This window comes from Ambystoma mexicanum, chromosome 6q, assembly GCF_040938575.1.
Source record: "Ambystoma mexicanum isolate Mex_15411 chromosome 6q, UKY_AmexF1_1, whole genome shotgun sequence".
NCBI classification, from domain to species: Eukaryota; Metazoa; Chordata; class Amphibia; order Caudata; family Ambystomatidae; genus Ambystoma; species Ambystoma mexicanum.
Window position 1 is genome coordinate 1,229,336,696 of NC_090937.1, and position 144,179 is coordinate 1,229,480,874.

The window sequence follows — 144,179 nt, forward strand, 5'->3', positions numbered from 1 at the left end:
GGGACTTGGTAACTTGGAAAGTAGAGTCGACCATAGGAACGAAAGAACTGAAGACGAGGAGAAGGAAAACGACTGCTGCAACTCCTGGTCTACCGGTGAAGCCCTACTGCAGGTCCAAATTGCTTGAAACTCCATCGACAGAGACGCCCTTCAAGGTTAACTTCTTCCCTTGAGTTTGGTGGGAAAAGCCAACTTGTAAGCCACCTGGACACCATCCCTAACCTGGTCGAATTTTCTTCAGAGTGCTATTGAAAACCGGATAGCCAGGGGGAAGGAAACAAGCTTGTGGACTTTAAGGCACACAAAATTAAACACATGTTTTAACAAGCTTGTGACCTCTTCCCTGGGCAGTGCAGGAACCTCCTGATGTCCTCCTACTTGTCCCCACGACTAAAGCTCAGGAACAATGAGATCTGCAGGAACTGCCAGGAACAATTGCCTCAGCTACAGTTTTTCTTCACTTACAAGGTACTGTCCAAGTGGGGTGCAGAACTGTCAAGCTTATAAGGGAATAGGGGTCTCAATCCCCTCTTCCGAACCACAGAAGCCAAATAGATTGACCCCTCCCACCGTGGTTGGCACGGGCGCCTGAAGACTGATATAACAGGAAGCCACTTTGCAGCCAATGAGGGGAAGATGGAGTTAGGGAAAAGGGGATGGAGTGACAAAGGAAAGGAGGGGAACATACACAAGCAAATACATACAATACAGCGATATTCCTGAACCTGAAACTCTATTTCCTGAATGCCTAACCTGACCTCCTATACCTGTAATGAACTTGTTACATATGAATCATAATAGCTCTTTAAACTCCACTTTGCACCTCATAGAATACAAGCGGATAACCTAGAACATAGACTTGGAACATAACATATGGATTGAACATAACGTAGGACTTGGACAGTCATTTCTTGAACACACATAGATTTGCTTACAAGCTAAATGGCACAAACAAAAGGGTGTCCCTCTTTATGAAGACACGAGACACATGGCCCGTCGGGCACAATGAAACCACAAACAATGATTTAGGGAAAAAGACACACATGAACATGCCTTTGTACGGTGTGGACCCATGCGTGTTCTTTACATAGTCCTTCCCAGTGCCCAGTTTTATCCGTTCAGAGTTTTATAGCATGTTTCTACACATGGCGTGTCTAATGCATGGCATGTATCTTAGGGCGTGTTACCTCACACACCCACTACAACGTTGAAGTAGTCAATTAATAAACAAGTTAGCACATAGCAACTCCAGAATATGAAAACACTTAACTGATGGTCCGGATGCCTCACAAGGACATCCAGACCCTGAAGAGCGATGCCCAAAGCTTATGGGAGCCTACTTCACCGCCGCGGCCCGTGGTTGTTCAGCTGTTCGTCACCGTCGCGGCCCCGGGGAAACTCCAAGAGTCCTTCGGCATCTGAGAATTTCTGCATGCCTGCTCCTAAACTGCCGTCGCCCGTGCTAACAATCATTAATTACCTGCACCGAGGCACGGGCGGCGGCGAGTTTTAACCGTTGCTGCTAATTAGCAGCTGTTGTAGCGCGCGATAGAAGAACTACACCTCTCCCACGCCTCATGGGAAATGTAGTTTATCGCCTCTTGCAAAGCAAGAAGCGCCAACCTGAAGCTTTCCTCAGATTCCTGACAAGAACTCTGCTCAGCCGCAGTGAAAGTGTGTGAAACTTTCCCGACTTTGAAGACTTGTCCTTCCCTAATCTAAAATCTAACATTTCATCAGACCAAATTCTTCTAAGATCTGTGGCAAAGACTTAACCCTTTACTATCAGAACTGTGATATTCGATACAAGACTGCACCATTGACTTTGGCCCAGCCCTATTGAATTGAATTGCTGGTTGTAGTGAACTGAAATTCTTTGCCCTGCCTATAAAAGTATTTGTACTGTTCATTATTATAACCTTGTCTTTTTACCCCTTTTAAAAGTAACTGAAGTGCCATTTTGCTCCCACCTCAGGGGAGCTGAACTTGTTCAGAAAGTGATTGGTTGTGTATTGTACTGTATTAGATTGCGATATTGAACTGCTCTTACTAGTGGAATGTTTTCCAAATGACTGTATAAATAAATGTATATTCTTTTACCCCAAAACCTTGACTAAGTGTTTGTTTGAATCACTGTACTTGCTGGTCCTTTGTGTAACGTGTTGTGCTGCTCACTTTGCGCTTGAGATACGTCTGGCTGCTCAGCCACTGCTACCACATTACTGTGTAGTACAGGCTTGTACCAAAGGTGAAATTGCACTAGTCTTAATTGTGTGTAGTGCACATATAATTCTGTTAAGGAGAATTCTCAAGAATGGCTATTTTCCCTTACCTACTGAGTACCTCAGCAGCATTGTTGGATTTCTAGGATTTCTTTCTTTCACCTGGTAAAAGTGTGAGCCCTTTTTTCCCCACTCTTACATGTGTTTCTGCTGTGTGTGTTTAACATTTTTGTGTTCACAGACTGTGGAGCCTCACCTACTCCAAAGGCATCATCTTTTTACTTTGTTTTACACAGTACCTTCAGTGCAGTGACACAGGGTTGTCTTTTAGACTTCACAACTCAGACTCCATTTTCTGGGACTGACTACTGTCTCCCAGAACACATAAAGTTGCCATTAACTTTATTAGCCTCTGTAAAACCACAGACCCAGTACAGACCATCTTACATGGAGTACTGGAAAGGGTTAATACTTATCCCTTTTTGTCTGTTTCTCTTGGAGCATTGTTTCTCTCCCTTTTCATCGAGACTTGGCTTGTGGCAGTGGTAACTACCCTATTTTTCCTACCGCGGTTATCTTAAATAACTTTGATATTTTTTTAGGCTATCCTGGTAGCCTCAAACTTAAACCCGCTAGGCGATATATGTTCTGAGTGGGTTTATTCACCATTTATGTTTGTAAAAGTCTTTCTTGTGTTTTACTCTGCGCTCCACACCAGGTTTGATTCCTTTTTCACCATCTTTTTTACGCAGACGCCCTCTGGCGGCACCTGTATTTCTGGGGGGGACAGGATGTGAGGGAGGGGTTTAGGACTCCATGCACAGGGTCTCCTTGGAGACCCATGTCACACTCTGAAATGATTGGCTGTGGTGACTGTCCCGGCGGGACAGCCATCCTGCTGTGTGATTGACAGCCAGGCTGTGTGAATGGGGGAAAACTGCATAAAAAGCAGGTCTCTGGGTCTGGAAAGGCAGAGTCACCACTGGAATGAAAGAACTGATGAGGAGCTGATGGAAGAGGACCCCTACCAAGACTAAACCGCCCGGTAAAGTCCTGCTGCAGGTCCGAATCCTCGAACTCCAATGACAGAGAAGACCTTCCAGGAATCTTCTTCCCCTGAGCTGGTGGGACCAACCAGTTTGCCCAAATTGCAAGCCAGGACTCCCTCCTTTGGTTGAATTTGCTGTACAGAGCTACAGTGGGCCGGATAGCCAGGAAGGTCGGACCCTGCTTGGGTTTTAAGAAGCGCACCTTTTGTTTGTTGATTTGCTCTGCTGCTGGTTTATTCCCTGGGTAGTGCAGAACCCTCCAGTCTTCCTGCTTCGTGTCAGTCCAACAGTCACTTCAGGAACCACGAGCTGGCAGGAACTACCAGGAACGTCCGCCCCAGCTACAGCTTCTTCTCCATTTAAAGGTACTGTGAAAATCCGGACTTGCGTTTCGTTCAGCCGCGGTGAAGGTGTGTGAAACCTTTCGACAACTCGAGGGCTAGTCCTTCTCTTCTCTTTAAACTAACTTTTCTGCCGACCAACTTCATCTGGAACTCTTGGCAAAGACTTAACTGTGAACTACCCTGAACTGTGTGATCTTGAGCAAAAGACTTTTGTCATTTTGACTTCGGCCCTAAGCCTATTTGATTTGATTCCATCACTGTACTTCCACTTTCTAGATTGCCCTGCTCACTTACCTGTTGGTGCTGCTCAATTTCTGCCTAACTTTGTCTTTCCCTCCCTTTTTAATTACTAGAGTGCCATTTTGCTCCCACTTAATTTTGTGAGCTTTTCTTGTCTGGAAACTATTGGGAGTGGTGTGGTTATTAGTAACGTGTTTATTCAACTGCTTTACTTTAGTGAAATGTAATACAACTGGTGTGTAAATAAATGTATTTTCTTTTACTCAGAAACCTTGAGTCAGTGTTTGTTTGAATCATAGTAATTGCTGTCCTTTGTGTAACTATTTAATACTGCTCACTTGCTCTTGAGATAAGTCTGGCTGCACAGCCATCGCTACCACTTTTACTGTGTATTACAGGCTTGTACCAAAGGTGAATTTGTACTACCACTGTGGTCCTAATTGTGTGTGGTGTTCCCAAAGGGTAGTGCATATAATTCTGCTTAACAAATTCCTATCTACAAATGCAGACCACATAATGGCCCAAAGAACTATCCCTACATCTTCATAACAGACGCTGAATATAAAATCTTTACTACCATGGTTTTGTCTCAATTGAATGCCTGTCCCAAAGGAACAGGGTGGCTTCAAAAGTGACAGACATGTTTTAGAAAAAGGCATGGGACGTCCTTGAATGGTTGTGTACTTAATTGTCTGCAAGATCAAGTACATGTAGGAAAATGTAGAAGGTTTCATGTGACCTCCATTGACCTTAGTGTGGCCTTTGATTCAGTGAGCCAAAATCATTTATGGAGGAAATTAGATACATGGGGAATTACATCAGGTTTTTTGTAGTTGAATATTCACCACAAAAAAACAAGACTTTATTTCCTCTACCATTTCCACACCACATCATACACCAACACCTCTGGAACCTCCCTTGGTCCCTCCACCACTTCTCCTCTCTTTTCTCACCCCATCACACCTGATGAGGTCTCCAGACAGGTCTGGTCTATGAAGCCCTCATACAAATAGGTGGACTCCTGTCCCTCCAAAACCATCAAGGACACCATTGACTCCCTAGCTCCAGCCTTGGCTGATCTCTGCAATTTCTCTTTTGCCAACGGAGTGTTCTCATCTTCTCTTAAGCACTCCCCTTTGTACCCTTTGCTCAAAACTCCCTCTGCTGACCCATCTATTCTGGCAGACTACCGGACCATCTCCATTACCCCTTTCTTGGGCAAACTCCTGCAGAAACTGGCTCACTCTCTCAGCTCACCCTACACACTGAACCTGCTAGTTGCCTTCACAACCACCTTTCTGGCTTTAGAGCATCCAGAGGCACTCGGAAACTACTTTTCTAAACACCCATGAAGACCTGCTCTCAAATATTGACACTAACACTCCCTCTGTCCTCATTCTTCTTGACCTCTCCACTGCCTTTGATACAGTAAACCACAACATTCTGATTGCACGTTTCCGTGACACCCTGGGAATCACAGATCAGGCTCTGGTGTGGTTAACCTCCTTCCTTTCTGAGCTCCCATCCCAGGTGGAACTTGGTCTCTTTCTCTCTACTATCACCCTTTCAACCTGCAGCATTTCACAGGGTTCTAACTTATCCCCCTGGTTCTTCAATGTGTATATGGCTGCCCTGGCACGTGTGATTGCCACTGTCATCTCTAACTTCCAGTGTTCTGCAGATGACACGCAACTCTACTTCAGGTTACCGTCAGCTACCTCCTCTACCTCGCTCATATCTGACTGTTTGTGCGCAATTCAGTCACGGTGTGCTGCAAACAACCTCTGCATCAATGCCAGTAAGACTGAGATAGTTTGCATTGGGACTCCTGCCTTCTGCTCCTGCTTTCTTTACTTTTATTCAATTTGTAACGCGCTGCCTCGAACCCAGAGGCGTGAGGGCGCGAAAGACAAGACAAACAAAACAGAAAATATAAAGAGGGATAGCAACAAGTCAGAATGGTGGGAAAACAAGAGGAGTGTGAATTATGGAACCGACCACAGCCGAAAAATACAAGAGTATTTGTTTAATAGAAGAGGTGCGTCTTAAGGAGCTTCTTAAATGAGGAGACCGAGAGTTGCTGATGAAGCATAGGAGGAAGCAGGTTCCAAAGAGTCGGGGCTGCCAGGTAAAAAGCTCCCTCCTCCACCTTCTTAAGTTTGCATCGTGGTAGGGATAACAGATTCTGATTGCTGGATCTGAGTAGCCTGGGTTGGATTTGACTGAGATTTGGTCAAGTAGGAATTTGGGCATTATGCCCGACCTACATTTAAAAGCTATGGTAAGAATTCTAAATTTGACCCGAGCTTCAATCAGTAGCCAATGTAAGTAGCGTCAGGCATCAGAGACGTGGTCACGTCGGGTCAGGCCAGTGACAACATGAACCGCTCCATTTTGGACTTCTTGAGGTCTGCTAAAATCAGTTTTTCCTAGTCAGACAAAAGGCTACCGCAGTAGTCAATCTTCGCACCGACTATAGCTCTTGCTATGGTCTCGGAATTAACTTGCAAAATAAAAGGTCTTAAATGAGACAGGAGTTTTACATAATATGTCGAGGCAGAGATGGCATTGCTAACATGGGTTCTCATGCTGAGGGACTGCTCCAAAACCACACTTAATATTTTTAACTTACGTTGGGATGAAATATCAACCATACCTAGCCTGAATGATTTAAACATGGGGTCCAACTTGGCAAGGTAGTTTGTGTTGGCCATGACCATAAGCTCGGTTTTGCTTTTATTCAAAGCAAGGTTATTGGCCATCATCCAATTTTTCCATTAACACTTTGGCCATGTGCCCGCACCCTCCAGTGGGGCAAAACACCTTAGGGTCATCTTCGACTCCACTCTCTCCTTCTCCACTCACATTGTTCAGACATCTCTAAAAAAGCCAACTATCAGCTGCACCTTCTCAAATGTACTTTTCCTTTTCTCACTTTCCCGCAGCAGCTCACTGTCTCCAGAGCACTGGTCCTCTCTAGGCTGGAATATAGTAACAGCCGCCTTCTCAACCTTCCTTCCCCTGCTTTACACCCTGTGCAACTCATCCAGAACAGAAATGCAAGACTTATCCGTGGCCTCAAGCCAAGGGACTGCGTCTCTCTGATGCTGACAAACCTCCACTGGCTCCCTGTGACTGCAAGGATCATGTTCAAAATCATCTGCATTGTCCACAAGGCGTTATGGGGCCTGGGACCTACCTATCTGCAGCCATGCCTACCTAAATACTGTCCCTCTCAAGCCCTCAGCTCATCTACCTCCAACCTTCTGCGAGTGAGCCGGATCTCCAAGCAGAGCTTTGGAGGGAGATCTTATTCCTTAGCAGGGGACTCCCTCTGAAATAGTCTCCCTGCTGCCCTCCATCTTGATCCAGATCTCCTTAAGTTCTGGAAACTCCTTAAGACATAACCCTTCTCCTCTTCCTTCTCTCTCCCTCTACCCTGATAACCTCTCTCTCCGCTCTATTCCTCTTTCTCCCTCTCTCTCCCTCTTTTACCACACAGCTTACCTGGCACCCTTACCAGTCCTTTCGCACTTGCCCCCGGGCCGCACTTGCCGCACTACTACTGCACCTCATCAATGGCCCATTTGAATGGCATCTCTCAACGCTTACCCATCTTCTGACTAACCGAACGCACTTGTCCCCCACCGTCTGTGCACTTGCATGATCGGAACATACCATACCTTGAAGATCGTCTTTCTATCTCTCCTCCTTGTATGGTGGTACTTGGAAAACTGCAGAATCCTTGTCAGACCTATTTGCTGTTATTTACACTATTAATTGTTTTATATGCAATTACTCTGACTGTTTAGACTTGTATCATTCAGAAATTTAAGAGATTTGAATGACTGTTGTTTTTTCCCCTTGTTTCCTACCTCCTGGAGCGCTTTGAAACACTTGCCTTATGTATAGGCGCTTTAGAAATTAACATTACCATACATACCATGGCAAACGTAAAATATTCAAGAAATGATATGTCTGCATATTTAAGCTGTTGGTTTCCCTACTTCACGTTTTCATCATGGGATAAGGCAGCACACTCCAGCTTAGCACAGTCTCTGGCTTCTCTAGCGCAATGGTTCAGTTCAAAACTCCAATATCACGGCCTTAGGTACCAAAATCTCTTTGCCATTAAAGGTCTCTTCTTTGAGACGGCCTGATGCAACAAACAACTGACAATGTTCCTTTACTTTCAGGATTCTCCTACGCACACTTTTCTCAGGTGATTTACTCTTCACCTTGGATCCCCCTATGCCGGGCTTGGACCAATTCATCTATTTTGCCAACAATTTTCTTTACTGTATCAATATTGAAAACTTTTGATTGTGCACAGGATTTTGCTTGACCCACTGCAGGACCACTTCAATTCAAAATCCTTTGCCACTCTTTCACTTTTGTCAACTCTCAGCTGGACACCTTACAGAGACCTTCCATTGAGCATGCAGGAGGTGTCCCAGACCATTCTTTCAGAGGTATCATATATTTTTGCTTCAAAGTTCAATGACTCATCTGCAGTACAACTTTTCTTGCGTTGGTTATGACACACATTTCACTCAATGTTCTCAGATCCAGCGCACACCATACAATGTTGCTGCTTGCAACCTTGGCTTCAACACTTACCGCTCTTGTAGCAGTCTCCCAACTCACCAGCTGAAGTAGCTTTGTTCTTGGAGCCAAGGACAGTACCACAGTGGCTGGAGATTCTCCTTGCCTTGATTACTAATGCAGGAGGGTCCCGGATACCCCTGACACACAATGCAGGATTATTCAGCCTAGTTTCCTGGTCCTATTGATTCTTTCAAGGTCCCGTAAAAGTAATGGTTCTTTGTCGAAAAGGCCAAGGGAATTTTCCTCCTTGCGACTCGCTTCTGTTTTTCCGTCTTTCTCCTTTCGTTAAACTGCCATCTTGGAACTGCTGTTTCCTTGCATGCTTTGCCTTGCTCAGTGTTTGCTCTTGTGCTCCGCCTTTTATCCATGTGGGGAAGTGTAATGGAAGTCAGGTGTGCGTGATGGTCAGTAATTGCCTGACCCTGACTGGCCTTTGTATTGTGATATGTCATGTATACGGCTGAGGTGTTATTCCATTTTCTCTCATAGCTGGCTCTCCTTGAGAAAGTGTTCATGTTGTAAAAGGGGGGGGTAGAGTTCCACTACATTCTAACTGGTAGGGTTGGAAAAGGTATTTTAAGATAGGGGATATTGCATCTCACCATCCGGTGTCCCACTCCCACTCCCCGAAGATCCCTCACCCAGGTGATACTTCTGCACTGATTCACCCTGAGAAACTGGATCCAAAAGTGATGGCCGTGTCCTGACCTCCTAGATGACAGATCCCCAGGCACTAGCGAGTGAGACACCTTCTAGTTTCTCACATGCCCTCTTCCTATGCGATGAAGCCGCATTTGTTTCACAGGGAAACCAGAAAAGGAAATCAACGTTCCCCTGGTCTTTACCTTTTCGCTTCTCCACAGTGAAACAGTAGGGTTGCAAGTCTACGACCATCAGATGACTCGACCGTTAGAGTCGTTTTGTTGGCTTATCCATACTAATGGAGAGTGATCTGTGATGATAATGAACTTCCATCCTAGGAGGTAGTGTTTTAGATGGGTGATGGCCCATTTGATGGAAGGGACTCTAATTCTAACACAGAGTTGATTTTTCATGTGGGATGAGTTTTCGACTAGTGAATAGGACAGGATGTTCTAATTCATCACACACTTGTGACAAAACTGTTTCTAATCCTGTAAGAGAGGCATCCATTTATAATATGATCAGATTCTGGCACAGGGTTTGTTTTAAGCTGGTGTAACACACCTCATCCACGTCATTCCAAGGGTCTTCTGGGGTTCGGCATTGTTTAACGTATCTGTCAACCTAGCTGATCTGTCCTAGAAATTAGGGATAAACCTACGGTAAGAACTGATTAACCCTAAGAATGCCCTTAGGTCTCTCTTGACTTTAGGCATGCGGGTATCTAGTACGGCTTTCAATTTTTCTTGTTGAGGCTGGACACTGCCATTCCCCACAAAGAAGCCATGGTATTTCCTGGCTAATTGGGCCAACTTACATTTGAATGGATTGGCAGTTAAGCTAGCTTCGCTGAGGGCTCTCATAATAGTAAAGAGATGGAAATGATGGTTTTCCCACATCTTACTATAAATTACTATGTCATCAATACAAGCCTCACAGAAATTGGAATAGGGCTGTAATATCCTGTGTATAAGCAGTTGGAAAGTGGTGGGGGCCCTGTGTAAGCCAAAAGGGAGGACATTCAACTGCAATAGTCCCAGGGTTGTCGAGAAAGCTGCCTTTTCCTTATCAGGTTCATATACTGGGACTTGCCAGTACTGCTTGGTTAAGCCTAAGGTTGATAGGAAGGTGGTATTCCGAGTTTATCAATCAATTTGTAGATGCACGGCATGGGATAGGCATTGAAGTCGGAGATGGTGTTGACCTGTCAGACGTTTATGCAAAACTTTGAAGAATGGTCAGGTTTTGTGACCAATACTATAAGGGAGGACCATGGGCTTGAAGAGGGTTCGATAATATTCGCCCTTAGCAATTTATTCATTTCTTCAACCACTATGTGTCTACGGGTTTCAAAGAGTCTATATGGTTTTAAATGGACCAGTTTTCCCTTTGCAGTTCTTATATAATGAAAAGTGTGTTGCACTCTCCCTGGTTTATCACAGAATACATCGGGGAATGATGTGACTAAATCTTTGTGTTGTTGACTAGATAGCTTTCCGGCAATTAATTCAAAGTTATCACTTTCTCCTGGTACCAAATAAGATAATATCAAGATAAGATAATATCATGGCATTGGTGGCAGAATGATTTTCCTTCCACTCTTTTAAGAGATTTACGTTGTAGAGATGGGTCTTTTGTTTCTTGTCAGGTTGGGTTACCTTATAGGTACAGGTCCATGTTTGTTCTAATTTTTCATACGGCCCATGCCACTTTGAGACAAGTTTGTTTTCAGAGGTAGGTAAGAGTACTAATACCTTTTGTAGGAATCAGGTAATAAAATTGAGACAAAAATGTCACCAGTAAAGAAAATTGCGGCAAAAAATACTGTGGTTTGACGTGGTAAAGGTGTACCCCATTATACCATTGAAGGGGAGCAGGGGTTGCGGGGGTGTCCCCGCTCGCCTTAAATGGTATAATGGGTCCAGGGGTTGCAGGGGTGTCCCCCACATCCTTTACATGATTGTGACGCAAACAATATTTTGTATTCACGGCCATTTTTGCAGCGGTTTTAAGACATGGAACCCTTTTGTCCTATCGAAAATCATGTTAAGATTACCTTTTGTCGTAGGTGAACATTTGTTGTGCTTGCGCATTTTCCATATGAATATAGACTAGATTTCTAACAAGTTTCATATGCTCTTGTAATATGGTAGCTGTTTGCGAAAGGGGAATGGGCTCCTCTTCTCTTTCTTCCAATGTGTCCAGGAGCATGTCAGGGACATCTTTAGGTTCTCTACCATAAAGTAGTATGAAAGGAAAGAATCCAGTGGATGCCTGAGGGGTTTTTCTTACTACAAATATGGGCCAGATGATCATGTGATGCCAGTCTTTACCGTCCTTATCTACCAACTTTCTTAGGATCGTTTTGAGTGTTTTATTGAATCTGTCTACCAACCCATCTGCTTGGGGGTGGCAAACTGTGGTTCTTAATGTGGAGATATGGAGCAATTACTGGACTCCACCCATGAGTTTGCTCATAAAATTGGATCCTTAATCCATTAGAATTTCCTTAGGAGAACCAACCCTGGACAAAATGGCCATAGAAGTTTTAAAATCTGCTGGGTTTTGTTCCACTAAGGGAATGCCTCGGGGCATCTGACAGCGTAATCGATGATTATGAGGACATATGTGCTACCCAGTCTAGAGGTTTCCAATGGTCCAATTATATCAATCCCAATCCTTGAGAAAGGGACTTCAATTATTAGTAACAGATTCAGAGGAGCAGGCAAGGGAATATGAGTACTGGTTTTCTGACATATTTCACATGTCTGAATGAAGTTATTTATATCAGCATGGATACCTAGTGTGGGATGTTTTTACCCATGCATCTAAGCCCTACCATAAAACTGTGCATTACTGGCATTGAAAACATCATGAAGGCCAGAACTCCCCAGAGAGTGCACAGGGAAAACATGAAGAATAGGCTGCCACCCATGTTTGCCTATGTTGTGAGCACAGGAGGGCACTGCCTAAAACCACCATTGGGCTACACACACAGTAGCCTGAAACCATTAGGAATGGCAATGCTGATTTCCAAAAGCAACCCAGAACTGTGGGAAATTAATTTTCTTAATTTCAAAAATGGATGCAATTCTGGGGCTCACCACTATCAGAAAGCCAGCGTTTTAAAACCACCAGACTTTTGTGTAAAACTGAACAAATGAACCCAAACCAGGCCAAGGAAAGATGTGCTATGAGGTGGATACAATGTAAAACTATATTCTGAAATGACTTGAAGGAAGTAATTATTTAATGTATATATAAAAAATAGCTGGGGATGTCAGCAGCTTAAGTGAATTTGGGTTTAAAGCCACTAAAATCGAAATGTTTAGAATACATGAGTGACCTACTTGTGAGTGTCACATAGGTTGCAATTGTTTAAATGTCATAGTTTTGAACTTAGAATCAGCATTCTAGCTGCATGTGCAAACATTGTAAGTTGGATTTGAATGTAGAAAACTGGGAATTAAAGTGACATTTAGATGAATTCTGCCTGACAACTGCCCCCGACAGGAGTTGAACTGGCTCAACAACTCTTCCCAGGCATGGCTGCATTCTGCTGCCCCTGCCAAAAGGAGATGACACCTCTCTGATTGAATTAGGGGAGTGGCACCTGGGGACTACAGGAACCTAAACAAAGCACTGTCCCTGGCTCAGGCAAATGTTATATTGGGGGGGTTGTAAAATGGCTTCCTCTTGGGAGAAACTGGGAGGGTCAGTGCCTGTGAGAGCAAGCTGTGCTGGGGGAAGTGGATAAACCAAAAATTCCACCATGTGCTTTGGAAATCCACACCCCTTTGGGGCCAGAGCATGATTTTAAAAAGATGGATAATTCACAGTGCAGACTTGTCAAAATTATATAAATGACATCATCATGTTTGTGATTTTTCTGTGCACATTTTAAGTGGTGTTAGGACCCTGTGGTATGTTCTTGGGGATAGTAGCGGAAAAAAGGTTGTTACTCCAAATGTATGCATGTTAAAAATCTGACACTTTATCATCTGAAACCCATATCCCTGGGACACATTTGTGTAAAATCTGGAAAGGTTTAGAGGTCGTTATCTGGATGATAAGAGGAGAATTCTGTCATAAGTGGACACAACATCGTACAAAGAGAGGGATCGGATGGTTTGGTGCTCCAGAAAATATGTTAACTGGACCTATAATATTAGAAAAATGGTACATAGATAAATATGTATTTGGGTCAGAAATAGATTTGTGTGCAATTTGACAAGGGGAGGTTCCTCTGACCATAAAACCTACAGCATCACTCTGACACTCCATTTCTTTCCCCCATTCAAGGGAGAGAGGAAAGCCTGGCCAATGATAAGTGAAAGGGGCAGGCTTAGCTAGGCCAGGCACACACCCATTTTCAAAACACATAAAAGGAACATTGAAACCCAGGTAGAGGGATACACTTTCCACTTTCTTGCGGGATGCTTTGTCGGGAGACTCCAGACTTCAAATCCAGAACTTTACTTCAGAACTTGTAGCAGAGAGGCTAACCCACAAGCTGAGTTCTCTTCAGCAGGCCTCAAAAATAATTTGCAAACTATTCAACCGCCGGGCTGTGCGGTTTGCTGCTTGCTAAGAATCCACTTGATCCAGACCCGCAGAACCAGAGACCGCTGTATCCGGAACCGCTAGCAGAACCGATAACAGAACCAGAGACCCAGAGACCAGATCGCTGTGAAGAACCGCTAGCAGAAGTCCAGCCAATCCTGACCCGATCAGTGATGAAGTCGCATTCCTGTCCAAAATCTAGTGTGAGTACCCAGCTAGCACTGTGCCAAAAAATAATCTAATCCAAACTATTTTAGCCTATTAGAACTGCCTCCTAGAATCGTGTCATTCTGTCATCTTTAAAACTGAAAACTGTCATCTGTCATTCTGAGCTTTGAAATTTCAAATCCGAAAAACTACCTTTACTAAATCGGCAGTATCTCCGGAACCATTTGGGCTAGGAGCGAGTTTTAAAGCTTAAAGCTAAGATTCTAAGCTTTCTAAGCGTTCCAAAGAGCCTAGAGCCGACTCCTTATACTGCCTCCGTAATTGTGCTTGACGCACACGACTACATTTGCAGCGATTTGACATTTTGCTTAATTTCAGCCACGTGTAAAAATATTTGGCCTAGCCTTTCTTGCTGAAATTTGTGTGCAACCTAACAATCATTCATAGAGCATTGCTAAAGTGATCCTGAATTAATGTAAGTAACTCTCACTCACCCTGAACCTCCTATAGGGAATTAAAAGCATTTTTAGCATATTTTTCACTTCTTTGCAAACCGCATCAAAGTATCTTGCCTGTGTTTAAAACTCATACCTGTTTTCCTCTAAGCTTGCTAGGGGGGAACTGAATTATATTTGATTGCATTCCTGAGAACTGTGTGCTTTCCTCCCATCTCTTTACCTTTCATAGAGGGGGGGTGAATTGTCAAAGAAAAGTGATTACATTGTCTTTTGTTGAAGTCATATCAAGTTTATTTTCTGTACTGCATTTTCATTCATCATTGCATTGTCTTTGAAGCCATAAACGCATTCTCAGCTACTTTATCCTCTCTATATCACTTCTAAGCCATCAAAAAGAGTGTACCACTGTAACATTATCCATTGCTGATCACTATCATCTTCACAAGTGTGCTATCAAATATTAATTTACTATAAAAGTGTAATAGATATATATTGTTTAATTTTCAAATAAACATTTTAATTTGCAAAACAAACCTACTTCTTGGCTCAGTGCAGTCAGGGGGATTCTAGGAGAGGGGTGTTATATAAGGGTTGTCATCCAGAGTACACAAACTGGACATAAACATATATAAATAAGGGCTTCCCTTGAGCAATCCCAGACAAGGCACTGACTTAGTGGGACTGCTTGATTGGAGTCATTAACACTAGCCAGTAATACGTCCCGCTGATCTGGGCCTGGGTCTTAGATTGCCCTAAGTTTCTCCCGGACTAATGAGAATTTACAATCTGTAGTACGAGTTTTCAATGAGTTTTTTATATTACTAACTGAATTTTACTTATGCCTTAGGTGGATGTTTATTTATTTATTTATTGTATTTGTTATACGCCCAAACCCTGGGGTGTCACGGCGTAGTTACAGACATCTTGATTATAATTTGACAGCATTCAAAGTACATACATATACCATAAAATTACAAGAAGATTACATAGTGAAGCGACATTGGTTGAAGTTACATCGGTCATGTTACTTGTTTACATTTTTTGGTAGTAGTTAATTGGTATCTGTCTAGAGCAAAATTTTTATTTGAAGGGTGACCGACTATTGTTAGCTGTGTATTTAGTATCTAAACTTGGTTAAACAACCACGTTTTTAGTAGTTTTTGAAAGCGTAGGAAGGAGTCTTGTTTTTTGATGCTTAAAGATAGGGCATTACAGTGTTTGGGTCCCATGGCTAGGAAGCTACTTCCCACTGCTCTAGAGCTTTTGTAACGAGGGACCACAAGGAGAGAGTTTTTGTTAGATCTAAACGTTCTATTTGATTGTTTTTTACTTATTGAGTTATTGATGTAAATGGGTGCTTTCTTGGCAAGACATTTGTGGGTAACACACAGTGATTTGAAAATAATTCTAACCTTATTGGGTAACCAGTGTGTCTCCCTCCTGATATTTGATATTAGAGATGTGGTCTGACTTTTTTAGAACTAGGGCTGCTCATAGCGCTTTGTTTTGCATGTGTTGGAATTTGCTTAGGTTGGTATTCAAAGTGTCTAGTAGGAGTATGTTAGAGTCGTCCAATTTGTAAAATATCAATGCCCTGTCTAGGCTAATACAGTTTGTGGGCGAGAGGAACTTGCGACTTAGGGCACTTAACTTGGACGTATAGGAGGTGGATGAGGGTAGAGCATTTGCATGTTTTGTCATAGTTAAGTCAGCATCTAAGTGGACTCCTAAGGTTTTAACTTGTTTTGAAACTGGAGTCAAAGTACCATCAATGTTGATAGATGTGCAGTCCGAGTGGAGGGCATTGATTTTAGTTTGGGAGCCCACAATGAGAATATCTGTTTCCTCATCGTTGAGGCAGAGGCTGTTCAGATCCATCCAGTTTTGTATTATTGCGTAGATTTTGTTGATAATCAACATGTCATGGTCATAGTTCCCTGTGATCGGAATGAGAATCTGGGTGTCATCTGCAAAGTTGGTGTAGATGACACCCATGGCACCCAAAGCTGACAAAAAGGAGCTTAGTGTACGCATTGTATAGTGTAGGAGAGAGACATTACCCTTGAGGTACCCCAATGGGGACTGGGATGGGATCAGCAGCCTCTTTACCAATGAATACTCTAGATGTACGTTCAGCTAGAAAGGATTTCACCCAGAGGGTGGCATCTTTAGAGAAGCTAAACACTAGTGTAGCACATAGTTTGTCATGGTCCACTAGATCGAATGCTGACAATATATCTAACAATATGCAGAGTTTACCAGCATCCCCAATGTTGTCCATCTGGATTTTCAAGTCAAGGAGCCCCGTTGTGGTGCTATGGTTAGGCCTAAATCCCGATTGTCTAGCTCAGAGGAGCTGGTTTTGTTCTAGATGGGCTTGAATTTGGGTGTACGCTATTTTATCTATGATCTTGAACAGAAAGGGCACCATAGTTATTGGTCGGTAGTTTGTAGGGATCGTTGAGTCCATCCTAGGTTTTTTCAGAATTGGGGTCACCCATGCTTCTTTTATACTGGCTGGAACCGTGTTAGTTTTCAACAAAGCATTCACAAAGCTAGTAATAATAGGAGTGAGAGTGGGGGCACATAGTTTGAGTAGATGTGCTGTGAAATTATCCCCTTTTAAATTTGGAAGCTTTTAATTTAGAGACGGTGTCTAACACTAACTCTTGGGTCACTGGAGAGTAGTGGAATAGCACGTTTGCATTGTCATTAGTTATACTGAAAGTAGATTCAGGAATGTTTTTGTCGGCTAGGATTTTTCTTTTGATAAGAATTTTCTTTTGTAGTAATTCAATTTTGGAGACTAACACATTTTGTATAGTGGTACACTACTCTTTGCTTGAGTTGGCCGGAATGGTAACTGGGGTTGGATTTTCCAGTTCTCTAAGGATGGTAAAAAATGTCTTTAGAGTTTGAGGTGACATTATTAATGCAAGTGTTATATGCATTAGTTTTGTGGGTTATGATTGCTGCTTTATATATTTTATTGGCAGCTATGAATGCATTGGCCGAGTCTCTTGTGAGAGATTTTATGTGGATATGTTCCAGGGATCTTTTAGTACGCGAAGCGCGACTAGTTGATCATTGAACCAAAAATGTGTATGTTTTCAACGTGTCGTGTTTTGGTTGTGATGGCTGCTACTGAGTCAATAGTAGTTGTGAGACACTTGTGATACATGTATGCAAGGTGACAAGGATTGTCCCTTATGGCAGTATAGGACGATAGGGCATCACTAAGTAAGGGGGATAGGTTGTCAGCTCTTAGCTTCCGGATGTTTCTTGATTCAAACATGTCCATTGTCTTAGTCTTAGGGGTGCATGTTCCATTATTGATAAGAGTGAAGTTAATGCAGTGGTGAACAGTCCAGTCAAGGGGGGGTGATCGACTCGATAGATACCTGGAAGTTAAGCGTGAGTACCCAATCAAGTGTCCTCCATTATTATGGGTAGGTGCATTCACTACTTGTGTAAAATTCATATCTTTGAGTGCAGCCTGGAAAGCTTCAGCTTTGTGATCCTGTTTATAATTGAAACCTAAGTTGATGTCACCTAGGATGATGCATCTGGTATTAGGTTTGAAGTGGGGAGCTAATAGGAGAGGGATGTGTAGATCTGGGTTGGTGTTGATGTTTGCTGATCTATAGATGACCAGAATGTTAGTTGTTGTTTTAGGATTGGATGAGAATTTGGCTAGGAGGAATTTATAACCTTCGAGGGGGCAGGACCTATATATCACGTTGGTTTTAGCTATTCTGGCCAAATCGCCTCCTTTTACATTAGATCTATCAGTCCTGATAATGTTATAACCTGGTGGGATGGCAAGGGCTAGTAAAGGGCCAGATGCTTGGTGCAGCCAAGTTTCTGTTACTACTAGAAGGTCCAATTGTTGTTCAGTGATGAGGTCATGGATCTCTATAGCATGGGCTCCAAGTGAGTGGGCATTAAAGAGTGCTCCATTGAGGTTAGGGGATGGTTCTGTCGGGGGCAAGATGGTAGTTTGCGGTGCCTGTGATACTGGAGTGCTGCTGGGTTGTTTGGTGGCAACTGTAGGTGGTGTCTTATGATATTAGATGTTTAGAAGAGGATTGTGCATCTGCTGCGAATGCTTAGCTGGAGATGCATTGTGAATTTGATGGAGCTGCTCCGTGCAAGATTTTAGGTGACATAGTCTGGTGTTACCTAAAATAGGAAGGTAAGCAATGGTATCCAAGTTGGTAGGTACATGTTCTGTGGCCATCCATAGGATAAGGGTAGTAGGCTTTAAGTTATTAGGGATCCTAGTGTTGCTTTGAGTATTACTATGGTCCTGAATGGGTGGGAAAGGTGGACTAGAAGGTTTCCTTTCTGCACAGTAATCCTTGTCTTTGGAAGAAAAGGGCACTTACCTTCTCTGATCCTTCCCCTGCAGGAATCACCTGAAAGAAAGTTTATGCAAGAGCTGGATCATCTCAGAGGGCTAAGGCCAGGTTGGGAAGGATGGTAGGTTTGCCTTCCCTTTTTGCTTCAGCGCAAGATGGTTGTTCAGCTTCCCCAAAGCCTAATGTACCTCCCTCAGTATCTTCTGATTCACTGTCTCTAAAATGAGAGAATAGAGCCCTTTCAAGCATTCCCTGTGCAATGTTGTCCCCACAATGTACTTCGAGTGGAATTTTGCCATGGTTCTGTAGGAGAACGTTTATGTCTCTGTTGAAATCAGGTTCTATGATGCCTTCTAGGACATCTAGACCGAGCCAGGCCAGATTTTTGAGCCAATATTAAATAACACACAGGAGGGGGTATCAAAACTAAGGGCATCATTGCGAGATTGGAGGCAGCCATGGGGCTATTAGCGCCATGGCTGCCTCCAATACCGGGTCCGTGTCCGGTCTGGTTGGATGGGGACTTACTGGTCATTCCGCCCCGGTAAGTCCCCATTCAACCAGCCATTCCCCATTCCCATTTGAGCCCCCATAGGGCTCAATGGGAATGGGGAAGGCGGTAATTACGGGCCTGCTAATAGCAGACCAGTAATTAGCGCCCTGGTCCCTTAGCAGGACCAGTAAAGAACATGTGGTCGACCACACGCCCTTTGTGGCTGTCGCTAAGGAACCTCGGAATTGGGCGGTAAGGGATTACCAGCACTGGTCTCCTTACCGGTGCCTGGTATCCCTTACTGCCAAACTCATAATGACCCCCTAAGTCTGTGGTAATCATTCCTTTTTTCCATGAAGGGATAATGGCTTCTCTGCTGCTACATAAATCAAAGCCAATTGATTTGTTCATGGTAATAGTGCGATCCTAGGCTCTATGACTAAGCTCCTGGAATTCTAGGGTTCCTCAATTTGTCTCAACTGAGTCATATCCCACTCCTGACACCACATGTAAAGAAGGCATTGTATCAACAGTAAGACAGACACAAGTGACAATAGTTCAAGGGTGTTTATTGAACCTTAATTGGGTTTGAAAAACACCTATCTGATTCTAAATCCAAAGATTGGAGCAAGCTATGACCATCAAATAATAATAATGAAGCCCTAGTGTTGTCTTGTCAAAATAAAATGGCCTATACAAATAAACCTATTGCAAATCCTTACCTCTAAATATATATAGTGTGGGAAACAATGTTATGCAAAAGAAAAGTGTCCAATAAATGATATGTCAGGATAGTTAAGCCATTGGTTTCCCTTCCCCACATTTTCAGCAGGGGATAATCCGGTACACTTCAGCTTAGCACAGTCTCTGGTTTATCTAGCCTGAGGGTTCAGTAAAAACTCCAACATCATGGCATTTTGTACCAAAGTCTTTGCTATTCAAAAGACTCTGCTTTGAGAGGGGCTGATGCAACAAACAAATAACAAAGTTCCTTAACTTTCAGGATTCTCCTACGCACACTTTTCTCAGGTGATTTCCTGTTCACCTTGGATGCCCCTTTGCCGGGCTCAGATCCACTTTAACACAAATTGTGTTTTTCACATATACACAGTTTTCTTAGGGTTTCCACATATCAAATTTCTCAGGTGACTCACGGTTCACCTCAGTCTCCTTCTGCCGGGCTTGGACCAATTTATCTATTTTGCCATCAACTTTCTTTACTGTATCAATATATAAGTCTTTGTGCACAGGATTTTGCTTGACCTGTTTCAGGACCATCACAATCCTTTGCCACTCATTAACTATAACAGAGACCTTCCATTGAACACGCACATGGTGCCGGACCACTCTGTCAAAGGTATCATATACTTTGGCTTTAAAGTTCACTCACTCATCTGCAGTTCAACTTTACTTGCACGGTTATCACATGTGTTTCACTCAATATTCTCAGATCCAGCGTTGCAACCTTGGCTTCAACACCGACCGGTTTTATATCGGTCTCCCCAACTCACTGGATGTGTTGGTTTGACTGAAGCAGCTTTTTTCTTAGAGCCAAGGACATACCACAGTGGCTGAATATTCTCCCTGCCTTGATTAATGATGCAGGAGGGCACTGGATACCTCCGACACACAATGCAGGATTCTTCAGCCTGGTTTCCTGGTCTTACGGTTTCTCTCACGGTTTTGTGAAAGTAACAGTTCTATGTCAAAACGGTCATGGGAACTTTCCACCTTGCAACCCCCTTCTATTTTGCCATCTTTCTCCTCTAGTTAAACTGTCATCTTGGAACTGCTGTTCCTTCGTGTGCTTTGCCCCGCTCAGAGTGTGCTCTCCTGCTCTGCCTTTCACCCATGTGGGGGAAGTGTTATAAAAGTTAGGTGTGCGTGATGGTCAGTAATTGCCTGACCCTGCCTGACCATTGCATTGGGAAATGTCAGGTATACGGCTCAGGTGTTAGTCTGTTTTCTCTCATGGCAGGCTCTCTGTGAGAAAGTGTTTGTGTTGTAAAGGGGGGTAGAGTTCCTAAATATCCTACCGGGTAGGATGGGATAAAGATGTTATAAGGAAAGGTATACCACATCTCACCGTCCGGTGTCCCACTCCTTCTCTCTGAAGACCCCTCACCCAGGTGAACCTCCCGCACTGGCCCACCCCCAGGAACAGGATCCAAAAGCGAAGAACATGTTATGACCACCTGGATGACAGATCTCCGGGGACTAGCGGTTGAGACACCTTTTGGTTTCTCACACATGCTACATCATTTTCATTAGCCCAATTGTCTATTATTGATGTCAATTCTGTATGGATTAACAAAACTCTTGAAATTCAAGGAAAAAGCTTTAGTTGCAGGGACATTGAGGTGAGCAATACATTGTAACAACACCTTTGAAATTCAAGGAAACAACTTCAGTTGTAGGGACGTTAAGGTGAGAACTTAAGGCAACAAAACCCCTGAAATACACCTAAAGGCACCTTAACTTCACACACCCTGTTGCACAGCTATGACCACAATGATGACATCACAGATCAAAATAAAACAAGAATGAACATTGTTTCTATTTTCAGATTTTGTTTGTGTGTGCCTTTCAAACGGAATGACCAATGTCCATACAAAATTATCATAGAACAAGGAGAAATAATAAAAAAAATCAATGATAGTATGCTTAGCTGTACTCATATAGAGCAACTTGTAACACGTTGAAGTTGGCGTCACTGCATTATGATGTTGTGGTGAGAAAGGGCAAACACCAGGAAGGAATCAGTGGGGGGGTGGTCACCTTATGAGGTGCTTGGGCAACTGTCAGCGGGTGATGAAGTAGCTGCAAACACCAGTACTCGTCATGAGAGCCATGGAAGGTGCCCCACAAACTTTTACTTGTGTGGCCATTGTACCAAAAGGTAATTTTCATCCACCTTATTTGCAGTGCAGCTGGCAAGGTGAGGTAAGGATTTATGAGGAATTATGTACTGAAGTAGAGTCAATTTTTAAACGAAGTTTGTTGATACATCAATATATTACAATCCTAGTATCTGTGAATATTCATGGGATCATTTCAATTCTTCCCAGGGGGTAGCCCTTCCCTGTGAGGCTAGGGAGCTGAGGTCTGTGAGAAACCTGAAGGTGTCTCACCTGTCAGTCCCCGGGGTTTGGTCATCCAGGTGGCCAGGAAACAGCTATTGCTTTTGGATCCAGTTCCTGGGGGTGGACTAGTGCTGGAGGATCACCTGGATGAGGGTTCTTCGGGGAGTGGAAGTGAGACACTAACGGGTGAGATGCAGTATCCCTTTCCCTGTAACATCTTTTCCCATCCTACCAGGTAGGATACCTAGAAGCTCAATCCCCTTCCCTTTCCAACACAAAGACATACTCACAGACAGGTCACCATGAGCGACAGCAGACTAATAGCAGAGCCATATACCTGACATGTCCCAAAACAAGGGTCAGGCAGAGCACGAACGCACACTCTGAGCAAGGCAAAACACATAAGGAAGCAGCAGTTCCGAGATGGCAGTTTAATTAAAGGAGAAAGGCAGCGAGACCAGAAGGGGTTGCAAGGAAGGAATTTCCCTTAGCCTTTTCAGAAGAAGAAAAACGTTACTTTCACAGACCCTCGAAGATAGGAAACATAAGACCAGGAATTAAAGCTGAAGAAAGGTGCATTGTGTGTCAAAGGTACCCGGAGCTGTCCCTCATCGGCGGCCGAGGTGGGGAGGAGCGATTGCCGCTGTGATACTGTCCTTGGCTCTGATAACAAAGCTACTTCAATACAGTCGACACAGGTGGTGAGTCAGAGAAGCTGATAGCAGACCGGTCTGTGTTAGAACCAAGGATGTAAGCAGCAACATTGTATAAAGAAATGTCCCAAGAACAAAGTTTAAGGTGTATGTTATGAGTGACGAAAATATAATTGAATATCCAAGGAGTTACTGAACTTTTGAAACTAAAGGGGATAACATAGTTAGAGTGGTTCGGTGCCACGTGGGTGCTCATTCAAAGGGTCTCTTTTAGGTATCCAACTGAGAGTGTAAAATTGTTAACTGGGAAATTGAAGTGTTCCTGCAACGGGTCAAGCCAAACCCTGTGCACATTCAAAGTCTTTGATAGCGAAATTGTGAACTGTAATTGGTCCGAGGCCGGCTGAGGGAGATTAATTGAGAATAGAAAAGTGGATCTGAGCGTAGAATCGGGGATCTGGGCTGAACAGTGAGTCACCCGCAACAAGGTATTGCTGTGGCAAATGTGAACCCGACTGAGGGATGCCAATAAATTGAACTGAGACTGGTCTGAGCCCGGCTGAGCAAGACTAGTTATATAAAAGGGCCTCTCAGCCTGGAAGAGGAGGATCCAGGGTGAAGAGTGACTCACCTGACTTGCATATTTTTGAAAGAACCTATTGTTTGTTTTTGGTACATCAGGCCCTCTGATTCAAGAAACTTTGATAATATAAGAGACTTGGGCACAGAAGGCCCTGATTGTGGTAATGGAACTGTGTCCTCATATCAAGGAAGTCCAAGAGTGTGCTATGCTCGAGTGATCCACCTTGTCCCATGCTGAAGACATTTTGAAGGGAGGGCAAAGGCCTGAACATCCTGATTTATCATTTTGTGAACACTTCTTTGTTTTTTAAGAACATTTCCCCACACTATTTGTAAATTAGCGTTAAGGATTGGCAATATGTATATTTTAGTATAGGCCCTTTTGTTTTGACAAGACACCACTAGGACCACATTATTTTTATTTTATGGTTGAGCTTGCTCCCATCTTAGTTTTAGGTTTAAATACGCATTCATCATACTGTTGATACTATTCAATAAACACCCTTGAACTGTGGTCACTTGTGTCTGTCTTATTTTGATACAATGCCTTCATTACAGCCCACTACGCAACATTCCCACTAGGGGTGACAGAAGCGGGACCTCACAGGAAGAGACTCCACTCATGGGGACAAGGTCTCCTGTTCTGTCATCAAACTCCCTAAGCCTCTTTCTCTTGAGTCCCTGAAGTATATAATGTATTCTGAGAAACCATCTAAAAGCACTATTGTATATACTTCTTCTGTTCTGCCTGTATATATTGATACCATCACAATCAGGAAGACTGAAATGGATTTACAATCTCCTTCAAAGTCATTTTTGAAGAGTACTGTGAAGACCAATCTGAGTGGAGTATAGAAGGCACTGGCAAGAGGTGGCCTCAAAGAGCCATGAAGAATACCCAATGGCCACAAACAAAGGACTGTGACAATCCGCTGGGGAGGAACCAACTGAATGGAATAAAAAAAGCAAAACGGCCTGATGTAAGACGAAGCAGGCGTGCAGTCTGGCAGACCCGAGAAGTTCAAAGCTGTGAGTAAGAAGCAACCAACAGCAGATTGCAGGAGTCTTTTTCAGGCAAATCACAAGCAGGCCTGACTAGAAGCTGGAAACTAACTGACAGTGGTGTGACCTCCAGAAGTTGGCCTGGACATTAACTGCGCAGTGGAGCCCAAGAAGAGCAGTGGGGACCTGAAGGAGAAGCAGAGAGAATGCACCTTGGGAAGGTATCAACCCGACACCCCAGGAAGAACTGGCGATGTGGCTCCAACAATAAAGAGGTAACAGGATTCACGGCAGACCCAGTAGGGGATTGGGAAATTATTCAAAGTTACAGAAAGCCTCAGAAATAATCTCCCTCCTCTCAGTCACTGTATTGGAAGTACCATATTGGAAGAAGGCATTGGGAGTAATCTCCCCCATCTCAGTTATTGCACCAAGGGTACTGAAAATAAAGAAGACCTCAGTAGTAAACTCCCTCATCTCAGCAATTGGACAAGAGTTATTGAAAGAAGAGACAGGCTCAAGAAAATCTCCCTTGACTCAGTACTGCACTAGACGTACTGAATTTAAAGAAAAGCCTTGGAAGTGATCTCCCACATCTCAGCAATTATGGTATTGAAGGGAAAGAAAGCCTCAGGAGTAATCTCCCCCAGCTCTAGAGTTGAGACAGTAGTATGAAGTGTAAACATTACATCACTAATGATCTTCCTCACCTCAGTTGTGTTAAAGAGACGGAAAGAGAAGAACATATCTGGAGTATTCTCCCTCAAGAGTCCATCACAATAATAGACATTCAGGCTAGAGATGCCATGAGAATAATATCCTTTTCAGAGTGGCAGTAGAAGTCAAGGACATTATGGGGATAGTGCCCGTTGTTTTCAGCAACCACAGGAGGGGAAAGGAAGAAGAGAAATAAATGTGTGTTTGTAACAACGGGAGTGTTTGACTTTTAAACAAGCCCTAAAACAAGCCTGGAAAGATGTACAAAGGTTAATAAGAACAGGTGCAGGAAACTATCCAAGTTTAGCCAAAGGCTGAGACTGCTAAACCAGGAGAAGGGAGTCATTTTCCTGGTTCTGTCACCTAAATTGATGAATCAGAAACTAAGGCAAAATATTACTAAAACTGGCACTTAAAGGCTTATCAAGTTGACCAGAAGGAGATAGCAATTGTTGAACTGTGGGACCAGTAGAAGGGAGTTATTTTCGTGGCATTCTAATACAAGAACAGAACTTGAACTATTGTCTGACACTAATTGAAATACGCCCATAGGGCTGATCCCATTGCACCAGGAGAAGGGAATTATTCGTGTTAATGTCTTTTGGTTAGTGGTGGGGCTAAATTAGGTTTGTTTGAGTTGGACAACAACACTGTCAATGAGCACCCCATTTCTTCTTTAGTTAGGTAGGGAAAACTCTTTAGAGATAGGGGAAGACAGGCCTTTTCAATTATTATTTAAATAATGGTTGTGTAAACATGCCACCCCCTTGCCCAACTCTTTACTCCAGCACACACATTCTATTTTTATCACTGTCTAATGTTGCAGCACTAGAAATTAATTCCAGACTGTCATGTGGTACACCTATGTCATGTTTTGGTTGTGAGTGATGGTCACCTATTGGATGGTGCCACTTGTTTTCAAAGGATGTCTTCTGGATGAAAACATCAACCAACTCCTCCCTGACCTCTACATCAGGAATGTTTTGACTTCTCATGATCCCCAGAATTGGAGAGTTGCGCGAAAGTTGTTAAGAAAAATAGAACAAACAGCACAACAGAAGGACGGAGAAGTGGGAGGAGGAACATTGATAAAAAATATGCTATTCTTTACTGAAATGGAATGTACAGAAACACATTTATCTAACTCAAGGAATGAGATTAGCAAAATTGCATAGGCTATTCATAGAAACATATTAATTGTGTGTTGTAATGAAAGTGTGTATGGGCCTTTAATCACCTTAACCGAAACAGGCCCCCCCACTTACAAAGTGAGTACACGGTTTAACATAAAGCTAGTATAGTGTTCAATTTTCTGGGCATCAGTTAGATGGTGTTGCAGGACCAAACTAAGCCAAGTCTCAACAAACTGCATCTTTACACATCTTTTATACAGTTTTGCAACAGTTAAAACACTCCCAAATACTTTATTGCAATCCACACCTCCAAACATGATTGGACAGAACCCTCTTCAAAGAAATCCCCTCTTTTCCCAATTCCTACATTGTCATTGGTCCGTTTTATCCTATTATTCATCGTCAGATCATAGTCATAACACACCTCTTCGTCCGCTGAAGATCATGACATCAACACATGGTTAAACATTGTTATTGAAACATAATTCACTACTAGCAATAATTGGCCTAAGCCATTTAAACCCTAACTCTTGATTTGCACATGGATCGCATGAATGTTCACTGCGATATAGGGAAGGGTGGGTGAATGATTTATCTTTGTTCATGATGCTATCTCATTCCCCAGGTCACCATTCCATTGAAACTTTCCAATCTACAAAAAAAAACGTCATTGCACAATTGAAACTCCTGAACAGCTTTAGGCACTGGCTTACCCCATTTTTCTACTGGCCAAAATAAATAACTAAACTCCTTTTGTCACGCTCTCTGGTAGCACCATCAAAACGCATGGCTATTTTCTACAGCTGTACTGACCAAGAAGATTGAAGTTACTCAATCACCTGACTTCTAAAAGCATGGCAAGGTTAGTTTAAAAGTCAAGGTACATTTCGCAAAAGGGGTCCCAACTACTGTGTTGTTATTGTGTGTTTAACATTTTATTTTTCTCTGTGCATGCAAGGTAATACATATCAATATCTAGACCAACAGGAATACTAAAGTTAACTACACTTTGATACCTATTAAATTGCAACATGTCACCCATCTCGCTGCCACCTCGAGTTATCATATGGTGCGTGCAACATGAACCTCTCGCAATCCTGGGACCTTTCCTGATCACCCCAACATTCCCCCCATTAGTAAATACTTTGACTAACAAATCAAAATCATCTTCTTTGGGAACAACCCCATGATCATCTCTCACACCAGTCTCAATATGGGCATCCTCCTCAACTGAACAAACCCACCTCATCCCCCACAATTCCCGCAACCTACCCTCTGTTCATACAAGCATGCCAATTTGGTGGGGGACACAATATGCCTTCAGTTTGTGTCCCCATATGTGATTAAGTGGTTGTGGCCCTAGCTTGGACATGGTTATGGTCATCATGACAGCCACTGTTGGTACCTGGGCAGAGCAACAACGTAGGATCAATTGACAAGAACAAAAAAGAGTGAGAAAAAAGACAAAAATAGGTAACATGATTTTTGCAGCAAGGCTCAACCAAGAAGACACACAAGAGAACAGAGTCAATCCATGGGCCGCTGGTAATGCCAGCCTCTGTTTCCATGATCACTTTCAGTTTATGCTGCCCAGCAATTCTTCTGTTAAACTTCACGTGTTCATTATAATTGGGAGGCACAAACGTGCAACAGGTATTTCCTATCTTCTGTCATGCCTCACCCTACATTGCTGTTAGGAGGTCGAGTATATACCGGATTTGCAGAGTCAGAAGCCTGAGTGCCCTTAATTCTTCCCTAATGGCAATAAATGCTGACTTCGACATGTTCATAAAGAGTAGGGGTTCATACATGGTCACCTGGAACCATTTGGCATTTCCCGCTGCTTGGGAGCGAGGTCCAAGGAGGGAGGCAAAGAACGCCTTGTTGTGGCTAAACAGCTGATATTGATCCTTTGATGATACTGCTGAAAGGTAGCTTCATCTTCTCCTACATTGCAATTTTCTGTGATTTTTGCCAAAATCAGGTGCTCTTCAGGGATCACAAGTAGGGGCACATGAATGGTGAGAAACTGCACACCCCTCACCAGGCTGGAAGCAACTGCTTGTAGCCATTATGTCCACAGGTCCACAAATTGTCAAGAAGAGCAGACATACCTCCAGCCCAATCTGTGCTAGTAATTATTGCTACAAGGCATGGACAGGACAGCATGCTGCAGGATTGTTTTGTAGGTATTCCTGGGCCACAACAGTTATTCTACCAAGACCGAAACAACTCCTGGGCAGCAGCGGTGACAGGAACTGCAGCCCAACGTGCTACACATGTGGTTATTGTGAAAGAGGTGCCCAGATCTCTGATTGACTCAAGAGGGGGGAGGAGCTTATATCGACTACGGCTTACAATCAAGTTCTCGGGGTTCCCGCTTGCATCATGAGCCATAGATATGTACTTGGATACATTTTAAAATGTATGAATGCTTGTAGAATGAGCAAGCTGGAGCAGGATAAACAGCTCACTAGAGTGGGTTGGTTCAGGACATTTGGTCATTTTGTTACTCGGGCATTTATGGTCATGACAGGGGCGTAAGGATTCTAGCATGGGCTGGGCAAACCAACGTTCAGTGCCTATGAGGGGAATACTTGTGAAGAAACAGGTATTGGGATTGCATGCACATAGGACATTCCAGCGCAGGACACTTGGAAGCATGACAAGAAGACTGAGGAAGCCAGCCAGTCTCTCTTTCCTTGAAATGAGTTGCAGATATGATTTAATTGTGTTTATGTTGCTCATGTTGCTTATTGTGGTGACTGTGTTCCCCCATTCATGCTTGCATTCATATGCCAGATTGTGTTGTTTATCATCTTGAGTCCAGATACAGGTTGGGCATGTAACTAATGTAGGGGAATCTGCACAAGAATGTTGTCAGTATACTGGGATAGCTTGATAGTGAGGACAAGGTGAATTATTATGTATGTTACACATTGTTTATGCCTTTTCATGTTTTACCCAGTACTATCCAAGTACGTATCTTAACTCTCTTTCCAGTGTTCCTAATTCCCCCAAACCTATCCACAACCTATCCCTAACCCTCTTCCCCCATTGGCTGCCACATGGTGTTCTGTTATAATCACATCAGGTACACGTGCCAACTACAGTGGGAGGGTTGTACTCCATAACCTTCTGTGGTTCTGGAGGTGTAGCCTGACCTCCCTCTCGACTTGACATTCATAAATCTAGGCAATTTGTAATGTCCCCATTTTATACTAGTTGTCATCTTCAGACATGATGACCCAAGGATGAAGAAAACCACAAAAACATTATTTTTTGCACAATTTACAATCTTAGACATTATTTTCCCCATACAAAAAAAAAATAGATTCCAGCTCTCTATTTGCACCGCCTTAACACTGAAATAAAGGGTGAATCCTTAGGGCAATTTTTACTTCTATGCCTGCTTCTGTGCAGGTGGAGGGCTGGAGGTATCCCTTTGAGTATCCCTTGGATAGATCCAACTCTTGGTGCCCTCCAACTTCATGGCAGCCAGAATCACATAGACCACTGTATGTGACCCATGGAAACGTGGCTTGTTCCAGCAGTGCTCGAAGGTGCAGAAGTAGATGAGGTCCCCTGGGATAAGCTGTGTCTTGTGCTGATTGTCTGTAGTCTCACAACTTACTTTCTCCTGTTGTCTGTTGGTGAGAAGACACAACCTGTGAAGATATAATATTAACACTTTTTGTTAATGCTGTAAGGTATTCCATAAACTCCTCTCTTAGGACCGCTGCAGTCTTGTGTGCTTCTGATGTCATACGTGTAGGTGAGAGAGGTGTATGTAGCCGATAGCCAGTCATGATTTTGTGAGGGCTCAAGTGGTGCTCACTCCATGGCTGGTTTCGTAGAACAAACAGGGCTAGTGGGAGGCAAGTGTAACATGATTTTTTAAATGTTGTGCATATTTTAGCTAAACAGGCTTTAAGGACCCCATCAGGCCTATCCACAATACCATTGGTCTGTAGGTGGTATACCTAACACAACCTATGTTTATGCTTTATTCCTAGCACCAAAGTCATTTCTGTGAACAAGGCATTGAAGAAGTGGATTCCTTTGTCAAATTCCCTATCTTGAAAATACCTCTCTGACAAGAAATCTTGCTGCCGATTTATCATCAGGATGTACATAGGGACCAAACTCAAGCCACCAGGAGAATCACGACAATTAGATATCTGAATTTACTGAACCACGCTATTATGTCCATAAAATTGATGTGGAGCTCCTTGAATAGACCAGAGGGCCTGGGAAAGACCCCCCTGACCGACCTCATGATAATTCTGGGATTTAACTCCTTACACACTACATGATTCCCTGTGAATCTACTTACCTGTTCTTGTAAGTTAGGGCTAAACCAGACCTCCTGGAGATCTGCTGCAATTTGTTTTCAAGGTAAGTAGATGCTATAGAGCCAAAACAAGCAGCTCTACAGGAATTACTACCTTTCCTGTCACTTCCTGTCTCCAAAGATAATCTGTGGGTGAGAGAACACACCATCTATTTTTCAGATATCCTGTTCTTCTCTATGGGCTTTCCCTTGTATTTCTATTATCATGGGTAGTGCACTTTACTAGACCTATCTCTGATGGCAAGGTGAATGCTTCAATAAGCCAATATAGCAGCAGAGCATGCTAGACAGGAGACCCATCAGAACTGCACAACCATCTTCTCTGCCATCGTGATAACCCAGAATGGATGGTGGAGGTGATGTACGCAGAGTCAGAAAAAACTGTGACTCCCTTCCCCTCACACATTTCTAGCACCTCTATAAGTGCTACCAGTTCAACCGCTTGTGCACATAATTAGAAGGCAACCATCTCTCCAGTCAGACCCGGTACTCCCCAGCCACAAGACTCATGACAGCTGCACCTGTATGCCTCTCAGCCGCCTCCTGGTTGATTGTCAAAGACCATACAACAATAATCACCTCACTCCCCTCCAGGGCAGCCTCTTTCATGTTCATCATCTCTTCCTCTTCTTCCTTATACGTGGCACAATCATGAACAATCATGAACAATATCCTCATGCTACACTGGCTCTGCTACAAATGTCGCAGGATTTACCAGGTGACATGACACAGGATGAATTCAAGCATTTGACAAAATGACCTCATATCCTGATACTCTGTTGTCAAGGTGGATTTAAACCTTTCTAGAATCCCGACGACAAAATGCTCCACATACAATGTCGCTGGGCAACCAATAGTAATGGTTGAAGACTTTTGAATCACAAAAGCCAGTTTCGCTAGAGTTTTCTGCCAAGAGAATTTTCTCTGAATCACTGGGTATAGGAGTCCACTGTAAAACACTTAAGGTTTGTTTCATAGCGATGCTTGATGGGCAAGAACCGATTTCATCACCTGCCCATTTGAATGGGAAAACAGAAAAAAAGTGCTCTTGTAATTTGTGGTTGCCAGGACTAGATGATTGCTGATCACAGCTTTTGAGTTCCCAAAAGCAAGTCCCCATTTCCCCAGACCACTCTGTTGGACCTTCCACCTTCTGTGCTTCCTTTCATCCCTGCAGTAACGGCCACAAATGAATAGAGCAATTGAAGATCCATAACCTACAATTGCTACAGAGTGCCAACAATTGCTGCATCTGTTTCACTGTGTCTGGATGAGGTGTTTTCTGAACTCCAGCATTACATTTTTTCCTTCAGGTGATATTACTTGGCCCAAATATACTACCTCTGTCTGACACTACTGCAATTTTTCTCTGTCCACGAGCAGGGTGATAAGCGTTATTGAGTCTCCTCAACACTGCTCCTCTGAAGTGCTGCACACTAATAGATCAGCCACATACTGAATAATGGTACTGGACATATGTAAATTCCCCATATGAATCTGAACCACCTGATTAAAAACACTTGGAGATTCGCAGTACCCCTGGGGCAACCTTGTATGCCTGAATCTCTGACCATGATACATAAACACTGTGCGGTACTGAGAATCAGTGTATAAGGGTGTAAATCAATTACCTTGAGGTAGGTTGACTCATAGGGATGGTGCAGAGAATCGTGGCAAGAAATTCCGCCTCAAAAATATTATTGAGGGGGTGCAAATCCTGGACCATCCTCCAACTGCACCCCTTCACTTTCTTTACAGGGTAGATAGCCATATTGCATGGGGACACAGAAGGTTGTATTATGCCTTGATTTAACAATGCCATAATGGTCTCATAAATCCATTTGTCTGCTTCCTTAGACATGGGGTACTGATTAACCTGTGGTAATATCATACCAGGGGCCTCATCACGAATTGGGCGATATCCGGGCATTATTGCCACCAGGATACCACTCTGGCTAAAAGCGTTACTGCCACCTGGTCCAGTGCTGTTAGCGCTGGATCCAGGATTGGACAGTAATGGGTATTCCCCATTACCCATTGGGTCCATTGGACCCAATTGGGCATTTTAGGCGCAAATAGCACGCGCTAATAGCACAGAGCTAATTGTGTCTGAAAATGGCCATTAAGTTGGTGCATTTACCCCCAGCCGTAGGCTGGGGGTACATGCTGCCAGACTCGTGATTGGACTGACCCTTACATGTGGCGTTAATAGTGTAACAGCCACATTTAAGAGCTACTGCCAAACTTGTGATGGGGCCCAAGGGTTAAATTGTATCCTCACTGCTCCAACCCTCTTTAGCAGCCCTACATCATGAGGATTGCTCGTCCACAAATGGTCTGGAAATTTTCTAAAATCCCCCTTCCAAAATGGCGATCTGTTTTTAATGATAAGCATGGTCTGTGATATTTCCCTTTGATCTATTGTCTGGCAAAGGACCCCAATTTCAAAGACCATCTCTCCTGGTACTTCAGTGTCTTTGAACAAGTGCTTGTCGGACATCTCCCTTAGCAATAAGGTTGGGTCGATGTACAGAACTGTGCACCACTCTCCACCCTCCTCATCTGTGCCTGAGAGAACCACCCTGTTCTTCTTGATCACTACAGCCTCTAAGAGAATCATAATAATGGTGCTTGGCATTACTTCCTACATCAGACCAAAATAAAAACTCAAATGGTACTCGCCAGGTCTGATTTCTGATCCCCGGGACCCAACTCAACAAAACCATCACCCCATAAAGAAACAATGCTGTATACACGGTAACCCCCCGAATCGCACTGTCGCTACAATAGGTCTGAAAATGTACTGACTCCCTTCCCAGATAAAACCCTGGTGTTGAGCATACTATACCCGCTTCTATGAAACTAGTAAACATATTCAACTTGCACAGAATGTCACTTCCAAGAAATGTTCTGGGGTGTATGAAGATATACAAAAAAGAGGCTGATGAATTTTGATTACCCAGCTTGATACAAAGATCTTCAGTATAAGGAATCAACGGGAAAGCCCCAGATAATCCCTGTGTTTACATAGTTTTGCCTTACAAGGGGAACTCCCCTTCCTTGATACAAGACTTGGTAGCCCCTGTGCCAACCATGAAGGAAAACATTTGGTCACCTACCTGCAAACCTATCCAGGGTTCCTCTTCCAGACTGGAAGTAATGGATAGGACTGGACACATCAGAGATCAATATGGGCTGTCTACTGCAGGTGCATATTAGCACCTGCAAGAGAGAAAGGATTTCTCATGAAAATACTCCTTCCAGTGTAGTGGGCAACTGTTCTTTGGGGTAAACATGCTTGTGCTAGCATGGTTGGTGGGATCCTGAAGGTCTGTGCAGCCCCAATCACTGGTTTCCATTCAACCAGTGCCTGCTGCGATTATTCAGAGTCTGGGGCATATGGCAGTGGCGGGGCCGACATCTGTTGAGCTCCCATGTTAAAGGATAGTTCCGGGACTTTTTTTTTATTGTTCCTATGGTTCGGCCATGTGTTTTTAAGCATAAATCCGTAGATCGTAGAAAACTTTCCTATTGACCTTACCTGACTTTTCGTCCATTAACGCACTCGAAAACATCCGCCATTTTATGATAATCCTATCATTTCCCCCCATCGCCCTGGCTCACCTGCTTTTGCGGCACTAAATCAAATCCCTCGCCCCTGAAACAGACTTGATCAAAACATTCATATTCCCCGCCTCTATCCGTGACGTGACTCTGCTGCGTAGGCAAACGCGCCCAGGCGTCTTCTCCGCGACTCCACACAGAACCAGGAAATCAACACAGATGAGCTCACACAACACAGCGCGCCACAATTGGGAATATGAAACTGTAATTTTAAATTAAACCGCAAGATTGTAAATTTGGTAAAGTACATTTATTTGACATCAAATGTTTTGAGAATATTCAGCGATTTGCATTTTTATTTGCTCACGTTCCAAAAAGTTCGTTTCGAGGCACACAATATTCCTTTGCTGTACACAGGGTCTCAGATCATCTCACAATACAGCGCCACAATTCGGAATATGAAACTGTGGTTTAAAAGCAAACGGCAAGATTGTACATTTGGCAAAGTACATTTATTGGACATCAAATGTTTTGAGAATATTCAGCGATTTGCATTTTTATTTGCTCACGTTCCAAAAAGTTCGTTTCGAGGCACACGATGTTCCTTTGCTGTACACAGGGTCTTAGATCAATGAATTTTTATTTGCTCTCGATCCAAAATATTTCGTCTTGAGGCAAGCGATGTTCGTGTGCAGTACACAGGGTGTTGGTTTACGATAAAATAAGCTCTTCGGTCGCACTGATAATCGCATGGCTGTTCCAAAACGAGGCACTAGGCCACCACAACGGTTTGTATTTTGCATCTAGCCGTTAGTACCGCGTAAGGGCATACTTGTACTTGGCGATCGTCCCACAAAATGGTCAGGGTGCTAACGTTGTTCACGCGGAGAAGCAATTGGCGATTATAGAAGCCATCCGCCGGTGTCTGGTACTCGTGACACAGACAATAATGGATGATGTACCTGTTTGAAAAACATAAAAAATGAAGTTAGTCTCACCATCAGATCTTTATTAAAATTATTCATTTTATATATTAGGTCGGGAAATTATTTCATAGCTAGGACAGTGCAACTGGGTTTTATACGTCAAGGGGGGGCTGTAGGATACTGAGACAGTCCCCCAATGCAGGGGTTGACAGGGAGTGCAGGTGGAGAGTGGAAGGGCCCAGGACCGAGGTCGCAGACAGTGGACCAGTTGTAGCAGGGGAGAAGGAGAGAGAAAGCAGAAGCAAAGAGGAAGGTTTTGAGGGGCTTCCGTAAAAGGAGACGGTTCACCCCAAGATAGTGCGCGGTACAAAACAATATGCCACATAGAACGAACAAGTACAACTTAACCCGTCTTTAAAGCTACTGTATAGTAATTAAATTGCGGTATAAACTCATCTAAAGAGTTACTTACATTATATTTGCATTTTCCATTGTGTCTGTGCGTAGGGCAGCCCCGAAATACCACTCCTTCTATGCCGACGTTATTTCTTCTAATGAACGAACATGAAATGGCTTTCGTTTCTGAAATTATATTCATTATCGTTTCTTACGTGGTCCCGGCCTGTCAAGGTCAAATAACAATAGAACCTTATACTGAGTCGTGGGCCATTCTGGCACCCGAGAAAAAATCAAAGCAGCTGACCTTCACTTTGAACGAGCACACATTCCTAGTTAGCTACATTCAGTGTAAGGCCATCTCACAGGACTTGAAATTTACACTCCATCTTTGCATTTTGTCTGCGTGCTTTGCAGCCCCACAGAACCATAAATACGGAGACATTCTATATTTTTTGAAAAATGATTTATATTACTGTTTGGTTTAATTTAATGCGCAAATGAACAAGGTTGGATAGATACACATATTCAATGGGCCTGCGACATGAGGAGACTCGAGAGAACAGACAATCAAATTACAATCATTTAAACCGTGATGTGTATTTCTCAATGAGCTCTTCTTTAGGTGGACATGGAACAGAGGCAATGTTGGGTGGCAATGCAGTTGTCCCCTGCACAGGTTCGTTCACAACTCCATTTATGTGCCTATCTAGGACGTCAACAATAAGTCTCTCAATAAACTCATATTGCATATCCTCAAACACTGGTTTGATCACCCATTGTTTACTTCTTTTATTGAAGGCCTTATTGTAGCGAAGCGTCCCTAAAGTTCCGGTCGTCCTACTTTGTTGACGGCCAACATTATGGTTATGTGCCAAGACCGCTAAAAGAGTCCGATTTATCATGCCCTCCATGCCAAAATGCAATCGTTTTGGCCTGTACTTTAGGCACATATTGTGGAACACCTCCAAATCTCCTGTGTGGCAGAATTCCATGAGTCCCCTCAAAGCTTTTGTTATAGTTTTATCAAATACAATCTTTTCAGTGGCTTTGTGAGTGGGTGATGAAGGAATCAACCACTTCTTCTTCCGTGCCTCCTCTGTGGACAAATGGCCATGTTCACAATTGTGGAAATGTTGGTTCGTGTTCCAGCGGTGAACGTTTGTACAGTGTAGCATTACTGACCGCCATTTTTCCAGTAGAATTTCCAACGACCCTCCACATGTTTTTGAGCTCCACCAAAGATGGTTGCTGATTGACTTGGACCACTGTGAAATACCTTGCATATCTTTTTTTTTACCTGCAGCCGACAATTTTTTATTGATTGTTTTTGCAAGATGCCAAACGTCAAATTGGTGATTTATATTTTTGTACTCTTCTCTCATTGTCTTGGCAATTGAAACGTGTCTGTCCGTGGCTATCAGGTCGATCACCATTCCCCGCGATTGTAGTTCTTGCAATGATGCTACAAAGCCAACTTTCTCCATGGCCACTGAGGATGTACTTTGTGACACCTGCACGACCACCGAACTCACAATTTTCTTACTTTCCATGTCCTGAAAGTGGTAGGTGCAGTACTTGGCTGAAAATCCTGGGCTGTCGCACTGTCCATCACCGGCTAGCAACAGTTAAAACACTCCCAAATACTTTATTGCAATCCACACCTCCAAACATGATTGGACAGAACCCTCTTCAAAGAAATCCCCTCTTTTCCCAATTCCTACATTGTCATTGGTCCGTTTTATCCTATTATTCATCGTCAGATCATAGTCATAACACACCTCTTCGTCCGCTGAAGGTCATGACATCAACACATGGTTAAACATTGTTATTGAAACATAATTCACTACTAGCAATAATTGGCCTAAGCCATTTAAACCCTAACTCTTGATTTGCACATGGATCGCATGAATGTTCACTGCGATATAGGGAAGGGTGGGTGAATGATTTATCTTTGTTCATGATGCTATCTCATTCCCCAGGTCACCATTCCATTGAAACTTTCCAATCTACAAAAAAAAACGTCATTGCACAATTGAAACTCCTGAACAGCTTTAGGCACTGGCTTACCCCATTTTTCTACTGGCCAAAATAAATAACTAAACTCCTTTTGTCACGCTCTCTGGTAGCACCATCAAAACGCATGGCTATTTTCTACAGCTGTACTGACCAAGAAGATGGAAGTTACTCAATCACCTGACTTCTAAAAGCATGGCAAGGTTAGTTTAAAAGTCAAGGTACATTTCGCAAAAGGGGTCCCAACTACTGTGTTGTTATTGTGTGTTTAACATTTTATTTTTCTCTGTGCATGCAAGGTAATACATATCAATATCTAGACCAACAGGAATACTAAAGTTAACTACACTTTGATACCTATTAAATTGCAACATGTCACCCATCTCGCTGCCACCTCGAGTTATCATATGGTGCGTGCAACATGAACCTCTCGCAATCCTGGGACCTTTCCTGATCACCCCAACATTCCCCCCATTAGTAAATACTTTGACTAACAAATCAAAATCATCTTCTTTGGGAACAACCCCATGATCATCTCTCACACCAGTCTCAATATGGGCATCCTCCTCAACTGAACAAACCCACCTCATCCCCCACAATTCCCGCAACCTACCCTCTGTTCATACAAGCATGCCAATTTGGTGGGGGACACAATATGCCTTCAGTTTGTGTCCCCATATGTGATTAAGTGGTTGTGGCCCTAGCTTGGACATGGTTATGGTCATCATGACAGCCACTGTTGGTACCTGGGCAGAGCAACAACGTAGGATCAATTGACAAGAACAAAAAAGAGTGAGAAAAAAGACAAAAATAGGTAACATGATTTTTGCAGCAAGGCTCAACCAAGAAGACACACAAGAGAACAGAGTCAATCCATGGGCCGCTGGTAATGCCAGCCTCTGTTTCCATGATCACTTTCAGTTTATGCTGCCCAGCAATTCTTCTGTTAAACTTCACGTGTTCATTATAATTGGGAGGCACAAACGTGCAACAGGTATTTCCTATCTTCTGTCATGCCTCACCCTACATTGCTGTTAGGAGGTCGAGTATATACCGGATTTGCAGAGTCAGAAGCCTGAGTGCCCTTAATTCTTCCCTAATGGCAATAAATGCTGACTTCGACATGTTCATAAAGAGTAGGGGTTCATACATGGTCACCTGGAACCATTTGGCATTTCCCGCTGCTTGGGAGCGAGGTCCAAGGAGGGAGGCAAAGAACGCCTTGTTGTGGCTAAACAGCTGATATTGATCCTTTGATGATACTGCTGAAAGGTAGCTTCATCTTCTCCTACATTGCAATTTTCTGTGATTTTTGCCAAAATCAGGTGCTCTTCAGGGATCACAAGTAGGGGCACATGAATGGTGAGAAACTGCACACCCCTCACCAGGCTGGAAGCAACTGCTTGTAGCCATTATGTCCACAGGTCCACAAATTGTCAAGAAGAGCAGACATACCTCCAGCCCAATCTGTGCTAGTAATTATTGCTACAAGGCATGGACAGGACAGCATGCTGCAGGATTGTTTTGTAGGTATTCCTGGGCCACAACAGTTATTCTACCAAGACCGAAACAACTCCTGGGCAGCAGCGGTGACAGGAACTGCAGCCCAACGTGCTACACATGTGGTTATTGTGAAAGAGGTGCCCAGATCTCTGATTGACTCAAGAGGGGGGAGGAGCTTATATCGACTACGGCTTACAATCAACTTCTCGGGGTTCCCGCTTGCATCATGAGCCATAGATATGTACTTGGATACATTTTAAAATGTATGAATGCTTGTAGAATGAGCAAGCTGGAGCAGGATAAACAGCTCACTAGAGTGGGTTGGTTCAGGACATTTGGTCATTTTGTTACTCGGGCATTTATGGTCATGACAGGGGCGTAAGGATTCTAGCATGGGCTGGGCAAACCAACGTTCAGTGCCTATGAGGGGAATACTTGTGAAGAAACAGGTATTGGGATTGCATGCACATAGGACATTCCAGCGCAGGACACTTGGAAGCATGACAAGAAGACTGAGGAAGCCAGCCAGTCTCTCTTTCCTTGAAATGAGTTGCAGATATGATTTAATTGTGTTTATGTTGCTCATGTTGCTTATTGTGGTGACTGTGTTCCCCCATTCATGCTTGCATTCATATGCCAGATTGTGTTGTTTATCATCTTGAGTCCAGATACAGGTTGGGCATGTAACTAATGTAGGGGAATCTGCACAAGAATGTTGTCAGTATACTGGGATAGCTTGATAGTGAGGACAAGGTGAATTATTATGTATGTTACACATTGTTTATGCCTTTTCATGTTTTACCCAGTACTATCCAAGTACGTATCTTAACTCTCTTTCCAGTGTTCCTAATTCCCCCAAACCTATCCACAACCTATCCCTAACCCTCTTCCCCCATTGGCTGCCACATGGTGTTCTGTTATAATCACATCAGGTACACGTGCCAACTACAGTGGGAGGGTTGTACTCCATAACCTTCTGTGGTTCTGGAGGTGTAGCCTGACCTCCCTCTCGACTTGACATTCATAAATCTAGGCAATTTGTAATGTCCCCATTTTATACTAGTTGTCATCTTCAGACATGATGACCCAAGGATGAAGAAAACCACAAAAACATTATTTTTTGCACAATTTACAATCTTAGACATTATTTTCCCCATACAAAAAAAAATAGATTCCAGCTCTCTATTTGCACCGCCTTAACACTGAAATAAAGGGTGAATCCTTAGGGCAATTTTTACTTCTATGCCTGCTTCTGTGCAGGTGGAGGGCTGGAGGTATCCCTTTGAGTATCCCTTGGATAGATCCAACTCTTGGTGCCCTCTAACTTCATGGCAGCCAGAATCACATAGACCACTGTATGTGACCCATGGAAACGTGGCTTGTTCCAGCAGTGCTCGAAGGTGCAGAAGTAGATGAGGTCCCCTGGGATAAGCTGTGTCTTGTGCTGATTGTCTGTAGTCTCACAACTTACTTTCTCCTGTTGTCTGTTGGTGAGAAGACACAACCTGTGAAGATATAATATTAACACTTTTTGTTAATGCTGTAAGGTATTCCATAAACTCCTCTCTTAGGACCGCTGCAGTCTTGTGTGCTTCTGATGTCATACGTGTAGGTGAGAGAGGTGTATGTAGCCGATAGCCAGTCATGATTTTGTGAGGGCTCAAGTGGTGCTCACTCCATGGCTGGTTTCGTAGAACAAACAGGGCTAGTGGGAGGCAAGTGTAACATGATTTTTTAAATGTTGTGCATATTTTAGCTAAACAGGCTTTAAGGACCCCATCAGGCCTATCCACAATACCATTGGTCTGTAGGTGGTATACCTAACACAACCTATGTTTATGCTTTATTCCTAGCACCAAAGTCATTTCTGTGAACAAGGCATTGAAGAAGTGGATTCCTTTGTCAAATTCCCTATCTTGAAAATACCTCTCTGACAAGAAATCTTGCTGCCGATTTATCATCAGGATGTACATAGGGACCAAACTCAAGCCACCAGGAGAATCATGACAATTAGATATCTGAATTTACTGAACCACGCTATTATGTCCATAAAATTGATGTGGAGCTCCTTGAATAGACCAGAGGGCCTGGGAAAGACCCCCCTGACCGACCTCATGATAATTCTGGGATTTAACTCCTTACACACTACATGATTCCCTGTGAATCTACTTACCTGTTCTTGTAAGTTAGGGCTAAACCAGACCTCCTGGAGATCTGCTGCAATTTGTTTTCAAGGTAAGTAGATGCTATAGAGCCAAAACAAGCAGCTCTACAGGAATTACTACCTTTCCTGTCACTTCCTGTCTCCAAAGATAATCTGTGGGTGAGAGAACACACCATCTATTTTTCAGATATCCTGTTCTTCTCTATGGGCTTTCCCTTGTATTTCTATTATCATGGGTAGTGCACTTTACTAGACCTATCTCTGATGGCAAGGTGAATGCTTCAATAAGCCAATATAGCAGCAGAGCATGCTAGACAGGAGACCCATCAGAACTGCACAACCATCTTCTCTGCCATCGTGATAACCCAGAATGGATGGTGGAGGTGATGTACGCAGAGTCAGAAAAAACTGTGACTCCCTTCCCCTCACACATTTCTAGCACCTCTATAAGTGCTACCAGTTCAACCGCTTGTGCACATAATTAGAAGGCAACCATCTCTCCAGTCAGACCCGGTACTCCCCAGCCACAAGGCTCATGACAGCTGCACCTGTATGCCTCTCAGCCGCCTCCTGGTTGATTGTCAAAGACCATACAACAATAATCACCTCACTCCCCTCCAGGGCAGCCTCTTTCATGTTCATCATCTCTTCCTCTTCTTCCTTATACGTGGCACAATCATGAACAATCATGAACAATATCCTCATGCTACACTGGCTCTGCTACAAATGTCGCAGGATTTACCAGGTGACATCACACAGGATGAATTCAAGCATTTGACAAAATGACCTCATATCCTGATACTCTGTTGTCAAGGTGGATTTAAACCTTTCTAGAATCCCGACGACAAAATGCTCCACATACAATGTCGCTGGGCAACCAATAGTAATGGTTGAAGACTTTTGAATCACAAAAGCCAGTTTCGCTAGAGTTTTCTGCCAAGAGAATTTTCTCTGAATCACTGGGTATAGGAGTCCACTGTAAAACACTTAAGGTTTGTTTCATAGCGATGCTTGATGGGCAAGAACCGATTTCATCACCTGCCCATTTGAATGGGAAAACAGAAAAAAAGTGCTTTTGTAATTTGTGGTTGCCAGGACTAGATGATTGCTGATCACAGCTTTTGAGTTCCCAAAAGCAAGTCCCCATTTCCCCAGACCACTCTGTTGGACCTTCCACCTTCTGTGCTTCCTTTCATCCCTGCAGTAACGGCCACAAATGAATAGAGCAATTGAAGATCCATAACCTACAATTGCTACAGAGTGCCAACAATTGCTGCATCTGTTTCACTGTGTCTGGATGAGGTGTTTTCTGAACTCCAGCATTACATTTTTTCCTTCAGGTGATATTACTTGGCCCAAATATACTACCTCTGTCTGACACTACTGCAATTTTTCTCTGTCCACGAGCAGGGTGATAAGCGTTATTGAGTCTCCTCAACACTGCTCCTCTGAAGTGCTGCACACTAATAGATCAGCCACATACTGAATAATGGTACTGGACATATGTAAATTCCCCATATGAATCTGAACCACCTGATTAAAAACACTTGGAGATTCGCAGTACCCCTGGGGCAACCTTGTATGCCTGAATCTCTGACCATGATACATAAACACTGTGCGGTACTGAGAATCAGTGTATAAGGGTGTAAATCAATTACCTTGAGGTAGGTTGACTCATAGGGATGGTGCAGAGAATCGTGGCAAGAAATTCCGCCTCAAAAATATTATTGAGGGGGTGCAAATCCTGGACCATCCTCCAACTGCACCCCTTCACTTTCTTTACAGGGTAGATAGCCATATTGCATGGGGACACAGAAGGTTGTATTATGCCTTGATTTAACAATGCCATAATGGTCTCATAAATCCATTTGTCTGCTTCCTTAGACATGGGGTACTGATTAACCTGTGGTAATATCATACCAGGGGCCTCATCACGAATTGGGCGATATCCGGGCATTATTGCCACCAGGATACCACTCTGGCTAAAAGCGTTACTGCCACCTGGTCCAGTGCTGTTAGCGCTGGATCCAGGATTGGACAGTAATGGGTATTCCCCATTACCCATTGGGTCCATTGGACCCAATTGGGCATTTTAGGCGCAAATAGCACGCGCTAATAGCACAGAGCTAATTGTGTCTGAAAATGGCCATTAAGTTGGTGCATTTACCCCCAGCCGTAGGCTGGGGGTACATGCTGCCAGACTCGTGATTGGACTGACCCTTACATGTGGCGTTAATAGTGTAACAGCCACATTTAAGAGCTACTGCCAAACTTGTGATGGGGCCCAAGGGTTAAATTGTATCCTCACTGCTCCAACCCTCTTTAGCAGCCCTACATCATGAGGATTGCTCGTCCACAAATGGTCTGGAAATTTTCTAAAATCCCCCTTCCAAAATGGCGATCTGTTTTTAATGATAAGCATGGTCTGTGATATTTCCCTTTGATCTATTGTCTGGCAAAGGACCCCAATTTCAAAGACCATCTCTCCTGGTACTTCAGTGTCTTTGAACAAGTGCTTGTCGGACATCTCCCTTAGCAATAAGGTTGGGTCGATGTACAGAACTGTGCACCACTCTCCACCCTCCTCATCTGTGCCTGAGAGAACCACCCTGTTCTTCTTGATCACTACAGCCTCTAAGAGAATCATAATAATGGTGCTTGGCATTACTTCCTACATCAGACCAAAATAAAAACTCAAATGGTACTCGCCAGGTCTGATTTCTGATCCCCGGGACCCAACTCAACAAAACCATCACCCCATAAAGAAACAATGCTGTATACACGGTAACCCCCCGAATCGCACTGTCGCTACAATAGGTCTGAAAATGTACTGACTCCCTTCCCAGATAAAACCCTGGTGTTGAGCATACTATACCCGCTTCTATGAAACTAGTAAACATATTCAACTTGCACAGAATGTCACTTCCAAGAAATGTTCTGGGGTGTATGAAGATATACAAAAAAGAGGCTGATGAATTTTGATTACCCAGCTTGATACAAAGATCTTCAGTATAAGGAATCAACGGGAAAGCCCCAGATAATCCCTGTGTTTACATAGTTTTGCCTTACAAGGGGAACTCCCCTTCCTTGATACAAGACTTGGTAGCCCCTGTGCCAACCATGAAGGAAAACATTTGGTCACCTACCTGCAAACCTATCCAGGGTTCCTCTTCCAGACTGGAAGTAATGGATAGGACTGGACACATCAGAGATCAATATGGGCTGTCTACTGCAGGTGCATATTAGCACCTGCAAGAGAGAAAGGATTTCTCATGAAAATACTCCTTCCAGTGTAGTGGGCAACTGTTCTTTGGGGTAAACATGCTTGTGCTGGCATGGTTGGTGGGATCCTGAAGGTCTGTGCAGCCCCAATCACTGGTTTCCATTCAACCAGTGCCTGCTGCGATTATTCAGAGTCTGGGGCATATGGCAGTGGCGGGGCCGACATCTGTTGAGCTCCCATGTTAAAGGATAGTTCCGGGACTTTTTTTTTATTGTTCCTATGGTTCGGCCATGTGTTTTTAAGCATAAATCCGTAGATCGTAGAAAACTTTCCTATTGACCTTACCTGACTTTTCGTCCATTAACGCACTCGAAAACATCCGCCATTTTATGATAATCCTATCATTTCCCCCCATCGCCCTGGCTCACCTGCTTTTGCGGCACTAAATCAAATCCCTCGCCCCTGAAACAGACTTGATCAAAACATTCATATTCCCCGCCTCTATCCGTGACGTGACTCTGCTGCGTAGGCAAACGCGCCCAGGCGTCTTCTCCGCGACTCCACACAGAACCAGGAAATCAACACAGATGAGCTCACACAACACAGCGCGCCACAATTGGGAATATGAAACTGTACTTTTAAATTAAACCGCAAGATTGTAAATTTGGTAAAGTACATTTATTTGACATCAAATGTTTTGAGAATATTCAGCGATTTGCATTTTTATTTGCTCACGTTCCAAAAAGTTCGTAACGAGGCACACAATGTTCCTTTGCTGTACACAGGGTCTTAGATCATCTCACAATACAGCGCCACAATTCGGAATATGAAACTGTGGTTTAAAAGCAAACGGCAAGATTGTACATTTGGCAAAGTACATTTATTGGACATCAAATGTTTTGAGAATATTCAGCGATTTGCATTTTTATTTGCTCACGTTCCAAAAAGTTCGTTTCGAGGCACACGATGTTCCTTTGCTGTACACAGGGTCTTAGATCAATGAATTTTTATTTGCTCTCGATCCAAAATATTTCGTCTTGAGGCAAGCGATGTTCGTGTGCAGTACACAGGGTGTTGGTTTACGATAAAATAAGCTCTTCAGTCGCACTGATAATCGCATGGCTGTTCCAACAACGAGGCACTAGGCCACCACAACGGTTTGTATTTTGCATCTAGCCGTTAGTACCGCGTAAGGGCATACTTGTACTTGGCGATCGTCCCACAAAATGGTCAGGGTGCTAACGTTGTTCACGCGGAGAAGCAATTGGCGATTATAGAAGCCATCCGCCGGTGTCTGGTACTCGTGACACAGACAATAATGGATGATGTACCTGTTTGAAAAACATAAAAAATGAAGTTAGTCTCACCATCAGATCTTTATTAAAATTATTCATTTTATATATTAGGTCGGGAAATTATTTCATAGCTAGGACAGTGCAACTGGGTTTTATACGTCAAGGGGGGGCTGTAGGATACTGAGACAGTCCCCCAATGCAGGGGTTGACAAGGAGTGCAGGTGGAGAGTGGAAGGGCCCAGGACCGAGGTCGCAGACAGTGGACCAGTTGTAGCAGGGGAGAAGGAGAGAGAAAGCAGAAGCAAAGAGGAAGGTTTTGAGGTGCTTCCGTAAAAGGAGACGGTTCTCCCCAAGATAGTGCGCGGTACAAAACAATATGCCACATAGAACGAACAAGTACAACTTAACCCGTCTTTAAAGCTACTGTATAGTAATTAAATTGCGGTATAAACTCATCTAAAGAGTTACTTACATTATATTTGCATTTTCCATTGTGTCTGTGCGTAGGGCAGCCCCGAAATACCACTCCTTCTATGCCGACGTTATTTCTTCTAATGAACGAACATGAAATGGCTTTCGTTTCTGAAATTATATTCATTATCGTTTCTTACGTGGTCCCGGCCTGTCAAGGTCAAATAACAATAGAACCTTATACTGAGTCGTGGGCCATTCTGGCACCCGAGAAAAAATCAAAGCAGCTGACCTTCACTTTGAACGAGCACACATTCCTAGTTAGCTACATTCAGTGTAAGGCCATCTCACAGGACTTGAAATTTACACTCCATCTTTGCATTTTGTCTGCGTGCTTTGCAGCCCCACAGAACCATAAATACGGAGACATTCTATATTTTTTGAAAAATGATTTATATTACTGTTTGGTTTAATTTAATGCGCAAATGAACAAGGTTGGATAGATACACATATTCAATGGGCCTGCGACATGAGGAGACTCGAGAGAACAGACAATCAAATTACAATCATTTAAACCGTGATGTGTATTTCTCAATGAGCTCTTCTTTAGGTGGACATGGAACAGAGGCAATGTTGGGTGGCAATGCAGTTGTCCCCTGCACAGGTTCGTTCACAACTCCATTTATGTGCCTATCTAGGACGTCAACAATAAGTCTCTCAATAAACTCATATTGCATATCCTCAAACACTGGTTTGATCACCCATTGTTTACTTCTTTTATTGAAGGCCTTATTGTAGCGAAGCGTCCCTAAAGTTCCGGTCGTCCTACTTTGTTGACGGCCAACATTATGGTTATGTGCCAAGACCGCTAAAAGAGTCCGATTTATCATGCCCTCCATGCCAAAATGCAATCGTTTTGGCCTGTACTTTAGGCACATATTGTGGAACACCTCCAAATCTCCTGTGTGGCAGAATTCCATGAGTCCCCTCAAAGCTTTTGTTATAGTTTTATCAAATACAATCTTTTCAGTGGCTTTGTGAGTGGGTGATGAAGGAATCAACCACTTCTTCTTCCGTGCCTCCTCTGTGGACAAATGGCCATGTTCACAATTGTGGAAATGTTGGTTCGTGTTCCAGCGGTGAACGTTTGTACAGTGTAGCATTACTGACCGCCATTTTTCCAGTAGAATTTCCAACGACCCTCCACATGTTTTTGAGCTCCACCAAAGATGGTTGCTGATTGACTTGGACCACTGTGAAATACCTTGCATATCTTTTTTTTTACCTGCAGCCGACAATTTTTTATTGATTGTTTTTGCAAGATGCCAAACGTCAAATTGGTGATTTATATTTTTGTACTCTTCTCTCATTGTCTTGGCAATTGAAACGTGTCTGTCCGTGGCTATCAGGTCGATCACCATTCCCCGCGATTGTAGTTCTTGCAATGATGCTACAAAGCCAACTTTCTCCATGGCCACTGAGGATGTACTTTGTGACACCTGCACGACCACCGAACTCACAATTTTCTTACTTTCCATGTCCTGAAAGTGGTAGGTGCAGTACTTGGCTGAAAATCCTGGGCTGTCGCACTGTCCATCACCGGCTAGCAACAGTTAAAACACTCCCAAATACTTTATTGCAATCCACACCTCCAAACATGATTGGACAGAACCCTCTTCAAAGAAATCCCCTCTTTTCCCAATTCCTACATTGTCATTGGTCCGTTTTATCCTATTATTCATCGTCAGATCATAGTCATAACACACCTCTTCGTCCGCTGAAGGTCATGACATCAACACATGGTTAAACATTGTTATTGAAACATAATTCACTACTAGCAATAATTGGCCTAAGCCATTTAAACCCTAACTCTTGATTTGCACATGGATCGCATGAATGTTCACTGCGATATAGGGAAGGGTGGGTGAATGATTTATCTTTGTTCATGATGCTATCTCATTCCCCAGGTCACCATTCCATTGAAACTTTCCAATCTACAAAAAAAAACGTCATTGCACAATTGAAACTCCTGAACAGCTTTAGGCACTGGCTTACCCCATTTTTCTACTGGCCAAAATAAATAACTAAACTCCTTTTGTCACGCTCTCTGGTAGCACCATCAAAACGCATGGCTATTTTCTACAGCTGTACTGACCAAGAAGATTGAAGTTACTCAATCACCTGACTTCTAAAAGCATGGCAAGGTTAGTTTAAAAGTCAAGGTACATTTCGCAAAAGGGGTCCCAACTACTGTGTTGTTATTGTGTGTTTAACATTTTATTTTTCTCTGTGCATGCAAGGTAATACATATCAATATCTAGACCAACAGGAATACTAAAGTTAACTACACTTTGATACTTATTAAATTGCAACATGTCACCCATCTCGCTGCCACCTCGAGTTATCATATGGTGCGTGCAACATGAACCTCTCGCAATCCTGGGACCTTTCCTGATCACCCCAACATTCCCCCCATTAGTAAATACTTTGACTAACAAATCAAAATCATCTTCTTTGGGAACAACCCCATGATCATCTCTCACACCAGTCTCAATATGGGCATCCTCCTCAACTGAACAAACCCACCTCATCCCCCACAATTCCCGCAACCTACCCTCTGTTCATACAAGCATGCCAATTTGGTGGGGGACACAATATGCCTTCAGTTTGTGTCCCCATATGTGATTAAGTGGTTGTGGCCCTAGCTTGGACATGGTTATGGTCATCATGACAGCCACTGTTGGTACCTGGGCAGAGCAACAACGTAGGATCAATTGACAAAAACAAAAAAGAGTGAGAAAAAAGACAAAAATAGGTAACATGATTTTTGCAGCAAGGCTCAACCAAGAAGACACACAAGAGAACAGAGTCAATCCATGGGCCGCTGGTAATGCCAGCCTCTGTTTCCATGATCACTTTCAGTTTATGCTGCCCAGCAATTCTTCTGTTAAACTTCACGTGTTCATTATAATTGGGAGGCACAAACGTGCAACAGGTATTTCCTATCTTCTGTCATGCCTCACCCTACATTGCTGTTAGGAGGTCGAGTATATACCGGATTTGCAGAGTCAGAAGCCTGAGTGCCCTTAATTCTTCCCTAATGGCAATAAATGCTGACTTCGACATGTTCATAAAGAGTAGGGGTTCATACATGGTCACCTGGAACCATTTGGCATTTCCCGCTGCTTGGGAGCGAGGTCCAAGGAGGGAGGCAAAGAACGCCTTGTTGTGGCTAAACAGCTGATATTGATCCTTTGATGATACTGCTGAAAGGTAGCTTCATCTTCTCCTACATTGCAATTTTCTGTGATTTTTGCCAAAATCAGGTGCTCTTCAGGGATCACAAGTAGGGGCACATGAATGGTGAGAAACTGCACACCCCTCACCAGGCTGGAAGCAACTGCTTGTAGCCATTATGTCCACAGGTCCACAAATTGTCAAGAGAGCAGACATACCTCCAGCCCAATCTGTGCTAGTAATTATTGCTACAAGGCATGGACAGGACAGCATGCTGCAGGATTGTTTTGTAGGTATTCCTGGGCCACAACAGTTATTCTACCAAGACCGAAACAACTCCTGGGCAGCAGCGGTGACAGGAACTGCAGCCCAACGTGCTACACATGTGGTTATTGTGAAAGAGGTGCCCAGATCTCTGATTGACTCAAGAGGGGGGAGGAGCTTATATCGACTACGGCTTACAATCAACTTCTCGGGGTTCCCGCTTGCATCATGAGCCATAGATATGTACTTGGATACATTTTAAAATGTATGAATGCTTGTAGAATGAGCAAGCTGGAGCAGGATAAACAGCTCACTAGAGTGGGTTGGTTCAGGACATTTGGTCATTTTGTTACTCGGGCATTTATGGTCATGACAGGGGCGTAAGGATTCTAGCATGGGCTGGGCAAACCAACGTTCAGTGCCTATGAGGGGAATACTTGTGAAGAAACAGGTATTGGGATTGCATGCACATAGGACATTCCAGCGCAGGACACTTGGAAGCATGACAAGAAGACTGAGGAAGCCAGCCAGTCTCTCTTTCCTTGAAATGAGTTGCAGATATGATTTAATTGTGTTTATGTTGCTCATGTTGCTTATTGTGGTGACTGTGTTCCCCCATTCATGCTTGCATTCATATGCCAGATTGTGTTGTTTATCATCTTGAGTCCAGATACAGGTTGGGCATGTAACTAATGTAGGGGAATCTGCACAAGAATGTTGTCAGTATACTGGGATAGCTTGATAGTGAGGACAAGGTGAATTATTATGTATGTTACACATTGTTTATGCCTTTTCATGTTTTACCCAGTACTATCCAAGTACGTATCTTAACTCTCTTTCCAGTGTTCCTAATTCCCCCAAACCTATCCACAACCTATCCCTAACCCTCTTCCCCCATTGGCTGCCACATGGTGTTCTGTTATAATCACATCAGGTACACGTGCCAACTACAGTGGGAGGGTTGTACTCCATAACCTTCTGTGGTTCTGGAGGTGTAGCCTGACCTCCCTCTCGACTTGACATTCATAAATCTAGGCAATTTGTAATGTCCCCATTTTATACTAGTTGTCATCTTCAGACATGATGACCCAAGGATGAAGAAAACCACAAAAACATTATTTTTTGCACAATTTACAATCTTAGACATTATTTTCCCCATACAAAAAAAAATAGATTCCAGCTCTCTATTTGCACCGCCTTAACACTGAAATAAAGGGTGAATCCTTAGGGCAATTTTTACTTCTATGCCTGCTTCTGTGCAGGTGGAGGGCTGGAGGTATCCCTTTGAGTATCCCTTGGATAGATCCAACTCTTGGTGCCCTCCAACTTCATGGCAGCCAGAATCACATAGACCACTGTATGTGACCCATGGAAACGTGGCTTGTTCCAGCAGTGCTCGAAGGTGCAGAAGTAGATGAGGTCCCCTGGGATAAGCTGTGTCTTGTGCTGATTGTCTGTAGTCTCACAACTTACTTTCTCCTGTTGTCTGTTGGTGAGAAGACACAACCTGTGAAGATATAATATTAACACTTTTTGTTAATGCTGTAAGGTATTCCATAAACTCCTCTCTTAGGACCGCTGCAGTCTTGTGTGCTTCTGATGTCATACGTGTAGGTGAGAGAGGTGTATGTAGCCGATAGCCAGTCATGATTTTGTGAGGGCTCAAGTGGTGCTCACTCCATGGCTGGTTTCGTAGAACAAACAGGGCTAGTGGGAGGCAAGTGTAACATGATTTTTTAAATGTTGTGCATATTTTAGCTAAACAGGCTTTAAGGACCCCATCAGGCCTATCCACAATACCATTGGTCTGTAGGTGGTATACCTAACACAACCTATGTTTATGCTTTATTCCTAGCACCAAAGTCATTTCTGTGAACAAGGCATTGAAGAAGTGGATTCCTTTGTCAAATTCCCTATCTTGAAAATACCTCTCTGACAAGAAATCTTGCTGCCGATTTATCATCAGGATGTACATAGGGACCAAACTCAAGCCACCAGGAGAATCACGACAATTAGATATCTGAATTTACTGAACCACGCTATTATGTCCATAAAATTGATGTGGAGCTCCTTGAATAGACCAGAGGGCCTGGGAAAGACCCCCCTGACCGACCTCATGATAATTCTGGGATTTAACTCCTTACACACTACATGATTCCCTGTGAATCTACTTACCTGTTCTTGTAAGTTAGGGCTAAACCAGACCTCCTGGAGATCTGCTGCAATTTGTTTTCAAGGTAAGTAGATGCTATAGAGCCAAAACAAGCAGCTCTACAGGAATTACTACCTTTCCTGTCACTTCCTGTCTCCAAAGATAATCTGTGGGTGAGAGAACACACCATCTATTTTTCAGATATCCTGTTCTTCTCTATGGGCTTTCCCTTGTATTTCTATTATCATGGGTAGTGCACTTTACTAGACCTATCTCTGATGGCAAGGTGAATGCTTCAATAAGCCAATATAGCAGCAGAGCATGCTAGACAGGAGACCCATCAGAACTGCACAACCATCTTCTCTGCCATCGTGATAACCCAGAATGGATGGTGGAGGTGATGTACGCAGAGTCAGAAAAAACTGTGACTCCCTTCCCCTCACACATTTCTAGCACCTCTATAAGTGCTACCAGTTCAACCGCTTGTGCACATAATTAGAAGGCAACCATCTCTCCAGTCAGACCCGGTACTCCCCAGCCACAAGACTCATGACAGCTGCACCTGTATGCCTCTCAGCCGCCTCCTGGTTGATTGTCAAAGACCATACAACAATAATCACCTCACTCCCCTCCAGGGCAGCCTCTTTCATGTTCATCATCTCTTCCTCTTCTTCCTTATACGTGGCACAATCATGAACAATCATGAACAATATCCTCATGCTACACTGGCTCTGCTACAAATGTCGCAGGATTTACCAGGTGACATCACACAGGATGAATTCAAGCATTTGACAAAATGACCTCATATCCTGATACTCTGTTGTCAAGGTGGATTTAAACCTTTCTAGAATCCCGACGACAAAATGCTCCACATACAATGTCGCTGGGCAACCAATAGTAATGGTTGAAGACTTTTGAATCACAAAAGCCAGTTCCGCTAGAGTTTTCTGCCAAGAGAATTTTCTCTGAATCACTGGGTATAGGAGTCCACTGTAAAACACTTAAGGTTTGTTTCATAGCGATGCTTGATGGGCAAGAACCGATTTCATCACCTGCCCATTTGAATGGGAAAACAGAAAAAAAGTGCTCTTGTAATTTGTGGTTGCCAGGACTAGATGATTGCTGATCACAGCTTTTGAGTTCCCAAAAGCAAGTCCCCATTTCCCCAGACCACTCTGTTGGACCTTCCACCTTCTGTGCTTCCTTTCATCCCTGCAGTAACGGCCACAAATGAATAGAGCAATTGAAGATCCATAACCTACAATTGCTACAGAGTGCCAACAATTGCTGCATCTGTTTCACTGTGTCTGGATGAGGTGTTTTCTGAACTCCAGCATTACATTTTTTCCTTCAGGTGATATTACTTGGCCCAAATATACTACCTATGTCTGACACTACTGCAATTTTTCTCTGTCCACGAGCAGGGTGATAAGCGTTATTGAGTCTCCTCAACACTGCTCCTCTGAAGTGCTGCACACTAATAGATCAGCCACATACTGAATAATGGTACTGGACATATGTAAATTCCCCATATGAATCTGAACCACCTGATTAAAAACACTTGGAGATTCGCAGTACCCCTGGGGCAACCTTGTATGCCTGAATCTCTGACCATGATACATAAACACTGTGCGGTACTGAGAATCAGTGTATAAGGGTGTAAATCAATTACCTTGAGGTAGGTTGACTCATAGGGATGGTGCAGAGAATCGTGGCAAGAAATTCCGCCTCAAAAATATTATTGAGGGGGTGCAAATCCTGGACCATCCTCCAACTGCACCCCTTCACTTTCTTTACAGGGTAGATAGCCATATTGCATGGGGACACAGAAGGTTGTATTATGCCTTGATTTAACAATGCCATAATGGTCTCATAAATCCATTTGTCTGCTTCCTTAGACATGGGGTACTGATTAACCTGTGGTAATATCATACCAGGGGCCTCATCACGAATTGGGCGATATCCGGGCATTATTGCCACCAGGATACCACTCTGGCTAAAAGCGTTACTGCCACCTGGTCCAGTGCTGTTAGCGCTGGATCCAGGATTGGACAGTAATAGGTATTCCCCATTACCCATTGGGTCCATTGGACCCAATTGGGCATTTTAGGCGCAAATAGCACGCGCTAATAGCACAGAGCTAATTGTGTCTGAAAATGGCCATTAAGTTGGTGCATTTACCCCCAGCCGTAGGCTGGGGGTACATGCTGCCAGACTCGTGATTGGACTGACCCTTACATGTGGCGTTAATAGTGTAACAGCCACATTTAAGAGCTACTGCCAAACTTGTGATGGGGCCCAAGGGTTAAATTGTATCCTCACTGCTCCAACCCTCTTTAGCAGCCCTACATCATGAGGATTGCTCGTCCACAAATGGTCTGGAAATTTTCTAAAATCCCCCTTCCAAAATGGCGATCTGTTTTTAATGATAAGCATGGTCTGTGATATTTCCCTTTGATCTATTGTCTGGCAAAGGACCCCAATTTCAAAGACCATCTCTCCTGGTACTTCAGTGTCTTTGAACAAGTGCTTGTCGGACATCTCCCTTAGCAATAAGGTTGGGTCGATGTACAGAACTGTGCACCACTCTCCACACTCCTCATCTGTGCCTGAGAGAACCACCCTGTTCTTCTTGATCACTACAGCCTCTAAGAGAATCATAATAATGGTGCTTGGCATTACTTCCTACATCAGACCAAAATAAAAACTCAAATGGTACTCGCCAGGTCTGATTTCTGATCCCCGGGACCCAACTCAACAAAACCATCACCCCATAAAGAAACAATGCTGTATACACGGTAACCCCCCGAATCGCACTGTCGCTACAATAGGTCTGAAAATGTACTGACTCCCTTCCCAGATAAAACCCTGGTGTTGAGCATACTATACCCGCTTCTATGAAACTAGTAAACATATTCAACTTGCACAGAATGTCACTTCCAAGAAATGTTCTGGGGTGTATGAAGATATACAAAAAAGAGGCTGATGAATTTTGATTACCCAGCTTGATACAAAGATCTTCAGTATAAGGAATCAACGGGAAAGCCCCAGATAATCCCTGTGTTTACATAGTTTTGCCTTACAAGGGGAACTCCCCTTCCTTGATACAAGACTTGGTAGCCCCTGTGCCAACCATGAAGGAAAACATTTGGTCAACTACCTGCAAACCTATCCAGGGTTCCTCTTCCAGACTGGAAGTAATGGATAGGACTGGACACATCAGAGATCAATATGGGCTGTCTACTGCAGGTGCATATTAGCACCTGCAAGAGAGAAAGGATTTCTCATGAAAATACTCCTTCCAGTGTAGTGGGCAACTGTTCTTTGGGGTAAACATGCTTGTGCTAGCATGGTTGGTGGGATCCTGAAGGTCTGTGCAGCCCCAATCACTGGTTTCCATTCAACCAGTGCCTGCTGCGATTATTCAGAGTCTGGGGCATATGGCAGTGGCGGGGCCGACATCTGTTGAGCTCCCATGTTAAAGGATAGTTCCGGGACTTTTTTTTTATTGTTCCTATGGTTCGGCCATGTGTTTTTAAGCATAAATCCGTAGATCGTAGAAAACTTTCCTATTGACCTTACCTGACTTTTCGTCCATTAACGCACTCGAAAACATCCGCCATTTTATGATAATCCTATCATTTCCCCCCATCGCCCTGGCTCACCTGCTTTTGCGGCACTAAATCAAATCCCTCGCCCCTGAAACAGACTTGATCAAAACATTCATATTCCCCGCCTCTATCCGTGACGTGACTCTGCTGCGTAGGCAAACTCGCCCAGGCGTCTTCTCCGCGACTCCACACAGAACCAGGAAATCAACACAGATGAGCTCACACAACACAGCGCGCCACAATTGGGAATATGAAACTGTACTTTTAAATTAAACCGCAAGATTGTAAATTTGGTAAAGTACATTTATTTGACATCAAATGTTTTGAGAATATTCAGCGATTTGCATTTTTATTTGCTCACGTTCCAAAAAGTTCGTTTCGAGGCACACAATGTTCCTTTGCTGTACACAGGGTCTTAGATCATCTCACAATACAGCGCCACAATTCGGAATATGAAACTGTGGTTTAAAAGCAAACGGCAAGATTGTACATTTGGCAAAGTACATTTATTGGACATCAAATGTTTTGAGAATATTCAGCGATTTGCATTTTTATTTGCTCACGTTCCAAAAAGTTAGTTTCGAGGCACAAGATGTTCCTTTGCTGTACACAGGGTCTTAGATCAATGAATTTTTATTTGCTCTCGATCCAAAATATTTCGTCTTGAGGCAAGCGATGTTCGTGTGCAGTACACAGGGTGTTGGTTTACGATAAAATAAGCTCTTCGGTCGCACTGATAATCGCATGGCTGTTCCAACAACGAGGCACTAGGCCACCACAACGGTTTGTATTTTGCATCTAGCCGTTAGTACCGCGTAAGGGCATACTTGTACTTGGCGATCATCCCACAAAATGGTCAGGGTGCTAACGTTGTTCACGCGGAGAAGCAATTGGCGATTATAGAAGCCATCCGCCGGTGTCTGGTACTCGTGACACAGACAATAATGGATGATGTACCTGTTTGAAAAACATAAAAAATGAAATTAGTCTCACCATCAGATCTTTATTAAAATTATTCATTTTATATATTAGGTCGGGAAATTATTTCATAGCTAGGACAGTGCAACTGGGTTTTATACGTCAAGGGGGGGCTGTAGGATACTGAGACAGTCCCCCAATGCAGGGGTTGACAGGGAGTGCAGGTGGAGAGTGGAAGGGCCCAGGACCGAGGTCACAGACAGTGGACCAGTTGTAGCAGGGGAGAAGGAGAGAGAAAGCAGAAGCAAAGAGGAAGGTTTTGAGGTGCTTCCGTAAAAGGAGACGGTTCTCCCCAAGATAGTGCGCGGTACAAAACAATATGCCACATAGAACGAACAAGTACAACTTAACCCGTCTTTAAAGCTACTGTATAGTAATTAAATTGCGGTATAAACTCATCTAAAGAGTTACTTACATTATATTTGCATTTTCCATTGTGTCTGTGCGTAGGGCAGCCCCGAAATACCACTCCTTCTATGCCGACGTTATTTCTTCTAATGAACGAACATGAAATGGCTTTCGTTTCTGAAATTATATTCATTATCGTTTCTTACGTGGTCCCGGCCTGTCAAGGTCAAATAACAATAGAACCTTATACTGAGTCGTGGGCCATTCTGGCACCCGAGAAAAAATCAAAGCAGCTGACCTTCACTTTGAACGAGCACACATTCCTAGTTAGCTACATTCAGTGTAAGGCCATCTCACAAGACTTGAAATTTACACTCCATCTTTGCATTTTGTCTGAGTGCTTTGCAGCCCCACAGAACCATAAATACGGAGACATTCTATATTTTTTGAAAAATGATTTATATTACTGTTTGGTTTAATTTAATGCGCAAATGAACAAGGTTGGATAGATACACATATTCAATGGGCCTGCGACATGAGGAGACTCGAGAGAACAGACAATCAAATTACAATCATTTAAACCGTGATGTGTATTTCTCAATGAGCTCTTCTTTAGGTGGACATGGAACAGAGGCAATGTTGGGTGGCAATGCAGTTGTCCCCTGCACAGGTTCGTTCACAACTCCATTTATGTGCCTATCTAGGACGTCAACAATAAGTCTCTCAATAAACTCATATTGCATATCCTCAAACACTGGTTTGATCACCCATTGTTTACTTCTTTTATTGAAGGCCTTATTGTAGCGAAGCGTCCCTAAAGTTCCGGTCGTCCTACTTTGTTGACGGCCAACATTATGGTTATGTGCCAAGACCGCTAAAAGAGTCCGATTTATCATGCCCTCCATGCCAAAATGCAATCGTTTTGGCCTGTACTTTAGGCACATATTGTGGAACACCTCCAAATCTCCTGTGTGGCAGAATTCCATGAGTCCCCTCAAAGCTTTTGTTATAGTTTTATCAAATACAATCTTTTCAGTGGCTTTGTGAGTGGGTGATGAAGGAATCAACCACTTCTTCTTCCGTGCCTCCTCTGTGGACAAATGGCCATGTTCACAATTGTGGAAATGTTGGTTCGTGTTCCAGCGGTGAACGTTTGTACAGTGTAGCATTACTGACCGCCATTTTTCCAGTAGAATTTCCAACGACCCTCCACATGTTTTTGAGCTCCACCAAAGATGGTTGCTGATTGACTTGGACCACTGTGAAATACCTTGCATATCTTTTTTTTTACCTGCAGCCGACAATTTTTTATTGATTGTTTTTGCAAGATGCCAAACGTCAAATTGGTGATTTATATTTTTGTACTCTTCTCTCATTGTCTTGGCAATTGAAACGTGTCTGTCCGTGGCTATCAGGTCGATCACCATTCCCCGCGATTGTAGTTCTTGCAATGATGCTACAAAGCCAACTTTCTCCATGGCCACTGAGGATGTACTTTGTGACACCTGCACGACCACCGAACTCACAATTTTCTTACTTTCCATGTCCTGAAAGTGGTAGGTGCAGTACTTGGCTGAAAATCCTGGGCTGTCGCACTGTCCATCACCGGCTAGCCTGAACCGTTTGCCCGCGAATGTACTATCAATAGACATTTTTTCCATTCTCCAAGCTTCGCTAATGGCTGGAAATAGATAATCAGTTTGGTATTTGTAGAACTGAGTTTTCGCAATGAAATGGATTCCCACAAACTGAAAGAAAGACTCTAATTTTTTAAAACTTGAACCACTAAAAAGTGCAGCCGCTGCACAAAGTAGATTGCCTGCTGGCAGTTGTCCCAGCATGGGTTGTGCAGACCATGAGAAAGGATGATATTTTGTACAGGTGGCATGTATTTTAAGGTTAGTGCCTCGAATTGCACGAGTCACATTAATCAATGGCTCCCCACATACTTCCCCACCTACCAAATGCCCACATTTCAACCGAATAATAATATCAATCAAACAACTATCGAATACAATGAATTTGGCCTCTTTCCTTATACTGTCACTCTGCATCCCAGCTGGTTCGGCCTGTAACGTTGAGGACATGTCACTCACATGAAAGGTAGAATCTCTGATATCGTCTTCCGCTATGTTCAGTGATATTGAAGGTGTTTCATTGTAGTCCACTTCATTCTCTTCCATTGCAACATCTGTTCCTTCTCTGGCAATGGGTGAATAGGACAATTTCTTCAACTTTCTCGCGGTCATAGTTTTTGCGGGTGTGGATTCTGTGAATTTATCTCCGACTGCATCCGAACTACCAGGAGGACATTCACTATCAATGGCTGGATGTGGCATAGCTCCGTTGTCAATCACTTCATATTCTTCCCATTGGCACGATGCATCTCCAGTCTCAAGTCCCTGCCAAAAGGTTTGACAAGCAACATCTCTCGTTCGCTTCACTGTCTGTGTAGATCTAGTTCGTACACCCACTCGCAACTAGAGGACAGATTGGAAAAGGGATGTTCAGTTTAAACACAACTTACAGTATTGAACTATTAACAGTGAAAAACAACATAATATAGTGACCAGGACACTAACCTTCTTTTGCTTTCTTTTCTTTGAAACTTTCTTGCCTCGAACTTCAACATCAGGACGCTGTTGCTCCGACTCGTGTGTGCATGTCTCCACTTCCTCTTGCGCTGCAACGACTATATTTTCATGATAAGCACATCCATCACGCACTGACGCTCCATCGACTCCCTGAAACATAGAACTTTCATTAGTATGTATAATAATATCGAAAACACAAAATGTACTTGGGGACCAATACCCACGTACATCTCAATAGCAAAACACGAATGAACGCTTTGTGTAGAACATTCAAACGACAATTATTCACGCATTGTTGATCTAGTTAGATGGAACTGTCAAGATCCATACCTCGGGCTCCTCATAGACTTCCATTGATGATATTATTGAAGATGATGCTTCAGTGACTCCCTGAAACACAGTAATTGCATTAGTATGGTTTTCTATTTTGATAAAAAGAACAGAAACTTTGTGCAGGCGTGAACGGCTCATCTAAATAGACCTGCACAAATGATCAGTTGTCTAAAATAAATAATGGATATGTAAATATGATTCGATTTGCTCGATCGTTGGAAGTGTCACCACCCAGAGATCTGCATCAACTACTAGGGGTGATGTTCTTGTAGAAGAAGCTCCGTCATCTCCCTGAAACATGGTACTTGCGTTAATAAAGAAGGAAGTATAGCGGATGTAATCACGTCATATGATTTCGCTTGATCGAACTGTCAGTATCCATACCTCGAAATGCATAAGAACATCAAGGGACGATGTAACTGCGGTGCACACTTCTGCAAGCTGTTGCGCCGACCCGTAACTGCATGCTCCCCCTTCTTCTTGGACTAATGCTCCATCGACTCCCTGAAACATAGGACTTTCATTAGTAATGAACACAATATTGAAAAAAGAAGACACATAGGAGGGCGACGACAGAAGGACATATCAATGGCTAAAAACGAAAGAAACATTGTGTGTAACAATCACGCTACAAGAATGCAAGATCTGATGATCTCCAGCGATGGAACTGTCCTGAAACGTACCTCGAGCATCTGAGTGACATCAACGGTAGTCGTCAATACGTTGGACTCCTCAGCATCTCCCTGAAAGACAGTACTTGCATTATTTTGGATAACAATAATTATAACTGAAAACAAAGACTAGAGGACGAGTACAAGGGTGTACCATTAGGTAAAATAATTACACGATAAATTAAAACTATTGATTTACATGCCTAAAACAAGTCAGTGGCAGAATAGCCAAGTACGATTACCCGATAGGCGCTTTAAGTGGCTGATGACTGCAATAACGACACGGATGGAGAATCTTCTGCCTTCATATTGAGTGGATACATAAATGGGGAAATTATTGTTAGCTAATGCTACACACTACCGCAAGGCCGAGAGATAAATATGTAAACTTGACTCACCAGTGGAGGGATGTGGACGAATAGAGTGGGAATAGCGGTTGAGAGCAATTTTCGCCTCGCTCGCGGTGTGTTCTTCTTTATTAGCAATGATGTGGAGTACATGTCAGAGGTAAAGTGCCTGCTGCAGATGCGGTATCGATCACCCCTCTTGTCCGCAAAGACTTCTAGGACTCTACTTTCAAGCTCAGACGGTGGATATCCGCAATATCGGACCCATTCTCTTATCTGATCTATTGTCTTGGGGAAAACATGCATTATAGTACCTTCAGATTTATTATGGGTCTTCGAAGGGCAACCGCCAATGGAACAGGCAGGCATTGTGGAAAGTTCTGAAAAGTAAAGATCAACAATTCTCTACGAATACCAATGTAAACTCAGAACATGTGACTAGTTCCTTGCATGTACTGTCTTGAACGAAAAGAAATTGGACGCAAAATGATTATGGTACATGGCCTTACCTTGACGAACAAACAGTTAGATGCAGGGATCAGAGTAGTTTCTTGTCGTAGAACAGGGAGCAGTTCACAGTTTGCAAACTGAGGAGTTTCCTCGAAGTGGTCACGGAAGTTCACAGAGACGAAGAGCAGATAACCAGCACCTTCACGGGTTGACTAGCAAAGCGCAAAGAAGTGCTCATTAGAAATATGAAGTGGGTTATAAAGGATTCGAAACTGGGGTGTGTTTGTGAATGAATGACGTGTATATGTCGTGGCATTATGCGGTTTGCAGGGGGCCGTCCAGTGTGAGGGGGGATGCTTGGCAGGAGACACGGGGTCTGGAGGTAGACATGGGAACAACAACCCATGCTCTATAGACCACTTTGAAGTGTACATGGTCTTTGGCACCTCTTGGCCTTTATCGCTCCCTGACAGCTCCACTTGCCAGCGCAAGTACCCCGGTGCGAACTGCCTTTGATAGGGCGGGGGGTGGATTGGGGCGGTGGTCGTGCAGACAAGACACAGGAAGACTCGTGAATGGAGACACACTTATGTGGATTGCAGGGGGGCGTCCAGCGTGAGGGGGGATGCTTGGCAGGAGACACGGGGCGGCACGGGCCAGAGGGGGTCATCTCTGTACCCAGTGCCCAAAAGGATGATTTATTGGGCGGCCTGCGTGAGGGAGGATGCTGGCCGGAGACATGTGGTGTGACAAGACAAGGCACAGGAAGACTATTCAATGGAGACACACTAGATTCATTTAAAAAATCAAAACAACCATTGTTAAAATATATGTTGGGTTTTATTTTAGATCTTAATTTCAATTGAAGATAAATAATAAACATTACACATTGTAAAGTTCCGGTTGCAGCACACCCAGGGAAAATCCGCTGTATTGTCCACTGTCGCTGGGGAAATGTTGTCTAATGGCAAGTACCGCACAGGCAGGTATTACTCTCCGAACGCGGTGTCCGAGCCTCCCGTGAAGCCACCAAGTGAAGCAACGATAGGCCACCAGCCTGTACCACCTGTGAAAATGAAAGATGCAAACTGTATTAAAATGACAAAACTTTCTTATCACTGTCGATTCAGGTAAAAAATGTCATTCTGCTTTGAAAAAAATTCTATCTAGAAAATGCACAATATGGAACCAATTTACATGCATTCGAATGATATGTAGATGTAATTTTATATGTGGGAGACGACCATGACATAGTACTGGCATCACTGACATCACAACCAGAGTATACTTACTCGTTACTCGGATTACGCGGACGAACAGTGCCGCGAAGTTCGTGCATAAGCACCATCATCATCCTCAACACGGTCCGTGAGAGGCAGGCTTCCCTGAACTCTGGCAGCTCGGTGATGCATTGCGGACTTGGCTCGCCTTCCGAAATGTAGGCCAAGCACCCGGAATTTTCATGGCAGCAGCAGTTCTCCTCCTCAGTTGGCATTAGCTCGCACCGATTGCACGTGCACCAGGTGGAGACGCCGTCCATGCGACATGGTCCAGGCTCTTCATCCGTTGACTGGTCCTCCCAACTGCCGTCCGAATCCCCATCGTTTTCGCGTGCTTGCCTTTCCAGTAGTTCCTCCTCGGTGTACTCGGGCTCGTACATATACGGCATTATTGTAGCCATTGTGTGGTAAAGAAAGTAAAATAATTTACAGAGATGGTACAGGTGTTCACAAGGCCTAGAAGCGGCGAAGGTAGCTGACCAGAGCACAGAAACGAGTCACAGAATACTCAAAGTAACACAGAGAGAGGAATGGATTCGAAAATCTGCTGCTGTGTGTTGTGAAACGGTGTGTTTATACTTATTGAGGAAAGAGGCGTCCTGCCATTTCCATGGCGACACTTCATTAGCTGAGGCGCAGCGATTGTTGACACGAAACGGGAAATGGGCGGTACGCGTCTGCTGATGTCAGGCTCAGGGGCGGGGGATTTGATTTAGTGCCGCAAAAGCAGGTGAGCCAGGGCGATGGGGGGAAATGATAGGATTATCATAAAATGGCGGATGTTTTCGAGTGCGTTAATGGACGAAAAGTCGGGTAAGGTCCATAGGAAAGTTTTCTACGATCTACCGATTTATGCTTAAAAACACATGGCCGGACCATAGGAACAATAAAAAAAAAGTCCCGGAACTATCCTTTAAGGTATTGTAGGTGTTCATGACATTTCCATGACACGTGTCCCAACCTTCCACAAGTCCAACACTGAATGCCATAGAATCCTCCATTACTGTTTCCCATCGGTGCAATAACCCGAGAACCCATTCCTGCAAACCCCCCAAATGACCTACTTCCCCATGGAAATACTCCCCTACCCCTCTGTAACCCTCTCATTGGCCTTGGACCAGCAGTATACCTGTCCATCCAACCCTGCGCCATACCCAGTTCCCTATGTCCCTGTTGTCCTGATTGCCCCTTCTGTGCCTCCATATAATTTATAATCACTGCCCCCTCTAAAAAAATATTTGCCAATTTCTTTTGATCGAGCGCAGCCTCTATTTTTATTGCCTTTTCTACATTCTCCCTCTCTTTTTCCGACCTTCTCTTGCAAAAATGCACGATGTATGCCTGAATTTCCGGTCCATTTTTGGCTGCCATCCCTACTACTGTACCTAAATCATGCTGGACTTCTTTGGGAAGTCCCTTCTTCAGCATGTGATAAAAAATCACTGCATTCTTTTCCCATGCTTCTTCCATTGCTGCCCTTCACATCTCCCTGAATTAACTGGATGTGTGCAGCAGGATCATCATCCAATTTAATAACTTGAGCTAAAATTTAATTGATATCAGGCGTATAGCATACATAATCTACAAGGCCTAAATAACTGTACCTTGAGATTATTAAAAGTTGCTCCATCATGGCTACTTGTATCCCGGATACCCTGATCTCTTCCAAAGCTTGTCTGACAATTCCCCCATTAAAGCCATGAATAATCACTTCATGTCCCCTATGGCCAACATGACACAGACAGTGTGTTTCTCTAATGCATACATCCACTTCCCCACCCCTGCAGTGATTGAAGGGAGTGTTTTATGATATGATATGATAGGTTATTTATAGCGCGCTTTATACCCGGAAGTTTCTAAGTGCGGATCCAACTATCGAACCATGTGTCGTCTTGCTTCCAAAGCGAACACGTTGCCCCTGAGCTATCCCCCCGACACATCTTCATCAAGTTACTCCAGTCCATATATCACCATGGGACATAATATGTCCTTCACAGACCCTTCTGGGGCAACATAAACTGAGTTACCCCAGTTCCTTCTGGGGCTTCCACATATCTCCCCAACCACTTACTACAGCCATTTGAGTACCCTGGTAAGTCCTATAGCTCCATGGTGTGCTTTCTATCAATGCTACTGGAGTGGGAGGTAGGGTGACTACGCCCTGCTCTACCTGCTCAACATCTCATTCCCCTCCTTTGTCATCATCTACTACATCCCCTGACCCTTCTACAGGCACGGAAGCATAATCAGCACTAACATAGGGTGCTGTCTCCCGTCCTCCCTGCTTAGCAACTGGCTGCCTCTCTGTTCTCCCTGTTCTCCATATCCAACACAGCCGTTCAGATAACTGAGTTGTCTAATCTAACAATAACCTGACCATGTCTCTACCTTCCTTATTCTACATCCCTACCTGTCTTCTCACTTCCTCCCAATCTTCATCTCTGTGCCGCCGTAGCAGCACTACCTCTTCCTCTGCTAGCCTTAGCATGTCCTTCATTTTTCCTGTTCTTGCACAGCTACCACTCTTCACAGCCTATCCTCTATCCTAGCAGGAAGAGGCCTGACCTCTTTTTTCTCCCTCATGTTCAGTCCTTCCAATGATCTTCTGACTATGGACTCACTGTGTCTTTTTCCTCCATTTTATACCCTCCCCGCTCTCCATTTTCAACATCTCTCTAGCCCTAAACATTGAAGGAGTTAACCTTCCACTTTCCTTAAAATTGAAGTTCATAACTGATGGAGGTGTAAACATGTGTCTGTCTTGCAACCACTTCAGTAGCTGTATGGGAAATCGTGGTACGAACTCAGGGTCTGTGTTCCCCTCTGTGGGTGATAAAGGATAGCACCCATATGGAGGCAATGCAGAAGGATTTTCTGCACCCCTCCTTTACCTTCACTTACCTCCACAATTTTGACATTATGGCCCTTTCCCCCTTTTTCATACATCATCCATAATTCCAAGATGCAACTCTCTCTCTCCCCCTCTCCCCTTCTCTCTCTCTCTCTCTCTCTCTCTCTCTTTCACTCTCTCTCTCTCTCTCTCTCTCTTTCTGTTGGCCCGACTCACTCTGCAGGGCACACTCTGGATGTTCTGATCTCCTCAACCCTTCTCCTCTTCCAACCTCTCACCACTCCTCTCTCCTTGAGTGACTACATTCTCCTCTCCTCCCATATCTCTCTCTCTACCCCTCAGGCCAAGTCGACTCAAGCACCGCCACCACCTACCTTCTCAGTCATCCAACCCATGAAGCGTGTGTCAGTGGAGGTGTTTACCAATACTTTCTCTCCTCCTTCTGCACTCTAGGCAGACACACACCCTGACACAGCCATCTCCAAACTTCATCTTTCTATCTCTGACACCCCTGATGTACTTGCCCCTGTCATGAGGATCCACTTGAAGCCTAAATCCAAGTGCAACTCTTGGCACAACTCCAACCTCATCACCCTTAAATGCAAGTCCAGGGTGGTGAAAAGAAGAGCAACAGACGCACACCCTCTGACAAACTAGCCTGTTGCCTGCTCAAAAATCAGTACAGCATCTCTGTCCTCATCAAGAAGAGAGCATACATCCAAGCCTGCATCTCTGCGGCATCTACCAACTCCGCCAAACTCTTCAAAATCTCAAAGGGGCTGATCAATCCTGCCGCAGTCTCTACCCCTCTGTACAGCCTTGGCTTCTCATTTCATCACTAAGACTCAGGCATCCTGTTGACCCTCTGTTCCTCTTCTTCCTCATCCTCTGCTCCTGGCCTTCCTGTGGCCACCTCCCCTCCTCACTTCTGTTACTTTCCCTTGTTCATCCCTGACAACATTTCTAGACAAGTTTGATCTATGAACATCTTGTCAAAACAGTTTCTTTCCTGTTCTTCTAAAACCATCAAGGACCATGTTGGCACCCTTGTTCCAGCCTTGGCTGATTTCATCAATCACAACTTTGCCACTGGAACCTTCCGCTCCTCCTGAGGCACTCCCTTGTGCACCCTCGCCTTAAGAAGCCCTCTGCCAATCCCTCCTGTTCAACTAACTATCGGACAATCTCTATCACTCCTTTCATGGGAAAACTCTTGGAAAAGCTGGCCATCTGAATATTTTGGTTGTCTCCATGATCATCAGTCTGGCTTCAGAGCAGCCAAAAGCACCAAAACTGTTCTCTTGAACATCTGTGAAGACCTGCTCTCTAACCCTGATTCTAACCTTCTTTCTGTCCTCAATCTCCTCGATCTTTCTTCTGCTTTTGATACGGTGAATCATGCCATCCTGCTCAATATCCTCTGTGATAACCTGGGTATCACTGATCAGGCCCTGGTCTGGCCTGGCTGACCTCCTTTCTCACTGATCAACCCTCTCAGATCCAACTCTATCTCTCTCTCTACCTTTAGTGTTCCCCAAGGGTCTAACCTTTCTCCCTGGCTATTCAACCAAACCTGGCACCTCTTGCCCACTGCATCGCTGCTCTCTGCTCAAAATGTTAGTGTTATGCAGATGACACACAGCTCTCTTTCGGGCTTCCCTCGACCACCTCTACTCCTTCTCTCATTCCTGACTTTCTGGCCACAATCCAGGAGTGGTTTTCCACCAATGATCTCTTCCTTAATGCCAGTAAGACAGAGATTCTCCTCATCGAAAGACAGCTACCACCATTCCTCTCTCCCTCTGGCTGCCCATTCTGGGGCCTCTTCCTGCTCATACCTGTGAGCCAAAGAACCTTGGAGTCATCTTTGACTCCACCCTCTCCTTCTCTCCTCATATTTCCGACATCTCTAAGAAGTCAAACTATCAGCTGCACCTCCTCAGATGTATTCTTCCTTTCCTCACATTCCTCCAGAAGCTCACAGCCTCCAGAGCTCTGGTCCTCTATAGGCTGGACTACTGCAACAGCCTATTTCTAAATCCTCCCTGTCCTCTAAAGCTTATCCAGAACAAGACTGCAAAACTTGTCCTTGGCCTCAAGCAGAGTGATCGTACCCTATACAGCGCTGAAATCTCTTCATTGTCTTCCAGTGGCAGCAAGGATCAAGTTAAAGATCCTTGCTCTAACCTTCGTTCTGTCCTCATTCTCCTCGATCTTTCTTCTGCTTTTGATTAGGTCAACCATGCCATCCTGCTCAATCGCCTACGTGATAGCCTGGCTGTCACTGATCAGACCCTGCCATGGCTGATCTATTTTCTCACTGATCGACCCTCTCAGGTCCAACTGGGGTCCTTCCTCTCTTCTATCTCTCTCTCTACCTGTGGTGTTCCCCAAGGGTCTAACCTTTCTCTCTGGCTGTTCAACCAATACCTGGCATCTCTTGTCCACAGCATCGCTGCTCTCTGCTCCAACTTTCAGTGTTATTGCAAATAACACCCAGCTCTCTTTCAGGGTCCCCTCTGCCACCTCTACTCCTTCTCACATTCCTGACTGTTTGTCCGCAATCCAGGAGTGGTGAACCACCAATGATATCTACTTTAATGCCAGTAAGACAGAGATCCTCCTCAACAGAACACCAGCCCCCTCCTTTCCTCTCTCTCTCTGGCTGCCCACTCTTGGTCCGCTTCCTGCTCCTACCTGTGAGACTAACAAACCTTGGAGTCATCTTTGTTTCCATCTTTTCTCTCTCCTTACATTTCCGACATCTCCAAGAAATCAAACTATCATCTGCACCTGCTCAGAAGTATTCGTCCTTTCCTCACTTTCCCCTTCAAGCTCACTGTCTCCAGAGCTCTGACCCTCTCTAGGCTGGACTACTGCAACAGCCTCTTTCAAAATCTTCCCGCCTCTAGTCTCCATCCTCTACAACTTATTCAGAACAGTACTGCAACACTTGTCCTTTGCCTCAAGCCCAGTTATAGTATCTCTCCAGCCCTGAAATCTCTTCATTAAATCCCAGTGGCAGCAAAGATCAAATGCAAGACCCTCTGCCACAAGGCTTTCTGGTGCCTAAGACCACACTACCTCCAACTCTCTCTTCCTAAACATCCCCCTTCTTGAGCTCTCCACTCTACCACCTCCAACTCTCTGAGGGTCAGTTGCTTTTCCAAATAGAGAGTTGGGAGCAGATATCTTTCTTCGGATGGGCTTTCCCTCTGGAATAGCCTCCCTGCCTCTCTCAAACTTGAGCAGAACCACCTCTGGTTCTGGAAGCAACTCAAGAACTTTCTCTCTGTTTCCGCTTTCTCTCTTCTTCTCTCCTGCTGATGACCTGTCTGTGCCATCCACTGGTCACCTGGCCACCCTATGAACTTGGGCTGAGGTCCCTGCCCGAACAGTTGCACCTTGCACTGCCTCTTGGCTCCCCCAGTATTTGTGGTCTGTATCTGTAACCCTACAGTCCCTTCTCTCTGCACTTATGAGCCACCCGTTGGCTGCACTTTCTGATTACCTGCCCTTAGCCACCCCTGGCTGCACTTTTATGTGCCTTCACTTCTCCACCCCCCCTTGACACTTCACACCTTCCCTGCACTTGCACAATCTGTCTGACACAAGGCCTAGTAAGAGAATTGATTTTTCCTCCCTCTGTTTCCCCCTCCTTGTCTTGTCACACCTAGAAACACTTGTGTACAGGCGCGTTATAAATGGCATATCATATCATATTGTATCATGTTTAACGGCATCTCTAAATTCAAGCCCTTGTGCTTTGTAGTAACAAAGGTATGCAAGTTCTCCAATATCCTTGTATCATAGGTTCCCTCAATAGGCCAAGAATGTATCATTTTCCCTTTACTTTCCTGCAACCATTCTCTATGATACTGTAAAATGTTCCTCTTAAAGCCGGGAAACACATGGCACAAATGATTCAATGGAGGTTCCATACTCCAACCCAAGTTATCAAAATTAGTTTTACAAAACATCTGATACCAGGCTGAACACGTGGCACAAAAAACATTTTCACCCAAGAACTCCCTGTTTACCCTTATCCAATTTCTTAGTCATACTTCACTCTAATTCACCATACTCATCTATACTGCAATTACCTCACTTCCATTTTTACTTTAATTCTACCTCTCACTCATACACATAAGACAACATTTTATCAAAAACACTTGTCGGACAATATTTCTGAGATATCTGCACACCTCGAGCATAGGAGGGGCACAATGCTTTCCACTACACCACTGCTCTCACAACTCTCTGACTACAGGCAATTTCCCCTTCACTACTTCAACTTACTGAGAACACCAAGGTGAGAGTTCCTCCCACACAGTTAATGCAAGGAAACGTCAGAGCCTACTTCCGAAAGGTATCTATGATTGGACTTACCCTAAGATACGTCCCCACCATTTGGCAAGGTTTCCAGCCAACCAGTGAAGCAACCTAAAGATTATCAGGACAAGCCTCAGACTGGCCATGCAGGGCAAGACACCCCCGTATGCCCCCTTACACCTCCAAAGTAACAAACTAGGTACACAATATATAAAGCGGAGTTACAACACAGAACAATTCAATCACTCCAATCCCTGCAACCTCAACTCAACACACCCACACTCCAAGTCTACCCTTATCAAAACCCCTTAAATTAAAGAAACAACCACTTTTTACCCCTCCTTGATTTACACCCCATGTGTGCACTCGTGAACCTGAGGTGCTCTGATGTGGTGTTCCGTCAAATTGTCCTGCACAGATATGCCATGGAATCACATCTCCGGGGAGCAGATGGACCTTTAACCACTATGTCTGCAGACCTCTTTTTCACTGTACACAGGAGACTGTTCCCTGTCGTGATGTGCCACAGCTGAGATGTGTGGACAGAAGACCCCCAACATCTCAGAAGGCTCGGTTCCTACCCAGGCTCACCAACTTTGTGGATGGGCCTTTAATCACCTTATCCCAAACAGGTTCACCACTTAAGAAGTGAGTAGGTGGTCGTACATAAAGCAAATTTATTGTACAATTTGCCGGGGAGAAGTTAGATGGTGTTTCAGGACCAAACTAACCCTATTCTCAACAAACCACATGAGTTCACATCTTTTATACAGTTTTGCAGCAGGTAAAATACACCCACATACTTTATTCCAGTCCACCCCCAAACATGATTGGACATAACCCTCTTCATATAAATCCCATCTTTTCTACATTCCTACATTTTCATTGGCCTGTTTTATCTTACTAATCATCTTCAGATCATATTCATAAAAATAACTATTCTTATGATTCTCCCGTAATATGTCATGACGTTAGCACATGGTTAAATAATGGTATTGAAACATAATTCGTTACTAGCAATAACTGGCCTAAGCTGCTTAAACCCTAACTCTTGATTTGAGCATGGCTCGCATAAATATTCCGTGCAATATGGGGAAGGGTGGGTGAATGATTTATCTTTGTTCGTGATGCTATCTCATTCCCCAGGTCACTGTTCCATTGAAACTTCATGATCTACAAACTTTGCCACTTCATCGCACAATTGAGTTATGACACTAACAACTGTCCCAGTCCCGAGACACCTGAATTCCACGATAGTAGGTGAACACAGACCAACAACCATAAACTCACTGGCCATATAAGATCTAGAATGAACACGACCATTCCACCCTTTTTCTATAATGACAAGATTTGTATTGAAAGTTACAGGGTGTAATACATTATAGTCCAAAGTGGGTGCTAATAGTGCAACACAGAATGAGTGAAGAATGTGCCGGTAAACCTGATCTTAATACTCCCTCTGTGCCAGTCCCTGAGCCTCCCAGGTGCAGAGCATAATGATAGAGTAGCACTGTCTTACATAGTAACTAAATTCAAACTCAACCGTGGTTTCCTGGACATGATGAGCCCATCAGACCCTACTGATGGAAGATGAGCGGGGCTGTGGCCAACGGCCTGGCCTATCTATAGAGCAGGTTGAACATGTATAAGGTCTCACCAACCAAACACGCAGGTTTTTACTGTACGTGTTTAAATCACTGATGATGATTTGTTTCCTTATATTATTCTGCTTGTACCATTTTTCTGCAGAACGTTCTTGGGCTGCAAAGTTCTTTGCTGGCATATCCATTTTTTGTGTTATTTAAAATAGTTATCTTTGCAAGAATTTCTTGGCCTTTTTTCCCCAGGGTTTGTATTTTTTATGGTGTGAACGTTTGTGAGCGTGCCTTCCTTTGCTATATTTTTCATCAACAGCAAGAAATCCTCTACAAGGACTGAATTCAACATGTCCATATTTCTCTGCATAGATATGTTTGCAGAGGCAACAGTACACTTATTCTACATTTACATTGCCTCTACAATATTGTGCTTCTCTTATATAAGGTAAAGCATGCTATACATCTCCCAGATGTTTCAATGTATCCTATTAGTATTTAGTTTGTTTTGACAAGTTCATAGTACATTATTTCAGGCCTTAAGACATATTTCTCATAAGCATGTATTTATTTCCTTGAAAAAATGCTATAAACTTAACTAAATACTCTAAGTAAAATCTGAACTTCATAAAATACTTGAATGTTTAAAGTACAACGTTGTTTCTATAGTCACTTTACAAGTCTCCTGGATGCCTTTTGAGATATGACCAGCAATATGATAGTAAGAGCCATCATTTCTAGTGTGTAAATGACTTAGCTTTCAAAGCTAACTTCTTTAGAAAGATGATCTTTCAAAAATCGATTCATATTCTCATTTCCAAGAGGCTTGTCCCTGTATGAAGCATTTTTGTAGCTAAGTATTTTTTCAAATCAATCCAGAAAATGTATTTATTTTTTATGTTAGCCTTTCCATAAATATGACAGTGACATTTACATGTTATTTACCACATTATTGCACCTGCATATTTTAGTGGATTACACATACAATATGTTTTTCAATGATACTCTATAATTTGGTAGTGTGTGTTAGTCATAAAGGAATGGTGCCTGAAATGAATTTAGATGATGATGATTCAAAATATTCCACCAAACATGTGATGCAAGTAGAGTGTGTTTCATAGATTCACTTCTAGCGCTGGATCAATATCAGACACGGTCATTATACATTTCTCTCATGAAAATATGCTAATGTTCAATCAATGTGATTTATTTAAGTGATGTATTCCATGATAGTTGTCAGATTATGTATGGTTCTTGTGTATTTTTAGTTCTTTTTTTGTTCTGCTTTACCTACATTTTTGTAAGGGCATACATTATTCGTTATTTTATGCCAATAAAACATTTGATACAATACAATTAGGAATATTGTTATTAGCACACTAGTCAAATGTTGACTCCTTGCAAAATATGTTTAACCACAGAGCATGTGTAGTGGGTGAAGAGCAGTGGACCGAGGGCTGATCTATGAGGGATATCTCCAGTAAGGGACACAGGGTATGAGGTGTTAGAGAAAGAGTGGTTGGAGAGATGCATGGACACCTAGTGAAGTCTATGGGCCTCATAATGAGTTTGGTGGTAATTGGGAAGTAAATCTGCTGAATTACTACCAGACTCATTTATTCTTACTGCCACTTGGTGTCCTGGGTTTACCAAAGGATTACGACTGGTAGAGTGCTATTCATGCCAATTTATGGAGTCCACTGGAGTGATTCCACAGGTTTTTTTACTTGAAGTAGTGGTAATCGCAAGCATTATGCTGTAGGACATTCCTCCACTTTAAGGTCAAATCTGTAGTTTGGGTAAAATCAGCAGTAATTCTGTTACCACCCAAAAAGTGGTGGTAACTGATTTCCCCTCAGTTTTTTTCCCCACACCGCCAAACTGGTAATGATATGCTATGTTCTATAAACCAATGGATGAAAGGGAGTAATAGTTCACAGTGCCAAAAGATGCAGAGCTCTCAAGTAGAAGAGGATGGATGTGAAGTGACAGTGGAGACCAATGTTTTGAAGGTTAGAGGTATGGGAATGAGCAGTTTCAGTGTAGTATTATCTCCAAAATGCAGATTGGAGATAATCAAAGTGTGCTTGGACATCAAGGTAATTGACGATGAGCATACAAGGATAACTGTCTTGAATATTTTGAAATTAGGGAGATTGAGAGAGATACATTTTTAGAATGATGTATTTATTTATTGAACATTTTAATGGTGCCTATGCAGCAGAAAGTGTTTTCAGGCACCACAAGACAAAGGGGGGGGGGCATAGTAGAAAACAACAACAATGGTCCTACTAGGCCTTGTGACATTCGAAACGTGCAAGTGTAGTATCAAGTGCAGGGGGAGAAAGAAGGAGGAGGAGAAAAGGAAGGTCTTGAGGAGATCCAACTCATGATGGATCTTGAGGACTTGAGACTTGAAGCAATTATCTTTATTATAGGTATTACCATGTCTAATATAGGCTTGGATGCTACTAATTAAGAGAGAGAGAGAGAAAGGGAGAGAGAGAGCCAGAGAGAGAGAGAGAGATAAACAGAGAGAGTGAGAGAGAGAGAGAAAGAGAGCGAGAAAGAGAGAGAGAGAAAGAGAGAGAGAGAGAGAGAGAGAGAGAGAGAGAGAGAGAGAGAGAGAGAAAGAGATTGATTAAAGAGGCAGGTGGGGCAATATGAAATTAAAGGGGCAGGTTGTTTGGGGTGCAAAGAGGTCAATACGATTTGAAGGTGGGTATAAGTTCAATAGTTGGGATTGGGAGAGAAGTGAGAAAGTCAGGAGAGTGTAGGGTCATTGGAGGTGGAGAGCATGATGGTGGGGTGGGGTATACTGATTATTTTGGAGATGTAGTAAGTGAAGTAATCACTCGAGAGAGTGAAGACTAAGCATTTTTTTTCCGAGTGAAGAGTATGGCCTAGAGGGCTGATGTATAGTTTGTGAGAGCATGAGTGGGGACAGAATATTAGATTGGTGCAGTAAGATTCTTTGGCAGAGTCAGAGTGATAATTTTCGAAAATATAAAGTATTTGGAAGCAGTAAAATGAACCAGGGAGTAATATGTGTGTCAGCAGTACACATGGAGGAGCATGGTTCTCCTCAGCTATTTGATGTCTGGGTATATCTGTTGTAGAGTGTGCAGACATGAGAGGGTGAAGGAGCATGCAGGATCGTGAACCTTAAATGGAGATTTGAGAGTAGAAGAGATTCAGAATGCTTGTTGGAAGATAGAGATAGGGGTCTGAGAGAGAAGTTGGCAAGTATGTGCTGCAAGGAAGAGGGGAGACAGTCAAATGAATAAGAGACACCAATAAAGTGGTTGTGTTGATCATTTAAACATTACCAATGCATTTTTTCATTTTTTAGAACAATGTGAGAAGTATCAAAATCAGTGTGGAGGTCAGCCACAATGACATTGTTGTGACAGGACTCCCAATTTTCCTTGATGGTCTTCAAAGAGAGTTGCAGGTGCTGGGAATTAAAGTTGTCAGCGAGAAAATTGATCAGGCAACCCAGAGGTCTTGGTTGAGTTATGTAGTGGCACAGAGAGGTAGATGGCGGGAAATGGGGAAGATGAGGTTGCAGTCAGTACTGGGGGAGAGAGAGAGGAGAAACTAATGTGACATTTAAGAGGATAATGAAGGCAATGGAAGGGGAGTAAGGAGAAATGGGAACCAAAGCTGCAGACGGAGGGTCAGGGTGAGGCCTCATGAGAGGACTGTAAGAAGGAGTAAAGTTGGTAGGTGCATGTTAATCATACAGAAGTAAGGGCATTAAGTATATTAGTATGCGGATGGGCTCCTAAGTGAGCACAGTTGATTTTTCCTGATTGTGTAAGGTTGGTGGGGAGCGCAGTGGAAGCAAGGGATGTGCCACTTGGCCCTTGCAGGTCCAAAAATGAGAAATAAGGCCTGCATTGACCAACAGAATACTCTTTGAGAAATGTAAACAGTAACAACCAACTAAATGATGAATAAAGATTTAATTGTTGAAAAATAAGATTGGTAGCAACAAACTGATAATTTATTAGCAATTTATTATTATTTATTTATTAGAAATTATAATTTAAGCAAAAGTGCCTGAGGTGGGTGGCATTTTCAACCCAGTTACAGGCCTGAGCGGAGAGAGGGCCTTAACAAGTATCATGGTGCTATTGTCTGCTGGTTATAACCCCTAACCCAGGGAACCATTGCTATTAGTATTCTGGCATGATGATTTCCAAGGTACAATTTTTATTAAGTTGAGAAATGGCATAGTGGGTGTTGCTCTAGTCAAAAGATTAACTGCAAACCAATATGGCTGCCCTGCAAATGTAGAAGGGAACTTCTCATAATCACTTCTCCGTTTCCATGGCAATCATTGGCATAAGCATGGGAGAGGCATAGAGCATTAGGTCCCAGTTATGGGGAGGAGAGGAGGAGTTAAGGGCCAAGGAGTTGTGTGTATGAGGATGATGTGGGGGCAAAGGGCCCAGACCAGAGGAACATATCAGCACTCCACGAGGAAAGACAGTGACCTCACAATTGTTGGAGGGTGGGATCTGAAGGCAGACAAAGCTATGATTAGCTAGGATTCCATTAGACATCGCCATCCAGGTGCTAATTAGAAACAAGGCGGGAAAGCAAGCATCAGACCATGGCTGTTTTGAAAACAGAGGGAGAGCAAGCAGAATCGAAGGACAGGTTGAAGAGGTCAACAAGGTCAGAGGCCACTAAAGGGGCAATATGCTTGACTAGCTGAAAGGAAAGAGGGTCTAATGAGGCACACAAGGGGTTAGCCATCAACTGTAGAGATAGGACTTTGCCATTATTAGTGGGTGATAGAAGCATGAGATGATGGCAAAGTAGGCAGAGTGTAAAATGTAGGAGGAGGGAGTGTGAGGAAAGTCAGGAAGGATTCTCACATGTTTTAAATGTTTGCAGCAAACTATTCAGCTAGGCCATTAGCTGTGAGAGTGGAGTTGATGATCATAGATCTAGGAGGAGTGAGACATTACATTAAGGTGCCCTGAAGAGGACATTTGGAGTGACAGCCAATGAGGGTTAGGTAGAATTCCCTTTTTGCTCTATCAAGTGTGGACTCGAGAGAGTTCTTGGCAGAGAAGTAGAATTGCAGGTCCTCATGCGAGTGGGTATGCCTCCATTTGTGCGGCAGTTAATGCATTTCTATGTAGAAAGAGCATATGAATGGGTGACCCATAGCTGGGGGTGCTGAGAATTAGGTGTGAAAGTAAGCAGTGGGGAGTAGGACGAGAATGAGTCATATAGTAGGTATTAGAAGCTGAAGAAGGCAGCATTGGTGTACGAGGCATCGGGTGTGAACAAAGAGAGGGAGAACTGTAGATCGGAGAGAAAAGGGGTGAACCCCAAGGCTTGGGGTCCTTTAAGACGAGGTAGCAATACTTGTAGATGGATGGGGATGCAGAACCTACTCATACATCAATAAACAAAACTATTCAGGAAGTTGGCAAAACTTAGTAATGTTTTATTTGCAATTATCTACAACAGGGAGTTACAACAGACATAATCGGACGTCGCACAGCACAATCTCAACGCATCACATAAAAACATAACTTTTATATGAAACATTTGTTATCATTGACGTTACATCATGTGGCAAACTACACAAACCTACTTGGGGATATGATAGGCTTACAGGGAACATCTAAGTATATGTTCCATACTGACGGGGTTTGTGATTGGGTCTGTTACATCAGATGGACAACTAAGCCCTGCAAGTCATTTTCATCATCACAACAAAATACACTACGATTCTTTGGTTACATGATCTATAGGGCTCTCTTATACGTGACCCTCTACAATTGGTTGGACCACTTGCACCCTTTTGAATATTCCAGTTGCAAGAAGCATGCAAGCTGGTTACCCCAGGTGCTGGGAGGGTCAACCTGGACATGCCTCCTCACCTAATTAGCCAAACAACTATCATCACTCTTGTGGTCTGCCACTCAATTAAGGCTTTGAACTTAGCATTGTAGAAGCTCTCTGTGCCTGAGAATAAAAGGGAGTATGGTATGGTCTTATCGTCTGGTTTCGGTGTAGCTCGACCCAAAGTCTATTTTCATCTGTCCATGTTACTGGAGACCACCTTTACGAGCTCTTTGTTGCATTTAATACCATAAAATGGTGAACTCTTGACTCCTTCAGTGTTTTACATCCAACCCACCTCAAACAGAAATTTGTTTCTTTCTCACGTTCATGTAGGTTCTTGACAGACAACCAGGCTCACGGTGACCTCGACTCTTGGTGCCGGGCCAGCCAGCCTTTCTTGATTTCTCCTTCGCCATTAGCTATTTTCCAACTGCGCCACATTCAAGCCCTTTTCATTCACAGGGTTTTTAGCTTACTAAAGTACATTGTGGAACATCCAGATTCTATATATTCCTATGTATATACATTGGTTTGTTTGTTTGTTTGTTTATTTATTTATTTATTTATAATGCGCTCCAGACCCAAAGGTTACCGGGCGCAGCAGAAAGTATAGGCGAAGCTTACATGGTTACATGAGTAATATTTACAGTGTATAAAATTTACAGTAATGAATAAAATAAAATTTACAAGATTACATATATGTACAGTTACAAGCTTACAGTGTGTTTAGGTGGTTACCAGGAGAACTCAGAAGTGTGCGAGAGTATACATACAGTATAAAGTAGTTATAGGTCTAAAGAGGCAGCTGATAATCTCTTTGTACAATTGAGAGAGGATCAGCGTACAGTGGAATGGTCAGTTTTTAGGCATTGTTAGCGTTGATGTGTTTGATGAAATTCCTTCTGAAGTGTAAGAAAGGTTGGTCAGCTCTTAGATTGGGTGGCAAAGTGTTCCACAGGTTGGCAGCTCTCACAGAGAAGCTAGTACCACCAATTTTGGCAAGTCTGAATCTGGGTATTACCAGGCAGTTGGAATTAGCAGTTCTCGTGGGTCTATTGGACATTTTTCTTTTTATTTTGTCCGTCAAGTAACAAGGGGCAGCATTGTTGAGAGCCTTATGAGTTAAGGAGATCATTTTTAGATTAATTTTATTGTCAGTAGAGAGCCATTTATGTTGCCGCCTAATAGAGGAGATATGCTCCCTTTTCTTTATGCCAAGTGCAGCTCTAAGAGCATTGTTTTGTAATGTTTGGAGTCGTTGAATAGTGGCTTTGTTGGCACCACTATAGAGAGCATTGCAATAGTCGAGTCGGGAAAGTATTAGGGCTCTCACTAGGATTAGACAGCTGTCATTGGATAAGAAGGGTTTACCTGCTCTTATTAGTTTGCAGCTGTAGGCTGTGGTCGAGGCAAGGGAATTAACCTGTTTAGTGAAAGACATGGTAGAGTCGAGGTAAAAACCAAGTGTTTTTACTTCCCTCGAGACTTTGATCACATTTCCATCATTCTGAAGGCAGAGTAGTCCGGGCCCAGTTTGTTGATGTTCGCTTGTGTGCCCAGAATGATCAGCTCTGTCTTATCATCATTCAGGCAGAGACCATGGGTTGCCATCCATGCCTGAATGATAAGATACACTCTGTTCACCAACTCTGTGTCCTTACTATGATCCCCAGAGCGCGGGAATAGAATCTGTGTATCATCTACATAGTTAGTGTAGGTGATACCTAGATTATCCAGATAATCGAACAGATGTTTGGTGAAAATATTGTATAGAGTAGGGGGGACGCAGGATCCCTGAGGGACTCTGCATGTGATAGGTATAGGTATGCCGATGGGGAAAAAACTCTCATAGTTCTCTCACTCAGAAAGGATTCTATCCAACTGGTGGCTTGGGTGGAGAAATGAGCGGCAGTGTCCAGGTGTCTACAAAGGACTTTGTGGTCGACAAGAACGAAGGCGGCTGAGAGATCCAATAAGAGGAGGAGAGCTGTCTTGCCTTGATCTCTCAGTTCATCTATTTGGGTCTTTAACTCGATAAGGGCAGTTTCCGTTCCGTGTAATGGGGGGAAGCCAGATTGTCTAACTCCTAATAATTTATGCAGTTCAAGGTGTTTTTGAATCTGCGTATAAGCCACTTTATCCAAGATCTTCAGAAGGAATGGAACTGTGGTGATTGGACGGTAATTAGTGGGGATAAGAGGGTCTAATGTCTGCTTTTTAAGCAGCGGGAGCACCCATGATTGTTTTAGGTTGGCAGGGATGGTACCTGTGGAGAAGGACGCATTAACAAGTTTGGAGATAAAAGGTGATAAATCTCTGGCAGCGTCTTTTATTAACTGTGCTGGGCAGATGTCAACTTTGCAATTGGATGGTTTGAGGGTGAGGATGATTTTCTTTACCTCTAATGTTGTGGTTTTGGTGAAGGAGAATTTAATAGTTTGGGGATTATGGGTGGCATTAGTTGGTGGCATATGGGTAGCATTAGTTAGTGTCATAGGCAAATTAGTGATATTGAGCAAGTCTTTTTTTAGTTGGATTTTGTTTTGGAGGGTATTTATTTTGTTAGCTAGGGCATGTTGAATATCTGTGCACCAGGCCTGGTCCTTGGTGCAGGTGTCTGGTATGGCTATCATTGATTCAAGTTCCTTCAATATGGAGAAGAGTTCCTTCATGCTTGAATTAGAACTGGCAATGCGGTCATTATAAGAGTTCCTCTTTGCCAGGCAAACTTCCTTTTTGTATTGGCGTGAGATGGATGCTAGGGTAGCCTTGTTCTCTTTGGTTGGGCATAGTTTCCAGTTAGATTCACATTTTCTCTTAGTAAGACATAGGGTCTTAAGTTCAGGTGTAAACCATTTGTTTATGTGGGCTTTAGGTTTACTTGTATGCATTTTAAGAGGGGCTATTTTGTCCATGGTCTCAGTCATTATTTTGTTATTCTCATGAACGAGAGTGTTGGGGTCTGAGTTGTCAGGTAATGCATTTAGTGTAGGGAGGATAGCAGGTATGACCTTGTCTATTGTCATGTTCTTCTTATTTCTAGTCAGGAATGGTGGGGCCATGGGAATAGCTGTGGGGGAAGGTCGGGAAGTTAAGAGGTTGAAGGACACTAGTGAGTGGTCGGTCCATGATAAAGGCGAGATAGACGAGATGGCTGCTGTGTAGTTAGAGTCAGCGACCCAATCTAGTATTCTGCCCTTCGAGTGGGTGGGGTTGTTGACTTTTTGGGAGAGTCCTAGGGCGATAATGGCATTGGCAATGGTCAAGGCGTGCACGTCCGCTTGGTCGTTAAATCCTAAATTGAAGTCCCCTAGTACCAGCACTTGTGAATTAGTTTTAGCATTGTTAGTTAGTATCATGTGCAAATCCTCTTCAAAGGTCCCAAGTGGACCTGGGGGTCTGTAGATTAGGTGAATGGTTAATGATTGAGTCTTATTTATGATGAGTTTTGCAGTGAGGGCTTCGCAAGATTGATATGTTTGGGAGGGGGCTCGTCTTAACGATAGATTCAATTTGGAAATAATGTCAATTCCACCTCCTCAGGTGCCCTCTCAGTCTTGTCTGCATATAGTATAACCGTTAGGGATGGCCAACATGAGTGACAGGCCTGCTGCCTTGTGTAGCCAGGTCTTGGTTATTGCAATGAAGTCCAGATTCGCCTCAGTAATTAAATCTGCTATGTCAAGGGCATGGGCGAATAATGATCTAGCATTGAGGAGTGCTCCTTTGTAGAGGTGATCGTTAGTTTCTGCTTTAAGATGTGTAGAATTCTGAGTACTTTTAGCACTGGATTTTGTCTTGGATTTAGGTATTTGTAAGTTCATTGTAGCTGAGGTGGTATTGGAAACATTACAGACCTTATCAATGTAGTGTTTCGTCTCACGTATTGTAGAGGGGAGGAGTCGTCTCGGTATCTCGTGAAGTTTATTGAGTCTAGCTCGTAGTTTATTGTTTCTTTCATATGTAGAGCTAGGCTGGGAGCCGTAGGCTGGCATAGCCTGGTGTTTCGGATCAGAGCTGACAGAAGTATTGGTGGTTGTGTCGGTTGATAGGAGTGGGAAGGGTACTGGACCACCTAGGGGGGCCCCTATATGGCTTACCTGATTACTAGTGACATGGAGTATTGCAGTGGCCATGATACAGTAGATGCTAAGTAGACTTGACATTATTCAGGCTATCACTTAATTGGTAGGTGGGAGACACAAGCAAGGTAGGTAGTTCTGTGATGGGGAGAAGTAACCTAGCTGCTAGGTTAGGCTATGTGGGCAGGTAGAGAGGTTGACAGGTAATGTATGTCTGCTAGTTCCTATATGATGTGCACATAGGGTGATCACAGGACAGCGGTGGCAAATATGTGTCGTTATTCTGTCCTCAGTGACATACACAGTGTAATTGCACGCATGCTTGATCAAACTGAAATCTATTAGGCTTGCAGCGTTCATAGTCAGGCGATAAACTGTGATGGACAATGATTGCGGGAGCTTTCAGATAGTTAGGTGCAACCATAGGCTAAACAACAAGCTGAATGGCATACATATCAATAGTCACAACACTCGCGGTGCTCCGTTTACAGTACATCATCCTGTGTGGTACATTATGTCATGCATTGCAATAATGTATGGTAGACCAAAGTCTCGGGAGATTACCAAATAGGTTGAGTGCTGCGCCAATTGGCACGTAAGGGGCAGAACTGGGTGACGCAACTCATATAGCATAAATACGGTGCACACTGGTGCATCGCCGCAATCTATTCTGTACATAGCTAGCTTCAAGATGATTTATTCTACTTGCATTACAGCATCTGTACAGTTGTAAAATGACTTTTCATTTTCTCCAGCGTTTCTTCGCACAAGCATCTTCATTTCAATGCCGAAATGTTGCTTACCTTCGACACCTCCTCTTCAGATCTTATAGAATGTTTATGTTTTTTCATCCTTTGCATCTTTTTCTGGATGCATCAGTCCTGTGTCGCATGACATCACCAGTCCTTTTCCTCATCCATTTTCACTAGGGGTGTACCGAAATTTGGCTTTGAGTAAGTATTCTGCCGAAATTCGGCTGAAATCAGCTATTCTGTATTCGGCAGAATACTTCCTGGTATCTTACTCGAAGCCGAAGTTAACACACCATACACTCCTTCACTGAAAAGACTTGCTTCCATATAAAAGCAACAAGTGTGTTCGCCTTGTATGCAGAGTTTAAATACAACAGTTGTTGCACAAACCATATGAGCCACTAGATGGCAGTCGGATTGCACACAAAATAACTTGCTTTGATTGAAACCCGAGCTGCTAGAACTATCAGCATGAAGGGGGGTTATATCACATCCCTCCTGTTGCCACCAATCCAGTTACTTTATATGGATTTTCTGCACAAATTTTTGACCAACCACAACAGTGAAGTTCACACTCTTATATTCTTGAAAGGACTATTCAGCATGCGCTCTTCACATCCGCTCACTCCCTTCTCTCGTCCTGTTGGGCATGTGCCCTCCGAGCTGCAATACCCCGGTGTGTGTGTGTGGAAGAGGCATGGGTCTGCTGCAACTTTGAAGCTGGCATTCTGATCGGAAGGGGCAGGCATGGAGTGTGGACTCTGAGCTGTCCTTTAGGCTGCACTGTCAAGTTGGGGCCCAATTCAGTTTACACCAAGGGATCACCCCTAGTGCCATACGCACAGCTGCACCTGTATTCTTGAAAGGACTATTCAGCATGCGCTCTTCACATCCGCTCACTCCCTTCTCTCGTCCTGTTGGGCATGTGCCCTCCGAGCTGCAATACCCCGGTGTGTGTGTGTGGAAGAGGCATGGGTCTGCTGCAACTTTGAAGCTGGCATTCTGATCGGAAGGGGCAGGCATGGAGTGTGGACTCTGAGCTGTCCTTTAGGCTGCACTGTCAAGTTGGGGCCCAATTCAGTTTACACCAAGGGATCACCCCTAGTGCCATACGCACAGCTGCACCTGGGCTTTGCATGAACCCAATAATGTTTTTAGTGCGCTCTGCGTAGTGGAGAGCGGATGTCATCATTCTGCTGCACAAACAGAAAGGCCTTGTTTGTTTCTTGTGCAGTGCAGATCGGAGACAGTTTTTATGGGTGTTCTTTTGACACTGCCAAAAACAGAGTCCTGTTTCACAGTAAAAGGGGCTGGGGATTTTGGAGCCGGAAGATATCCACAGGCTCAGCACTATGAAGATAGCCAGCCAATACCAGAAGAGGGTTCACTGCACCGAGTTTAGCACAGCCCTCGGGAGGATGATCACAGTGACTATCGCCCCCCTGTAGGTGAGCCTACTGACAGATAATGTTAGCGCCCTCGCCCCACCTCAATGGCGCTGGCCAGGCAATGATTATTTTAAGGGCATCTCTTTGTGTGGTGCTACAAAGAAGTGGCCCCTTAAGCATGTGTTGCTGGCTGCATTGTCGAATTTCAATAGCAGTTATCTTACTGAACGTTCTTCAGTGAATGCAGGCTTGCTCTGCTAACATGGCTGAAAAGTAAATGTGCACAATGCTGAATCTCTGTGGCTATTTACAAGGCGTGAATATGCGTATATCTCCTTGCCTGCCCCCTAATTGTTGAAATTAATCAACTTTTTCAATTATTACAAAACTAAATTCAGCAATCATATTACACAAAGTAAGTAGCAAGAAAACATATCAATCAAATTAGAACAATATGTTAGATCAGAATCAAACATCAATATACAACAAAAACTCAGTATGTTTAAAAGAAAGAAAAAAGAAAAAAGGAAACACTCATAATACAACACTCAAGGGGATATTAAAAAGAGAATACAATAAAATAAGCCTTAGATATTAGTCTTACGGCTCAACATCAACACTGTTTCACATAAAATTTCTCTTGATATTTCTATTTAAAATGCAGACTTGCTTTAACAGCTATTAATGTCATTACCATCAAAATTCATAATTCAACTAGCAGAGTCTTAAAACATTCATTCTAATTTTAACGCATTCAAAAAATTAACTGTAGCTATTTTGATGCTCATGCTATTTGTAGCTACTATTGCGACCCATTTATTTTCTGGCTTCATTTGTGCAAGGTATGCCAGGTGCGTAGTAAAATAGATTTGTCTCAGGTCCATAAGTTCAGGACAATCTGCAATAACATGTTCCAAGGGTTCCTTAATGGAAGGATTATTACAATAGTGACACCAGTTGTCTTCAGTGTGAATCAATTTTCTTCGGGCTTGCACATCACGAGTGGGCCATAAATTGAACCGATAACGTAATATTGCATTTCTGACAGAAGGAGCAGGTGATTTACAAAGATAGGGTTCAATTTCTCTGTATCTCTTTGGGCCAAACACAAAAGTATTAAAGTCTTTGGGCCTCATTACACGGAATGCGGTAAACCATGGTGCTATTAGCACCATGGTTGCCGCCGGTACCATACCGGTACCACCATGGAGGAAAGGGGAATTACCACCCATTCCAAGGTTGGTGGGGCGGTAATTCCCCCTTTCTCCATGGCCCTTCCCCATTCCCATTTTTGCCCCATAGGGCTCAATGGGAATAGAGAAGGAGCTAATTACGGTACCGCAAATTGCGGTACCGTAATTAGCACCAAGGTCCCTTTGCGGGTCCCAACTTTAATGGCTGGTCTACACCAGCCGTTAAGGTCGGGTCCCGCACAGGGACCTCGTAGTAAGGCGGTAAGGGCTTATCGGTACCGGTGCCCTTACTGGTAGCAGTAAACCCTTACCGCCTACCGTGTAATGAGGCCCTTTGTATTTTAGGCAAGCAGCTCTTGTGTCACCCCAGTCCATCTTGTGCAGTTTTTTCTTTGCACGGTCTGGATTAGACACAAGAGTATCAATTGAGATGTCAGCATTTGTCATTATAGACATGATGTTTTTGGACCACTGTTTAGGAAACTCGTGAGATGACGATAGCAAGTAGCTTGAAACGATTGCTAGCGTGGAGTTGTTCAGAGCAGACAATAAGGTTTTCCGAAATAGGCTGCACAAGCGCCAGTTATACATGGCCGTTAATGAAGTTAGCCCTAATTCATAACGGATCCAGGCACCTGGAATACACTGAGGGAGGTGAAGAGTGGCCTGCCAGAATTTTGCTTCCAGTTGATTCAAAAAAGTTGGTTGAATTACTTTTTGAGTCTCCAGACCATATAGTATAGTTGCTACTACATTTTGTGTCCAAAATATTATAGCTGACTTAATAGAACATTTTCCATATTTAAACACAATGGGCCTCATTCCGAGTACGGCGCTAACCAATGGCGCTATTAACGCCTTGGTTGACGCCGTACCCGGACCGGCAGCGCCTTGGTGGTTGGCGGAATTACCGCCCCATTCCAAGGTTGGCGGGGCGGTAATTCCCCAATCCCCATTTACCCTTCCCCATTCCCATTCTCGCCCCATAGGGCATAATGGGAGTGGGGAAGGCGTCAATTACGCCACCGTAAATTACGGTGGCGTAATTAACATCAAGGTCCCTTAGCGCCATGGTATTTAACGCCTGCTAAAAGCAGGTGTTAAAAGCACCATGGCGCTAAGGGAACTCGGAGTATGGCGGTAAGGGATTACCGCCACCGCTCTCGTTAGCGGTGGCCGCTATCCCTTAACGCCATACTCGGAATGAGGCCCAATTAGTCTTTTTGACGTTAATTTCTGTTCAATTTTACACAATTGAGAGTGGATCGACGGCAGGCCATTAAATATGAGGCCCAGATATATATAGTTTGGGAACACCTCAATGATTGTGTTTTTAATTTTCCACTCCAATTTATGTTTCTGAGAGCCTGTAGGTGCTTGCAAGACAATTTGAGTTTTTTTTACTGTTAACAACCAACTCATTACAGGTTGTTAAGTACAGAGAGCAGTCAGTAAATTTTGTACATCATTAATGAAAAAAATTGAACAATGCTGAAGCAAGAATGCATCCCTGCTTTAATCCTCGTTCTGTTGCTACTGCAGTTGGTAGCAACCCCTCAGAGTTCAACCTTACATACACAGCATTATGAGAATGAAGAGCAAAATTATGTCGCTCAAGGTAGGTGTGCAATTCGCTTTGATAAGTTTATCCATAAGTTTAGGTCTTGAAACTGATTCAAATGCGGAATGCAAGCCCACAAAAAAAAATGGTTGCTTGGTAGCTTGGGCTTGCATTTTGATGGCATTCAGAGTAATAAAATTAACAGCAGTCCCTAGACCAGCTACAAAACCGGTTTGTGTTGGATCACGCTGGTGCACCTTAGCTGACCATATGTTAAACTCCCTTAAGACTAAGCGTGAAAATATTTTCCCAGGGGCATCCAGCAAGACAATCAGGCGATAACATTTGGGGTCCTTACAATCGCCTTTTTTATATATGGCCACAATTAGCGAGGTGAGCCAGGATTTAGGTAGCAATCTTGATGACAGAATATGTTGAAAGGTGTTATTAAGGATAGTCACACAATGTTGCGGGTTTTGCTTAAACATGTAGTTTGTAAGCCCATCTGGGCCTGCTGCTCTTGATGACGACGATTTGGTGATACATTATTTCACAAGGTCTTCTGAACAAGCTAAATGCCAGCAAGAAGAAGTTCTATTTATGTAATTGAAATCACACATATTTGCATCGGTATAGAGTTTGGTAAAATCCATAAGCCATTGGGCTTCAGTGACTAAATTAATTTGAGAATCAATTTTAGTGGCAGAATTACATTTGTTTAGTAGTCCCCATACTGGTGCAGAGTTTTTGTTTATAGCATGCTGATATGAAAAGTTCACCATCAGTTTGAAAGAGATGCGTTTTTCTTGATCGAGCCCAATTACAATAGGAGCATTTAACTGCTTTAATGGCCTTATCCCTATCGATCAAGGCAGTTTACGTAATTTTCGCAGCTCTCTTCTATGGGCCGTTTTCCGCTCTTGTAATGCGAGATCAAAACCATGAATATGGATGTTAGAGGGTTTGTTAATACACAGTAAGATATTCCTAAATGTATCTAGCACATCAACATATGAATCAAAACTATTCAACCTTTGGCCATTCAAAATGGAAGCATTCAATGATATTAACTTGTCTTTTGACCATCTAAACCAATTTTCTGCATTATTGACCACTAGCATTTGTTTGGACCAATTCTAAGATGTGACGATAGTTTTTTCTGAGATGGTCCAATACAGTGATAACAGATGATGATCACTTTTGGTTTGTTTAACAATCACAAATGTAATAGTATTCGTAAAGACGCTGTTGCTCAAAAAAATATAGTCAATTGTGCATGTAGAATCACCTCTCCCCCACGTGTGATTTGGAGGGATATCACCCTGAATTGCTCCATTGGCCATTCTAAGATTTTGTTCTTTCGCAAACCTACTCCATCTGTGACTTTCTCTGCTAGCTCTCTTGTTGTCTGACTGAATACACCTGAGGTTTAAATCACCCACCACCAGAATACCAGAAATATTTTCATGCTTTTCAATGGTTTCGAAAATGGAAGACAGGTCACGGTAAAAAGCATCATCTGTTATTCCAGCCGGATTACGGTAAAGGTTAATTACAGCATAGGTTTACAATCCATGAGAGATTTTTGACTAATTGCATGAACTGGTTAGGAGGCATCCAGGCCGAAATTTGGAACCCCCTACTAGATGTCACCGCTACCAGCAAACCTGAAGTAGGTCTGCCTTTGCCTGAGGTTACAGCTGGTAGCAGAATGAGATCATGATCGTCCCATATAGGGGCTAGTAACATCCAGGTTTCCTGTAACGCCACAACATCAAAACAGTTCAACTGATCATTTAGAGTCCATTGAAGATGTAAAAAACCTCTCGTATTCCAATTCGCTAGTTAGTAGTTACGATTGGCTTTTTGATGGCACTTGCTGCAAACTTTTCTCACTAACACAAAACGGGCATTAACAGTCAGGCTCCGGTAAAGGAATTTGTCACATTTTTGTCAGTCAAATCATGATTTTGACGAGCAGGATCTAAAGCCAGAAAAAAGCCCATGTTAAACAGTTCCATTTTAGCCTTCCATAGTGTGTTACGTACCAACCCAGATTTAATCCACAGACGTACAATTGAGAGATTTCTGTCACATAGAAATTCCATTTGGTCAAAATCACTTGAGGAGAGATATTCTAATGCCTGAATGTCTCCGAAGATGTTTAGGACACTTGAGCGACACAAATCATACTTCGTGAATGGACCATCACGGCACTTCAGAATTAAGGTGTGGAAAGAGTTGAACCTGTTCGTCTTGGAATTTCTCTGATTATTAGGTATAGGTTTGAGGTTTATATTATTAACACCTCTCGTTGTTGGAGTATTTTTAATGGTTGAATCATGGTTGCTGTTATTATTCTCCTGTGCTGGACAATTTTTTGAATTACCTACACACCCTACATAAGGCGTTTGTGAGTCTTCTTTGTGAGTAGGTAAGCATCCACTGCAGATTTTAAGGTTGACATGCAATCCTCAAAGCCAAAATCGTGAGCAGGTGCAGAGGCAAGATGTTTATATGTGCCCAATGTAACCGCTCGCGCTGGGATAAATGGGTTAGCATCAGCCAAGGAGGAGATTTTCGGTGGATATGACTCAAAAGACTTATTTTTAAGGAATTCTGCAAGATCATTTAGGAGTTCATACCCAGATGGAGAAGCATGCCCGTGTCTTAGTACAGGAGAAGGCAATGATGTAGACTCCTTGGCTACAGGTGGCGCCTGGGCCACTCGTAGGGAGTACTTCCTCCTTCTGACTGTGTCGACACAAGTAAAACACAGTCTTGCAAATTAGGTTCACCCGAGGGGACAACCTCCTCTTGCAAAACTTTTTTACTTGTTTTGTTCGCCTTCCCCACAAATACCAGCTTATTTGCCAATGCTTTTGTTTGTTTCAACACCAATATTTTTCTGCTTTTTTTATGAATCTGCTGCGGAACCACTTCACCAGGATTCACTTCAAGAGGAGCATTATGCACACTCACAGGCAAGTCAACACTAACCCAAGAGTCATTTTTCTTGTAAACCGTTTCATCCACACACTGTACAGGATGAATGATCCTTGGAAACATAGGCAAGACCAACGTCAAAGACTCAAAAGGCACAGTACTAGATGTATGATTAGTCTCTAATACTGTGAGTCTCTGCACAATATTCATAATAGTATCTGTTTTAGAGGGTTCATGTGAAATGGATTTCATCCACTCACCAATCTGATCTATTTTTGATGATTGGTGAGAAATATTGCTATCCATGGCTTCAAAGAGTTTATAAAGGCTTGCTATGGTTGTATTAACTGTGCCTAGAGTAATCTCTATGAGTGCTAAGTTGGCAACTGCATCAACAGTTTTACCAGTTGACAGGCATCGCCGTGGCGTGGGCAGAGTATAAGACTCATCCACCGCCTGTCTCGTTGATTCCATGGAACACGGAAGATGATAATCCGTAGCATCGGAGAGCCTGGAGCTTTCCAGATCTCTGATACTTGCATGCAAGGAAATATCAGCCATAGGAGCATCCCTTACACTTTCATCAGCACCCTCTGATATGACTCCCACAGGTGAACTATTCACACTTACATTCGTGACTTCCACAACACACTCCACATTAGCCGTATCTTCGGCACCACTCAAAGTTTCCTCTTGAACTACAGAGAAGTTTCTCTTATGCTGCACACTTTTGATAGGAGTTTGTGGAATGGTCAAAATAGATTGATTAGATATGACACAGGGATTTAACATATTACTGTCAGTAATTTCGGCAGTTGCACTCGCAGATGGAATTATGTGGGACGAAGGAAGAGCAGCACGCTCAGTTTGTAGAGCCAATTGACTAATGACCGGCATTGTTTTTTTTTTCATAGAAGTTTTGAATATCTCGATTGTGTGAAGGGGTTTTAGTCACAGGGGTGAGGGTGATACTTTTCTTGGAGGTGCGAGTGGCACGTATACTTTGGTCACAGGTTTTTGTCATTGAACCACTGAGCAGGGTCACACATGGGTTGTTTTCGACAGAAACATAATCCGGCGTGATAGGCGTACCGGATTTTAAAGTGTACATGACTCGTGACATTTACTAGTCCAAGGCTCCAAGCCACAACTCAACCACAGAAGAAAAGCTCCTTAAATAATAAGTAATGCAGAAATCTGCACGATAGACAATACGAAATTGCACAAAAGTACAAAGGTACTATAGCCGTGCACCATCAACATATAAATGCAAAATGAAGGAGTAACTTCAGATATCCTTCAGATATACTCGGCCTGACCTGAACTGAACTGGAACAGCTGTTAGTTACTGAACAATCTTTACTCCTTAAAAGGGGAAGCAAGCCCGAGGCAGCGCGTCGCTGCGGCTAAGCGGCCAAGCCGGACTTCTACTGGACTTGCTTCGATGCGCACGCGCAATGCGTGCAGGTGTCTGTTTATGTAGGTGGGCCACGTAATACGTGCAGAAATGCCTAGACAAAAACAGGCTGTATTAAGGCTATAAGTGAAATTAGAAGTCCTTAAGTCCTTAAGTCCTTGCCATAAATTGTGTCCAAATCACCTTTGGGCAATGTAGTGCACTTTGAGAAAGTGTCCAAAACGCTGCAAATCTTCAATAAAGCAGGACCACGGGCCAAGCGGGACTTCCACGGGACTTGCTTCGATGCAACATCAGTTTTTAAAAGTTTTATAAATGGATACCATGGTTATAAAATGCTCTGCCAAGTTGAAGTTACACAAATGCAAACACAGAAGAGTGTAACCCAATTACAAAAGGAGCTAATGGAATCCCGTGCCCACTCCAGATCCCAGCACACAAAACTGGAACCATCAAGTCCACTTCACATAACTATAGAGCTGGGGGCAGACACCCTTCTAGTGTCCGAAGTGACTAGGGGAGTTGACTTGCCATTGTCCTAACAAAATTATGACTAGATGTGAAAAGATATTTCTACATAGAAGACAATGGGCCTCATTACGACCCTGGCGGAGGACCATGGTGCAATTTGCACCATGGTCCATGGCGCTAAGCTGCCAACTCCGCCAAGGTGGTTGGCGGACTTACCGCCCCATGCCGACCTTGGCGGGGCGGTTAGTCCCCAATCCCCATTTTACCCTTCCCCATTCCCATTCTTGCCCCATTGGGTATAATGGGAGTGGGGAAGGCGTTAATTACGCCACCGTAAATTACGGTGGCGTAATTAACGACAAGTCCCGTAGCGCCATGGATTTCTCCGCCTGCAAAAAGCAGGCGTAAAAATCATCCATGGCGCTACGGGAACTCGTAGTCAGGCGGAGAGGTACGCCATGCACTACGCCGGCGTAAAACCCTCTCCGCCAGGGTCCTAATGAGGGCCAATATCTTTGAAAGGGAAGGAATGGCAAGTCACCCTTGTAAAGTTTTAATGAAAGGTGTGTTTTTTGCAATTACCTTGGAACTATGGGCCTGTGAATGAAAGTTCTCATTCGGACAATTTATAAGCACTATGATATGACATGGCATTTATAACGTGCCTATACACAAGTGTTTGTATACACTCTGCATGTCATTCACTGAAGTCGTGTTAAAACAAGCATTGGCAAAACCAACAGCTCTTGTATGCCTAGGTACTCGCACCATGTTGCACCTGCAACCATCAATAGCTATCGGTGCCTGACAAGTGCCTTTCCCATGCCTACACAAAAGACAAAACGACTATTCGGCTCACTATTTGGTTCCGGCCGGATAGTAAATTTATTATTCGGTATTTGGCCGGATAGTAAATTTACTATTCGGTACACCCCTGCTTTTCACACTTCTTCCGGGACTTTGTCCAGAAGACCATCATTTCTTTGATAATGCACATAGAGTTTTCTCAATCGATACCTTATTTCAAGAACTCTTTGCAGTGCCGGCATCCTCACTGGTACTGCACATGTTGCAATTTCTGGTTCCTAACATATAGTCAATATGGGGTGGAGCTTCTGGTAGGGGCTTTCGGCTCTTCCTCTACAGAGGAATGGAAGAAGGTTTATATTTCCTTTTAGTAAAAGTTGAAGCAAGAGGTGAGGAAAGGTCAACAAGTGGAAAGGAGGTGGTGGTGGAAACAATTGAGTGATCAGATATGGATGACATGACTGTAGTATTAGTGTCTGAGAGAGAGGATTAGATTAATAAGAGATCCCCTGTGTGAGTAGGTAGGTTAAGGATAGTGTGGAGAGCAGAGCCACTTCAAAAAGACTGAAGTTCAGATTTCTGAGAAGTGGTTGGTGAGGGAAGGTTAAAGTCATCTAAGAGAATGAGGTGATGTTTAGGGGAAAGAGAATGAAGGAGTTGCCGAAGAACTACACAGAATTGTCCAGTGGTACCAGGAGGGCGATACATGGAGATGATGTGAACTGAGTGTGGTAGAGCAATAGAAGACATTGTGAATTCAAAAGAGGTAGGAAAGGAAATGGCATTGAATATGTGTGAGGCATTGATGCGGAATGGGAGTAGGTATCCGACACATCCAGCTCTTCCAGTGGAGGAGAGTGAATGAAGGATAGTTTGCAGTTCTGTAGGACCACCAGAGTGGCAATGTCAGATGGAGGGAGAAATGCAGTTTTCAGTGATAGCAAGAAGGTCTTGGAGATGAGAGACAGAGTGAAAGTAGTCAGTAATAAAAGAAGTTTTGTTGCAAACAGGATGAGCATTCCAGAGTGCAATCTTCAGCTGATGAGGTAAGGAAGAGTAGGGAAATTGAGTCTTAGAGGAAGACAGCTGAGGGGGAAAAGTGTTAGAGGAGGTATGGTTAGCTTGTCTGTTCTGTTTGTTGGAAGTAGGTGGAAGAGAGATGGAGTAGTGGAAGTTTCGAGTTGTGAACTTTATAATGGGGATAGGGAAGGAAAAAAATTGTAACATGATTGGAGAAAGTGTAGGGAACGGTCAGTAAGAGGAGCAGGAGTGAATGCATTATAGGTGAGTAACACAGTTTGGGGATACAGACAGTACAGTAATTAGGAACCTTGGGGTACTCACAGGTGCAACAGGGAGAATGGCAAAAGCAGGCAAAGAGTGAGGTTGATGGCTTATCTTCACCCTTCACTGTTCCATCTTTATCTGGGATGCCCTTGGCTGGACACCCCTAGGAAGTTCAGAAGGGATGACACACACTCTTGTTACCTGATCGCCTAGTCCATCAGTGGTTGGTCTCTCTGATATTGTCCCTGGTGTAACTGGGATAATGTGATTTCTTCCTGTTTGGTGTTCCCAGAGGAGCCTCTTGAGTCCTTTGGCTGCAGATTGGTTGATCCGAGAAGGCCACCGGAAGTGATGTCAACAATCAAATATGGCCACTGGCAGTGAAGGACCAGAAAGATATTCAAGCCAAAAATAAAAAGGGCTGACACACTCTCTTGCCACCTGATCACCTGCACATGTCGAAACCATCAATTAAGAATTAGGCTGCCCACCTTCAACTGGGAAAAATATAGGCAAACATGTCTGCTGGCAAAAAACAGCTAACAATTTGAGGTGATATTTTATTGCATGAGTTTGCAGACGGTTTTCTGTACAAATATTTATCCTATGACTTTTCCAGATATGTGCCAATTTTTGAACCTTCAAGGAATGTGCTATTTGTTTTTCATGACCAACTTGCTAACTTACCATTCTATATTAACTTAGTTCCCAGTGGCGTAACACAAAATGTGGGGGCCCCCCTGCGAGCCATGCTGAGGGGGCCCCCCAACTCGGCAACAAATCACGGGTTGCGCCACACTCTGGGCCGGCCTAGACTGTCACGCTTGCACAATACGCATGAACGTGCTGCTGAAGGGGTATGCCGCACACTGCACTAGGAAAAAGATATAAATATGTGTTTTAATGCAATATACAGCACACTTTCTGAGATAAATTGGCTATAAAGCCAGAGTGTTTGCAATTGTTTTGTAGGGTAACACAATCCAATACATGCAAGTCACCAACAGTGCACAGGAACATTAATGCTTCCAACTGGCTGCACAATGTAGACCAGTGTAAACACGTAATAACATTATAGTACAGAATGCCAGGCCACATTTAGACATACCTAGACTGTTTTCAGCAAAATGCCAGTCAAAGCAATAACACTCATCAAGAAGAGAGCACACAATAAAGCATGTGTCTCCATGGCCTCGAACAACACGGCCAAACTCTTTAAAATCTGCAAGGAACTGGTCAATCCTGTTGTGGTCTATACCTCTTCTTTTCCCTCCCATGCCCTCTGTACAGATCTGGTCTCTCATTTCTCTGCTAAATCTCAGGACATCCTGTCCTCTATGTCCTCTTCCTCTCTCGGCCCATTTTGGCCATCTCTTCTCTCCTCCTCCTTTTTCCTCTTTCTCTCTGACAACACCTGACGAGGTTTCTAGACAAGTCCGATCTATGAAAGTGTCGTCCAAACAGGTGCTCCGCTGCTCCTCCAGAACCATCAAAGCCCATATTGACACCCTCGCTCCAGCCTTGGCCGATTTCTGTAATCACTCTTTCGCCACTGCAATGTTCCCCTCTCCCTTTGAGCACTCCCTTGTGCACCCACTCCTCAAGAAGCAGTCTGCTGATCCTACCTGCTGGAAAACTATCGCTCAATCTCCACCTTTCCTGAGCAAACTCTTGGAAAAGCTTGCCATCTCCCAGCTTACTCTCTACACTGAATCTGTTGGTTGTCTCCATGACCATCAGTCTGGCTTCAGAGCTGCCAGAGGCATGGAAACTGCTCTCCTTAACACCTGTGCTGCTCTCTAACCTTGATTCCAGCATTCCTTCTATTCTCATCCTTCATCTTTCCTCTGCTTTCGACAGGGTCAACATCGCCATCTTGATCAATCGACTCTGTGAGAACCTGGGCATCACAGATCAGACCCTAGAGTGACTGACCTACTTCCACTTGGACCGCCACTCCGCTCCCAGGTCGATCGTGGTCCCATTCTCTCCGCCACCTCTCTCTACCTGTGGCATTCCCCAGGGCTCTATCCTCTCACGCTGGTTTTTCAACCTCTACTTGGCCACTTTGGCCTCCCTGATCTCTACCTTATCCTCTAACTTTCAGTGTTGTGCGGATGACTCAGCTTTCCTTCAGGCTCCCCTCATCCTCCTCTCCTCTCTTGCTCATTCCTGACTGTCTATCCACGATTCAGGATTGGTGCACCTCCAACAATCTCTGCCTTAATGCCAGTAAGACAGAGATCCTTCTCATTGGGACCCTTGCCACTGTGTTTCCTCTCTCACTATAGCAGACCACCTTGGGCCCTCTTCCTTTGACTTCCTGCGAGGCAAAAAACCTTGGTGTCATCTTCAACGCCACACTCTCTTTCTCTCCTAACATCTCAGACATCACCAAGAAGTCCCATTACCAGCTGCTCCTCCTCAAAGGGACTCTTCCCTTTCTCACTCTCCACCAGAAGCTCACTGTCTCTAAGCTGGACTACTGTAGCAGCCACTTTCTCAATCTGTCTTCCTCTAGTCTCCTTCATCTGCAAATAATCCAGAACAGGACTGCAAGACTTAGCCTTGGCCTCAAGCCCTGGGATTGTATTTCTCCAGCCCTGAAATCTCTCCACTGGCTGCAAGGATCAAGTTCAAGAACATTTGCATTGCCCACAAGGCTTTCTGGGGCCAGTGCCAACACTAAATCCAATGCTCTCTTCCAAAATACCTTCTTTCTCTAACCCTTCACTCAGCTACCTCCAACTCTCTAAGGCTTAGACATTTCTCCAGGCAGAGAGTGGGGGTAGACCTCTCTCCTCTGCTGGTGCCTCCAACTGGAATGGCCTCCCTGCCCGTCTCAAACTTGAGGCGGACAACCTGAAGTTTCGGAAGCAGCTAAAAGCTTTCCTCTTCTCTGCTGCTTTCGCTCTCTCTCCCCCCCTGCTGACCTTCCTGACCTACCTGTCTGCTGTACTGACTTGCTGCTTGGCTACCCTCAGAGTCTCTCTGAGTCCAGGCTCTTTCTTGATTGGTCACCCTTGCACTGCCTCCGGGCCTACCATGCACTTAGGGGCTGTAACTGTAACCCTGCAGTCCATTGTTCTCCTTGCACAACCAATAGCTGCTCTGCCCTGGCTGCACTTACTGAGAGCATTGCTGCCCTGTTTTCCCCTCCCCTCTCACTTGCACTTCCCTGCTCCCTTTTCCCTTGCACTTCTCGTTCTCACAATGACACAAGGCCTAGTGAGATCGTTTGTCTTGTCTTCCCTCTATCATCCCTCCCTTGTGTACACTTGTGTACAGGCGCATTATAAATGACTTGAATCACATCATATCATTTTATCACAGATGCCCAGAAAAATATACAATGCCGCAGTAAGAAATGGCTAGACTGGCAGCACCCAAATGCCAATCTAGCCAGGTAATTAAAGTTAGCAGGACTACTTTATCAGAAATGTCCAGTTAAAAGAAAGTCATACCAAACTGAGGAATGACTAGACTGGCTAAATCAAAATGCCTCTCTAGCCACTAATACCACATATCATGCCTGCTTAGCCTGGACATGGACAACCATTATGATTTATCACACAATCCTGCCCCCCCACACATCCACTCTCCCTCCCACCCACCACCCCAACCTCCACAATCAGCTCCTTGGCCCAGAATTACCTCTGCGTCCCTCTTCCTTGGCCCAGAGCTTTCGTATGAGGCTCCTTGCCTCATAGGTAAGTACTGGGATGAGGAACAGTGGGACTAGGAGTGATGAAGATTACAGGTAGCTAAATCAGGCATTACCTCCATGTACCTCTACCTCTTCCCAGTACTTTTGTATGAGGCAGAGTGCCTCAAACACACGTACTGCCTCGTATATAAGTACTGGGATGAGGAAGAATAGGGCTAGGAGTAAGCAAGGCATTAAACACAAGTAGTAGCGCAACACCATTGAGTTGACTGGGCTTCAGCACTACCCCCCCTGACATTTTGGGCTATATTGACTCAACTTGGCTAACCTTTAGAGCAGTTGCCAGACCGAACAGGACACAGATTTTAAACGGCACCTGGTTTTTGCTGTTAACAAGAACCCAGCAATTACCAACGTAAAGCATTTCACTGTTAGTACCTGCATTCAAATTCCACATTGTTTAGGCGATTGAAATCGTGATGTGGGTTTAGTATTTGCATGCCAGGGGAGTGATTGGAAGGGTAGAGAGGGAACAGGAGACTTATAGGAGAGAGTTAACTGCTTGTAACATTGAATCTGCACTAGAATAGTCTCATTAAAATGCGTAAATAATTTGGATGCGCCCACACAAATAAGTTTCCCCCTCACAACCGCATGTGAAGTTAGCGCCTCTCCCAACATTTGAAGGGTTAGCCCACCCCGAAATGAAGGTTTTCTTGTGCCCCTGTACAGAAGCACACATACCATTCACCTTATACACACCCAGTCATCCACACATTTAAGTGTGCACCCTTTCACCATACACTCACACAGGTAGCCACCTATACATTTATGTGTGCACCCTTTCACCATGCAGGCACACCCCCACAGCCACCCATACATTTAAGTGTGCACCCTTTCACCATACACACACAGGCAGCCGGCTATACATTTGAGTGTGCACCCTTTCACCATAGACTCATACACGCACACCTCATGGAGTTGAGGGGGGGCCCTATTACTTAAAAAAGAAATTGGGGGCTCATTACGGGTCCAGCGGTAACCGTGCCGGTGCTACCGGCGGGTTGGCGCCAGACCCATAAAAAATTACTATGGCCTGACTTCCCGGTGCCACCGTGCTATTTCAAGTCCGGCGGCTGGGAAATCAGGTGCCGGTAATTTCGTTAAACCCCAGACTCCACGGGAATGGGGACACAGAAGCACCTGCACCATTGTTAACGGTGCCGGTGCTTCCGTGACAGGTCTGCCTACCGTGGCTGCTGTGCCTGGCAGGGTCAGACCTGTCGGGCACGGCAGCCCCACCAGGCAGACCTGTAATATGCCGGTCCGGAAACAGCAGTGCCTGTAAGCTTACCAGCACCGTTGTTTCCGGACCGGCATGGTCAGAATGAGCCCCATTGTTTCTTTTTTAAGTCACTATAACTTCATTAAGAAATTATTTCAGTTAAGGACCGAACCATAATCAAAATAATTTCTTTATGATGGCTGAGTGGCTTCAAAAACAAACAATTTCTTTTTGAAGGCATAGGGTTCCCCACCCCCCCCCCCCACACCCCATGACATGGAGGCCTCCAGCCTAGGTTCTTCCATGTCATGGGGTACGGGGGCCCTCAGACTTCAAAAGGAAAATTTCTTTTTGTAGTCACTCTGCCTTCATAAAGAAATTATTTCTGTTACAGAAATGTTCTTTATGAATGCAGAGTGAATTTCAAAAGAAACCTTTTTTTATTTTTAGAATTTTTTTTTTTTTCTTTTTTTTTTTTTTACTGGGGCCCCCTTCCAGCCATTTGCTGGTGGGGCCCCCCACACCGCGGGCCCCCCCCCGCACCGCGGGGGCCCCTGTTACGCCAGTGTTAGTTCCTTATTTTGATGGCTATGTTTCCTAAACTGTGCTGCAGGGAAATATCTCGAGCTCTGGGTTTGCTCAGCACTGCTTTGGTGAGATCATATATAGATATGCCATTACCAGGCCAGTAGTACAGAGAGCACCAACTTTTATTTCATAGGCTTCGGTTATGCCTCAAATACAGGATATGTGCTGCTTTCAAGGTGCCCCTAAAGTCACTACAGGGTTCTCACTGTAGTAAAACATTAAATATAAAACAAAATGCTGTAGTTGGTGGATGTTGGGGGTAAGTTCCAAGTTAGTTCAGTTACTTGATGCACGCTGACATGAAGTATTCTCTTGCTTTTACAAAATAATACCAACAGTCCACCAGAGTTCATTGATAGACTATTTTCGTTTTATGCGTAATATGTTGTTTTCACTCACTCAGATCTGTGCCTTGGTATAAAAAATCCTGCTCTTCAGATTAAATTTCAGCCTGCGCTTTCACCTTGTCTAATCTTATTTGATTGACAATAGTCTGTTAACCAAGGGATGGTAAGACGTTATTTCAGAGGGATCGGGAAAGCGTTTCATTCTGCTGGAGATTTTATTGCCTGGAATCTCCAGCGGGAAATATGTGTGAGTCGAGTGGATATGTGTTTAGTGACAGCGACAATGCTAAGACAATTAAGTGAAAGGCACCTTACCAGAAATTGTGTCTAATTGTGCAAATCTCATCGACATATTGAGCAGGCAGCCACCGTTGTTACTGGTTTTATGAAATGCTTAGCGTCACTGTTAGCATCAGAATTCCTCGCGCCTAGAAACACTTGTGTACAGTACAGGCACGTTATACATTACTTAGCATATCATATCATTATCTCCAGGGTCAGACTTGGTCAAACAAGCCCGGGCTCCGAAAAAGAAGTATCCCTACAAAACAAAAACACAACCCACATTCGAGAATCTCAATGATTCACAACTCGTGGCAACACATGGTCGAAAAAAGCCATGGCTATAATTCATTTAGATCCTGGTGACAAGACTAAACCAAAACCCAATGCTTGCTATTCTCCCTAACCAGGCACAAGTCAAATCTGTCCTCATGCAACCCACAGATACCTTTTTACAGCAAGCCCCACAACTAAATGATGAGGAGAGTTTGGTTTAGAAAAAGTGGTGGGTATCATTTCCTTGCTCAAATTGGCCTGAGGAACAAATGCAGTGATGTCTAAGGTTGCGTTCCTGTTGATGATTCTTTTGTGGTGCTAGGGCTGAGCACCAGGACTTATTTCGAAGCAGCTGCAATTGTTGTCTCAGTTTCTGTTAAATTATGATGTGTCGTTTATACAACTTTGTTGTTTTATCTCTAGGTCAGTCTTAGTCAACAAACAAGCAACATCAGTGTGAGCCACACCAGCACTGTTGTGCTACTTATCCAGTTTCAGGAGTCACAATGTGCTAGAAAGTGACAGAACTAGACACCTCGGTTGGTCATGTCAGCAGACTGCTCTAGTTAGGCTACTATAATGACAGGCCTCACTGTTCTAGGGTATGTGTGTGGTGTAGGCAGCAGCCAGTCAGCAAGGTTATCAGATTGAGCTCACTAATTCAGCAGTTAGGCCGGCATACCCATGTATATGTATCAGTGTTACTAGGACATTTTTCTTCGAGTATGCAGCCAGCATGAGATGCATCAATACACAGTCTGCCGCCAGGATGCCAGCTCTCGGAGTCCTAAACACACACTGGTACAAGACTGATCAGTGCTGCAGCGTTGTCAGTGCCATTAGTGGGGAAGAGGGGACCCTGACACAGGGCCTCATCACAAGTTGGGCGGTATTACTGATGGGATACTGCCCAACTATAGAAATTTGAATTTGCTGGGTTGTTTGATAAACAAGGTTGTCAGTTCATTAATGATTGTGTATGTATTTCCACATTTCTTAATTATATTTTTTAAAAAAACTCTCTGCTAGGTTTTTATGTTACTGCGATCGGTATATGTAAATCACATATCAACCACGCGCAGTTCACACAACATCTATAATACGTTGTGGGAGTTGCCTCTGCACCTACAAATATGTTCACACTGTTAAACAAATAGAACAAGTGCACCCCACAAAACAAACCGCACAATTACCAAAGGTTGCTGTAGAAAAACACATGAAAAATTCCAACGAATACAAAGTCACCAACAGCAGAAAAACAACAACTCAGGCCTGCATTGAACAGCAAAACACATACTCCTGCTGGCTGTGACCATAAACAAAATCACAAGGCATGTCTTAACATCATATACGCTAGCATTACCATACAAAACACAACTTTATCCTGAAAGTTCTCAACAAGGAGAGGCTTCCCCAAGGAATGTGCACATACATGAACACGCACAGACATTGGCCACTAAGGTACTAGTTTCACGGACATGCAGCACAATGCTAAATCAGTTCCTGCTATTCTTGCACATATCATCCTTTATAGGGTAACATCGGCTTCCCCTCAAAGTTCTCAAAAACCATCAATGAAGAACTTCAGAAACAGTGCTAGCAAACAAAGACAAATGTATGCCAACTCAAAGCCAAATCACAGTGTGCTCGTTTGTGTCAAACTGTCCTGCCACAGGACCTGTTGCAGTTAATACAGGATACTTTGCTGGGACATTTAAAACTGACACCCTTATTAAAAAGCACTGCAGAAGGGTACTGAAATGCCCATAACAAAATCACTCAATTGGAAATGCTATAACACATTAATTGCATGTTGGTAGTGCCCAAACAACAAAAAATGACCATGCCTCTATCAACAAAGCATACTCTTTCCTGTTGAAACTTCCCAACAACTAATACATGATTGATTGATTGATTGTTTATTTGTGTAGCGCCTATAAACAATGTGTTTCAAGCGCTTCAAGGAGGCAGGGAACACGGGAGAAAACAAAATACATTCTTACAAGTCCTTGAAACAGATCAGAATGTGAAAAATAACTATCAATCATAACAGATAGCACAAATGCATGGAACAATAAGGGAAAGGTAAGGGGGGAAAAGGAGAAAAAACTAGCAGTAACATTACTATGCCACCAAGAGTGACACGAGGAGGGGGAGGAGGGGAGGAGGAGGTAGAGGAGTGGAAGGGGTAAGGTGAGGAATAAACAAGTGACTATCTAAAGTTGGTTGAAGACTGTTGAAGATAGGGGAGGGGTGGGGAGGATAAGACAACAGGGAAAAGGGGGGGACAGACAAGCTATTATCAATGGTTACAGGGTCAGATGATAAGAGTAAGTGCTGAGAAAAAGTTGAGGAAGGGAGAGGAGAGGCTAGAAGGCTGCAAAGAAAGGTGATTATGGATTACTATGCCTAACAGCAATTGGGATAGTGCCAGAATTTGACAGAGGGGGAGAAAAGGGAAGGAGGAGGTTAGGGTAGAGGGAGATGGAGGGAACAAGGAGTAAAGCACAAAGTGGGGAGAGGGGGCAGGAGATGATCATGATATGATATTTTATTTGTATCATGCTCGTACACAAGTGTTTCAGAGTGTGACTAGGCAAGGGAGGGGAACAAGGGAGAACACAACAGAACAACAACAGTCTTACTAGGCCCAGTGACATAGATAACGCGCAAGTGCATGGGAATGGGAAAAGGGAAAAAGTGCATGGAAGGGGGAGAGTGGAAAGTGCGGAGCAGAGGAGAGCAGATAAATAATAATAAATAAAAAAATAATAGAAAATGGGGGCAATAAACAGTGGTAGTGCAGCCAACAAGTGGCAAGTGATGTGTTTAAGACAGCAGACTGGGTAAGTCTGATTAGTGCAGAAAAAGAGAAAAATGGGGTGGGGGGAGCTGTAAGGGTACAGATACAGTCCCCAGTGCATGATATGATATGTTATTTATAATGCACCTAATACCCAGAGGTTTCTAAGCGCAGACCCGGGGATCGAACCTGTGTGGTTCCATGTCGTCTTGCTGTCAAGGCGAGCACGTTGCCGCTGAGCTATCCTCCCGAGACAATGGAGGGCAGGGAGTGAGGCGTGAGACTAGACAATGGTGGGTAGGGCAGGGAGTACAAGGACACAATGGCAAGGGGCAGGGGTTACATGTATACATGGACACACTGGCGGGGGTAGGACAGACAAGAAGTCAATGGAGAGGCATCGAGGGGTGCATGGACGCACTGGCAATGGGTCAGGCTGTACATAGATAGACTGGCGGGGGTCGAGGGACATGTGGACAAAGGTAGGGGGAAGGGGGCACAAATATACACTGGTAGGGGTCGGGGGGACATGTGGACAATGAGGGGGCAAGGGGGCACAAAGACACACTGGCGGGGGTCATAGAGACATGAGGACAAAGGCGGGGGAAAGTGGGCACAAAGACATACTAGTGGGGGTGGGGGGGACATGGACAATGGTGGGGGTAAGGGGACACAAAGATACACTGGTGGGGGTCAAGGGGACACATGGAAAAAGGCAGGGGCAAGGGGGCACAAAGACACACTGGTAGGGGTTGGGGGACACGTAGACAATGGCAGGGGGCAAGGGGGCACAAAGACACAGTGGCGAGGGTCAGGGAGACACGTGGACAACAGTGGGGGGCAAGTGGGCAAAATGACACACTGGTGGGAGTCGGGGGGGCACGTGGACCAAGGCAAGGGGCAAGTGGGCACAAAGACACACTCGCGAGGTTTGGCGGGACACATGGACAATGGTGGGTGGAAAGGGGGTGCAAAGACACACTAGCGGGAGTCGGGTGGACATGTGGACAAAGGTGGGGGGCAAGGGGGCACAAAGACACGCTGGCAGGGGCCAGGGGGACACGTGGACAATGGCAGGGGGCAAGGGGGCAGCAAGACACATTGGCGGGGGTCAAGGGGACATGTGGACAAAGACAGGGGCAAGGGGGCACAAAGAAACACTGGTGGGGGTTGGGTGGACACGTCAACCAAGGCGGGGTGCAAGGGGGCACAAAGACACTGGCGGGGGTCAGGGGATATGTTGACAATGGGGGGGCAAGGGAGCACAAAGACACACAGGTGGGGGTCCGGGGGACATGTGGATAAAGGCAGGGGCAAAGGGGCACAAAGACACACTGGCAGGGGTTGGGGGGACACATGGACAATGGTAAGGGGCAAGGGGCCACAAAGACACACTAGTGGGGGTCGGGGGGACACCTGGACAATGGCAGGGGCAAGGGAGCACAAAGACACAGTGGTGGAGTCAGGGGGACACCTGGACAAAAGCAGGGGCCAAGTGGGCACAAAGACACACTTGAGGAGGTTGGGGGGACACATGGACAATGGTGGGGGGCAAAGGGGCACAAAGACAGACTGGCGGGGGTCAGGGGGATACATGGACCAAGGCGGAGGGCAAGGGGACACAAATACACACTGGCGGGGTTCAGGGGGACACGTGGACAAGGGGGGGCAAGTGGGCACAAAGACACACTGGTGGGAGTAGGGGGACACGTGGACCAAGGCAAGGGCAAGGGGGTACAAAGACACTCTGGCAGGGGTCGGAGGTACACGTGGACAATGGCGGGGGAAAAGGGGCACATAGACACACTAGTGCGGGTCAGGGGGACACATGGTCAAAAGCGGGGGTCAAGGGGGCACAAAGACACACTGGCGGTGTTCTGGGGACACATGGAAACTGTCTGGGGAAAGGGGGCACAAAGACACACTGGCGGGGGTCGGGGGGACACGTGGGCCAAGTCGGGGGACAAAGGGGCACAAAGACACACTGGCGGTGGTCTGGGGTACACATGGACAATGGTGGGGGCAAGGGGACAAATAGACACACTGGTCAGGGTTGGGGGCACAGTGGACAAAGGCAGGGGCAAGGGGGCACAAACACACACTGCTGGGGGTCGGGGGAATACATGGTCACAGGCGGGGGTAAGGTGGCACAAAGACACACTGGCAGTGGTTGTGGGGACATGTGGACAAAGGCATGGGCAAAGGGGTGCAAAGACATACTGGTGGGGTCGGGGGACACATGGACACTGGCAAGGGATAAGGGGGTACAAAGACACACTGGTGGGGGTCGGGGGGACACATGGACAATGTCTGGACAAGGGGGCACAAAGACACAGTCGCGGGGGCGGGGGACACAGGGACAAAGGCGGGGGTAAGGCGGCACAAAGACACACTGGCGTGGGTCAGGGGGACACGTGGATAATGGCAGGGTCAAGGGGGCACAAAGACACACTGGTGGGGGCCAGGGGGACACTAGGACCAAGGCGGAGCCAAGTGGGCACAAAGATACACTGGCGGGGGTCAGGGAACATGTGGACAATGGCAGGGGGCAAGGGGGCACAAGGACACACTGGTGGGGGTCGAGGGGACACGTGAGCAATGGCAGGGGGCACAACAACACACTGGCAGGGTTCAGGGGACACATGGACAATGGAGGCGGACAAGGGGGCACAAGGACACACTGGCGGGAGTAGGGGGTACATGTGGACAATGGCGGGCTCAAGCGGGCACCAAGACATACTGGCATGGTCAGTGGGACATGTGGACAATGGCGGGCGGCAAGGGGGCACCAAGACACACTGGCAGGGGTCGGCAGGACACGTGGACAATGGGTGGGTCAAGGGGGCACAAAGACACACTAGCGGTGGTCTGGGGTATACATGGACAATGGTGGGGCAAGGGGACACATAGACACACTGGCGGGGGTCGGGGGACATGTGGACAAAGGTGGGGGCAAGGGGGCACAAAGACACACTGCTGGGAGTCCGGGGGACATGTGGTCACAGTCGGGGGCAAAGTGGCACAAAGACACACTGGCAGGGGTCAAGGGGACACGTGGGTCAAGGTGGGGGATAAGGGGGCACGAAGAGCCACTGGTGGTGGTCTGGGGTACACATGGACAATGGTGGGGGTAAGGGGGCACATAGACACACTGGCGGGGGTCGGGGGGACAAGTGGTCAGAGGCGTGGGCAAGGTGGCACAAAGACACACTGGCAGGTGTTGTGGGGACACGTGGACAAAGGCAGGGGCAAGGGAGTGCAAAGACACACTGGCAGGGTCAGGGGGACACGTGGACACTGGCAGTGGGCAAGGGGGCACGAAAACACACTGGTGGGGGTCGGGGGGACACATGGTTAATATCTGGGGTAAGGGGGCACAAAGACACACTGGCGTGGGTCAGGGGACATGTGGATAATGGCAGGGTCAAAGGTGCACAAAGACACTCTGGTGGGGAACATGGGACATGTGGACAATGTCAGAGGGCAACGGGGTACAAGAACACACTAGTGGGGGTCGAGGGGACACGTCGACAATGGCAGGGGGCAAAGGGGCACAAGAACACACTGAGGGGGTCGGGGGACACGTGGATAATGGAGGCAGGCAAGGGGGCACAAAGACACACTGGTGGGAGTAAGGGGGACATGTGGACAATGGCGGGGGCAAGGGGGCACCAAGATATACTGGCAGGGTCAGTGGGACACGTGGACAATGACGGGCGGCAAGGGGGCACCAAGACACACTGGCGGGGGTCGGGGGGCCATGTGGACAATGGCGGGGGCAAGGAGGTACAAAGACACACTGGCGGGGATTGGGGCATGTGGACAAAGGCAGGGGTCAAGGGGGCACAAAGACATACTGGCAGGGGTTGGGGGACACATGGAAACTGGCAGGGGCAAGTGGGCACAAAGACACACTGGCGGGGGTTGGGGGGACACATGGACAGTGGCGGGGCAAGGGGGAACAAAGACACACTGGCGGGTGTTGGGGGGACATGTGGACAATGGCAGGGGCAAGGGGGCACAAAGAGACACTGGCAGGGGTCAGAGGGACACGTGGAGAATGGCAGGGGCAAGGGGGCACAAAGACAAACTGGCGGGGGTCGGGGGGACATGTGGACAAAGGCGGGGGTAAGGAGGTACAAAGACACACTGGCGGGGATTGGGGCATGTGGACAAAGGCAGGGGTCAAGGGGGCACAAAGACATACTGGCAGGGGTTGGGGGACACATGGAAACTGGCAGGGGCAAGTGGGCACAAAGACACACTGGCGGGGGTTGGGGGGACACATGGACAGTGGCGGGGCAAGGGGGAACAAAGACACACTGGCGGGTGTTGGGGGGACATGTGGACAATGGCAGGGGGCAAGGGGGCAGAAACACACACTGGCAGGGGTCGGGGACACGTGGACAATGGCAGGGGGCAAGGGGCACAAAGACACACTGGCGGGGGTCAGGGGACACGTGGACAATGGTGGGGGCAAGGGGTGGCGAGAGGGCACATTTACGGTTACCTGAGAGGAGAGGCTGAGAGGCTAGTGGAGTACCGAGGTGGACAGAGGTAGACAGTGCCTTGTTGTGGGCCTTAGTTAGTGAAGGCCGGCAGTCTTGACTCGGCCAAATGTTAAGCATATACATCTGCTATGCAGTAAGCCATTTTAAGAATTACATCCATGAAGGGTCGAACTCTTGAAGGCTTTCATCATCCATAAGGAAGGCTCCACATTCAAATATTACATTCAATCAGCTGTCCAGCCCAAATTTGCAATGTGCAAAACCTATGTTTGGGGAAAGTAAAAAGCAGGGTTGGAAAATATTAATTGTCGAGAATATATCCAAAAATATTTTCTAGGACCATTTCGACACCAGCTATTGAGAAATACTTAGGAAGTTCCGACATTATACCACTGATTTAGGAAGCATGTAAGGACTTCAGAAGTGTAGCAACTAAATGCCAGTTGGTAAAAAGAAGTCCAGGGAAGGTGACACCCTGGTCCCCAGTATGAGTAAAGTAAGGAGGGTGCAGAAGGCAGTGTGTCTGAGAGAGAGTGGTGTTTATGTATGTGTGTGCGCACATGTAGGAGAGTGTGTGGGTGTGGGTGTGTGTTTGTGTGTGCGTGTGCGTGTGTGTGTGAGGAAAGAGTGCATGTGGGAGAGAGTGAGTGTCTCATTGAGGAATTATAGGGCAGTGGTCACCTCCCTATAGTTAAGGTGAGTCGGAGACACATAGGAACCCCTCAAAATTCGATTGTTAATAACTTTTGATTTGAGTAACAGATTTGGTTGAAATTATAAAAGTGATTAAAAGTCAAAGGGCCCCTCAAGACTACAAAGTTTTGTAAAGATTTGTTAAACAATAAAAAAAGTTAATAAGCATCAAAAACATTATTTTTTTCATTAAGTGAGGCCCAATTCCCATTTAGTTCCCATAGACATTTTTCCAAAGTGGACAGCCTAAACTGCTGGGCGGATTTGGACCAGGTCCGGAACAACTTGGGCACAAAGTGTTGACTCGTGATCCATGCATGTTTTGTGTTTATTCCGTGCCATAGTTATTTTCAAATTTGACAGAGAAGGGGGTGCCTCTTCACCAAAAATAACAGGTATATCTCCCATGGTGCATTTCAGGATCAGGGTTTTCAGAAATGAAACAACTGCCATCTTGTTTTGCACCTGATGTAAGAGGTATTTGCAGCTATAGCCGAGGTTATGGAAAAATGAAACACAGTAAAAAGCTATTTGCCGGTCAAAAAACATACAAATGCCATCAGAGTAGAGGTGGGGGATGACTAGAAAGCACCAAGTGAAACTTGGGAGTTGGAAGGGGTCCAGGGGCTGAGTTTGCAACACAAAGCATTCTGTAGCCTCGGCTATAGCCACAAATTTGCCAACATCTGAAAGCAAACTGCGTCACGGAAGCAGCGCGTGCTCTTGGGTGAAACAAAGAGGGCAGGCGAGGTGAGGGGGCAATCTGGAAAGTGGGCGAGCTGGCACAGATGAGGGGGGCACATGGAGAGGGAAGCATTTTTTCCGGCTGTTTTGCCGACATTTGCGGCTATGAGTGAGGTTAAAAAGGACTACTAATAACCTTGACTCAGAAACTTTATTGCAATGCAGGTCTCCCATTCTTGAAGTGTCCAGGACAGACTCCTCTTAGTTTCAAGGTGAGGAATGGGCCAGCCTCCTCAAGCCATGTCAACTGATTAGTGAACCACACTTACAAGACCACTTAGAGGAATGGGCCGGCAGATTTTGCTTTGAATGTATGCAGGGTCAGCCCCCGCTGTGAAGGTAAGCAGGATCAGTCCTTGTTACTGCATGGATGGGAGACCAAATGGGCATTTTAATTATTTATTTTTTCAAACCGTGCTACTGTCAGTCCTTGAAGGTTTTGCACTCAGAGAATTTGTTTTGCCTTTTGCCAATTTGTATTCTTATATTTGTAGCCTCCCAGTCAATAATAAAACATAAAAGAAACAGGTATTTTTACAGGAACGGTGGGTTTCCAATACCTGCAGTAACTGGAGCAAACCCTGCTTAGCTTCAAAGTGAGGAAATTGTCTGCCCACTAAGACCATGTTGCCTAATATATCAAAGGTATGCTCCATGAAGCACCAAGCTGTTGTGGCCTAGTGGTTAACTGCTGGCCCTTGAACTCTGGCAGACCAGTGTTCAAGGATGGATGTTTTTTTGTAATTTAACTGATTTAATTTAATTAAAAGAAAAGCAACGCAAGTGGGAGGTGCCAAGTTTTGTTGCAGTGCAGTCCTGTGATCTGATTTAGCATGAGGGCATTTAGACGTAGCTTCAATGGCTTTTGCGCCAAAAAAGGTGTGCTGAAACGGGCACTGCAGCGAAATGGGCATGCCAAATTGGCCCACGCCAAAATGATGCCCCCAAAAATGGGTGTAGCGCTTGGGGAATGCTGCTTAACCAAAGTGTGTGCTCCATGGTAAATCATCTCATCTCACTGCTCATTGCCTCAAAAACATTGTGAGTTCTCTAAGCCTGAAATCCGAAGGTCATGGCTAGTGGTCTGGTAGCGTTTTAAAATGGACAGTGGGCACGGCCAAAGACCATACCTACTGACCATGTAGTTGCAGGGACGTTAAGGTGAGCATTTCATTGTAACATAACCTTTGAAATTCTAAGAAAACACAGGGACGTTAAGGTGAGAAATTAATGCAACAGAACCCTGGTAATTCAACTAAAGCCACCTTAACTTCGTGCCCACTGTTGTGCAGACTATGACCACAATGATGACATCACAGATCACATCACTGATGACATCACTAATTACATGTTGTATGGAACACTGATGACATTACAAATCACATGACTACAGAGTTTTAGCCTTTCCATCTCTTGCAGCCATATGCTAATATTAAGTTTGCAATCCAAACTATATACAATAAAAAGCTAATATAGTATAACTTGATGTAATAAGACATATTTGCATTTGGCGTAGCCTTTACATGCTCAAGTGCTTGCTGGAATGCTAATCTAGGATGATCATCTACAAAATGAACAGGAGGGCTGCTTCGATCTTTTATTTGAGATTTGTCCTATACCATGTGTTTAAGATGGATTTTGGTGTAGACGAATTCCGGGTCACACCTGCAGAAGACTTCAGGGAGTCTCACAATAATTAATTCTCCTATACGAAGATTCAGATCTCAGTTCATTCTCAGGTTTATTTTGCCGGTTTCTCCAGCCAATCAAAGCAGATTTGTTGATATTGTTCAGACAATAAAGCCACTGAATCTACAAAAGGAAGTTCCACCCTCTCTATATGGCAAATACCCCTTAAAAAGCTTACACTTCAGGTGTGTTTAGAGGTCTTCTGACTGCTTTTGAAGGGGTTGTATAGGGTCCTAACATTTGGTGCAGGGTTGTTAATACCTTGTACATGCTGCCTAAACTTCTGTTGCCAATTGTGGTGCCTCTTTGCGGTTTTTCCATTTTGTTGGCTGTAGCAATATTTTAAAAAAACAAATGCAGTTTTCCTGTAGCTGATAATGACAAAAAATCCAAACAACATTTTCTCCCCGTGTGTTTGCTGCAGTCTTCTCTTCTTCTCACTGATGCATGTGTTGGTCTGTCATGCAGTGTTGTTTCGTGTAGTATAGTTTGTCTTAATACAGTAGTACAGCAGAGCAGTAGATTTTCTTTTTTTCTTTTTTTATTGTGAATATTGGTTTTCCGGGATTGTTTCTCACCTATGGGACTCAAGGTGTGCTTCATATCCGATAGTTCTCAACGTCTGAGATGGTTGCATCTTTCATAGTGCTCCTGTGATGCTGGTACATAAAGGGGATGTTGGTGGAAGGAGGGGGTAGGTGCATTGGTATACACGCATTTCGTCAACCACTTTTTCATTGTGGGACTTTTCATCGCCGACCCTTTCATCGCCAACATTTTTTTTTTTTACATTTTTTTTAGGGGGGGGGTGTTTGTGCGGGTTGGGGTATGATTATTTAAGTAAGGGGGGGGTTTGAATAAAAATGAATAAAAAATAAAAAATAAAAATGTTGGCGATGAAAGGGTCGGCGATGAAAAGTACCACAATGAAAAAGTGGTCAGCGAAATCACGTAGAACAGGTGCATTTATCCTTGCAGAGGGAGCATTCCCACTTGATAGATAAGTAGGGGAAACCTTGTGCTGTTTGTGGGTGGCAATTGTAGGTCCCAGACCAAGCAGCATTGCAGACCCTCTTTTTTCATGTTCGAGACAGAGGCATTGGGAGAGTGGAAAAGGAGGCAGTTATATGAAAGAAGGTCGCACCTACTAACATGGAGGCAGCGTAGGCATGGACACTCATTAGAACTACAGTGGAGGCAGGGTCTCTATTGAATGCCCCCAGACATGCCAATCCTCTCAATGCCTCCAGACAGCCAGGGTTAGTGGAGGAGTAGGACGGCATGCTCCTCTTGTCACAGAAGCGGGCAGAATCGTCCAGCTCCCTGGAGGAACAATAAGGGACTCCTCCTGTCTGAGTTAGGGGCATTTAATTAGGAGCTGGTCTCCACCCAGCAGGTTAACAAGGGGAGTCCTGGGAGTCCCTCTGCCAGACATTAGTCCTGGTTATGAGAGACTTACCAGGAGGCTTTAGCTCACTATCTTTCACAGAGGAGAAATATCCAAAACATATCAGTCTTTGTCCTGCCCTGGGGCAGTCCAGCACCGAAATACTAGGCAATTCTCCTCTGAACAAGAGTAACAACAGCAACCCCAAACACGAGTTTCGGTCTGTTTGGACCTCATCAGTAGGGTGGAGCTGTGCCTCTCTAATAATAGTGAGCAAGGGGTCCACGTCTGGATTCCCCTAGTAACTTAGAGTGAGACCCAAAGTTACTTAAACATGCAAATTAACAAGGGGGGGGGTCCTGGGAGTCCCTCTGCCTGACATTAGTCCTGGTTATGAGAGACTTAACCAGAGTCTTTAGCTCACTATCTTTCACAAAGGAGACATAGCCAAAACATATCAGTCTTTTTCCAGCACAGAAATACTAGGCAATTCTCCTCTGAACAAGAGTACCAACAACAACCCCAGACACGTGTTTCGATCTGGTTGGACTTCATCAGTAAGGTGGAGCTGTGCCTCTCTAAGAATAATGAGCAAGGGGTCCACGTCTGGATTCCCCTAGTAACTGAGGGTGAGACCCAAAGTTACTGGAAATATGCCAGCATGTGCATCCGGCGGAATGTATCTCTGTCACCTGACATTGACCCGCAAGCACCGGGTGTGGATGAGGATGAGGAGGGAGTAGATGTTGCACCATGCACCAGATGGACATGCGGTGCGCCAATCAGTGCTTGACAAATGTCTCATGAGAGACAGGGATGCAGAGGGTGGAATGGTAGCTGTACTCTGGGCACTGGGATTGCGTGGATATGGACGCAGAGTGTGGTGGTAGATGGACACTCACTGTACACTCTAATGCATTGAATGGACACATGCCAAATAACCAATGTCCACTCGTGATTTCTTTTTTGAGCACAACGGTTGTACTGAACAGCACATTTTGGCATAGTGAATTGGCCCTTCACCACCCCCTCCCCCCACAACTCCCCCACAAACCCACTCCCTCCTCCCCTCCCCCAACAACTCTCCATACACCCCCTCCCCCTCCCACCACAATTCCCCCACACACAACTCTCCCCCTTCCCTCTCCCCCACAACACCCCACACATGATGTGCAATGCAAGTCATTCTATGCAATATGAGTCTGTACATGCAGGCTGCCCCTGCTACTGGCAGCCTCTGTCTGCTTCCGGGGGCTGCATATCAGAGCACCATGTGGTGCATGAAGACCTACACACAGGGCTCATTTGGGTTGAGCTGGTAAATGACTCCGTGCCTGCATGTTCCACTGTTGGGGCAGGACGCTGCACCTCCAAGGCCTGTGCAATCCTGGCCAGGACCTATGTCACTGCTGATAGCCCCTCGCATATCAGCCTGATATTTGTCTCCATGGCCCCTGTCATGGGCGCAATGTTGTCACGTGCCTCCTGCCTTGTCAAGGCACCATCGGCAACATATTGCTTTACGAGCTCTGTGAGCTCCTGCTGCCACCCCTCCATTCGAGCCATGCACCCCTCTACGTTCTGGAAGGCCATGGAGATAGACGAGATAACTGCTGAGGGGCCCAATGCAGGTCTGTCCTCAGGGGGGGTTCTAGGTCTCTTGGATTGCCTCTCCTCCTGACTGGTGCAGAGGGGTCTATCTGGGGTGCTCAGTGGGGTGTGCTCAGGGGTTGGCCGGGGGCTTGGTGTGCGTGCACCATCCCTGGACAGGTTGTCGTCCTCAAGTAAGCATTCCTCAACCTGGCACTGTCCTTCGTCTCCACTCTGGGACGCTGAGGCAGCTGCCTCCCCTATGGAGCTGTTTGCGGCTGACTGGGTCCTGTCTGCCACTGCTTCCAGATCAGTGGATACCTCCTGTCTTCCTTCTAGTGGTATTTTGGCAGTTGCTTGCCGCCCCTGTACCTTGGCATGTTGTATTGGTTTTGTTTTTGGTGGCAGTTGTTGCTTGGTAGTGGCCTTTGATGTGGATGGCCTGGTGCCGTCATCCCTGGACCTGGCCTTTTTTGCTGGTGTCCTGGCCTGTGCCGCAGTATCCTCACTATCGCCATCGGCATCTGTGCCTGTGGGGGACTGAGAGAGGCACGGCATCAGTGATGGTTGTACATGCATCATGCATACATTGGTATTGGTGCAGTTGTACCCATGCGATGGATTGCTATCTTGAAGTTGTGGCATATAGGTTGCTTGCTAAATGGGTGGATTATTCAGGCATACACCAGGTTCTCACATGTGTAAGGTGGTGTATGCTGTGTGACATGCCTTTGTGTTGTGGACTGTGTGCAGTGTGACACATGCTGTTTAGCTGTTTGTGGGGTGTGTTTCAGGTATGGCATTGGCATGCTGCATGCATGTTGATGTGACAGTGCTGGGGACAGCATCTGGACAGGGATGTGTCCATGTGTGTGGGATGGCCCATGCATTGCCTTACGTCACTATCACATTTGTAGGCCATCACCATGCTTTGGGTTCCTATGGTTTGTGTGGACACTCACCTCCATCTGCCGATAATGGTACTCCACACTTCTTCTGGCTCCCTCGATGCCCTCCATTCCGATGGTACTGGCACATTTTACCTCCCATCTGGTGAGATTGATGGGGGAGTGGGCCCGCTGCCTATTGCTAGACCGTGGCTCCAATTGGCGGATAGTATGTTCCTCACACGGAGGCGCAGGTCATCCCACCGCTTCTTCACGTCTTTAACCATGTGGGTGGTTGTGCCGACCGCACTGACCTTCCTGAACACTTCCTCCCATATCTACTTTTTCTTATTTTGTGTGGCTCGCCTTGGGTCCGCTGCATAAACCACATCAGCATTCTGGGTCAAAGTTTCGGCCAGCATATTCAATTCATCTTCAGAAAAGCGCACCTTGCGCAGACGGGAGACACCTTTCTTGATAGCCTTTGGCATTCTGGTGGAGATGTATGTGGTGGTTTGGGGGTCCAGGTCCTGTGTGTGGAGGATTGCAATGGATTGTGTTTTTCAATATGGCTGCCGTTGAATTTCTTATTCTGGCGCGATGACGTTACTTCCGGTTCCGGTATTGCCGGGCCTGGTATTGACGGACCTGGTATTGCCAGTGCCCGTCATTATCTGCACCCGTTATTTAGGGTGGCCAGAGGCGGAGGAGGTGTCAGCGCACTACATGATGCCGCTAACAGGGGTTTGAGGGTCATTAACGGCATGCCGGTATGGACGTTGCCAGCATGCCAGTACACGCGTGCATGTATTCTTGTAATCGGCCGCTGTTAGCGGCGTCAGTGCTACTCAGATGCAGTATTGCCTCCATGCCGGTAAGGATTCGTTTTACCTCGAATCTCATAATGTGGCCCACTGTCTCTATGGGGAGGGTGCTACCTTCCCCCACAAACGAACAAAGAGAGACAACCCCGAGGGCTACAGTCTTGGGCAGCCTGGATGGGTGGAATACACATAATTCTTTCACAGCTGAGATGGGCTCAAAGGGCTGACACATTTATGGACAAATTGCTGTAGCTGGGATAAATATGAGAGATGCTAGCAATCATACTTCAAACTCATATACCTTAAACATTTATATTTAACATTTAACATGCTATCAGAATAGGGTTCTCATAGTCATGTATATTCTGGACCAGAAATGCATATCTTACATTTAGCCCCTGTTTTGTAGCGATTTGGCTGTCACTGCAGCTTTCGTATAAGCACCTTCTGAATCTGCTCTGTGCCACTGGAGATCAGACACTCAGGCCCATAGAGGAGTGTGCCAACAGGCCTGCTGAGGCAGCGGTACAGCAACTTCTCATAGAACATTAGCAATTTGTGAATACAAATCACTGCGGTGCCTATTAGGTTGAATTCCACTCTTAAGATTTCGACTGCCAGAGTTGTACTTTGTGGCCCTATACATCTACTCCGTACATGAGAACAGATTACATGCTTGCGGTATAGAGACGTAGTGTGGTCTTCATGGAGCAGCCACAATTTCTCCCAATAAATTAGCTTATTTTTTGCACGATTGTCATATTTTTCCTTTTGGTTTCTTCCCAATGCCATTTCCAAGTCTGTCATCCACAATGATTCCCAGATATTTGTAACAACTGACACATTCTACTTCCGATGCATCAATCTTCCACTTACATTTAATGTCATGGGGCCTCGGTACAGCACAGGCCCCCTCCATTCCAGGAGCACCGATTACAAACCAGGCGTGCTTTCTGGGTCCCGCGAGGGGAAGAGGGAGGCAATAAAGGTCGAGATGTAATCTGCCCGTTATTACCTCCCTCCCCATTCCCATTGAGCCCTATGGGGGCTCAAATGGGAATGGGGAAGGGTTTCTGCATGGAGGACTTACCGGGTCCTCCTATCTCGGAGTAACCCGGTAAGTCCCCATTGCAGGAACCCGGTAATGGAGCCGGGAATGGTGACAGCCATGGAGCAAAAAGCTCCATGGCTACCGCCGTTCTCATAATGAGGCCCATTGTGTTTATTTGCCAGTGAATTCCATGATCTTCGTTTTTGTAACATTTACTCATACTCTATTTATTTCGGCATATGTGCTAAGAGCATCTAGCATGGCTTGCAGTCTCTTTAGTGTGTGGTCTTATAATAGAAGGTCACCAGCCTGTCTCAGCCAATTAATTTTTGGGGTTCCCACTTTACCCGGTTCAAACACTACAGCCAAATCTGCTAGGTACAGGTTAAACAGTGTTGCAGCAACTATTCAGCCCTGCTTAACACCTCTACTTGTAGGGAAGGACTTGGATAGTTTGCCCTGGCCATCTAGGCACACTCTAATACTAGTACCTCTATGGAGTAGCATGAGTATAGTTAAAAGGCCACGCAGTATACGACACCTTTCGTCTTTTCCACGTATATCCGACTGCTGATGTTAATAGCAGAAGATTATGGGTCGTCTCAGCGTTTTTTCTTAATCCAATTTGATTTGGAAGCAGTATGTGGTTCTTAGCGATCCATTAATTTATTTCGACTAGGAACACTTTGGCAAAGAGTTTGGCCAGAATATCTAACATGGCCAACATTCTATAATGCACTGGATTGGTCCAACATCCCCTCTTGTAGACTAGGAGGATGTGCCTCTCTGTCCATGATGTAGGTAGAGATCCGCACTCACATATATAGGTGAATAGGAGGTGCAGAACTTCTGCCCACATCTTTGGAGAGGATTTAATCAGATTATTGCATGTCCGATCAGGGCATGCAGCACGAGAATCACAAAGCTGCTCCATTGTAATAAGATTTGCTACAGACTTTTTACACACCCAAGATACTTTTGGGAGGGCTTCCTCAGGGTCCTCCGGGGTGGTGGACGCCAAAGTTGCCGCAATGTTGGTGACCCAGACCTCTTAAGGAACGTTGTTGAAAGGCAGGCCTTTTATTGTCGTCCCCCTGATCACATTCCATATGCTTGTATAATTGCGACTTTGCGCATGACTAGAAATGTGTTGCCATTTTTCTTGCTCGCATTGCCACCTATGCTGTTTTAGCCACGTGTGATAGTTCTTTTTTTCTAGTTTAATTGCTTCAGATATCTCTGCGCCTGTACGTTGGCCATTGGGAGAATGGATTATCTCAACAGCGCTGGCGCACAATAGTTTTTTAGCAACACTGATTCTTTTCTCATAGTTTGCCCTTTTTGCTTGATCTCCTTATTTCATCTCTTGTGCACATTTTTATATTTCCTCCGTTGTTGTATCGCTTCTTTAATACTTGTTGTAAGCATCAAAAAGTTGGACATCATAGCTGTTTTATCACAGACTATGCCATTAGAATAGTTGCTGATAAAAATTGGAAACAATGTCGAGACAATTTGTTTAGCTTTGTCAATATTAACTCCGTTCCATAATATGCTGTTCTGTCCAGCATTTAAATAAATGTCCCCATTTAGGTCATGCATTTCATCGACGCCACCACATTAGTCAACATTCAATAAAAGACACAGGAGAAGATGCTCACTCTCATCACGTGTCAAAACTGCTGTCTGTAACCATTGCCAGTGCCTCAATATTGGTGAATACATAGTCAATACTGGAGGCACTACGACCATCCACACGCGTTTATGCCTTATGGGAATCACCTGGACAATGTCCATTCAGTTCAATGAGGTGATGGGATTGTAACAGTACTGCCCAGTCGCAGCCCTGTTTATTTCTTGCCGAGGGCTTTATCAGGTCAGATGCACACACATGGAAAATACCTACTTCACCTCTTACAATTTGAGAGTAGAAGTCTCCCACTATCCACACAGGGACATTTTGAAAAATAATTTCAAGGAGTTTCAACACAGTCACTATGTTTTGTTTAGTTGCTACAACATTTGGAGGGTTGTATATGTTAATAAGGAACATAACGTGTTGCCCAAGATCTATTTTTACTGCAAGGACCATTTGGGAAGACCAGGTCATTTTACAGATGTGCCAAGTGTGGCGTTGTGTAACCAGTGGACCACCCTGGGGAGACTCATCGGACCCTTATTAGCAGCTTGTGTACAGTGATCCTGTTTTGAAACTCACATCCATCTATCATCCATGTTTCCTGTAAAGTAATTATGGAAAAAGTCTCAATGTACTCAATCATACAACCCACTGCAGATAGGTACGCAAATCCTCTAGTGTTCCAAGAACACATAATATCTGGTCAGCGTACTATTGCTGAGAAGTGGTTTTTAAACAAGTTTGGCAACCACTGCCAATATCCATACACAGTATCAATGTCCTTTTTATTATATATTTGGTCCACTAGAGGTACCCTGCAGTTTTGGATGGGCTACACCCGTTATGCCACGATCAGTTGGGATTGACAGGGTACATGCTTTAGTAGACAAATTGGTAGCTTTACTAGATTTATATGCAATCAGTATGTTGAATTTTAAGCCTAGCATACAATGAGCGGCATAGAAGGCTAACCCTGATGTGGAGCTGCAGCTCTGTTTAGCTCATTCCCAAGACTAAAACCTTTTCTGTTCCCCAAGAGAGAAGCCGAGGTCAGAGGCACCGTTGGTGCACAGATAAATGCTAATTGTATACAGCTGCAGGGCCGGAAAGCAGTGGAAACCAAATGTTAACTGTGGGTAGGACTGGTAGGGATGTGCCCTTTGAAGGACACATTCATGAGAATAGGGCATGAGGTTCTGTGATGCCAGTAGGCCTGGAAAATATTTTGAGCATTACTGCCCTCAACCAAGGAGCAGTCATCCCATTTGAATAACAAGTAGATTCGTAAAACAAGCACATACATCCCTGAAATTCAGATTCAAGAGCGCTACTTTGGTCACATCCTTACTTGGCACCTTGTGGTTAGAAGGAGATAAGGGTGAAGCAGTGTCTGGAGCATTATTTTATTTGGGATAGGATGAGCAGGGGTAATGCCAGTATATTTAGTAGAAGGTTGGGGGTGCAGCTTGTTGCTCTGTGGCATCTTGTATAATGAGAAGGCCCATTTTCTTATCAGATCAGAGTTGGCCTTGCCAGTTTTACTTTGAACGTGTCTGGATCGGAGGTGTGCACATCACATGACAGTCATGATTTATTAGTGTATCAATCGACTTATTAGCCAATCATGTACCTGGATGTAATAGTGATCATTTAGTGGGACACGTGAATAGGGGAATGGGTTAAGATATGGTGTGGCCAATCGTTCCAGGAAATATAGGGGGTATTAGCATACTCTATACGTGGTATCCAATGAGAATGGTGGGGTAACATTGCAACAAGCGCATGCTTATTTACCCTTTTTCCACTATATAAGCCATACCTTCTTGGGATGTGACAAGCTCAGTTTGGTTCTACAGGACTGCCTGAGACCCTTTTTGCATGTAATAAACCTTACTCACCCTTGGAAAGTGGTGCAGCGATCATTTGGTCTTTTTGATTATTTTTAGGGCACAGGTTTTGGGTTGCCTTTCTTATTACAGATGTATGCAGGCAAATTCATCTTTTTTCAAGAACATGTATTGGACCCTTAAATCAGGTTTGCTTGTTGTCAAATCACCTGCAGACATTTGCCTTTACAATAACTGCTCTCCCTCTCCTTCTTTGATTTATTGATGAAAAAACCATTAAGGAAGAATTCATTGGTCCTATGTTGGCAGGATTATTCTTTCCAAAGTGTGCCGAAAGTAAGCTGAAGACTGCGGACTGAGAACCACATTATGAGTTTGGTGGTATCTCAGTAGTAAATCCACTGAGATGCCACCAAACTGTATTATTATTACCAAGACTTGGTCTGGTCGTATTACCACTGGATTAAAAGTAGTTCTAGGCAGTGTTAACTCCCATTATGGTGGATTTTGGCAGAATTACTGTTAGGCAGAATACTATGCAGTTCCGTCAGGGAGCACTACAGAAGATTAGGACTACAGGTATATGCAACAAAATCCCCTTTGGTATCAGTCTGTACCACACAGATTTAGTTGGTAGCTGTGGCTGAGCAGTCACACTTATCTCAAGAGGGAGATGAGCAGTATTCAGGGTTTACACAATAAGACTACAATACTATGGAACAAGAAAACACTGACCAAAGTTTTGTATCAAAAAGAATATATATATTTATTTTACACACTCTTAATTCCACACACAAATCACTATCATTAAAGCAAATTAGAACAGTCAAGAAAAGTATACACAACTTCCTAATAAAATTGTAGACAAGTTTGAGCAAGAGTGAAAACTGAGCAAAACGGCACAGTGTAAACCAAGCAGAAATGGCACTCTAACAATTTCTTCAGAGGGAGGGAAAGGACACGTTATAAAGGGTTAGACTCCTAAACACACTAGCAACACTTCCCAATTGAACTATGAACAAGTTAGGCAAGGTAGTATTTTAGCATAAGCAATCCTTAGGTGAAAACCGAGCAAAATGGCACTTCAGCAATATTTAAAAAGGGAAGGAAAGGTGGTTGTAAGAGTTTAGGTGCACCAACACATTTCTTGATGAAAAGCAATCTAGAAAAGGCAGTTGTAACAGATTTAGCCAGAGTCAATAGGCCTGTGCCAGAGTCAGTGGTACAAGGCAAAGTGCCCAGGATCAAACGGTTCTAGTAGCTGCAGTCAAGTCTTTGTTTAACGATTTGAAAAGGCGGTTGCAGAAGGTAAAATGTAATGTTAGACGAAAGGGGTGGCCAGCCCAGCAGGTAAGTAAAGAATTTAAAACACCTTTAGAAGTATCCACTGAAATGGGAGGCCTGGCGGAACAATGTACCTCCAAAGTGGAAGAGGCTCCTGCAGTGGCGGTAGTTCCTGGCAGTTCCTGCAGTTCGGGAGATCCAGCAGAGAAGGAGAGGCTCTTGTCATGGAGGAAGGTTCGAGTTACTGCACTGCCCAGGGATGAAGCCAGCGGCGGTGCTGCCAAAATGAAATAAAAGGTATGCTCCTTTAAATCGCGGTCATGGTGGACAAGTGCCTGGCTATCCGGTCTCCGAGTGCAGGGCACTGGCGATTCCACCAAGGCAGGTCCTGGAGGGTGACTAGCAAACTGGTTGGCGCCACCAGCTCAAGGGAAGAAGACTCTTGCAGGTGAAGATTTCCTCGAGTCGTTGGAGAAAAGTGGATCTGCAGCAGGGCTTCACTGGTGGTTCAGTCATTGCAGATGTCTTCAGCTTCTCTCCTCTTCAAGTTTCTTAGTTCCAGTGGCAATGTTTTGTCCTCCAGTGCTCAGAGCCCTGCTTTTATGCAGAAAGACCCCCATTCATACAGCCTAGCTGTCACTGAAGCAGTGGGGTGGCTATCCTGGTGGGATAACCCCCAGCTTATCAGGGCAGAGTGCGACTTGGGTTGCCTAGGTAACCCTGTCCAGGGTGCCTATTCCCCCTCCCACACATCCTGTCTACCCCTGACTCAGTGGCACCAAAAGGAGGGCTTCTGTGCAGAAGCCCACCAAAAGGATGAACAAAAGATCCCCATCCCGGGTTAGGATTTCAGAGAAAGACACGAGAAAGAAATAATATCCAAGATCTGGCAATAAAAACCTACTGGAGTAAAGTTAATATTAAAATAAACCGGCAGTATGTTAGAAGCTGTCAGTAAAAGTGGTAGCCTCGGACAATGGGAAAATCCCATAGGAAAATATCCGCGGTCGAATATTCACTATAGTAACCACTGCCAGAAGCTTCGTAGAGAGGGACTGGACAGTACCCTCTCGAAAATGAACACCAGGGAAAAACTATTAACCCTTCTCAGTAGTTCCATAGCAAGATGGGTTTTACTGGTTTTATTCATAATTATTTACTAGTAAAGTCAATGGTGACTTTACATGCCCTGGGAGACAGTAGTCAGTCCCAGGGTATGGAGTCTATGTTGGGGAGTCACTATGACACCCATGTGTTACAGCACTGAGGGTGCTGTGCAACACACATGTAAAAAGATGATACCTATGGGGGTGAGAAAACCCCATAGACCATAAGCACCACAAATAGCCTAAAACACACATCAGCAATCTGCCTAAGAGTGGGAAAAAGAGTCTCACTCTTAGCAGGAGAACAAATAAACCCTTCAAGTCGAGCAAAGCTACTGAGGGACGCGGTAAGTAAGGGAAATTAGTCTGATCAGAGAATTCTCCCTAACAATTACTGATGCGGTCATTCCACCAGCGGTAATTCTGCCAACATTTTGTGGAAAGTCTGTGGATCCTCCAGCTTTCTGCCAAAATCGTAGGTGGATGGGCAGTAATGTGGCAATATACTGTTGGGGAGAAGCTGGACCCCCACCAGGGCTGTGGGGGGCCAGCAGCTAGGGGAGATCCCAACACCTCCCATTTGGCCCACAGGAATGCAACAGAGACCCAAGCAGGCAGCCACATGTTCCAAACTGCGTTTATTCCTGGGCAGCAAAAAAGAAAAAACAAACACGCAGAGCTTTGTGCACATCGAAAGTCCAGGTGCCGTCTCCCCCGGGGCTGGCTTGCAAGCCAGATTTGTAACTCACTGTAGGCGGACCTCACAGAATTGGACCAGCTCCAGGAAACCTATCTCCTCCTGCTATTGGCTGCTGAGTAATAGGTTACCTATGTAGCCCTTATAGAGAGCCTGATAATTGGACATTAGAGTTTTGCGTCAGTGGGTTGGTTTAGCTGTGCCACCCACCATTACTTAACTCTGAAATTGTGGCAGTATGAATCTGTTCCCATCAGTTTTTAGCTGAAACAGGTTTTTTAGCCCCTATGCTCTATGTTCATTGGCTATGGCTGAGCCATTCTTGTTACAATTATGTTTCAAAAGGTGTGCAAGTCTTTGCAAAAATGTCTTTTGTTCCCAGAAAGAAAAGAAAAAAACACACTGGGCTTTGGTGCTTTGCCGTGGCTTAGTCGCATTCGTGGAGAATTAAAAAATGTTTGTCTGCAGAAAGCAATCTTATCTGACTGCGCGACCTTGGCTGCTTGTGGGTTTGCGAGGACTATTGGTGAAGGCATCTGAAGCTAGTGTTCAGTGAGATAAATATACTTGGCTGTAATTTTCCTGAAACATGGCTTTACACTGTGCAATTAGACCATGTTAATTCATATAGGCATTTGCAAGCCTTTAAACAGGGATTCCTGTGTTTGTAGATTCTGATATTGCTGCATTGATTCTTATGTAGCATGGAAGTTGCACTGTTGGTGAAGTGGTTGTCTTTCAGCATATTTGTCACCCATGGGTGCGCTGGATTCTGGTGCAAATGATAAGTGCGCTCCTTGTTCTTCCTGCTGTTCCTCTGTATATGCGCCTGGGGTGAGGGGTCAGGAGTTTGATCTCGATTTTCCCTCTTCAGTCCCCCCTCTGGTCGACTTGTCGACCACACCACCAAGCAACATTCACCTCCTTCTGGTCTGCATATCTTTGTCAATTCCTTGAAGTGTCCATAATTGTTCACATTGTTGTTGATGAACAGTACATATAGGAGTGTTCTCCTTTTGCGTTCCACCACACTCACTTCCCTTCGTACTTCCTCGGATCACAGGGAAAGTCCACCTTTATTACTTCTGGAACCATGTCGCACACCGCTATCTTCTCCCTTAGTCCGGCTCTTCCTCTCACCATGTCTCTTATTTGCATTCCGATGTCTTCTTCTGTTGTTCTCTCACATCTTACAATGTATCTTGATCTTGCACAATGATGCTGCGCTCTGTAGTAGTGCTTCCGTTACCACTTTCAATCGACCAGCCAGTCATGAAGGCATCCATTACTATGTAAACACTAGCCAGTTCTTGTCCTTTCTCTGTTCACATGTATTTTCTGCTGATCATTCTTTTGTGTGCTGGTACGTTTCTGTCTTACACGACAAGTAATTCCCCCCTCTTTTCATGCCTCTGTCTGTTTCTCTTCTTCCGTTGTTTTCCATCTTGGGGAATGTGTCATTCTTCACATCTTCCTTGGACATCACCAACAAGGGCATGCTGATGCGCACCAACAAAAATTCTCCTCCCCAATTCGGTGGTAGTTTCTCTTGAGGTTTAGATGCATGTGCTCAATAGTAGTCCATAAGCAGTGATGTTCCTGCTCTCATCTCCCTACTTCTCTCAACCTTCTTGCATCCAGCATGATTGTCCACTTCTTTTCACTGTTGTGCTGGTAACATAAGGCTGGTAGCTTCACAGTATACGTCCTTCTTCATTCTCCACCCCAAGTGACCATCTTCGCTCTTTTGTCTCACTCTGTTAGGCACTTATCATATTTTTGTCTCTTTTTTTGTTCTTCTCTTTTGTTTTTCGTTCTTCTTTTATTATTTATTTATTTATTTCTTCCTTTGTTTTTTTTTTTCTTCTCTTGCAGCTTGCTCACTGGTGCATTTGCTCGTTGTTTCTTCTCTCTCTGGTCACTTGCTTGTTCTTCAATTAGCTGTTTTATGTAATCATCTTCCATAGGGGATTACCCCCTTTTTTTCATCAATCTCAATGTTGCTGTCTTCCCTTGCAATCTTCTTCACACCTTTGGCTACATGGGCGTCATGCTCTGCTGTAGTAATTTCTGTTGTAATCAATTCTCTCATGGCATATGTTAAAGAGCAGTCAAGACAGCTCTCTCCAGTGGTGTCCCTACCAATTATGTACATGTGTGCATGTTGTTGGTCACTTCTGCTATGTGTGTTATGTGTATGTTTTACTCCCTTTGTGTCTGCCCTTACCTCTCCTTACTTTAGCAGCAGCTTTTCCTCACCCACTGATGCCGTAAGTCTTCCTGCTTAGGTTAGGAAATGTTAGCAGGGGATGCAGCGGTAATGCTAACTATTACATATAATTTTGAAATGACCATCCCCCATTATTTCGTTCATCATTAATAGTCCCATCATAATAATAAAAGTCCATATTTTCTTGCCCATAACCACTTACGCTGCTGGGTCCTTGCAGCTGATGAGATGATAAAGTTGCCCACCTGAAAATCGCAAGAAAGGCCTTAATACGTTAGTACTTGTTAGTAACCTCAAGCTCCGCAAACTAAACAATCACTAAGGGCAAAAATGAAACCTTCCCCTGGACATTTCGTGTTTTGAAACTTTCTGAATATGGGTAGGGAAAATCTTGGGCAGTTTATTCAATGGAAGCAAGGAAATATACTTCAGGGAAACGTGCTCTAAGGGGTCTGAGGTTCCTGATAGGGTGAGCAATTGAGTGGGGAATGCTTCACAATGGTTTAATGAGTAGGCCTCAGGGTTACTAATGGAAGATAACATTAAGGAAATTTCCTACACAATTATAACAGCATACATACGCAACAACCTGCATGTGCGGGGAAAAGAGAAGGAACAAAACAGTGTTACAGTTGTAGGTGCAAAAAATGTAATATGAGACTCAATTAAACTTTGGACATGGGTGTGTCATCCCTATTCTAGTTTCTAGTGTGCGTTGGACCATAGGATGGCCATGTTTCCCTAACTGGGGAGTGTTTGTGCTGTTTTGCAGTTCATGAACATCTTTTGCGTTAGCCCTGTTGATCGTTGCTCCCTCGTTGCTAGGGTGGCCACCGCTTTGTAGGGCTTGACGCCTTACACATCTAACAAAGTCTGTCAGGAGTGCCAAAATGTCCCACTGTAGTCCCTATCCATTGGAATTTTTAGTTCTTCGTTGTCTTCAGGCCTGCCCTGGGTCCTTTGTATCTGGCGAGAAATGAAAAAGAAGCGCTTGAGACCTGAGAATTGACATATTCTTTAATTTCTTGACCTAACCTCTCTGCACTACTTTTGCATTATTCAGTGTCCTAGTGGGAGGAGCCAATGGTACATTTATGCACCATCCTGTCACCACCTGGTGGCGTTCAATGACGTTCTGACCGTAACTTGTTGCACTATTCGAAATGTACCCGGAAAATGGGTAGGCACTTAATTTCAGTGAAGACACACTTTGATCATATACACGTAATGTAGGTGGTGGTGTGCAATTGGGCCTTTGAGTCTTGTATTTACTGTACTTTACTTTAAGCTATTTATATTGAGCGCCTTTGTCCCGGGGCATTAGGTGCTGACAAGCTAAACAGGGAAGCACCGGGGTGGTAAATCTGTCATATAGGGTGGCTTTGTGTCTAAATTAAGGGGATCATGTTACTTAGTTAAGATAATCGCAGGGTTTTTTAATCTTTTTTCTATGGCTCCTCTCAAAACTTCTCAAGGCGTGCCCCACAGTGAACTGCAGGCACTTTAAGCTGGTACTAATGAAATTTGCTGCCAATTATTTGCTACCCCCTTCTTTTTATTTATTTATTTATTTATTTCCTCTTTTATTTTCTCAGGGCAGTTTGAACATTTCGATAGTCCGCTGTTCAGGGAGCAAAAGTTAGAAGATAATTGAACATATTTTCAATTTCTGTGAGCCTTCTTGGCTCCGCAACTTAGCCGGTGCACTCCACATGCAGCCCATCTTCACCAAACCATTGCCTTCTCTAGCACACCCCCACAATCTTGCGCATGTGTCTTCCACACACCGCCTTTGGGTCACCTCTTCTTCTTTTCCAAAACCACACCACCATCTCATCACCATCAAAATCAGTATCCTATGTATCAATCTAAAGGTGACGTCACCAAACTAAAAACACAATACAAATGAACAGGCAAATGTGCATACACAGAACAATAACCCATTGCTTCCAACCCCACAAATATCCCAAAATAAAACCCCACAATCCCCACAGCTGTCTTCCTATTTCAACTGGAACAAGGTAAACCACAATAAAACTCTTATAATTGGACTGCGTCGCCTCGCGTGTGACACGCCCCTCACCAGGGGACCTTAACCAGCCAACTATCTTCCGGACTCGGGAACAATCTAGCTACCTCCTGCGGGGAAACATCATTCACTCACTGAACAAAAACGCTCAATTAGCAGGGAACCTCATCTACTCATTGATCTACAACGTCAATTCATAGGAAATCCACACACCCGTACATGAAATCGCCATCCAGACCAACCAGCGCGGCACTACGTCCTATACATGGGAAGTCACCACCCCACCCAATATGCTCATAAACACAAGAAAGGACCACTGACACCACTCCAGTCCCAACTACAATTCACGTGCCGATCACCACGAATGCGCTGAATTTTTGCGACAATGTACAATCTCCCACCACCCAATTTACAATACCTCCACCCAGTTTCTACCCAAACAAAACAACTTAACATTTCTGCAACATACTGATCAACAATACATCATAATACTTGAAACATTTGCCCATTGTTACCCCACACACACCCTCCCCTCAAAGCCCATGTTGCTGGTTGCTTGAACTTGTACTTACATTTCCTATGCTGCACTGGCACTTGCTCTGCTACTGGACACCCCCTCATGGCTCTTCACCGGACCCCTTCTCCTGCAGGGCTCTCACCTGCCCTCAAGCGGGGTATTTCCAGGTGGCCCCCGATGCCTTTAGCCGGTTACACGTTTTCCAGTGGTCTTCAGGTGCAGGCGAGGGTCCCACAGCTTCATTGAGTCGGCGGCAGGGATTGCAGTTTAATGCAGGGCAGGCAGGCAGTGCCCATTCCTCCATCTCTTACAATGAGCAATGAGCCTCACAGAGGGCACCAACTTGTTGGGGAGAAGCTTGCCCCCCACCTGGGCTGTGGGGGCCCAGAAGCTATGGGAGACCCCAACACCTCCCATTTGGCCCACAGGAATGCAACAGAGACCCGAGCAGGCAGCCACATGTTCCAAACTGTGTTTATTCCTGGGCAGCAAAAAGAAAAAACAAACACGCAGAGCTTCGTGCACATCGAAAGTCCAGGTGCCGTCTCCCCCGGGGCTGGCTTGCAAGCCAGCTTTGTAACACACTGCAGTGGCGGTAGTTCCTGGCAGTTCCTGCAGTTCGGGAGATCCAGCAGAGAAGGAGAGGCTCTTGTCATGGAGGAAGGTTCGAGTTACTGCACTGCCCATGAATGAAGCCAGCCGCGGTGCTGCCAAAATGAAATAAAAGGTATGCTCCTTTAAATCGCGGTCATGGTGGACAAGTGCCTGGCTATCCGGTCTCCGAGTGCAGGGCACTGGCGATTCCACCAAGGCAGGTCCTGGAGGGTGACTAGCAAACTGGTTGGCGCCACCAGCTCAAGGGAAGAAGACTCTTGCAGGTGAAGATTTCCTCGAGTCGTTGGAGAAAAGTGGATCTGCAGCAGGGCTTCACTGGTGGTTCAGTCATTGCAGATGTCTTCAGCTTCTCTCCTCTTCAAGTTTCTTAGTTCCAGTGGCAATGTTTTGTCCTCCAGTGCTCAGAGCCCTGCTTTTATGCAGAAAGACCCCCATTCATACAGCCTAGCTGTCACTGAAGCAGTGGGGTGGCTATCCTGGTGGGATAACCCCCAGCTTATCAGGGCAGAGTGCGACTTGGGTTGCCTAGGTAACCCTGTCCAGGGTGCCTATTCCCCCTCCCACACATCCTGTCTACCCCTGACTCAGTGGCACCAAAAGGAGGGCTTCTGTGCAGAAGCCCACCAAAAGGATGAACAAAAGATCCCCATCCCGGGTTAGGATTTCAGAGAAAGACACGAGAAAGAAATAATATCCAAGATCTGGCAATAAAAACCTACTGGAGTAAAGTTAATATTAAAATAAACCGGCAGTATGTTAGAAGCTGTCAGTAAAAGTGGTAGCCTCGGACAATGGGAAAATCCCATAGGAAAATATCCGCAGTCGAATATTCACTATAGTAACCACTGCCAGAAGCTTCGTAGAGAGGGACTGGACAGTACCCTCTCGAAAATGAACACCAGGGAAAAACTATTAACCCTTCTCAGTAGTTCCATAGCAAGATGGGTTTTACTGGTTTTATTCATAATTATTTACTAGTAAAGTCAATGGTGACTTTACATGCCCTGGGAGACAGTAGTCAGTCCCAGGGTATGGAGTCTATGTTGGGGAGTCACTATGACACCCATGTGTTACAGCACTGAGGGTGCTGTGCAACACACATGTAAAAAGATGATACCTATGGGGGTGAGAAAACCCCATAGACCATAAGCACCACAAATAGCCTAAAACACACATCAGCAATCTGCCTAAGAGTGGGAAAAAGAGTCTCACTCTTAGCAGGAGAACAAATAAACCCTTCAAGTCGAGCAAAGCTACTGAGGGACGCGGTAAGTAAGGGAAATTAGTCTAATCAGAGAATTCTCCCTAACAATTACTGATGCGGTTATTCCACCAGCGGTAATTCTGCCAACATTTTGTGGAAAGTCTGTGGATCCTCCAGCTTTCTGCCAAAATCGTAGGTGGATGGGCAGTAATGTGGCAATATACTGTTGGGGAGAAGCTGGACCCCCACCAGGGCTGTGGGGGGCCAGCAGCTAGGGGAGATCCCAACACCTCCCATTTGGCCCACAGGAATGCAACAGAGACCCAAGCAGGCAGCCACATGTTCCAAACTGCGTTTATTCCTGGGCAGCAAAAAAGAAAAAACAAACACGCAGAGCTTTGTGCACATCGAAAGTCCAGGTGCTGTCTCCCCCGGGGCTGGCTTGCAAGCCAGATTTGTAACTCACTGTAGGCGGACCTCACAGAATTGGACCAGCTCCAGGAAACCTATCTCCTCCTGCTATTGGCTGCTGAGTAATAGGTTACCTATGTAGCCCTTATAGAGAGCCTGATAATTGGACATTAGAGTTTTGCGTCAGTGGGTTGGTTTAGCTGTGCCACCCACCATTACTTAACTCTGAAATTGTGGCAGTATGAATCTGTTCCCATCAGTTTTTAGCTGAAACAGGTTTTTTAGCCCCTATGCTCTATGTTCATTGGCTATGGCTGAGCCATTCTTGTTACAATTATGTTTCAAAAGGTGTGCAAGTCTTTGCAAAAATGTCTTTTGTTCCCAGAAAGAAAAGAAAAAAACACACTGGGCTTTGGTGCTTTGCCGTGGCTTAGTCGCATTCGTGGAGAATTAAAAAATGTTTGTCTGCAGAAAGCAATCTTATCTGACTGCGCGACCTTGGCTGCTCGTGGGTTTGTGAGGACTATTGGTGAAGGCATCTGAAGCTAGTGTTCAGTGAGATAAATATACTTGGCTGTAATTTTCCTGAAACATGGCTTTACACTGTGCAATTAGACCATGTTAATTCATATAGGCATTTGCAAGCCTTTAAACAGGGATTCCTGTGTTTGTAGATTCTGATATTGCTGCATTGATTCTTATGTAGCATGGAAGTTGCACTGTTGGTGAAGTGGTTGTCTTTCAGCATGTTTGTCACCCATGGGTGCGCTGGATTCTGGTGCAAATGATAAGTGCGCTCCTTGTTCTTCCTGCTGTTCCTCTGTATATGCGCCTGGGGTGAGGGGTCAGGAGTTTGATCTCGATTTTCCCTCTTCAGTCCCCCCTCTGGTCGACTTGTCGACCACACCACCAAGCAACATTCACCTCCTTCCGGTCTGCATATCTTTGTCAATTCCTTGAAGTGTCCATAATTGTTCACATTGTTGTTGATGAACAGTACATATAGGAGTGTTCTCCTTTTGCGTTCCACCACACTCACTTCCCTTCGTACTTCCTCGGATCACAGGGAAAGTCCACCTTTATTACTTCTGGAACCATGTCGCACACCGCTATCTTCTCCCTTAGTCCGGCTCTTCCTCTCACCATGTCTCTTATTTGCATTCCGATGTCTTCTTCTGTTGTTCTCTCACATCTTACAATGTATCTTGATCTTGCACAATGATGCTGCGCTCTGTAGTAGTGCTTCCGTTACCACTTTCAATCGACCAGCCAGTCATGAAGGCATCCATTACTATGTAAACACTAGCCAGTTCTTGTCCTTTCTCTGTTCACATGTATTTTCTGCTGATCATTCTTTTGTGTGCTGGTACGTTTCTGTCTTACACGACAAGTAATTCCCCCCTCTTTTCACGCCTCTGTCTGTTTCTCTTCTTCCGTTGTTTTCCATCTTGGGGAATGTGTCATTCTTCACATCTTCCTTGGACATCACCAACAAGGGCATGCTGATGCGCACCAACAAAAATTCTCCTCCCCAATTCGGTGGTAGTTTCTCTTGAGGTTTAGATGCATGTGCTCAATAGTAGTCCATAAGCAGTGATGTTCCTGCTCTCATCTCCCTACTTCTCTCAACCTTCTTGCATCCAGCATGATTGTCCACTTCTTTTCACTGTTGTGCTGGTAACATAAGGCTGGTAGCTTCACAGTATACGTCCTTCTTCATTCTCCACCCCAAGTGACCATCTTCGCTCTTTTGTCTCACTCTGTTAGGCACTTATCATATTTTTGTCTCTTTTTTTGTTCTTCTCTTTTGTTTTTCGTTCTTCTTTTATTATTTATTTATTTATTTCTTCCTTTGTTTTTTTTTTTCTTCTCTTGCAGCTTGCTCACTGGTGCATTTGCTCGTTGTTTCTTCTCTCTCTGGTCACTTGCTTGTTCTTCAATTAGCTGTTTTATGTAATCATCTTCCATAGGGGATTACCCCCTTTTTTTCATCAATCTCAATGTTGCTGTCTTCCCTTGCAATCTTCTTCACACCTTTGGCTACATGGGCGTCATGCTCTGCTGTAGTAATTTCTGTTGTAATCAATTCTCTCATGGCATATGTTAAAGAGCAGTCAAGACAGCTCTCTCCAGTGGTGTCCCTACCAATTATGTACATGTGTGCATGTTGTTGGTCACTTCTGCTATGTGTGTTATGTGTATGTTTTACTCCCTTTGTGTCTGCCCTTACCTCTCCTTACTTTAGCAGCAGCTTTTCCTCACCCACTGATGCCGTAAGTCTTCCTGCTTAGGTTAGGAAATGTTAGCAGGGGATGCAGCGGTAATGCTAACTATTACATATAATTTTGAAATGACCATCCCCCATTATTTCGTTCATCATTAATAGTCCCATCATAATAATAAAAGTCCATATTTTCTTGCCCATAACCACTTACGCTGCTGGGTCCTTGCAGCTGATGAGATGATAAAGTTGCCCACCTGAAAATCGCAAGAAAGGCCTTAATACGTTAGTACTTGTTAGTAACCTCAAGCTCCGCAAACTAAACAATCACTAAGGGCAAAAATGAAACCTTCCCCTGGACATTTCGTCTTTTGAAACTTTCTGAATATGGGTAGGGAAAATCTTGGGCAGTTTATTCAATGGAAGCAAGGAAATATACTTCAGGGAAACGTGCTCTAAGGGGTCTGAGGTTCCTGATAGGGTGAGCAATTGAGTGGGGAATGCTTCACAATGGTTTAATGAGTAGGCCTCAGGGTTACTAATGGAAGATAACATTAAGGAAATTTCCTACACAATTATAACAGCATACATACGCAACAACCTGCATGTGCGGGGAAAAGAGAAGGAACAAAACAGTGTTACAGTTGTAGGTGCAAAAAATGTAATATGAGACTCAATTAAACTTTGGACATGGGTGTGTCATCCCTATTCTAGTTTCTAGTGTGCGGTGGACCATAGGATGGCCATGTTTCCCTAACTGGGGAGTGTTTGTGCTGTTTTGCAGTTCATGAACATCTTTTGCGTTAGCCCTGTTGATCGTTGCTCCCTCGTTGCTAGGGTGGCCACCGCTTTGTAGGGCTTGACGCCTTACACATCTAACAAAGTCTGTCAGGAGTGCCAAAATGTCCCACTGTATTCCCTATCCATTGGAATTTTTAGTTCTTCGTTGTCTTCAGGCCTGCCCTGGGTCCTTTGTATCTGGCGAGAAATGAAAAAGAAGCGCTTGAGACCTGAGAATTGACATATTCTTTAATTTCTTGACCTAACCTCTCTGCACTACTTTTGCATTATTCAGTGTCCTAGTGGGAGGAGCCAATGGTACATTTATGCACCATCCTGTCACCACCTGGTGGCGTTCAATGACGTTCTGACCGTAACTTGTTGCACTATTCGAAATGTACCCGGAAAATGGGTAGGCACTTAATTTCAGTGAAGACACACTTTGATCATATACACATAATGTAGGTGGTGGTGTGCAATTGGGCCTTTGAGTCTTGTATTTACTGTACTTTACTTTAAGCTATTTATATTGAGCGCCTTTGTCCCGGGGCATTAGGTGCTGACAAGCTAAACAGGGAAGCACCGGGGTGGTAAATCTGTCATATAGGGTGGCTGTGTGTCTAAATTAAGGGGATCATGTTACTTAGTTAAGATAATCGCAGGGTTTTTTAATCTTTTTTCTATGGCTCCTCTCACAACTTCTCAAGGCGTGCCCCACAGTGAACTGCAGGCACTTTAAGCTGGTACTAATGAAATTTGCTGCCAATTATTTGCTACCCCCTTCTTTTTATTTATTTATTTATTTATTTCCTCTTTTATTTTCTCAGGGCAGTTTGAACATTTCGATAGTCCGCTGTTCAGGGAGCAAAAGTTAGAAGATAATTGAACATATTTTCAATTTCTGTGAGCCTTCTTGGCTCCGCAACTTAGCCGGTGCACTCCACATGCAGCCCATCTTCACCAAACCATTGCCTTCTCTAGCACACCCCCACAAACTTGCGCATGTGTCTTCCACACACCGCCTTTGGGTCACCTCTTCTTCTTTTCCAAAACCACACCACCATCTCCTCACCATCAAAATCAGTATCCTATGTATCAATCTAAAGGTGACGTCACCAAACTAAAAACACAATACAAATGAACAGGCAAATGTGCATACACAGAACAATAACCCATTGCTTCCAACCCCACAAATATCCCAAAATAAAACCCCACAATCCCCACAGCTGTCTTCCTATTTCAACTGGAACAAGGTAAACCACAATAAAACTCTTATAATTGGACTGCGTCGCCTCGCGTGTGACACGCCCCTCACCAGGGGACCTTAACCAGCCAACTATCTTCCGGACTCGGGAACAATCTAGCTACCTCCTGCGGGGAAACATCATTCACTCACTGAACAAAAACGCTCAATTAGCAGGGAACCTCATCTACTCATTGATCTACAACGTCAATTCATAGGAAATCCACACACCCGTACATGAAATCGCCATCCAGACCAACCAGCGCGGCACTACGTCCTATACATGGGAAGTCACCACCCCACCCAATATGCTCATAAACACAAGAAAGGACCACTGACACCACTCCAGTCCCAACTACAATTCACGTGCCGATCACCACGAATGCGCTGAATTTTTGCGACAATGTACAATCTCCCACCACCCAATTTACAATACCTCCACCCAGTTTCTACCCAAACAAAACAACTTAACATTTCTGCAACATACTGATCAACAATACATCATAATACTTGAAACATTTGCCCATTGTTACCCCACACACACCCTCCCCTCAAAGCCCATGTTGCTGGTTGCTTGAACTTGTACTTACATTTCCTATGCTGCACTGGCACTTGCTCTGCTACTGGACACCCCCTCATGGCTCTTCACCGGACCCCTTCTCCTGCAGGGCTCTCACCTGCCCTCAGGCGGGGTATTTCCAGGTGGCCCCCGATGCCTTTAGCCGGTTACACGTTTTCCAGTGGTCTTCAGGTGCAGGCGAGGGTCCCACAGCTTCATTGAGTCGGCGGCAGGGATTGCAGTTTAATGCAGGGCAGGCAGGCAGTGCCCATTCCTCCATCTCTTACAATGAGCAATGAGCCTCACAGAGGGCACCAACTTGTTGGGGAGAAGCTTGCCCCCCACCTGGGCTGTGGGGGGCCAGAAGCTATGGGAGACCCCAACACCTCCCATTTGGCCCACAGGAATGCAACAGAGACCCGAGCAGGCAGCCACATGTTCCAAACTGTGTTTATTCCTGGGCAGCAAAAAGAAAAAACAAACACGCAGAGCTTCGTGCACATCGAAAGTCCAGGTGCCGTCTCCCCCGAGGCTGGCTTGCAAGCCAGCTTTGTAACACACTGCAGGCTGACCTCACAGAATTGGACCAGCTCCCAGAAACCTATCTCCTCCTGCTATTTGCTGCTGAGTAATAGGTTACCTATGCAGCCCTTATAGAGAGCCTGATAATTGGACATTAGAGTTTTGCGTCAGTGGGTTGGTTTAGCTGTGCCACTCACCATTACCTAACTCTGAAATTGTTGCAGTATGAATCTGTTCCCATCAGTTTTTAGCTGAAACAGGTTTTTTCGCCCCTGGGCTCTGTGTTCATTGGCTAGGGCTGAGCCATTCTTTTTATAATTATGTTTCAAATGGTGTGCAAGTCTTTGCGAAAATGTCTTTTGTTCCCAGAAAGAAAAGAAAAAACACACTGGGCTTTGGTGCTTTGCTGTGGCTTAGTCGCATTCGTGGAGAATTAAAAAATGTTTGTCTGCAGAAAGCAATCTTATCTGACTGCGCAACCTTGGCTGTTCGTGGGTTTGCGAGGAGTATTGGTGAAGGCATCTGCAGCTGGTTTTCAGTGAGAGAAATGAACTTGGCTGTAATTTTCCTGAAACATGGCTTTACACTGGCAAATTAGACCATGTTAATTCATATAGGCATTTGCAAGCCTTTAAACAGGGATTCTTGTGTTTGTAGATTCTGATATTGCTGCATTGATTCTGATGTAGCATGGAAGTTGCACTGTTGATGAAGTGGGTGTCTTTCGGCATATCTGTCACCCATGGGTGCGCTGGATTCTGGTGCAAATGATAAGTGCGCTCCTTGTTCTTCCTGCTGTTCCTCTGTATATGCGCCTGGAGTGAGGGGGCAGGAGTTTGATCTCAATTTTTCCTCTTCAATACAATAATACTGCCACATTTTACCCACACAGCCCAACTTGTAATGAGGCCCTGATAAGCAGATGCAAGGTCTGTCCACTAACCAACCACAGGTAACCCTGGGGTGAAGTACTGCTGGGACAAGACCTGCCTCTCTGCCAACCAACATGATACCCATGCCCCACTGTGTTGAAGGGTTCCTGTAGTTGTGTGTCAGCCTACTACATATCTGGGCATCCAAGACCAAAGATTAATCTGCTCCATGAATTCTGGATTTGGATTCAGAGCAACCTGAGAGCCAAGACAACCTGGATCCCTGTGCTTATGCCGTCAAACCTCTTTGAACCATGATTCTAGCTTGTTCAATCCAGTGGAACCACATGCTCCCTCTGTTGCTCAACCTACCTTCAAGTCACAGCACGCTAGCTGAGCATGTTGCTGCCCTCGCTCAAACTTTGAACCACAAGCATCTTTATTGGTGATCTTCATCATAGTCAAGTATACCCTAGGGGATTCTTCAAAAGGAGCAATTATGTGGACTGGTGATGGTATGCTGATTGTCTGATTGTATGCAAAGGGGTGTTTCTTAGATCTTTAAGCTTCTCATGTCTATTCATTGTGCCACTGTATATGTGCCTTCATGAATGTGTCACCCAAGTTGGTGCCTGCCTTCCATTGGCACACTGCTTTACAGCAGAGTGTGCAAGGGGCCCAAAATGATTTGCTGTTTATTCTTAGAAAAGTACTGCCACACATGTGTCTAGGCTCATCTGGGAGTGATTTTTTTGGTGGCAGTGCTAATATTCCGGGTTTGCCATATTTGATGTGATGTGCTTTATGTCTTTTACAGGAAGTCTGTTTCTCAAAACGACTGTGCGCGTGTGGCAGGCAGGCTGCTATTCCTACTACAGTCTCTGTATATCTGGCAACATGTTTTTCCACCAAAAATGCACACTTTGTCAGTAGCAAAGCACATTGCAGTCACTGTTCAACTACCGTTGTTCAACGAGTTTATGCGTTTTTCTTTCCAATACTGCAGTAATTACGTGCTCTATCACTTCTGCATCTGTCCCTGAATTCGAGAACGAACTGAAAGTGTAGCCTCCTATGTTGGTCCCGGTGAACGTTCATAGGCATTGTGCAATATACATGCATATATACGTGTGCAGGTACATGCAGTCGTACAGAATGGTTTGTAGTCTAGATGTGGAATGTGGGATGATTGATTCTTTCAATTGGCCAAGTGCAATTCTGCCTTCCCCAGTATATACAGCAAGTGTTGCAGCAGATATTGAAAGACCATGAACAGTATAACATAATGCCTCAGGCTGGTTTGGGTTCTGCTGCCATATTGTACCCTTGTGTGTTCACTCCCTGACTGTTGTTGTTCCCACCTCCATGCATATCTGCTATTTCGTGCCCACATACATTTGTAAGCGCATCCCTCCCACTGGCAACGCTTGGCACGTGTCTGTTCACTCACATTAAATCATTGATTATGTAGCAAGTTACTACATCTGCTTACACTTCTACCCACTCAACTCTCACTCCAGTTCAGACCGCGCTTTCCAAATGTCCTAAGGCTGCCTACAGCAATTACCTCCTACCACACACCAACCATGTGCCCCTTTGAAAGTTCGAAATGATTGCATCACTGAAATTCGGTTGATTTGCGTACTAGAAGTAAAGTTCATGTAGATGTCCCCTTAATAAACCGTGTGGGCAGATTCAAAAAATTGCTAGTAATTTCTCTGTTAGAACTCTTGCATACTACTTGTATGAACTGTATTTCTGCATTGAAAGAAACGTTAAATGCAGATGAAGCTGAATGTTTAGCCACTGTTCTTTATCTCAGTAAAAATTAAGAAATTAACAATTTCATCTTTGCTTGTGCGAATCCCCTTTTAAATGAAACATATGATTACTATTATGCAACTATAAACATACGAACAATAAACGAAATTGAATGCAAAAGCAGTTTCATTCCCATTTTCTTTGCATGATTTCAATTTCAATGTATTATTTTTCATTTTGAAATTTGGAGTTGGATTCCATCTTCATAACCAAAAAGCAAAAATCACCCTGTTATCACGGTGAATGAAATGAAACATCTCATTGTTTCAGAACACAGTGAAAGAAAAACACTTGCTTTATAAAAAAATATGTATGCATTCCTCTGATGGATGGTCTTCAATAAATGTCTCATTGTCTAGATGCCATAACAAACACACAAATGGTCCCCATGGGACACACTAAAGATTTCATAGGCTCATCCTTGCACCATTTCACCATTACAATTGCCTTTGTATAAAGTGACTATATCAACTACACCCGGAAATGGAAATGCAGAGAGCAGACAAATCAGTATGAATGAGCTTTTAGTGGATTGTGGGATATTTAAGTGCCTCTCTTGGGACAATAACAGTGGAATTCGCTAAACATTGACACCTACGCACTGTTCTCTTAAACCCGATGTTGGTGGGCTGTGAACCAGTGTCAGGGGCAGATGTCGTTGCCAGTGGGGGCAAAATGAGTATCATGGGGCAACAGTCAATCCCAACTCACCACTTGAAGGAGACACGTGGGCGTGGCCTGTATCTCTTAGCTCGTCATGAGAATATCCCCTACACATACAAATACGCTTCATAAATGACTTAATTTTCATTTTCGGTCGTTTTAATCTGTGCTCCTCTCCCATTTTATACCAAAAGCCTCTGTAGAAATATCGGTCGTTTGAGAAAGTTTAACATGTGAAGTCTCTAAGGCAAATAGGATTATGACGGCCCAGAAATATAACATTCAACATTTTTCTTCTTCGCACATGCCATCGCTGCTGTGGTCATTCCGAATTTGCTTTTAATTACGTATGCTTTTAAACAATTTCTGAGTCCTTTTTATTCTGTTCAGTGTGAGTGAATATATTTTACTAAAACTACGTTCAGTGTGCTGCTTTACCAGGATCACTTTATTAGTCTGCGAGTACGATTGTCTGCACGTACTCTTATCTTCCGGCACTACACTTCCCGACAGTTTTGTAGTTCCATTTCTACATTTATTTAGTCAGCTGCGTGGAGAGGCTCACGATAATGTTGCTGCTCTCGGTGAGTGATCATCTGCGTCAGCTGTTGTATTTGTTTTGGTATCTGCAATGTCCGCCTCTGCTTCTTCCTTACAGACAGACCTTGTATGGTCTATCCAACGGAATAGACAGAGAAGGCTGGTGGTTGGGCGCAGTGAGGTTTTTGCAGACATTACTCCCTCTTCATTACCCAGTGAAATTCTAGCTCCCTGTTCTGAGAGTGGAGCTTCGTGCGGTGGGTTTGGATGCACACAGGCTATCAGTGCTGCCTCACCCACAGATGTGGCAAACGCATGTTCTACACACTCCAACTGCGTGACCATACCCATGCAGGTCTGCGCTTCACCAGTCCTTGTGGGTCTGCCCTGGTGGACACATGTACTTCCCCCATGGCACTGCACATTGGATTATTAAACACGTGCTCCCTACCCCAGCATGACTCAGAGGTCATGGATTTGCTGTAAGTATCCAGATTAGATATTCTGGTCCTTACTCAATCCTGGCTAGACCCGGCTAGTCCTTCAGAAGCTCTCAAGTCGTTACATTGGGTGTTGCCCTGCTTAGAGCAGATCGGGCTGGTGGCAGGGAGGGTGTTGCTCTGTTTTTGAAAACATCCCTGCAGTTCCACACCCTGATGCATTAATCCCCCGTGGAGTGTGAAAGCCTAGTGGTGAAATTAAAACTAACTGAAAATACATCCCTAACTATACTTGTTCTTTACAAACCACCCAGGATCTTGCCCTTATTTGAAGAGCAGTTTATTAATCTACTCAACATGATCAGCAAGTTGAATGCGCCTGTACTTGTTATGGGGAATTTCAATGATTGGTTTGATGCCCTGCCGGATGATGCCGCAAAGTCCCTCATAAATGCCATCAACTCCATTGGCTACTCACAATTGGTTGACTCTCCCAACCATAGTGCTGGTCACACCTTGGAGTGGTTGTTAGCTCACCATCTCTTTTTGTCCAAGATACTAATTATGCCCTGTATTTGGTCAGATCATTCATTGCTTACATTTGGTGTTACTCTCCCAGCCTCTCCCGTCAGATTAGATCTGAATCCAAGACAGGAGGATTCCATGCACAACACACAAATCTTGACGTCTGAAAACTACTCTCCCATATTATTACAAAATGTGGGTGCTTTACAGGACTTTGATTGTGCCAACGATCTTGCACTACATATTACCAAGTCTCTGACAGATGCAACTAACCAATTAGCACCCCTTAGGTCTCGTCTCTTAAAAATGGAAACATACAAAAATCTTATTTTAATGAAAACATCTTAGCGATTAGGTGAGAAAAGCATACAGCAGAACATTGTTGATGCATAGATCCTTCATGGCTAATTATAAATATAATCACAGCCAAATCAGAGAGTGACAATCACCGATTCAAAATGCAAAATCTGGCTCTAAGGAATTGTTTTCAGTCCTTGAAGAGTTTAAGAACAAAGCCTCTTCCTCGTTAGGGCCCGTAAAGGATAAGGAATGGTGTCAGTACATTCACAATTCTTTCCTGAATAAGGTTACTTTACATCAGTCCAATACCCAACAGATAAAGAATACTGTGGATGTACTGGCACAGGATTTTAACGAGGATATGCTATATGTGACAAATTCCCACCCGTTTGACTTTACCCTCTGCTCTGAAACATTTATTGTACAGACAATTGGTGAGGTGAAACCCACCTCATGCCAAAGCAACGTCTCTCCATCCTGCCTGTTCATAGAGTGTAAGGACATCCTTGGCCCAGGGGTAACCAAATTTGTCAATTCTTCTTTTGCAGAGGGTAGTATTCCTTTCTTTTTAAAGGAGGCATGGGTGACCTCCCTCTTGAAAAAGGAGGTGTTTGACCCATTTATTTGAATAATTATCGTCAAATTACGTATGTGCCATTCTTGCTGAAAACTTTGGACAAGGTGGAATACATAGAATTTCAGAATTTTCTGGAGGATAGATAATCTTCTATCTTGCCAATACGGCTTTTGGAAGGGGCATGGTACAGAAGCCACAATGCTCGACCTGCAGACCAACCTATTGTTAAACATGGACCAAGGACAATTATCGATACTCATGCTGTTAGATCTTTCATCAGCATTCGATCTTGTGGATCACGATTTCCTCAAAGGCAGACTACAGTCCTTGGTCGGGTGCTCCTCCAAAGCGACGGGTGAGGTTTCATCCTTCCTGGGCCCTAGGAATTCGAGGATAAATATAGGCAAAGCCTGCTCTGACCCCTCACTTGTGGGGTGCCTCAGGGACTTTGTATCTCACCCATATTGTTTAATGTTTATTCAATCCCTTTCCTGCTTTTGCTGATCAGCCAGGGTGGCTATGTGGTCAATTATGCCAATGACACCCAGGTGACTGTAAATTTATCTGACTCGTACACTAAGGATACAGCTAAGTTGAACATCAACTACAAAGTCATCCATTGTTGGATGGCAACTAACTCCCTGGCATTAAATGCCATTAAATTCAGCTTCTAATTGTAGCCACCACGCTGAGGCTGAAGTCGTTGCCAGTTGAGTATAAACATTTTCTTCTACTAGGTACGTTGATCCCTGTGACAGAGAGAGTAAAAAATCTGTGTGTTGTGTTGGATGCCGAACTGTCCATGTCATACCACGTGGCGCTGATTCGGTCCACATGTGGGTTGATTACAAAACTTCTGCGTAACATTCGCCCTTTTCTCTCCCATGAGAATTTAGCTACCTTGGCATCGGTCCTTTTTAATACACGCTTGGACTACTGCAATAGTTTGCTAAGTGGCTGTGCACACTCCTCTATAGCGGCCTTGCAGGTCTCACAAAATGTGCCAGCAAGGGTGGTTTCAGGACTTGCCAGGAGAGCCCATGTTATCGAGGCGAGGCGGGGGCCTACACTGGCTGCCCGTAAAAGTGAGAATCAGGCACAAAATTCTGACTCTCACACACAAGTGCGTGATGAACACGGCACCCCACTATCTCAGAGCTTGCCTACAACTTCAAGTGTCATCTCATCTACTAAGGAAATATCGCAGGAGACTGGTTAAACACAGATTCAAACTGGCAAAGGCAGGTGGGCGTAGCTTCGGTGTGCAAGGTCCTGATCTGCGGAATACGTTGCCACCAGATCTCAGAACTGTGGATACAACACTTAAATTTAAAAATGAGTTAAAAACGCTCCTGTTCAACCTTCCACCTAACTATGCACCTTCGGTCTGATCTTGTTGGAGCTGGTGTTATGCGACTCAGCGTTTTGTCACTGGTATATCCTCTCATACCGTTTTAATGCTATACTTTCTGAGTGTTTGTTTTGTGGTCTTAAGAGTGCGCGCCCTGAGACCCATGGGCATATGGCTCGATGATAAATAAATAAATAAGCAAATGATTCAATTGATACCGATTTTGGGGAGTATTCCCTCCAAGAAAGGCTATTGCTTGAAAGAGAGAACAGAAGAAGCATTAGCCGGAATCATGCCCTATTTTGTAATACTCCTCCAATTGGGTGACATCAATTACTGGCTAAAAGGTAATATCAATAAAGATGCCCAGGCCTGCGTTAAACTCATGGGGGATACAGTTTAAGCCAGTTGGTAGAGGAACCAATTTACAATAAAAACCAACCATATATATAAGATTTCCACATTGACTGACAATGTCTGTCTGTCTGTCTATCTATCTATCTACCTGTCAATCTCTCTATCGTCTTGATTGATGTACAAAATCCCAGCCTAACCAAGACCTAACCAACATACCAGTCTGGCAGTACATTGGTGTGATTGGATTAACAAGGTACAGCAGGTAGAGAGAGAAAGATCATTAACTTCAAATGATTGTGCCACTCACAGAAAACATTGATCCCTATGGTATATGTCTTTCTATGTTGAAAGACTAAATAGATTACTGTATATTGTTAGTTGCTTAAAGATTAACTTCAAACATAATACAAAAAGGCAATAAATAATAATGGCTGGTATTCTGTTGCCCTTATTGAGTCCAATAAGCAACTAAGAAAATCCAAACAAAGGCAGAAATATTAAATGCCTTAAAGAATTTCCATTATGTGTTCCCCATTAAGTACCACATTAGCATCACAACCGGTGCTGTGCGTGGGCTGCAAATTTCCCGTCCAAAACAGAAAAAAACACAAAAGCACATTTTGACAACACATAGCTGTCAAACCCTGGAAGTCTGGACAATGGTTCTTTACTGATATTTTTCAAACAAATCAATTATTTCCAGGTCAAAAGGCATCATAGGGCAGAGAGTGCCATGTATTGCAGACAGTAAAGCAGAATACATAGAAGGTATACCACACCAATTTCCTGTTATTACCTGATGATTGACTACCTCCCACCATTGTAAGAATGTGGATCCATCCTGTACTCTTTTGAGCGATCCATACAACTTATCATGCTAACATGCAGCTACTAATTGCATTACAATTAGCTCGGTTTTGCTTTTGGTCAACTTTATTTTTACAGTTTAGGGAGCGGTTGATGGTGGGGGTGGAGGAAGCTGGGGCTCGAATTATATTTAATTGTAAAATATATTTGCAATGAATGTTTATTTAGGAGTGCACAATGAACTACAATAAAACTACATCCAAGAAGGCAGAGGGAATTGGGCATTGGCAGGTCAGACCAATATCCCAAGGTATGGTGATTGGGAAAGAGGTAGTGGATATATTGACTTGAGCAACTGGATCTAGAAGCCACTTAGTTTGTTCAGTCGTTCTGTTTATTCAGTGTGCTGCCAGAGTAGTGCAGAACCTTTATTTTCCACATGAAGAAGAAGGGGGATGCAGGAGCTGCTCAAAAGTAACATTCATATTTTACAAGGCCTACAGAGGCAGCCATGTAGTTACGGTTAAGTTCCACAAATCATAGAAAGAGCACTTTCTGTGTGGCTTATACATTTGCCCCCCTGGACGCATCATCACCAAACTTTGCACAAAATGTATATGGTGCCCTCAGAATGAACTTGCAAAGTCTGTTGCGGTTTTGTCAAGAGAGCGCAAAGTTATAGCTGGGGTCCCAAAATATGTGGAAATCTGCATATATGCAATGGAAAAAAAGTTCCTCGCGCCCACAGTCCAAATAACGCTGGACATATTTTCGCCAAATTTGTGCCAGGAGTGGCAGCTTGGTCCCAAATGCGTGCTTTTCTAAATGTGGATACATCCTTCCAGTAGTTTTTAAAAAAACGCACAAACGTAGGTAAAAAGAATGAGTGATATATGGGACTGGTCCGATGACTCCGTTCCTGATTCGGGGTTCGCAGACACATCTGGGCCAATCACGAGGCGGCGTGCCGTTTGCAGACATCGTATGCACCTGTTGAATGGATGGTGAAAAACGTGAGGGTCGTCACATATTTGGAAACAGTCGCCATGTTGGATCCCCAGACAACCGCCGGTGTCTGCGGATGGCGCAGTGGGGAAAAAGTCTGGAAAACACATTTGGGGGTATTTCAGGGCCGAAAGAAGACCTGGAATGCATGGGGCAGTGGAATACAGATGACATGAAGCAGTTTTTATACGTGAAAAGGGGGTTTCCGCGTGCAACATCTCCTTGATGCCGGACAGCGCAGTGAGAAGTAGTCTGGAAAACACATTTGGTGTTATTTGGTTGCAGGAAGATGGGTTGGAAAGGGCAGGGGAGCGCAATAAAGTTGACAAGGTGCTGTTTTAATAGGTGAAATAAAGGTGTGCTGGTGCCCTCAAGTACCCGTTCAATTTGAGTGTCCGCGGA